Raw genomic sequence first — 121,896 nt, 5'->3', positions numbered from 1 at the left:
CCGGCGTTGCTGGTCTCTGGAAGGTGACCTGCGGTCTGTCCTGGAGTGTGAGCCGCACCTCCACCCTGGAAACATCAACATCTGGTCGCGAGTCGTGGGTGTGCACAGCATCCCCTCCGTGGACTGGGGCTGTGGAGAGCCCAGGTCCCTGACCCCGACCCTGCAGCCTGCCACCAGCAGGACCGAATGGGACTCTGCTGCCAACTCCTCCCCATCTTCCTGGGCTTTAGTCACCACTCACTCCATGGCATCAACTCTGCCCAGCACAGAGAGGGTGGCGCTGCCATCTGCCTGGGCAGTGCTGGAGGAGGAGGAGGACCGGGCTTGGGACACAGGAGTCCCCAGGGCACCACCATGGGCACTAGGGGAGGATGGCGCCAGTGTGAGGCAGCTGGGCTCACGGTGACGTGTCTCACTCACTGTCACCTAGGGGAGGTGTGAGCTGATGCCCTGTCCCTGTCCCCTTGTCTTGGAATCCTTCCTGTGAGTGAGAGGCTGGGCTGGGGGTTCTGGGTGTCTGGATGGGCCGAGCATCGCTGTGCAAGGTTCTGGGGGAGCTTAGAGGAAAAGCACCTGCCAGCGCCAGGCGGGGCACGTCTGATTGCCAAGACTGCGTGTGAGGAGAGGTCATGGGGTCAAACAGAAGGTCTAAGAGGATAAAAAGCCCATCAAAACACAAAGTGTGTGCAAAATGCACTTTCCTGAGCTATTTCTCAAAAGTCACAGAATCACCTTAGGGCTGAGGCCGCTCTAATGACAAAGAAAATGGCCTAACTGGATCTCGCTGAGGGCAACAGAGCTCACCGCAGATGGCTGTGCCTAAGCACCTTCGAGGTTTCATTACTGATGCCCAAAGCAACACCGGAGCACTCACCCCTCCTGGCGCTCTTTAGCTCCTGCGGCTCCCAGCAGAGAGTACAAGTTTTTCTTGACAAGTCGGAAGCTGGGGCTGAGAACCAGCGTGCACTGCAGGCTGGAGGAGGAGAGGCAGCCTCTGCTGTCCCTGAAGCCGCCCTGGGAGCTGGGCTCCTGCTTGAACACTAGGGTAAGCTCAAACGAGGGCTCTGTGCTGGTGTCGCACATGTTGTCTGCTTCCAGCTGCACCTGTATCACGAAGCTCCTCAGGCCGCAGGGCTCCGTGCATGACAGCCGCAGGACATCCTGGGCAATGTACTGGGTCAGCTGCTAGGGCACCAGGACCGTGGAGCAGCCCCCGCTTGGTCTGCTTGGAGCTAGACAGGTACTGCTCCTCCAGCACTGCCCACTGCAGGCTGGGTTCAGGAACAGCATAGTCCCAGTAGTCAAAAGTCTGCAGGAAATGAACAGTTTATAAAGGTGGGGGGAAATCCAGGAGGAGAAACACACGAGATGGTAACACTGGTTACTTCTGGCTCAGATCTACCTAGTGGTCCCCAGGAGAGGACAGACCTCGCTTTGCTAATGGTGAGACCATACAAAAACTCATTTAATCTCCTGATGCAGACAGGCCTTCTGTGAAGTAATAATGGTTTTGATAAATAAGGTAGAAAAGCTGTCACCATTTTCTTTAAATGTATGTGTACACACAATCCTAAAGACTGTGCCAAAAGTCTATTTGTGGTTATCCAAGATGATGAGTGATTTTCTTTGTTTACTATTATTTCTTTTGGGGGGAACTTTCTAACTCTACGAAGATGTGCAAAAAATAATTTTTGCTATGGTTCTAAAGTGAGTCAGTCTACCCTGAGCCTGATGATGGATACTGAAGATCCACCCAAGCTGTGGTTTCCGTGCAGGTCTTTACTGGGATGAGCGCCAGCTTTTACCGCTCACAGAGAGACCTAGGAGGGCCACCAGCTTATTTATAACTGCCGGGTGGTTTTTCTTAGCCAAGCAAAACAAAACGGTCCCAGGAAAACAGAATTCGATTTGCTCAAAGGAAAGCAGATAGCTGAGCACTGGGTCACCTACTTTCCAGATTAATCCCACGGTGGCAGGCAGCCACACACACACACACACACACACACACACACACACACACACACACACACATGCAGTCACCACTGGCTGGGCTGCACCCTGCTCCCCCAGGACCTGCACCTCCCTGGGCTCTGGTGCTCCCTCCTCTCCTAGGTGCATGCTCTTAGACCGATTTCTTTCTTTTTTAAACAAATCTCGAGGGCTTACTCTTCTGCCTGAGCTGCAGATGGAGGTTGAGGGGAGCTTGGCCTCTAGAGCTGAGTCAGACCCTCATTTCCTTCTAAACTAGGAAGGGCTCACGCCACCACTGCTCTCTGCTCTGGTTCACAGGGAGCTGCAGTAACTGTAGGAACCCTGTGACCTGGCCTTCGGACACCTGGAAGGGACCGGGTCCATGCACAGGAATCTTCTGTTCTGTCAGTTGTCAGAGGGCAGATGGGCGGTGCACAAAGGCAGGCAGAGCAGAGGAGCCAGGCAGTGTGCAGGGGACAGGGTGGGGGACTCGGGCTGCATCTGGAGTGGGACAGGGCGCTGGGGCGCAGCGTGGGGGACCTCAGGCGAGGATCCCCTTGACACTCACCACTCTGCGAGCTGCCCCAGGCCACCATGTCCCTTGTGGTCCACATTGCAGAGCGGGGAGGGGACCTGCAGGAGCTAGAGGACTTGGGGACCTGGGCACCCAAGGGCCTGTGCAGGATGAAGAGGGGTGAAGGACCTGTGAGGCCTGGAGCAACCCGAGTGCCCGCTCAGAGCCTCTCCTGTCTCTCCCTCCCTCTGCCCCGGCTGCTTACCTGATGCTGTGGTGGGTGGGTGGGTGCGTGGGGAACTGAGGCAGGAGCCTGGCACAGCCCTGTTCCCTGGGGACCCGCACTCTGCTGCTCTGCTTTTATCGGGTGCAGGCTGCTCTCCACCTGCCCTGAAGCAGCTCTTATGGACCTGGGGTGGCACCGGGGTGGGGCAGAGGGGATGAAGGAACCCATGCATCCAAGTCTAGGGCCGGAGATTGAGGAGATTGAGGGCAGATCCAGCAGCGGCGACAGGAGCAACCAGCCAGTGGTGAAAGCACAGAAGGTGGGTCTTTGACTTAGGACAGAGCTCAGCGGAGTCCTCTGGTGCAGCCCTCACTCCTAAGCTGGCCATCCCCACAGGGCTGGAGAGGAACACTTGTTCGCTCAGGACCAGAACTGTGGGGACTAATAGGTTTCCTGTGGGAAGCGACCACCTGGGCAGCTCACACCCTGCAGGGCACAGACCTCACCTGGGAGGACGGTGCAGTGACACGCAGAGGCCTCTGCCAGCCGCTCTCAGCTTGGAGACAAGATGGGAGATGCTAAGTCAGGTGCTGGCTTCACCTCTACAGGTTACACAGTTGTGTTGACAGTGAACCGAGGAGTGAGGAAGGAGATACCATCCTAACCAAGCTGTGTGCCACCACGCAGGCTGCCAGGTGTGCTCTTGGTGTTGTGCACACTCGTGTGTCAGGTGTGTTCTCAGGGTTGTGCACATAGGTCATGGAAGACCCTCACATTCGGGTACCCCAGGTACTCATCAGACAAAGTGACAGCCAGGTACATTTTATTGTTCATTCACCATAACTGCTACTGTAAAATAGTTTTTGGGGTACTTATTGGAAATAACAGTTGTGTCCAAACAGGAATGGAATATGATGTATTACTGATCTAAAATAATGTGCAATGCCTGCCACTAGAAGCTGAAGGAATCTTCAGCAGCTCAATGTCACCTCTCGAAGTTCAATTGGAGGAGTTGTTATCATAGTGACTGTCTCCTACCATAGCTGCATGATTTTGCTCTCATCATAAACAATGCTATGGATGAGTCCTTGGAAAGAAGCTGATGTGTTGAATGCACATGGTCTCTGCTTTCCCTGGATCATGGAAAGGTGTACAGTTCAGTGCCTGTTGTCAGAGAATATCAGTAGGGAGGAGCAGCAGGTCCCTGATGTTAGGAAGGGATGTGTCTAGAACCTCCACAGGTCGAAGTCCAGAAAGCTCCCCGGTGCATGTTTTCATGGAGCTCTTGAGGTGCCTGTGCTCATGGAGCTGTGAGTGCCCACCAGCCCCACCCTGCCCCAGCTGTATGTCCTGCACTGGTGGACTGCACAGCACAGCATCTGTCACTGACAGCTGCACCCCAACGACACATACACTACTTCCTGATGCCTGTGTTGGTGCTGCTCAAGGAGCCTGAATGTCTCAGCATCCAGTGGATATGGTGTTTGGAGCCCATTCTCCATAGCAGGGTGCCTTTCTGCGAGGTGAAGTGTAGGGAGATACAAAAGCCTGCCAAAACACAGATGACCCATCTCTCAGCTTCAGGATGCGGAGCCTCAGGTGTATGGACTGTGGAGCCTCAGCCTGGGTTCGCATCCCAGCGATGGTATTTGTTAGTGCTGCAAACATGAGTAAGGTGCCGTGAATTCACCTCTGTGATGGGGATAAAATCTCACCTCAGAGGGCGGTTTCGAGGATTCAAGGAGTGAATGCGTACTGCATGCCATGAGTTTTAGCCATGACTAGAATGATGAATTTTTCCCTGACTTTGAAAAAAATCTCCAATGTTTTGTGATATTTGTATGAAACGGTACCCGGGGAGTGTTTACTTGTGATCAAGGGTGTGATAGAAATGTATGGTGATCATCAATCCGGATGTTAACTCGACTGGGTTAGTAAATGCCTGGCAGAGTAGAAAAGCACAGTCCTGGTGTCTGTGGATGATTGGTATGCAGCTTAGCCAACCAAGGGGAGAAGATGCACCCTGGATGTGGGTGGCACTGACCAATGGCCTTGTAGCCTGGCATAATAAGAATGGAAAGAAGAAGGAAGTACGCCTGCATCTGAAGAGCCCCAGTCCTCCATCACCTTTGGACACTGGCCTCCATTTTCTTCAGCTGGGTCAGACTTTCATGCACACTGGTGCAGGCTCTGTCACTCCATTACATTGCCAGGCCTGGCAAGGACTTTCTTGCTGTGTTATCCCAGGACAGAAAGCAGAAGGATGGGAGGGATTCATCCTTTAATCAGGAGCTCACTCTTGCAATAATGACATTAGTCCATTTGTAAGGGCAGAGCCCTTATGGCCTGATGACCCCTTAAAGGCCCTGCTTTTGAAGGCTTTGTATTAGGGACTAAGTTCCCAACACATGAATGGTGGAGACTCGCAATGTGACACCACTGGAGGAGTTACAGGGTGCTTTGGGAGCAAATGAGAATAGCACTTATGTGTTGTGAAGGAAGATTTATAGACTTACTGGCTACCATGTGTTCAGGGACCACAAACTCTCACACTACTTAGGAGCTTATCAGAAATGCAGACCTTAGGTCTTCTCAAAAATTACAGAGACAGAATCTATGGTACAACAAGACCCTCAGGTGGTGTAGTTGGGTGCAGTCAAAGTTTAAGATGCACCTGTTTTAGATACAGAGAATAAAACCGTTAGACCATCTCAACACTCCTCAACATTCTTTCCAGGTCAACTAATAAAATTATCAAGTACTGTTACTGTTTAGATCTAAAATGTTTTCTCCGAAGACCCATGTTATGGAAGAAGATTGGATGATGGTGACACTACTCATCGGTGGATTCATTCGTGGGTGAGCTCATAGCTGAATGTGCTTTAGGAGATAGGAGGTGTTACCTAGAAGGTACATTCTTATCTTGGCCCCTCCCTCTCTTTCTGCTTCCTGGCTGCCATGGGTTCAGTATCTTTCCTCCACTGGGTCCTTCCACTATCCCTTTCTGCCCTGGAGCCTACCAACCATGGACTGACCCCCTAAAAACCATAAGTCAAACAAACCTTTTCTCCTTTAACCCATTTATGCTGAAGGTTGCAATAAGGAGGGGCTTACCTTATGGAATGTATTTAAGATAATTGGTCTATGAAAAGTTGTATTTGGAAACAACTAATTTAGAAGAAAGGAAGATAGATATGGATTTCCAAATTTACCAGAGTGGGTAAATACAGTTACATATGTATTCATTCCTTCTGCTGAAATTATATCATAAAATGCATTTTAGAACTTTGACTTGGTTTTTGGAATGTTGAGCTTCTGACTGGGAACTGTTTTTATAGACTATCTGTGTCATGTGGGGGAGGCAGGGCTGGAGCCGTCTGTGTGGCTCTGAGTGCACTGTAGCTCATCAGCTTGATAACGTTATATGTGCTTCGTCCCTCAGCTGAGTGATAAATGGTGCTTAAATTAATTTATGGCATTGCATACTTGCTTTGCAGTCTGCTTAGGTGTTCCAGTGCTAAAGATTTATAAAACAGCGCTCATTTTTCAGTGTGCAACCGAGCAGCAAACATTAATGGTTTGATTACAGGCTCTGACTCTTTCTGACTATTCTTCAAATTCCCTTCAGCCATGAGTAAGCAGTGGGAAATTAACTTGAGTCCTTGGAACTCAGGAGATGAAGTGGTGTACTATGTGTCAGAGTGGTCATCCTACACACGCATGGCCACAGGAGTTTGTTCATAGAAACGAACACACAGAACTCTGCCACAGTGAAAGATTCATTATGTGCTACCATGGGTTCCCAGGATGGCTGTGGGTTTAGCTCTGAATATAATGGATCTCGAGAGTGCATTCGCTGGAGAAATGGGAGCCCTGGCCTCACTGGTGGTGGCCTGTATTTGCATTTGCTCCCCCATATGGGCAAGATGAGTCAGCAGTCACCTGGAAAGAGTGAGAAACTGAAGAGAATCCCCCAGGAGGCAGAAGGAGAGCGTTACCTGTGGATATCAGAGCTATGGAGACCAGGGTTTGGCTTTTTGACTATGTCTCAGAGGCAACGAGAGTTTAGAGAGAAATAGGACGTATTTGGAAATGTTCTTTCCAGTCTCGAGGGCCCTGTGAGGAGCAGAAGTGGCCAGACATGATGGGTGTGGAGGGCAGGGGTGATAAGCATCTTAGCTGCATCCTACAGGTAGCCAGGCTTCGGGATCCTCATCCCTGCCCTACTCTGAGCCCTCAATGTTGCACAGGAGTTGAAAGTCCTGCTAGGTTCAATGGTCTTGTGGGATGGGGGCTGAGAATGGTAAGGGGAGGAAAGACTGCTGTCAAATCTACCTATTCCTCCATCAAATCAAGGCTAGATATCACACATTAATTTAGATAACACACAAGAAAGCAGTCATGTTACCTTAATGCATAGCTCAGTCTCTGATCTCATTGGTATTCATACCTATCTATCAACCTAACTATAAAGTTCTGAAAAATGGACATAAAATATTTCTATGAAAATATTGTTATTGACAAAGAAATTCACGTCTATAGTGTCTCTTAAAAAGTATTTTAATGTGTTCTATATTTAAATCTTTACTATGAAAACTCCATAAATTCAGAATATTTTTTGTTTTCTGAATCAGGAAGCTGTTTATAGAAGGAGATTATAAAGACATACTCCTGGGAGGCAGTTATGTAGGTGGGATCTTAACAAGGGCAACAATAAAAACAAGTTTTAGAATAATCCTTACACTTTTACCTTATTCTTAAACTGTCCAGAAGTATTATTGAAGCAGGTGCAGAGAGCTTAAAATGAAGTAAAATAATAAAGTCAGTGGAGAAGAACTGACTTCAAATTTACAAGCAAGTAGCCAAGTTTTAAATTGCAAATGAAAAGTAAAATAAAATGACACTAACGTCACACAATGGAACAATCACGTTCCTGTGCCTGCCTCTTTTTTTAATCATATGTTTTATTTTCCATTTTTATCATATATTTTATCAGTTATATAACTATTTGTTGTACCTTCAGTTTTTTTCCCCATTAAGTTTATTGGTACATTTTAGGTATAAAATACAGTTACATTCATCATTGGAATTTTGTACCTTTACATGAGGATCTTGGTTCTTATTTTTTCCCCTTCCCCTGCCCTCCCTTTACTCTCTCCTCCCTTCCCTATTTGCAAAGACTTTGTTTTCATTTTTTCCTTTTCTCATATTTTTTCTTTTCCCTTCTTTCCTTTCCCCTACGGCTCCCACTTCCCCTACTCCTTTAGACCTTTTCTTCCTATTACACAATATCAATTATACATTTTTAAAATTATAATATCAAGATCTAGGAGACATTACCACAGATTTTACAGAATTTTAAAGGATATAGAAAGCATATTACAAAAATCTTTATTGAAATAAATTTGATAACTTCTAAGAAGTACCTTGGAAGACAAATTAATGAAACTAACTCTGGAGGAAATATAAAATTTGAATAGCACCTATTAAAGAAAGTATATTCCTAGCTTGAAAACCTACCTATATGACAACAGCAGGCTCATAAACATTTTAACTGATAAATTATATCAAACAATTAAAGCAGAAAAAAGAAGGAACATTTCTCCCCTCATTTTAGGAAATCAACATTGTGCTAATCCTAAAACTGGATAAAGATAATAGGAGAAAAAAGTATGAACATAGATAGAAATTTGTTTAAGAAAGCAAACTATTAGAAGTCAGAACTGGCAGTATGTAGAAAGTGGTTTTATTATAGGGATGGTACTCCTGCCTCTTTTTGGTGCCTCCCAGTGCTTAAATTCCTTTATGGCAGCACATGCACATACAACATATGTATGTTCCTGTTTTTACTCTTTTATCATAAAGAAAAAAATATTTTTGTTTAATTGTATATTATCTTTTGGCACTGACAATATATCTTAGAAATTTTTCCATATTGACATATAGCTTTATCTCTTGTTCTTTTTTTTTTTCCGTTCAGCTATATATGAGGTGTGATCAAAAATATGGTGAATGCTGCTACCAAGTGCCATCCAAGGGAAAAGCAGCCTCTTTGAGACATAACGCTGTGTCCTTGCCCACCTTATTCACAAGATCTGGCACTATGTGACTTCTGGATCTTCCCCCAAATCAAAATGACCACAAAAGGGAAATATTTTCAATTGAGGTACCTAGGAGAGTGCAAATAAGACGTGGAAGAGGACTTCCAGAACACTTCAGAAAGTGACAGAAATGATGGAATAAGTGTGTGAGGATAAGTGATAATAAGTGTGAGGAGGATTCATGGCACTGTCTTTTACTGTAATAATTTAAAAAAAATTTAAACATTCACCATATATTTCAATCACACCTCGTATACGGCAACATTCTTCAACAAATATTTCGTACCTAGTAAGACCCTAGTAGGGGAGCTTGATCTTCAGTGGCTCTGTCTTCCTCTCCTTGTAGACTGGAGTCCGAGTCCCCACTGTCCTGGCTTCCTGTGTGTCTCCCAGCTTCCGGTTGAGGAAAGCTCCACCCTCCCTGCCCGGCCTTCTGTCTGTGTCCTGGCCTTTCCCATTGGGTCAGATCCCCTTTCAAACGCTGCCTGGCTTGGTTCTGGTCTCCTGGTACTCCCACTCTTAGGCAACAGCGAGTAGTTAGTGTGTGGGCTATCCCGTAACTCTTGTGAATACTTAGATGGCCTATGTTTTTAATCTCACTGGGATGAAAGGATGTCTGAATCTAGAAGATAGAAAGTGAAAACATTTCAACAAACACGTAGGGAGGATCTTCACATCCTGTTTGTTTCACATTCTTTAAATAATTGCCTGTTCCACAAATACTTAAAACTCACTGTTGTGAATGTTTATGTTTCCTTTTCTCTTTCGGACGGTTTTTGAGCAATTATAGTTTAAGCAGAGAGTTTTCAAAATGCAGAATAATGCAAAATGAATTCAGCAGTCCATCTTATCCACAAGAGAGGCTCTCCCAGACCCCAGTGGATGCCTATGGATCTCAGATGGTATTGGACTCCATACAAGCTATGATTTTTCCTGTACATATGTATGATAGAATTTAACTTATAAATTCGGCACAGTGACTGATCAGCAACAAAATAATTATATCAATATGCTATAATAAACACAGTACCAGTTACGTCTCATGCCCACTCAGGGTCCACATACATCACTATTTTTGGATCATGGTTGACCAGGAGCAGTAGCGCCTAGGAGACCAGCCTGCAGATAAGGGCGGCTGGTGCTACCTGACCATCACTCCAGATCCATCTTCAGCCTGGAAGAGTCCCAGAGACTATGCAAATTTTGCTCATCAATTTCGGTAGACTTTAAAATAAAAGATAATCCAACTCTCTGACTTAAAAAGCCAGGAAACAGAGAATGAGGGAAGGGAATCTTTTCTAAGGTTAGAAAGAAGGTTACCAGCACAATGGGAACCACCATCCAGGTCTTACAAGCTTATGGGCTCATTTCTTTATCTAAGAGATCAGTAACTTCAAATATTTACTATAAAACAATGTTCCCAATTGTAGGCACAATAGTTTTAACCCTGATTTCTCCCACTTCTTCTTATTGCTATGTTTCTAATTTCTCTTTAAGACTAACTCAAAATTCATCTTCCTGAAAGAAAATGTGTGATTATCTTACTCAGAATGTATTCAATCTGACATCATGTCAGGCTTTAAGACAGAAGTTCAGTAGTTTATCTTTAACATGCACCCACTTCTGTGCCGTGTGCTATGGTTTGGTTCTGAAATGTGCCCCCCAAATCTCATGGGCTTGGCAGGGGGTTGGATCATGGGGTGCTGGTCTCATGGGTGGATTCATCCACTGTTGAGTTCAGAGGCTGAATGTGCTTTCAGGAGGTGGGGCCTGGTTAGAGGTGGTCCCTGTGGGGAGACCCAAGGGTTCTCCTTCCTCCCTGGCTCCTCCCTTCTCTCTCTGCTTCCTGGCTGCTGTGGTGTGAGCAGCTTCTCCTCCTCTTTGCCCTTTGCCGTGCTGTTCCTGCATGGAGCTGGCCAACTGTGGACTAAGCCAGGAGCCCAAATAAATCTCTTCTCCTTCAAATTGTGGGTGTCAGGTATTTTGTTTTAGTGAGGGGACAAGGAAAGTGCCTAAGACATTGTGTCTGTGTTGTTTTATTTCCCTTATAGATACACTTGTTCTTTTCCACTCCACAGTGCTCAGTGAATGCTCCGAAATGCTGATGTCAGAGTACTTTTTATTTCTTTCTTTCTAATCTGGTTTTCTCTGATTGCTTTTTTCTGGACCATCTTAGTCTTCAGCAGAAGTGGAAGAGGAGTTCCAGTGAATGTCCTCAGGGCTGATGCAAAGGAACATAGCATCATCTGACCTCCGGAGGCTGCGGTCTTGATAATGCTGGTAGATTTTCACTTAGAGTATATTTGAGGCCAAAAATATGCAAGGAAATAGTCTGCAGGTATGGAGAGCCAGTTGTAGCGGGGAGGAAATCTTGGGAAGGTACACAGTTTTTAAAAGTATGAGGGAAAGAGTATAACCTCCTGTGTCTTCTTTTTATATCCCTTCTGTGAATTCAGGCAAATGAGCTCCTGACTTAACTGAGCTGTGGTGTGTGCCTGTTTAGATGCATGTTCAGAGAGTGCCTGTCAACTGATTCCTCTAATACCCTGAAAGAATCATTGCTTCCTGGAACATCCTGCTCTTTGGTGGAATCTGATTCATCCTGATATTTATAGCGGGTGTTTTGATTCTGTGCTGGTGCCTTGGACATACAGTGCATTTTTCTAGACAGAGCTGTCATGAAATGTGACTTGCAAAACTATGGAAAGTTAAAACAGTCTTTAAAAAACTTCTTTTAGTTAAGAATCAAGACTCAAAGCTGTACTATTTCTTAACACCTCTCTTTACCTCTTCTGACTTCCGGTGGACCCTGCCAAGGATTTATGATGCTTAAGAATGAATGAGAGAAAAACAAACACCAGGACAAGTGAGATACAGCGTCTCCAGCCCCTGCCTTAGCTGAGGGCATTGGGCCAGGTGTCCTCGGGAGAGATGTCAGTGTGGAGGTTCTGATTTAAATCTCTGCAAGGACAGTGCAGTTCTTGGTGCTCTCTGCTGAGGAGCTCTGCTTGCCACTTCTGAGGTAATGGGGTACCTGGAATGGTGTGTGTTAGAGAGCATCGCATCATTTTCTCTTATCTCCAAGGGCAGAAGTTTTGAGGCAGAAGCTCTGTGGAATAGTGCTCAGAAATTCTGTAGAGAAAGGGACCCAGGTTACCGGGATGAGCTTGAGTTCCTTTCTGTTTGTTTTGGTGGTGTCTGGTTAGGAAGGATCTGAACTCACTCCCCAGGTGGCCAGTAAAGACCACCAGCTTTCTGTACAAGGTCAGGCCCAGGGGTCACAGTGAACTCGGAAGATCTCCAGATGGAGCTGGGACCTGGGCTACAGGAGGTATGAGAAGGGTGGAAAGTACAGATGGGCAGTTGAAGAGGAGGAAGGAAGGCAGGAGAAGCAAAGATTGCAAGATGCTCATCCTAGACAGATTCCAAACCACTGATCAGCAACATGGGGATTTCACCCTTTGTCCAGTGAGCAGTGGGTGACATGTGGTTATCTTCGGACTCATGTTTGGTTGCTACAACTTGATGGGGGCTGGAAAATCCTGCTGTGTAGCAAGCAGAGCCAACAGTGCTGCTAATCATCCCTTGAAACTCAGGAAAGACCCGCCATAGAGGTGTGTCCAGCCCAAATACTCAGCTGTGCTGCCTTTGAGAAACCTGCCTCAAACCCACTGACAAAGGACTTGATGAGAAGTGTGATGTTTCGCAGCACCCTCCATGTGGGCATGGCCAGCAGGCAGCAGGTTGTTTTATTTCTGATAATGTTCTATATTTATGTACCTCTCACCCAGATATCCTGGGCATAGCTGAGAATTCATATGAACTCCCCCTCGTTTCTTCAGTAAGTGAGACTTTATATGTAAACATAAGAACATACTTTTTTGTTTTTTCATATTAAACCTATTTAATCTTTTGATTTAGATCTTCAGCAATGTTGTTCATAGCCTTTGCTAATCTAACCAGAAGAGAATTACTTTCTGAGAGAGCACTCCTTTACTTCTTCAGTAAACATTTATGGAGGACCTACAGTGTTATGGGCACTGTTATTGATGTTTTGCATGCATCAGTGCATTAGTGAACACCACAGAGATGTCTGGTGCAGCTTACATTCCAGCAAGGAAGACAGCAAACAAGAAACACAGTGAACGAGTAAGAAATGTGACCGGGGGCTGGGGGTTTAGCTCAGTGGTTTCACTGCCTGCTGAGCAAGTGCAAGGACCCAAATTCGATCCCCAGTACCAAAAGAAAAAAAAAGAAGTGTGACCAGTGTAACAGAAATGTTAAACAATAAGGGAGCAGGAGAAGGAGAGGGAAAGAAGAAGAGGAAGAGAAGGAGGAAGAGAGGGGAGACAAAGAAGGGAGAAGAAAAGAAAGAGGAAGAGGAGGATGAGGAAAGTAGGAGGAGGAAAGTCATCAAAGGTGGGCTGAGCCATGTACAGTATTGGCCAGTGCAGCAAGGAAGACCTATGGACAAAATGACGTGCAGTGGAGAGGTCAGAGAAGGGAGGACATGGTCATGACATTCTTGTTTCCTGTCAGGTGACTCTTTACTTAGGAAGGGAATTCTGAACACAACCATGAGCCCAACAATCCTGAGTGTAGATAGTGTTTTCTTCGGAGGAAACCTGTTTCCAGGATTGCATGTAACACTGTCTTGCTCAACCAATTTATGAATTGGTTCACTGTCTTGAGTTTAAACTGTAGGTCATCTGGTCATCTGTGGGTCAGTTATGGTTCAGTACTTAAAATTAGGCCCCTGTGGTGCTACTGAAGGTAAAAGAAGGCAGCTTTCCAGGAAAGACAGCTGCGTCTGCTCTTCCTTTTGCTATGCAGTCACAGATGGTGCCCATCATGGCTTTATGTAAGAGATATTTTTGAATCCTATCATGGACAGGTGCACTGTGTGCACAAAGATGGGGAAGATGTAGTCCTTAAACTTAAAGAAGCTCACAGCCAGAGGAGGAAGGACAGGCCACATCTCTTCCTAGTGTGTAAATTAAATGTTACCTGAAACTGAGAAAGAAATCAAGTGTCATAAAGTAGATGACCAAGAAAAAGAGATATCATGGAAGGCACTGGGAGGGGCTTCATGGAGAAGATGGTGCTGGGCTAAGTCCTCATGGGTGAGTCACTGACATGGATAGGAAGAGTAGACCAGATGGGTTCTCTCAGAATTAGAAAGAGAAAGAGAAAAGAAATAGAGATGAGAAGCTGCCCGCCCAGGAGTGTTCTGGAAATGAGAGTTCAGGTGGCCATTCTTCGATACAAACAAATGTTTGGCGAGGAATTGCTGAAAGCTGTTATGGCCCCAATGTGTTCACACCCTGAACCTAAGAGGACAGATTTTTCCTGCACCACGGTCTCACCTCTGAAATGCAGGGTAGCATATAGGCAGAGGTATGTTATTGTTTTGGAGGGGCTAGGTTTTCTTCATAATATTTCCCTGATTTATATGAGGTGTGCTTGAAATATATAGTGAATATTTACGTTTAAAGTATTTTATTATAGTAAAAGATGCATAGCCACATAACCATGATGGAAATCAATATGGAGAGCCCTTAAAAAACTAAAACTAGAGGTATCGTTTGATCCAGCTATTCCCTTTCTAGGGATTTTCTTGAAAGAGTTAAAAGCATCATATCAGAGTGATGTATGCACACCCATGTTTATAGTAACACAATTTATAATAGCTAAATCTTGGAAACACCCCAGATTCCCATCAGCAGATGAATGGCTAAAGAAAATGTGGTATTTATATACAATGAAGCAGTACTCTGCTATAAAGAAGGATAAATTTGAGTCATTTGTAAGTAAGTGCTCTTTGAGCCCATGATTTTAAGTGAAATAAATAAGACACGTAAGTTTAAATATCATGTTGTTTCTCTTGTATGAGAAACTCTAAGGGTAAACTAGGAGCAAAATGGAGGACAGATATTGGGAAGTAGGAAGAATATGTTCAAATGGGAACAAAGCACTGGTGGGGCTCCATGGGAGGAGGGACAATGGAGGGGGAAGTGGAAAAAGAATGAAGGGAAAAGGGATTGAAAAACAATGAATAGAAGGAAAATATAGAAACAAAGCTTTGAAAATGGAGAGGGAGAAAGGGTTGAAGGGAAGTGAAGGGAACAAGAAATAAAAGAATTAAGATATATTATGTACAGGTACAGATTTTCTATGATGAATGTGAGCACTATGTACAGCACTAATAAAAATTTGAGAAAAAAAAGACACGTGGCCATCAGTACCCTCTCAAAATACTCTCCTTTACTTTGAGCACACCCATCCCATTGTTTGTGCCAGTTTCTGCAACAGTTCTGGAAGTCCTGTCTTGTGAGTGTCTTTATGAGGTATAATCAAACATAAGGTAACTTTTGCTGCCAAGTGCCTTCCAACAAAAAGGCAGGCTTGTAAAAACATGACACTGTGTCCTCACCTTGTTCACTGGATCTGGCACCATGCAACTGATGGTTCTTCCCCAAAATCAAAATGAACATGGAGGGTAAATATTTTAAATTGATTCAGGACATTGAGGCAGCCACAACAGTGCAACTAAAGACACTCACAAAAGGACTTCTAGATAGTGGTGAGAATCATGGGGTAGGTGTGTTGGAAATGAGAGGGAGTATATTGAAGGGGATTAATGGCAGTATGTCTTTTGCCCTAATACATTTTAAACAATTTAAACCTTGACTGTATTTTTCAATCACACAGCTACTTACATTTTCCACTTGAAGACTATTGTCCATTTGAAAGGCTTTACCAGTATAGAACCTCATTTCCAAGGTGTTCAATATAGTTTAGATCCAGAATGTCTCCCCAAAGCCTCACATGTTCAGAGGTGGGACCTTTGGAAGGTGGATTAAACAGTGCTCCGTTCATCAGTGTATTCATCCAGTAATGAGCTCAGCAGCTGTGTGTGCTGTTAGGAGATGGGGACTGGTTGGAGGTGTCTGGCTGAGAGACAAATCACTGAGAGCATGACTTGGAAAGGTACATCTTCAAGCTGGGCTCCTCCTCTCATTCTTCCATGCCACCATGACACTAGCAGTTCTCCTCCATCAGACCATTCCACCATCTTCTTTCTGCCTTGGAGACAGCTAATTATGGACTGGACCTTCTGAAAACCATGAGCCAAAATAAACTTCTCCTAAGTTATGGGTGTTGGATAGTGTGTCTCAGTGATGAGAAAGTGACTAAAACAGATTTTGGCACCAGCAGATGGGTTGTTGCCTCGATTAACCTGAACATGTAGTTCAGAAGCCTTTGGAACTGGTTTGTAGGAGGAGTTTGGAGATGTTGGCTAGATAAGCCTTAGAATGCTAAAAGCCAAGCTTCATGGCCAATACTGGTCAGAAGTCAGAAGACCAGAATGTTGATACAAATACAGACAGTAAATACCAGGCTTAGGAGGTTTCAGTTGGGAATAAGGACTTCATTGTCAATTGGGTTAGGGATCATGTATGTTATACTCATGCAGATAATTTGTCTACATTTTCCCATGTCCTGAGACTTTGTGAGAGATAAGGATTAAGAATAATGGATTAGTTAATTGGAAAGAGTAAATTTCAAGGCAGCCCAACATTCAGGCTGTGACATAAGCACTGCTGGTTGCTTTTAGCCATATCTATGATGAAAATTAGGACCAAAAAGCAGAGCTGAATAATTTGAAAATTTTACTGGTGGCCAGAAAGGAAATGCCTGTAATGTTGGGACCTGTAAACTTCTGGTCAAGGAGAGTTTAGTTGCAAAAAAAAAAAATCATCATTAAAATGAAGTCAAGTAGTTTGAATTAGGACAACAGGAAGGATGCTTTGAGGCCATCCTGGGAATCAGCAAGACCCCACCCTTCAAAGGCTCAAGAATCTAAAGGTGAAAAACTTTTCTTTGGGGAGAGAGGACCAGAGGAGCCTGCTGAAGAAGGGTTGGTTAGGAAATTGGCTCAGTGGGATTCAATTTTTAGTGCTCAACCATTCAGGCACGCAGAGGCCTCTGCAGCTATGAGGGGAGATTGGCTACTGTTATAACTGCTGGCAGATCCTACCGTTCTTCACATGGTACTGGGTTTTATAGGCACATGTATTGCAGGTGTTATGGGGTCAGGGAGGCTTCCACTCAGATTTTAGAACAAGATCTGGGAGGCCACGCATTGTGTCAATGAGAAGGCAGTGTTTGAAGCTGTGAGAGTGAAGTCAGAAGTGAAACAGAGACCCTGGGAAGTTGGCAAAGCCAGGAATATAGGCCATCTGCTGAGGAAAGCTGTGGGCAGTGGATGGAGCCACCCCACAGAGAGGTCATGCAAACTGCAACCTCAATGCTGTTGGGGTGGGGCTACGCAAATCCTTCTGAGTTCACATCTTTCCACATCCTGCCCTGGTGCTAGATGCAGTTATAAGATTTAATGTTTACCCTGGTGGGTTTAGGTTTTGCTTTGGTCCAATTTCTTTCTAATCTTCTGTTCTTCCCTTTTGGAATGAGAATGTTTACCTGTGCCATTGTATGTTGAAAGGTTAAACTTCCCTTCTGATTTTTACAGGGGCTCACAGCTAAGAGTTTGCCTTGAGTCTTAGAGAATTTGGACTTGAAATTTTCAGCAATGCTGGAACTCTCAAAACCTTGGTAACTCTTGAGATGGGTAAAATACATTTTGTATGAGATGGACATAATTCTTTTTGGGCCCAGGAGCTGAATGCTATCGTTTAGAGCTAGAATGTTCCCCAAAAGCCTCATGTGTTCAGAAATAGGGCTCTCAGGAAGTGATTGGATCATGGTGGTACTATACTTACTGGAGGAGTCACCTGAGAATGAGTTCAGCAGCTATGGAGTGTGCTGCTAGGAGCTCGGACCTGGTGAGATGCAGGTGATTGGGAGCATGACCTGGAAGGATGCATCTCCCTCCCTCGTTCCTACCCTCACTCTCAGTTTCCTGACCCCCATGATGTGAGCAGCTTTCTTCCACCACCATGTCCTCCTTGCCTTGGAGCTAGTCAACTATGTACTGAATCCTCTAAAAAAGCATGAGCCAAAAGAAATCTCTCCTTTAAATTGTCAGTGTTAGGTTTTGTGTCCCAGTAATGGGAAAAGGGCTGAGACAGTGCTTATCTGAATCATATTAACATCGTAAAGTAATGAAAGATGCATTTCCATATACCTTCCCTATATTAAAACCTTCCCCTCAAATTCATCTTTTATTCTTCCTGAGTAGTGTGTATTCTCAATATCATTACTACTTTAACCTAGAGTTGTGGTTTATCTTTTCATCATTAAGCTTTAGAGAAGCTACCCAGGATGTAATTATGTATTAACTTATAAGACCAATAACAGTGGTGCAAATTTGGCAATGTATCAATCAAGACACTTTATATTAAGTGAAACATATACTCAAAGTCCAGTGGAATCTGAAACACTGCCTGTTTCCAAACTGAATAAGCCTTTGAAAAGCCACACATATCATTGAGCTATGGTTTCAAGGAATTGGATTATTAATGACAGTGAGTATTTATTGGGGACTCATAATGGTTCCACGCACTTTACTGTTTTATCGTTAATACTTTATTTCATTTTGGCAGCAACTATGTGAGGCAGAGGTGATCACTATGATCATTTTATAGGTGGATAATCGAAACTCAGAGAGGGTAGGAACCGGCTTTCCATCTAGTGAGGAGAGGAGCCACTACAACCTAGTGGCTTTTTGAAAATCTGTTTCTTGGAAAAGGAACTTTGGAAAATAGGATATGATTGCTCACCTTAGGAAAAGACAACAGTGCTATCTAAGAAACCATTACTTCAGACCCTTATCTTGCACCCTTACGTCAGAATGGGACCTTCTGACTCTGCTTCTTCCATGTTGTTCCGAGTATCCAGGGTAGCATGTAAATCTCCCATGGGTTGTTATGAATGAGTGAAGAATTTCAAAGATTTTGATCTATGGGGCAGAACAAAATAGAAATAGGTTTCCTAACATCTAGACTGTGCCAGCATTTAACTTATACTCCTTTCTAGCTGTTGCCATATAGTGTTTTTACTATTCAGCTCCCCTGTCCCCACCTGCTCCCCTCAACCTCCAGCTGCTGTGCTTCTAAAGGGTGAGGCCTGTGCCTCACTCACTTCCTACTGGGCTTCCCTGGCTCCCAACAAAATCTGGCAAGAAACAAATACGTATTTATAAAATTGGTATCTGGCTTGATCGATTAGGTATGTTGTCTTTTAAAAAGAACACACTCCACAGGCTTAACTTTGTAAATTTTGGGTAGTAGAGCCACCGTGAACCCTAAAATTTTATGTTCTTGCCTTGCCGCTGATGGGTACATCAATCTGGGTTGGAGGCTGTTTTCTTTTAGGGCTTGAAATATGTCACTCCAAGCTCTTCTTGCCTTGATGGTTTGTGTTGAGAAGTCGGCTGTGATTCTCATGGGCTTTCCTTTGTATGTGATTTGTTTCTTTTCTCTAACTGCTTGTAGAACTTTGCTCTTCTGTTGAGTTTCTGGAATCTTAACAACTATATGCCTATGTGTAGATTTTTTTTGATCAAGGCTCTTTGGAGTCCTATATGCCTCACTTATCTGTATGTCAAGCTCTTTTCCCCTCCTTGGGAGGTTTTCTGCCATTATTTCTGTGAAGAGATTTTTTATGTCATCTCCACTCTCTCCTGTTTCTTCATTGACTCCAATCAGTTTTATGTTATTCTTCTTTGCATCATCTAGCAGCTGCTGGATTGATTTCTCATGGTCCCTTATAATTTTGAAGCAATTTTTCTTTTCCTGGTCACTAATTGCAATTTTATCTTCTATATCTGAAATTCTGTCCTCACATTGGCTCATTTTGCTGTGTAGACTTTCGATGGAGAGTTTCATGTCCTGGAAATCTATTTGCATCTGTTTTATGGATTCCATTTGTTTCTTATGTTGGGATTCCATCATGTTCCTGAGGTCCTCTCTAGATTTATTAATCATGTCTTGCACTAGGGGCACAATTTCTCCTGTTATCTGAGAAATTATTTCTGATTTCATTTTTTCCAGATCCTCTTTTGTTGCCAGTTCAGTGGGTCCAGGTGGTTGAGTATCAGAGTGTTCCATCTCATTTCCCTTTGGGGTTGCCGTAGGTGATCTGGAAGTCTGGTTTTGAGACTTATTTACATGTTTTCTCATTTCAACTGTGGGGGGGGGCTGTTGACACCTGCATGGATTACCTCCTCTGAGCTGGGAGAGGTGGGACAGGGGCTGGGAGCAGCGGTAGGGATGGTGGCCAAAAATCCCTTTCCTCTGGGCTGGGAGCAGTGGGAGGGATGGTGGCCAGGAAGCCCCTACCTCTGGTCCAGGAGCAGTGAAATGGTGGCCTAGAAGCCCCTTCCTCTGGACCAGGAGCAGTGGGACGGTGGCTCAGAAGTCCCTACCTCTGGGCCAGGAGCAGCGGGACTCAGTACCATGGTCTGGTGGTCCGGTGTCCTCTGCGTCTTTGTAGTGTGGAACCAGGTGGCTGTACAGAGGAGTGGGGGAATCCAGTGGATTGTTGCCTGGGTGTGGGCTGATTCGGCATGTTCCGCCTGACTCCAGACCTTGATAGGGTGTGGGCAGACCTGCCTATCTGCAGCAGGCTGATTTGGCGTGTTCCACCAGACTCTGCCTTGCTACTGATGAAGAACATTACCCTCTGGACCAGCCATTCCAGGCCAACCTATGCTCTTCCAGGGAAGTGTGAAAGGCGAATGCTTGGCGTACCCTAAAGTAAGTGTGTTTCTGTAAAGGCTAGTGGGGACACACAGGTTTTCTTACTGGTGTTATCATTTTAAAGTATTAATTTTCCTAATCTGCACTTAAGTTTCACTGTACAGTAATTTCATGTTTAACTAAGCACTTTAAAAGAAGATAATATAGGCACTTTTCCTCAGAGTGCAAATTTGATAAAGTATGACAAGCGTCTACTTCATCTTTTCCCCTAAATTTTGCTTTTAATGTGTGATTCTTGTCAAGCATTCACTAGACTAGTGATGGTGAGCCTTTTAGAGACAAGTGCTCAAGCTGCAACCCCAAACCCATTTATTTATCACAAAGTGCCAGTAGTGCATTTAAACCTGAACACTGAGGTTTTAGTTTAGAAAAAACAACTCATACATTAACATCTTTTGTGTTACAAGAAAAACAATATGCATGCCATAAGTTCACCACCACTGCACTAGACCATTATAATGAAAAGTTAGGTCATGTATTTAGGTGTTAATCAGTCTTGATTCTTTTCTGACTTTGAGCAGCCCTTTGGACACATATATGGAGGACAGTGGGTCCAGGATTAAGCCCATGGCACAAATCAAAGAAGAAAATACCCCTTTTCCACATCAGCTCTGCTGTGATGACCCTTCCTCCTCTTTGGTGTCTTCTATTCTGCTCGTGTCTCTTGGATTGCAAAGTCCTAGTGGACTAGGGTTTTATGTGATTAACTCATTTAGTAAGGATGGACCTCTAGAAAGCACCTCCCACTCAAAACACCTTCAATGACACTGCAGAGTGATGACTATGGGGTCATGATGCTGTGTGAATCCTACCCTAAATCAGAGGACACAGAGAGTAACTCGCTAGTGAGTGCTGAACACAAACCCACGGTGACACAGTGATGGCCTCACCACACAAATTTGATGCCTCGGTCTCCATGGGGCCATGTTTTCAGAGTCCTACAACAGGATGGTGGCATTCTGTGTTAGTCCTCATAGGCTAAAACTACCGACTTCTTTTCTTTTTTCTGTGACTAAAAATTTCCTTTTGCCTTCACATTAACGACAAGCCTATTTCTAAATGATAATACTTGCAAATCCCTAGATTCCTTGTAATAATTCTTTTAGAAGTCTTATTGGTCACAGATTATCTCTGTTTTAATTGATTGGATAAATTTTGGAAAGGCATAAATAAATGGCTTTGTTGTAGCTGACAGCCCTCCTGAAAATTATGCTTCACATCTGCAAGGGTCTCATAAAAATGTCACTTTGTTAAGAGTCTTCTGCAGTCTTTGTTTTCAGCCAATTTAAATTTCAGAGAAAACTCAACTGAATAAAACATTTTATGTAAATTTTGTTTGATCTTATTTACATTTTTACTTCCAATGAGGCGCAGATTTTTAAATCAGCCAACTCTAACTAATATAGTAGCAAGACATGCAACCTAACAGTCAGCAATTTCTGTTCTAGGGGATCCTGTTCTTAAGTAGCCCACTTTATTGTTTGCTGAGCTCAGCTCTTCCTCAGTTGTGCAGGTGTGAAAATGGTTCTGTTTTTCTGACGATGCCTTGCATGTCTGGAGCTGGGCTTGGCTGGGAGATCCGGGATCTCCTGTCCACCCTCTTGCTGCTGCTGTGTGTCCACTCTTTTCTGGTCCCCATTTCTGACCCTGTATTAACCTCCATGCCATGAACAGCTTCACTGATTTTCTCTCTGCATTTGTATTTCATTATCTGCGTATACGAACCGCAGTTCTCATGTCTGCCATGAGAAATCAAGGTGTTCCTCAAAAGCCTGCTTGTCCTTGGCTCTTTCCCACTCATCTGGTGACTGTTTCCATGGGCCTTCATGAGGGCCTTCATGGACATGGTTTCTGTGGGGCTGTGGAAGCTCTCAGTGCCCAGGTGGGGTCACTCATGTTGAAAAAAAATACACACGGAGTCAGGAGGACAGGATTGCGTGACTCACCTGATTGTAGGCTCTGTTCTGAGAGATTCCACAGGTACAGCTTTGCCCAGAGAACCATGACCTCGCACCAGGCCACCTCCATGGGGACATCTGCAGCAACCCTGCACTCCCTGGCCAGGGGTCACCCTGCTGTCATCCTTGTAGCCAAGGATTACTGCTTCAGAACAGCTCATGTAATCCTCCTCCTTTGCCTTTAGGAAGCTTTCTCTCCTTTTCTACTGTGTGCATCCACAGCCCTACATGTTGAGCCATTGAGCTTGTACCTGGATTTGCAAATCCCCTTCTCATTCCTGAATGAACTAATTTTCTTCAGAGACTTTCCCCCTGTTTGTTATTTAGGTTGACACAATCCTTCTTTCTTCCTTAGTGTTAGGACGATTCGTGCACACCTCACTTTTTCTACCAGCTAGTGAGCTCCTGGGATGAGGAGATGATGTCCTTGCAAATCTTAGAGGATATGGTTCAGTACCTGTACAAGCCAGGAGACTGAGTATTCTTGCTGCGTGCATAAATCTAGTACCTCAGGGAATACCACTAACAATAGCAAATTGCATTCTCTCAGTCTGCATCTCTCTCTTGACTTTAGATTCCAGAGGTATTATCCCTGGCACCACAGTGGAAATTCTGGACTTGTTCTCCCTGGTCTCTTGGTTAAAGTGGCTGGAGGCTGGTCAACATGGGCCCCAATAAAAGGAGGCCACATCCTTTTGTGCGACAAGAATACATCAAACAATTAGCTTTGATCTTCATAATGTACTACTTTTTATTGGTCTCAGTGCCCATCTCATAGAAATAAAATATTTATTTTCCTACTCTCCACTTACTTCTTTGTAGTTTGAAAATGTTTTTGAACATAATAGACACTGCTTCTTTTATTTTTTATGAACATTTTGCTGCATTATAGAGAAATTATTTTGTTTCACAGAGGAATAAAAGTCTTAATTATTAGACTGTGAAATGTACCCAAGCAAAATTTCCCTACAATATCATTAAATATAACTTCTTTGAATTCTAAACTCTAATTTGACCCACTAAGACAGTGTACTCATATAAGTACAAACGTTTAAGACATTCAGAAGACATTCACTACTGTTGTAATAAAATACATTAAAAACTGAAGCAATTCATCCACAACACCAAGTAATAAATGCAGAAACAACTGCTGTCAAAGATGGAGTTGTAAACATAAATCCAGGGGAAAGGGTGTTGGAGATTGAATGTCTAAGATATCTGCCATTTTAGTGGGGTGGGGGGCTTGGAAACGTGGGGAGCCTTGCAGCACCTGATAAGGAGCCCCAGGGACAGGCCTCATGACCTGCCCATTGATGCACAAGGTGGACAGAAGGCATTTCCGCTGACAGGGAACTTCGGAGATGGGCAGATGCTACCAGACGAGCCTGGGAAATGTAGCTTTCAGAAGGAGCAAGGTAGCACCTATTTGCAGCAACTGAGTTCTGCCTGGATTCATTAGTGTGTGCCTGAGGGTACTTGAGTGAGAGGGACAGCAGAGACAACAAGGAAGGGCCCTGTAAAAGGAGCTGCATCCAAGACAGGCACCTGGAAAACCTGGCGTATGAAGGAGAAACTGAGACCATGTAAGAGGAAGAACATGACTCAGCCAGGGTGGGAAGGAGCCTGAGTCTGCAGCTGAGAGTTTTCCTTGCTGCAGAGAGAAATAGAGATGTGAGAATATGAATTTGGTCCTCAGACTATTCTTTGAATTTAAGTGTTTATATCCCTTTACACCTACAGCAACTCCATTGACACCGCATAGGGCTCTTTCGGCAGTGTGTGGATTTACTCTTTTCTACGCAATTTTGGGTCTTGGTATATAGAACCAGTACAGGGACAGAACTACAGGACCAGAGATGGCAGATTCACTGACGCAGGTCATCACAATTAGAATGTACAATAGAAGTGCAATTTCTGTACTACAGCCATAACTAACTGGCTTTCTGGTGGAATCCCTGTTTACTAAATAGCAGAAAAAATGTAAATGCTTCTTGTGGCATAAAGCTTCCTTAAATCTACTAATTTAAATATTCCATGTGGGAAGCACTGCCCAGTAGTCTGCAGCCTCCCTTCCCCGGTGCTCCTCCTCTGCAGGTACGGGCAAGGGGTGACTTATGTGGTCTGGGGGATGAAGCCTGAGTCTTCAGTGAGATGCTCTTTGCTTGCCCACCTGACGATGGCAGCCAGTGTGACCTCACCTGGGCCTGCACAGCCTTGGGGACGAAGCTAGCCTGACGTGTCTTTATCCAGGCTGGTGCTAGAGCTGTCTGTGGGTAGGGAAGGAAATTTCGCCAGGACAGGCAGCTTCTGTAGCCTCCATTCCTTGCTAGACCTGTGGTCACCTCTCCCTGTGCTGCCTGAGCACTGAGGTGACCCCGGGGACAGCCAACCGTATACTCCCCACACACCTTTTTGCTTACACTTTCCCATCCGACCTGATGTGGGTCACAACAGGGGAGACTGAGGCCCCACTATGGCCTCCCCCGACCTCAGCTTACCCTGCTGAGTGCTGGGCTTCCTGCTCAGGAGGAGGGAAGTATCAAGATCCTATTTTCCTCGCCCCTTTTTACTTTCTTCATTACTGGGCCTGGAAGGGAAATATTTTTCCTTCATTTCCCCTATGTCTTGTTTTCCCTCTAGATTCTAGCCAGTGCTGAGTAGAGGGGATGTTATTGCCCCCAGACCTATAAAGACGATTCTTTGGCTCCTCTTTACTGGGCATCCCTAAAATGTTACTGGAAACCTTTGCAGCAGGCTCAGTCTCCTGGTCAGTGTATTATGCAAGCCTGAGGAAAAAAAACCCTAAAAGACAGATCTAAAAGAGACAGAAAGCAGGATGCCAGGATGACCAATGCTGCTGCAACTGACAAAGGCACTGGCCAGTCCAAGCCACTGATTTCTATGGATAATCAATGGGGTAAAGGCAACCTACATGCAATGGCAGAACTACATGCGAGGATGTGCAATCATGTAATTTCTATGCAAATTAGTGTAAGCAAGTCTCGTAAAAGACAAGACAAAGCATTCTCATTCTCGAATTAGGAACAGAATAGACAAAAATATATGGTTGAAATTAGAACGTTGTTCTTCTACTCAGAAAGTTTTAGTTGCAGGAAGGGAATTTGGGTGAGACTTACTGTGACCTCGGCATATAGGCTTTGGCTGGACTCACTTCTATAAACATGCTAATTGTGGGGTTCACTCTTTAGAGCCTGCACTGCTTACAGCATGCTTTGGGGCATAATCAATACTGTGGTCTCCCGCACCTCTTGGCTCGGTGATGGGTCTGTTGGAGGAGGTTGGCACTAGGGTGTCCAGAAAATTATCTCTCAAAGCAATAGCATGGGCTTTGATGTCTAATCCTAGTGTGACAATTAGGATTGGCCTTTCTCCTTGCATTTCCAGCCTCTGACCACCATCACCACCACCACCATATGCTTTAGGGGCATCTGTGTGGTCATGTGTGTGGACATGTGCATAGGCATGTGTGTAGGTATGTATGTAGATATTCACATGTATGTATATAATATATGGTAATTATAAATTATATTTACTTAAAAGAAACTTTAGTTGTTTTTACTTGGTTGATGAAAAGGAACCCAACTACTGCATTACATTGATAGCCCTGGGAAATGTATAAGAAATAATCATTTAAAAAGAATTTTATGGTGCCATAAATTTAATATAATATATTATTTAAATGTTATAAATCATTTTCCTATAAGTTAAATTATCTTTGTATTTATCCTGATATTCTTCAAAAATTTAATGCTTGCTTGTCATCTAATTCTAAGGAAACAGTAGAATAATTACGGAACATTGACTAATGTGGGAATTACTGATTTTTTTCAGTAAAAAGGATCTGAATTTCTTTACTTTGAGAAAATATTGAAAGATGAAATAAATGGTATGTTTGAAAACAACCTGTTATTTCATATTTGAGAAACAAAAATGCCTACTGTTACAAGGCGGAATGTTATTTTCCTTAATATTGGCCAGCTGCATTCGATGTTTTTATTTTCAGTTTTAGGTAGAATGTAGTTCTTTGCATAACTGTGTCATGTGATGGCCACATATATCCATGTTCTCAATGTAATGTTTTTAGTCTTTTGATATCAGGCACACTGTCCTGTGAAAAGTTGCTTCTTAGTTCTTAAACTTGGAGAAGATTTTTGGATTTGAAAGTGTATGTCTGGTGGTATTTACCCCAAACTCAAGCAATCTGCTGAAGAGTGAAACGTCCCTGAGCCCCTTCTGTTCAGAGAGAATGTGCGCGTCGTTGCTGCTAGCGTCAAGCCCTCTGTCAGGCTCCCCACTAGGATGAGCCTGGAGGCTTCCCTCGGCCCCTATCCAGACATCTGTTTCCAGAACACAGTTTTTCACAGTCAGAGACATTTTACCTTCCTGATTCTACTTGTTTTATACCTTGAGCTTTCTTGACTTTAGTTTTTCTAAAATTATTTTAGTTCCATTTTTAAAAAATTGTATTTTCCTTAGGTGCACACATTTTTCTTTTTATAATTTTTTTATAAGCACTAGAGGTCTGAGTTTATATGAGTTAGGATTATAAGAAAATGTCCTTTACTGCAAACTAGGTTTGCTGGCTGCATCCTTTTTACTGATCTCTAGAACCTACCCACTAATCAATAATTAAAATTTCACTTTCAGGTTGAACTTAGGACTCTTTTGCTTAGACATAAAGAACAAGCTCGGATGCTTTGCCTGATTTCAACAAAGTTATAGTAATTGTGCCTGAAAACTTCTGGAAATTTATTCCTTTCCCTTTTCTTTTTTTTTTTTTTTCCTGAATCAATGGCATGATTATTAGGAGAAATCAAGTAGAAAGGTACAGGAGTACATGCTTAGTGCTGTGGCTACTGGATTACAGAAATGATTGCTCTGATAGTTCTGATATTTGTCAATGATCATTAAGAGAAGGCTCACCATATAATCCAATTAGTCAAAATGTATTTTGAAATGGTATAAAAATGACTTATATACAGTGTTAACTTTCTACTTGTACTAGATTTTTTTGTAATTTTATTTAATTTTGGGAACAAATTGTAATTGCATATAATTATGGGGCACACATTGGTTCTGAATGTATTCATACACACACACACACACACACACACACATATATATATTTAGAGAGAGAGAGAGAGAGAGAGAGAGGGGTTGGGCCACTTAGCATTTTATGACCTCATGTCTTCATCATTTACTCCTTTTAACTAGAATTTCCAGCCTCACCTGCTTTTCCCCTTCCTCCTGTCCCACCTCCTGGAAACCTGCTTTCTGTTACCTGCTTTGTTCCATTGCTTCAGATTCCAGACAAGGGAGGAAATGGGTTTTGTCTTTCTGTACAGTTTTGAGCAGCAATTATCTGGTGGTGGGAGTGTTATGGGAGATTTCTCATTTCTACCTATCCATATTTTCTAAATTTTTCTGCAAAAAATCTATAAACCATAACAACTATCAAATTTTTAAATGGATTTGATTCATAAAATTGTTACTAATATTTATCCTAATCATAATCATGATTTTAGCTTTCCCATCTTTGCTGTGGTTTCTTCTTTTTATCTTTTCTAATTTTTAAAAACACAACTTTTATGTTGATATTATGTTTAAGGTATACAACATGATGTTACAAGATTCACACACTATATGTAGATATCAAAATTGCCAAAGGGAGCAAATTATCACACACATCATCTCAGCCACTGTCCCTTCCTGCCATGCCCAGAGCAGTGATGACCTCCACATTCCATCTAGGCTTTCACAAGACACTGAGTTCGATGAGCCTGTGATTAACTTACCCCAAAGCCCAGAAACCTCAGGAATTCCTCTCTCTTGAGAGGCCATTTCCATAGATGTAGAGATAGCCCTGGCCTAGGGTCACCCACGGTTGTTTGGTTATCAGTTGTTACTGATTTTTTAAAAAATTGAACTAAATTAAATTTGAACTGAAGGTAGCCTGGGGTTCTTCAAACAGATTCCTCTGACATCCAGGTAAATGTGGGGTCTGCTGTCATTAGCTCTGCTGTCTGATCTGTACAACAGCCCTAGTCTTCTTTTCAGTTGTTTTAGCACCTGAGGAAATCCTAAACTAGCAGAAATGGACCAGTGAGGAGATCCAGCAGTGCTTATTGTTCCTGTTTCTCTTCATCTTCGTGGAGAAAGCACATGGCTATTTTGCATGTGGGGCCACTGAGAGAGCTCTCGCAGTTGGAAGCACTGTCCTGCATTTTCCTTGTTTGCAATTTTTCTCAGAGCCAGCATACAGCTCTGCAGAGGACACTGTGGCTCCTGGTGTCAGGGGAAACCAGCAGCTCCTGCAGGACAGGTGAGTGAGCAGTGTGTGGCAGAGAGCCATTAACACAAGGGCTTCACCATGGCCCAGTGTGTGATGATGCTCACTGGTACAGTGAGCCCTGGAGTTGTCAGCTGGGGTGAGCGTGTGTCCCTCCCAGCCCAGCAGTGACCAGCATTTTCCTACCATCTGTGCATTTCAGGCCCCCAATCAGTCCTCATTCATTAAATCATAAAGATGTCACTCATTAAGTCATGATTGCCATTCCTATAAATTAGGGACTGCAGCACTTTAGCTGGTCCAAGTCATACATGATAAGGGTGGATGCAGGACTAGAACCCAGGTCTTTCTGATTCAAAGCTCCTGCTCAGAGTCCTGTACAGCAACTACTCTCACGGTGAACAAAATCAGGGCCCTGGTGAGTGAGGAAAGCTGAAGAAACTAGGTGGGAGAGAGAAGAAAAGAAGACTTGTGGTGGGAGGAATGGAAGCTGTCTTCAAATGTTTTAAGGATTCTAAAGTCGAAAAAAATGTATTTGTTTTTGTTTTTATGGCTTCAAAGGAAGTAAGAGGATTGAAGTGAAAGTCACTGAGCCATGGCTGAAAGATCTTCCTAACTCTGTGGGATTTTAGGATCAGGTTGCCTCTGGGAGAACTGTTGATAACTGGCTAAACCAAGTGGGGAATATGAATTAACGGAAAGTGTGCTGTCTTTAAAAATGCCCTTTAGCTCTGAAATATGTGTATAAAGCATTTTGTAGAGTAGGAAAAACTGATCTGGAAATGCATGCACTTTAATAGGGTTTGCACTGAAGGCTGCTTTCTTAGTAATGAGACCAAAACACCCGCGTGACCTTCCTCGGTCTCCCTAGGGCTCCGAAGTGTGGCTTTTGAGGTGTTGGCTTCAGGGCTGGGATCTTTGATTAAAGAAACCCAAGTGATTTCCCCTATAACAAGCCTGTTGCTGTGGTTCCATTAGCAACATGGCCCCGTCCAGGATTGGTTGTGGCCCCTGGGTGGACAGAGTGGGCACAAACCGCATGTGGCCGCTCTGCATCCAGGCTCTGGAGGTGGCAGCCATGGTCCCAGGAGGAGGGAGACAGCATGGCACATCGGTGGTGGGTTGGCGCCTGAGGAGGCTGCAGGTACCAGCACTTCTTTTCAGCCAGGTAAGACACTGGGAGACATCTTCTGTCTGTCTCCAGTCCAGGTCTCCTGGCTGTGCCATTCTGGGTGTAGTAGAGGATACAAGTTCAGGGCGATGACGGACGGTGTCAGGAGAGAGGAACCCGAGAAGCCACAGGCGGCTCCCCTGCCTGTCTCAGCACCAGAGAGCGGAACTCCAGCCAGGTCATGGACTCAGTGATGACAAGGACAAGACCGTGTCTTCTCCCCAGCAGCACTCAAGCTACTTCCCAGTCACAACTGAAGAGAAAGTGTGACAGGCCAGGGCATGTTTTCAGTTCTGGTACCATCTGGACCCCGCCCTGGGGTCGGGAATTCCCTTAATGTGATCTTGGGTCAGGGAAGAGGCCTCAGAATTCTGAAGGAAGGGCAGTGGCAGCTTCATCCTGCCCAGAGCCAGGAGCTCCAACAGCTGTCTATTCTAGGTTCCCTTTTATTTATCTTATTGTTTAGTTGTCGTAAGCGTGTAGTCTGCATGACTTTAAAAGTCAAATAATATGGCAGAGCTTGCCCTATTCTCTCAGCGTCCTCTCTGCCCCTGGTGCAACCATTTTCCACTCTTTCAGCTCTGCTTCTAGTGGTCGCTCATGGGACAGCAGGCTCGAGCACTGTTTCGCTGGGTCTTACCTCTCACATGTTACCTATGGACTGTAGAGGACGGGATCTTGTGTGTGAGGCCCCTGTCACCCCCCCCCCCCCACACACGGACACATGCATGCACATGCACACAATGCACTTTTCTAAGAACTTACAAAAATAGTTTTATGGTTAAGTCCGTATTTAGGGTTTTCATTATTTTGATTTTGTGTCTACTCACTGGCGAATTTCCTGTGTGAAGTTCTGTTTCTGCCTTGAATTCCCTACCTCTTGTTTTCTTTGGCAAGCTCCTGGGTGAGATTCCCTGCAGCCTCTAGCAGGGCTGTGCTCTCTCCCACACCTCTCCTGCTTGCTGCATGTGGTCCTGGTGCGGCCTTTGCTGCACTTCAGAAGGTCTCCTTGCCCTCCAGATCCCTCTTTCTTTTTTCTTTCTTTCTTTCTTTCTTTCTTTCTTTCTTTCTTTCTTTCTTTCTTTCTTTCTTTCTTTCTTTCTTTCTTTCTTTCTTTCTTCCTTCCTTCCTTCCTTCCTTCCTTCCTTCCTTCCTTCCTTTCTTTCTTTCTTTCTTTCTCGTGCTGGGAATCAGTGCAGAGCATCATGCATGCCAGGCAAGCACTTTACCGCTGAGCTACATCCAGAGCCCTTGGGAAATCATATCTTAATCTTTTCATTTAAATTCTTTGTTTTGATGGGCACGGTGTCCAGCGGTCTTCTAAAAAATAGGGTATAAAAGCTAAGGCTTCAGATGATTTGGATGTCTGAAAATGTGTATATTCCATTGGGACAATTGGCTGGTATTGATTTGGATTTGAAGAAGTTTTCTCTCCCCCCCCCCCATTAACTTTATTGGTACATTTTAGGTATAAAATACAGTTATATTCATCATTGGGATCTTGTACTATTACTTGAGTCTCTTGGTTCTTATTTTTTTTCCCCTTCCCTTGCCCTCCCTTCACCCCCTGCACCCTTCCCTATTTGCAAAGATCTTGTTTCCACTTTTTTCCTCTTCTCATATTTTTTCCTTTCCCTTTTCTCCCTTCCCCTACCCCTCCCAATTCCCCTGCTCTTTTAGACCTTTTCTTCCTGTTACACAAAATCAGTTAGACATTTTTTAAATTACAGTATCAAGATCTAGGAGACTTTACCACAGATTTTACAAAATTTAAAAGGATATAGAAAGCATATTACAAAAATCTTTTTTGAAATAAATTTGACAACTTCTAAGAAGTAACTTAGAAGACAAATTAGTGAAACCAACTCTGGAGGAAATATAAAATTTGAATAGCACCTATTAAAGAAAGTATATTCCTAGCTTGAAAACCTACCTATATGACAACAGCAGGCTCATGAACATTTTAACTGATAAATTATATCAAACATTTAAAACAGAAAAAAGAAGGAACACTTCTCCCCTCATTTTAGGAAATCAACATTGTGCTAATCCTAAAACTGGATAAAGATAATAGAAGAAAAAAGTATGAACATAGATAGAAATTTGTTTAACAAAACAAACTCTTAGAAGTCAGATCTGGCAGTATGTAGAAAGTGGTTTTATTATAGGGATGGCAGTGTTGGTTCAGCATTGGAAGATCCACCCCCAAAAGTAATCATTTTAACAGAGGAAAGGAGAAAGCCATATGATCCTGTCACTAGAAGAAGTTTTCTCTTTGGGAGGATTTACCATGGTGACTGTCCATGGAGCCTGGGCAGAGCCATGCAGTGTGGTTTGTGTTTAGAGGAGAGTGCTGAGTTCAGGACTGACTGGGAGCTGCTCCTCTGGGTCTCACTGGGAAAGAACGAATTCATGTCTATTCTTGGAGATATTCACATTATGTGCAAGGACACTGGTGTGCTGCTCTCACTAGGCAGCACAAACCCATTTATAGGTGACCTTTCATTTGCTGTCAAGGAAACAGGCAACATCAGACCTTGGGACTAGGGTGACCCAAATGGGATTGGTAGCCTTGCACGCTTGGAAAGTGGCAGTGCTTCAACTCAGACTCCTCATGCAAAGTCTTCTGTAGATGATCTCGGTGGGTCCTTAAATTCCCTGAGCTTGGCACAAAGTTTATTTGGTGTGAGTTAAGTAATTTGAGCTTCAGTGACCCGGTGATCTGACGGAAGATAATATTAATAGTTCCTCATAGGATGAGCGTGATTTTAAAAACAATTATTTATTTATTCAGTACAGAGGATTGAACCCAGGGCCTTCACACTGAGCTATAGAGCTACATCCCCAGGTCTTTTAAATCCCTTTCTTCCTTCCCTCTCTCCCTCTCTCCCTTTCCTCTTCCTTCCCTCTCTCCCTCTCTTCTTCCTTCCTTCTCTCTCTCTTTCTCTCTCCCTTTCTCTTTCTTGTTTTTTTGAGACAGAGTCTTGTTAAGTCAGTTGCCCAGGCTGGGCTTGAACTTGTGATCCTCCTCCCTCAGCCTCTCTGATTGTTGGGTTTACAGGCATGTGCTACCATGCCTGGTGACGGGTATGATTCTTAACATTCAAAGATGACACACAGAAGAGTTAGTAACATTGAACTCTACCCCCTTCCTCCACTCTGTGATGAAAAACAGGTCCTGTGGGAGTTAGGTAACATGGACATAGCATGTGCTTTAGCTGAGCTGGATCCCCAGCACAGGGGTTCTTGTCCCCGGCCCAGAGCCCAGGTTGTCACTGAACTTCATCTGTCACCGCCACTCACTTGCTTTCCTGGGAAGCGAAGTGAGGCATCTTTGCTCTGGGACCTAAGGCTATGATTTAATGTGGCGGAAAGAGGTGTCTGAAATCACAACTTAGCAAGCGAGCGAGCAGCATTTATTTTGTCACTGCTCATTCTTCTCACCCGATCATGAGGAAAACGAGAATAAAGATAGACAAATGGAGATTCAAAGTCTTGACTGTGTTACGGGGCTGTCAGGCACCCTTGAGTCTCAAGATAGTGACAGCCACATTGGAAGGATGAGCATCCTGCCAGGGGGCATGCGTTGGCCGCGAAGGCCAGGGTCTGCTCAGCTCGCCTCCTGTGGAAACTCAGCGGCAGGAGCTGCTGAGCTGACCTGCGGTGACCTGCGGTGACCTGTGGTGAACAGGATGCGCTGGACTCAGCTGTGCTCATCTGTGACTCCTGACACACGGCTCTGACTGGGATTCTGAATTCTTCAAAACCGAAGAGGACTACCTCTACCTGAAAACAGAACTAACAGCTCAACTCGGGGAAAACATACTCTTGAAATTCGTCCATGAATGTCGCTGGTATGTGGTGCTTTTATAGACAGGGAGTAAAGGAAGTCTAGCAAGTCCTGGGAACGACCTGCCAGCTGCTGACTGGTGTGACGTCCAGCACGGCTCTGCCAGAAGTTGTGATGTCGGCGGGACTTAGGGGTCATCCATGCTGATCCCCACTCGCAGAGCTGCTTCTTCAGTGTCTGATTGGGGTCAGAGGTCAAGCCCGGCTGACTGCCCACAGTAAGGCCGAACACACCCAGTTAGAGCAGCACAAGGTTTGTGCTCCAGGGACGAAGTCCAGCCAGGCAGGTGACTCCTGGGGCAATTGCCCTCCCTGCCCTGCCGGTGTGAGTTGGACAGTGGGGCCCTGGACTTTCTTCCTGAAGTAGAGCCCCCAGCGCGTCAGGGTGGTGCCTACCATGCACAGTGCTCTGGGCAGCCTTGGAGCCGAAGGTGCTGGGGAATCTAAGTAGTCTAAGCTGGACCTCGGCTGACACGACTCATGGAGCTGATGGTTGTTTCAGCCCAAACCCGAGCTTGCTTACCTCTTTCCAGGATGGGTAAGGAAGAAGGGGCGCTCCTTGAATTTTTAGAAACCAAAACACACAGCTCACAGTATAACTAACTATGAATGGGCACACACATGCGTGCACATGTGTGTACATTTCCTTCTTTTTGACCCCTCCGATAGCCAAGCCTTTTATAACCATTAGAAATAAGAAAAATATATTTTTGTGTATCTTCTGAAACTTTTTGTGGGAGAATGCCACATATCTTTATGAAAGACTAATGTGGAAATATTAACAACGGTTTGTGTTGGAGATGTAGTTCATTTTCTACTTTCCTCTTTGTGATGGCTTCCTTGCCTGGAGTGGTAACTGTGATCTTGCTTGAAATGGTTATGTGTTAGTTACTTTTCTCTTCTTGCTGAGACAAAATGCCCAAAGTTGGAGGGGGAGGGGTTCTTTTGGCTCACAGTTTCTAGAGGTTTCAGCCCATAATCGGTCGACTCCAAGGCAGGGATGACAAACAGGCGTCACAGAGCAGAAACAACATGGCACTCACAAGGCAGCAAAGGTAATGAGAGTTGAACGTCTTTCTGCCCCTTTTATCTTATTCAGACTACATAGGGTGGGCAGCATTCACACCCTTTATCCTAGTGGCCTTGAGCCTAGCATTGCACCATGAATCAGTTCCAGCTTCACACACTCTAGATCAGGCCTAGGACCACGTGAGACTTTGGGGGGACATCTCGATCCAAACCATAAGGGGTCAGAATCTTTTTGGAAATTTGTCAGTTAGTATTCAAAGTATATTTATCATTTTATTTCTAATATCTTGACCCAGTGCTTTAAAAGAAATGCAGAAATTTTGAATGAAATATCTCTTTTGTTTGTTTCCCACCATATGTGGTCTATGGTTTCAATCTCTATGCCTGTCTATATATTTATTCATCAGCCATTCCATAAATATTTGGCACTGCTTGAAACAAGTGCATGGATAAGAAAATAATGTGGAAATGTAAAGTGAAGCTTAAATTCTTGCACATAACAGGCTGTGTGGAGGAGCTCAGCTTGCCTGCTGGGCCCTGAGTCTGGACCTGGTGGCTGGGACAGGGGGTTTGGCCCCACCAGCACCTTCAGCCAAGGCCTTCAAGGGCATGGCCCTCTGGGTGGAGCAGAGCTCAGTGTCATTCGCCTGGAAGTGACAGTGAGAGTCAGGCTGACTGTAAATTAAGATTATATGACACTAATGTCCAGTTAAAAAATAAAGAACAAATTCAATGTATTTCTTTTTAGAATTTTAATCCACAAAATGCCCAGGGCGCTGGCTGGTGAGGTGTCTTAATAGAATTTTTCTGTTTTCTGAAGACAAGGTTTGTGATGTTTCCACAGCATGATAAAAAGTGGTAGCCCTAAGGCATCTTTTTTTTCCAGATCCCTTTGTCCTTTTTTTTTTTTGGTACTGGGGATCGAACTCTGGTCCTTGTGCTTGCCACACAGGTGGTGGCACCACTGAGCTAAATCCCCAGCCCCCCTTTGTCCTTTTGCACTTTAGCACACCAGTGCTTATTTGGAGGCTCCCGCCCTGCTGGTCCTCCCCGCAGAGCAGGACAGAGAGTTCCAGGTGGCCCATCACCCACCTCTCCTGGTGCAGCCAGTGGGACCAGTGGTGGTGTGGGCTCATGAAGCCAGAGGGGCAGCATGGCGTTATTCACTCTCCTCACTCGCTCGGACTTCGGCTTGGGGAGCAGGCTGTTTACTTTTTTTCACCAATGATGCAGATTTGAGTTCTTTATTAATTACATGAGGAGGTAAAACCAGATGCTACCTAAACTCTAATTCATGAATCACATAACCCAAAGCAAGAGAAGCCCACAGTGATGGTGCCACAGGAATGAGTAAGAGTGGTGCAGCCAAAGCTTTGGAGACACACGTGTGCATGTATTCCCGAGTGCACACACGCATCCCTGCATGGCTCTGGGCTCTTCGTGGGAGAGGTTGGGAAGTTAGAATGGAAGGAGAAAAACATCCATCAACGTAGGTTTCCTGCTGCAAGGGTTTCGTCCTTCTCAGAAGGCCTGCGAGGGAGGATCCACAGGGACACATTTTTCTAGAAGATGAATTATTGCACAGTGTAGACCAACTTGGAAAGAGGGCTGCTATCGTTTTGTAGTATTTTTTAAGCCCTCAAATAAAATATAGCATTTCAAAAATTAAGCCATGCATGGAGGTGCTTGTCTATAATCCCAATATTTTGGGAGGCTGAGGCAGGAGGATCATAGCTTCAAGCCATGCCTGGGCAATTTAGTGTCTGGTCTCAAAAAGAAAAAGAAAATGTGCAGGGAATTTATCTTAGAGTGAAGGTGTTCAATCCCCAGTACTGAAAAAAAAAGTCATTAAATGAGAATCAGAAAGCTCCTGAGGCTAAGGTCAAGGTGAGCAGCTTGGTGAGTTTCATTCTGGTCATTATTCTAGGCACAGATATCTATTTCTGTAAGTGAATAGAACAGTAGAGCTTGTACATGGTCTGCCAACATGTCCCTGGCACTCAGCAATACACTAAGGGCTTTATTTTTCCTAGAATATTGCTGTCTGCTAAGACTTTTTATTGAAGTAGAGCACACACAAAAATCTCACAGATCATTAGTGTAGTTTGATGCATATATAGAGCAAATAGACTTATGGAACCAGCATTAAGAACTAGAATGGGACCAGCACCTCTGCAACCCCTCCTACACCTACTTCCTCTCCTACCTGGCCCCTTCTCTTGGAAGTCAGCCACTGTCCTGTTGTCTAACACGGTGGACAGGCTGTTTCTGTTTTGACCTTCATTCTAAATGGGATCCTACGCTAAGTGCCTTGTGCATCTGCATATTTCTGTGGTTCACGCATTATTATGTTTGGGAAATTCTTCTGTGATTGCTTGTAGTTGTAACTTCTGTTCAACAAAAGTCAACATGAAAAGAGCACAAGGCCACCTGCAGTGGCAGAAGGTATCTTCAGTCCATGCCATGGGGAATGACTCATATTCAGAATGTTGAAAAAACTCCCCTCCACTGAAAAGAAACAGACAGGTGACCTCACGGATAACCAGGCTGACAGTCGTGAATGGACCCTTCATAGATGACATTCAGATGGCAAAACACACCCAAGGTCTCAGCCCGATTAGCCATTAGGGAACCAAAATTCAGCCCACAGTGTGGTGTGCCACACATGCCGGGGTGACTGAGGTGAAAAAGACACCAAACAGCAAGTACTGTTGGGGATTTGGGGTAACCAGGATGTACCTCCATTCTGGTGAGCAGTGATTTTGAACAACAATTTGCAAAACTGCTAGACAAAGTCTGTTCATGGAAGTCTCCTAGGAAGTAGATGCCAAGGCTGGAGACACTGGCTGTGGGGCAGGAGGAGGGAGCAGCAGCACTGGTGACGCAAGGCTGGCACTGGGGTGGTCCTGAGAAAGGTTCAGTGGGGAGGCAGAGTCCTGAACCAAAGCTGCCCAGAGAGGAATTCCACATCTCTCAAGAGGGCAGTGGGCCTAGGTGCCCTCCCAGGGGGAAAATGAGGCAGGGCCAGGGGCTGCCAGCAACTGTGCTTCCCCAAACTGGGCACCAGAGCACCCCCCTTCCGTGTCAGTCTCAGGGGTCCCTGCTGAGTCTGGCTGTTCGCATCCTGTGAGGTGTCACCCATCCCAGGGCTGAGCCCACAGATGTGCACTACATGCATCAGGCTTGCACAGAAAGGTCTGAAGCCACCCTGCTCATAATAACCCCAAACTGCAAACCACTCTGATGCCCACCAATAGGAAAATAGGTACATGAATCGTGATACAATTAGGTAATGACTTCTGTAGAGCAGAATGGAGCTGTTTATTTTTAAAGCAACTGGCACAGTTTCTAATAATTCAGGTCTACTCTAAGCTACTTTACCACTTCTCTACTGATGAGCATTTGATGGTGCTTTGTTTTCTCACACCCCTCCGGTGAGGACTGATGGCACACTCAGACTGAGCACTGGTCAGGACCCCTACCCAGGTGCATGCCGGGCACAGGGAAACCACCCAGGAAGAGGCGAAGCCTGGGCTTGCAGGGGGGCTGGCTTTGTGTCTCCTCACCTCCATGTGAGTGAAATGCCTCTTTCCTGTCCACTGCCGACTCAGTGCCTGGTACAAGACCCAGCACATAGTAGGTGCCCAAAAACTCCTTGCTGCCCTTGACAACACTGACCACACTGAGCCTGGCGAGAGAGAGTGAGACAGCCTGGGACAGCTGCACAGGGACAGATGCAGGGGCTGGAGAGGCGGTGCTCTGCTTCCATCAGGCTCACGCTGACTTTCCGAGCCTGTGCCAAGGCACCGGGGGAGAGTTTGTGCTCGTGTCTATCTTATCCTCAGGAAGTCTCTAAAGGTCCGAACCGGTGTTTATGTGCGTATTGCCAGTAGGTGTATTTGCACTTGTGTTTGGACTGGATCATGGTGCTGAGATAGTCTAGCATTCAGTCAGGGCTCTATACATTCAGATCCACTTGAATCATTTCCCTTCCTAAGCCTGCAGACAGCCACACTTTCTCATTTCCAAATGACTTCCTCCTTCCTGTCCTCACATATTGATGAAGTTGTTCAGGACAGGAGGAGACCTTGTAGCAGAGCTGAGTGTGTCTTTTCTCACCAGTCAGTGGCTTTGTTGAAAGTTCATTTTAATAAATCTGCCAGAGAGGTTGTTTTGAATAGGAAGCATCATTCGGCTTTGAGAAGTGTCCAGGTGGAATAAGTATTAGAAGCTTGCCTTATTTCTGCCCCTTTGGCTAATGAACCTGTTCCCTTTGTAATATGATTAGAGCGTGAACAACTCTCTCACCAAATACAAAATGGCACCCATAGGATCTTGCTGCCAGGTCCCTCTGCAGTCACAGAAAGCATTCAGACAGTGACTTCATCCCTATGCTAGGGCAAATCCCCCAGCTGGGAACCAGGCAGTAGTTTCGGAAGAAATTTTAATTCTTAGGAAGCTGCTTAGTGCCCCTTTGCATCAAGCCACTTGTTTTTATTTTTTAGGGTACAAAAGGAGCTGTGTCTGGACAAGTTCCTCCCCCGCCCCCCACCGGACAATATAGAAGTGGTGACATTTATATCTTTCAGTACAAAATTGGGATTTGAGGAGATAAGCCCGTGCTGCACTGATCTTGTTGGGAGTGAGGACAAAGCTGGTCCTCCGCATTCCAGGTCCGACTCCTGACACTGAGGGCTGAGTCCCCAGGAGCTGGTGCTGCAGGGAGATTGTGGGTCCCTCTTCATGGTTGGCATCCTGGACACTGTTCCATCAGACCAGATGCCCACTGGCTCCCTCACGGAAGTTGGCACTGCTGGCAATGTGTCCCCTCCTCACCCCAATGTGCTTCACAGCATGCCTGGCTTGTCTTCTGAACATTTTCTGGAATGAAGATTCTTTTCTTCAGGACTTGATAACACGTGCCCATCTTCTTCAACTGAAAACATCTTTGAAGAGTCAAGAGATCAGACTCGATCACATGAGACAGTGTGGGGTTCAATTGAGCCATGCGGATTTCCTCTGTAAACTGAGTGGCTTGAGCTCTGTGTCCATCATTTGTAGCTATGAGGCTGGAATATAATGACTTATTTTTTTTGGTACCAGGGATCGAACTCAGGACCTTGCGCTTGTGAGGCAGGTGGCGGCACCACTGAGCTAACTCCCCGGCCGTATAATGACTTTTTAAAAAGCTGAGGCACACACATTTTTGGTGTTGGTGGAATTCTAGGTGACATCTTTTAATTACTAACGCTGTGGATCATGCTGGAATTTGGAGTGTGCCATCTTCTAAGTCTGCAGGAAGACTTGGACATAGTATCTCAGGGTGTTCATAAGAAGAGGCTGATATCCTGGTGTCGTTTGTTTTCAAATGCTTCCTCCTCTTTCACTCAAAGATGCCAAGTACCTTGCGGAGGTTGAGAGCAGTTGAAAGGCCCCAAGCTTTAGCTTTGGGGAGAACCATGCTTACGTCTGCACTCCATCCTTTATCAATCAGGCACCTGCTTTACAGGGTGGATGTAGGGAGAACCAACATTCATATTGCTTAGATGTTATGTTTGGTAGGGGCTACAGTAGCTTTTACTTTTCTTTACCACATTGTTTTGTAAAGTTTTAGTATTTTGTTTAGGGGAATTCTAGCAGATGTTGTAGTTAAATAAAACAAAAAGTATATTGTAATTTACAGTAGCCTTCATACAAAAAATAATTCTTAGAGGTATCCTAATTATTCTGCATCCTGGTTACTGGACAGATGGTGACTTGTGTCCCACACGTCAGTGTAGACCCTCCTCCCGGGTCACACATGGTGACACTGGTGCTTTGTGAAGGAAATACCTGGAACCCTAGTTTGGGAAATGGGGGAGAAGCTAAGGAGTGCTTGAGAGGCAGGCAGTAAGGGACAGGCAGTGGACAACTCAGGACGCCCAAGGGCAGCTCGACTCAGTTCTTGGAAGGTGGGGGAGCAGGACAGAAAGGGGCGTTTGTCAGAACGGAGTCCATGTGGAGTTCACACAGAGGGGAAGCGGGAGGGCGGTGATGAGGTAGGCAGGGGCTTCCAGACGCCCGTCGTCCAGGTGTGGGAGGGCGGCGTGAAAACAGCAGCAGAAGAGTGGGAGAGGTGAAGGGAAAATCAAAAGGAGTCTTTGGTCCTGCTGGTTTGGAGCAAAAACTTGTCAGAGACACGATGCTGACAAGGAATGAACTTTAATTAAACTTGGATTGTGTGTGTGTGTGTGTGTGTGTGTGTGTGTAGATGTGTATGTGTGTGAGTGTGTGGATATGTAGGTGTGTGTGTAGATGTGTGTGTCGGTGTGTGTGGTGTGTGTATGGGCATATGTTTGTGGATGTGTGTGAATATGTTGTGGATGTGTGTGCGTGTGTGTTTTCCCCCGAGGAATTCTTCAGTGCACCACCGCCCATCTGCGCAACTTGTTGGGTTTTGTGTTATTTCCCGCACTCCAGCGGTGCTTGGCTGGCCCGGTGGCGGTGGTTTCTAAGAGCTCTCTCTGCTTTCTGCCAGGAAACTCAGTGACTTTTTGAGCAGACACAGAAGCCAGAGGGAAGAGAATTCCTGTTTGTAGATGAAATGCCCGCAGAATCCAGGGCATTAAGTATGAACTATCACGGCTGAGACTTGGACCCACATGAGTGCAGTATTTGCCGTGAACGGTGTGGGGAAGCTTCCTCACCCTGCTCAGTTCCGTGGGGCTCGACAGGGGGCGCTTCTGCCCCTCGCGTCTGTGCGGGGCTGGTACAGGTGGAGGCCCCTGCTCTGCGCATGCGGGGTGCCCCGTTCCCCAGCCCTGGGCACCGGGCCGCTGCTACTTCCTGGCCCCGGAGGGGGGGTGCGGTGATGAGTGTGCTTCATTCTCGGACAGTTAGGCAAGGCTTTTCTTCATCGAGGACCCCCGCTGCCGCAGTGGGAGCCTCCCGCGCCTCCTCCTCCCCCATCTCCTTTGGGAGACATACCTGCTCCCATCTCGCTTGGGCTGACATGATTACCACCCCAGTTGAGCTCCAGTAAATAATCTGACTTTCAATGCCTGAGCTGTGGGAGAGATTTCCAGCGATCTCCCCTACTCTCTTAACAGGATGACCAGTAAGTGGCCACTGGCTGGGCATTTTGTTATTTGCCCTTTCAGACCTTCTTGATGGAGACTGGATGCTATGGCTGGAACTTCAGAAGCCATCTGGTGACTTTGAGTGTGGCTGGGATGCACGTGCGACCTTTCAAACTCTAGCTGCCTCCTTTTGGCTTCCATTCCTCCTGGAAGAGCAACAGCCCAATAGCTTTCAATTACTGCGGTCTGGTTTCTACTATTTGTGGCTGAAAGCAGTTCCTAGCAATGCAGGCTTCTCCAGCCCTGGCTGCTCCTGGTTCCTTCTGTCACACTCTATCTAGCTCAGGTGGGCCTCTCTCCACTCGGGACGGACTCTTACACCCACGAAGCCCTGGGCTGTGAACTCCCTGGGGATGGGGAGCGGGGATCTGCTCCCTCGGGTTTCTCGAGTGTTAGCTCAGTGCCTGACACACAATGGTCGGCTTCCTGAGTATCTGATGTGCACATGGATGGATAATAAGACATACTTTCTTCAAACACAAGGCACAATACATCCAGAAGAATTAGCAATAACACAACTATCTGAGAGCCAATCTCTCAGTGATTAATTGAACATTCTGCTTACCCAAGGGCCAGTAAATATCTGTGTTTATAGATGGGTGCAGTATTTTTTTACATTAAGGCACTGTACAGTTTGACATTTAACACTCATTAGTGATTTCACAGATACAAACTTTGTTGCAATAATAATGTTTCTTTGGTATGTCTTATTTAAGAACAGTTTTTACTGTGAACTCCTTGAGGCCTGGCAGCCCTGGGGGACGGCAGGGGCTGCTCTTTCCACTGGATGGCTGAAGAACACGGACGGAGAAAGGGCTGTCTTTATTCTTCCCAGGTCACGCTCGGCAGTGGGATGGACCATGGTTCAGATCACCGGTTCTGATCCGCTTCTTCCACACTCACACAGGAAGTTTCTATGCTTTCCACCTCTGCAGTGGCCCCATAGTCTTCTAGAGACCTACCAGAGCCTCTAATAAATCCCAGATTGTAACTTTTATTTTTTATGTATAATAAGTTGTTGTTCTCAATGAAGATACCAGAAAAAACTTAAGTTTTGTTCTAAAACAGCAGTCATCATTATTACAAACACTTTTTCAGAACAAATGAAAAATAGAAGCTATCTGTTATAAGCAAGTGTTATCAGTTTATTTACTTACTCGGCTTTTTTGAGGTATAAGTGACCAATAAAAGTTGTAAATAAAAAGAATTAAGATGTGTCATGTACATGTACCAGCTCCCCACGATGAATGTGATCATTATGTACTGCAGACACGCACAGATGAAAATAAAATTAAAAGCACTGTAAATCAAGACCCATGTGATGTTAAATATATGTGTAGACTGTGAAGTGATTATCACAGGGACAGGGATTCATATCTTGGTGATCTTACTTATTCTGGGCAAAGAGTCTCTGTTTTTAGCTCTGCCCACAATGGGGGTGGTTAACTCCCCAGCATCCCAGAGCTTCCGCATCCACACCCAAACCAGATCCTCACCGTCTTAGAGAATTAAACTGAAAATCAAAGAATGCCCAAAGGACATCACTTCTAATAGTGTTCTTGAATTCTTTTTCAATGAGAAGAACTGTAGGAAAAACCCTCCTTTAATGGGAGACGATGTTTTGTTCATTATGATATTAATGTACCCAGTGACATTCTTTAGGGGCCATTGCATATCACAGCAAGAAACTTTTCATCCCAAAGGATTTTCCAGCACTCCACCCCACGAGAAGGTTTTTGGCTTGATGTGTAGACATGTCTTGTTCTCCTTGGTAGGAGATTGATCACCTACTGTGTGTTGCAGTGTGATACCATCACAAACCTCGTGACACGAGGCAGCGTGGTGGTCTGAAGTGAGAACCTGGCAGGACTGGATTGGCTGCCTCTTCTGCAACATCTGCCCCTTGGCTGGAAAGACTGAGTCAGAGATTTGTCCTGGCAGCCTGGGGCCTGAATGGATGATGACCGTTGCGGGTAGGAAGGCTCCTCACAGAGTGCCAGCTGGGACACTAGAGATGTCTGGAGAGTGCTCAGGGCACCAGCCAACAAGAGGCCTGGGCAGAGGCAGAGTGTGCAGGGCCTCTCTGCCCAGCCGCACTGAGGTCTCCTCGGTGAGCCAGCAGTTGATGAGGTCACCAACTGTCCCTGTGACACTCAGGAGAACTGGCCTCATGTTCTTGAGGGGTGCGGCAAGGCATTTGGAAGCATTTTTTAAAAATTTCTTTCTTTCGTTTTTTGTTTTTGTTTTTTGAGACAGGGTCTCGCTGTGTAGCCCAGGCTGGCCTCAAACTCGCAGTGATCCTCCTGCCTCAGTCTCCCAAGTGCTGGGATTACAGGCTGTGCCACCATCCCTGGCTGTTCCCTTCCTTTCTCCCAGAAGTGAGTCACAGTGTCACCAGACCATGAGCATCCAGCCATGAGCAGGACGAACCCTGAGAGGGCTTCTAGCAGAGCAGACGCCTGCTGTCATTTACTCAGGTGAACGGTTTGTGGGACGCAGGTGCAAGACGAATTAATAAAGAATTGTTTTGAAACTTCACTGTGACACAATTGCTTTCACTATTTCAAACTTTTCTGTCCCCTCACCTTGCTGCGCGGCTGGGCCCCATCTGCCTGTCCCTCCAGATCTCTTTCTATGAGTGCCTGTCTGTAAATCACAAACCCAATCTAAGAAATCATCTTTGTAAGAAATCATCGGTTTCTGGGAATCCCGCTCCTGTTTCTTTGCGTGTCGTTTGCAAACTTCCCCTCCCTTCCTCCTTTGGTTCTTTTCTTCATTCTCCTCGATCCTTGCCCTTCTTTTCAACTCTACGCTGGAATCTGGCAGGGACTGCGGTTGCGCTGAGTCTGAAGAGACGCCAAAGGCCTCTTCCCGCGCCGCTCCCTGGCTTCTCTGTGCTCCAGCTCCCAGGGTGCTGCGCTCACAGGGCCTCACATGAGGCCACGACCCCCACCCTGCTTCTCCGCGGGGAGGGCGAGAGGCAGGGGTCTGTGGAATGAGACCCGAGACGGGCCGGCAAAAGCAGTGTTGCTGCCCTGTGACGCTCCGGGATTCGGGTTGGGCTGGCGGCCCCTTCTCACCGGTCTCCATTGCTGCCCCTCACTTGTGGTCCTCCTGGGTTTCTAAACCCAAACCCTCATGTGCAGTCTGCTTTCCCCAGGGGCCTCCCGAGTCCCTGAGCATTGGCTCAGGTCAGCACCAGAGCTCCGACCCAGCTCAGACTCCAGCCCGCGCCTGGTGCAGGCCTGGCTCTGCCCCGTGGCTCCCAGGGTCTAGGCAGAGAGACCACGGTCTTCCAGGAGGGCGTCGGTATGGACCTTTGTTATTGTTACAGTCCCTGTTGGTGTATTTTAGGGGAAAATAGCCCCACCACTGCCGATGTATGGTTTAAAAGGTGCCTGGGTGAATTCTGTGATGAAAGTGCTTACTGCATTTGATAACTGATGCTCTTTTTCTGACATGTGACTAAAACACTTCTCTGAGAAGTGTGTGTGAGACTCTAGACTTGTTAATGATGACTTAGAAGTGGAAACGGTGGCCCAAGGGGACATTAGTCACAGGAATCCTTGCCTCTCAGTACCCTTTCCAGCCTGCTGTGATGGGCGACACACAATAGTTGATGCTATAACGCTTCTGACACGATCAACAAAGATTAATTTATGTCTTCCTCTTGAAGAAAGCTAAACTGAGGAGGTAGTCACAGATTCACCAAGATTTTGTTTCTACAGCTGCCCTACAATTAATATAAAACTCATACTCAGGTGGAAATTGAAAACCTCATTTCTAATGGTTCATATCCTTTGTTCAGGTGAGATAATTTCCCCTCTGGCGCCTGTCGCAGTGCAGGGCAGCCCAGACTGCACAGGGTGTGTGGTCAGCACTATCCAGCTGAGTGCTGCTCTGAATCACACGAGGAGCCCCAGGTCCCCTGGAGAAATCAGTCAGGGACAAAGAAAGAAGAGGTAATACCTAACTCTTGCCTTTGTGTCATCTAAATGTGATCAGTCACCTTCTCAAAGAGAAAAATGACAAACTTTTGGTAAAGAAGGTAGAAATAGGGGGAAAAAACCATCGAGGGTCCCTTAGGCAATGTTTTAAATATTTGCACAACAGAAATGGGACAACTCTGTGTCAGAACGTTACACACTTCTTAGGGTGCAGGAAGGAAAGGAGACAATCATGACCCAGTTCTCTCCCTCTGGAGAAAGTTTTCTTTGAATGTTTTTTGCCTCAGTGTTCCAAGAAATTTTTTTTTTTTTTTTTTTTTTGTACAGGGGATCCAACTCAGGGCCTTGTGCTTTCGAGGCAGGCACAAAACCACTGAGCTAAATCCCTGGCCGAAAATTTTTTGATAACTGCAAATTGTTGCATTTCCCCTAGAAGTCTGCTAGAATAGCAATGTACTAAATTCCAATGCTTTTTGTCTGAGGTTAAATCTCCTTTTTCCCCTATGTAAAATGGCTCAGTACTGAAGATACAGACGTATTGATGATGGGCCTTTCTTCTGGTTTGTAGATCAAAACTGTTCTGGGGAAAGTAGCTCTTATTCTACTTTGCAAATATTTCCATAGTTCAAAGAGTCAATTGTACTTGCAAACATAGTCACATAGTTACATAGTCAACTATGTCACAAAACAAGAACGTGGATGTCTCTGACTGGTTACCCATGATGGAACGGGAAAATACATATGAAAAATAAAGCTGACAATCTGTTGTATTTTTAGCCTTAATCACAGACATGCTTGCTTGTCATTGTTGTCTTTGTTGAACTCAAGTATTTAAACCTCAACTTCCAGAAGACCTTTGAGCCTTCCTGCTCTTGGGAGCCCAAAGTAGCAGCTGGTAGGACATGGATGGTGAGAAACATCCATGAAGTGTGTGCAAGAACAAGGATCTGTGTGTTTATTCGCTCTTCATACTTACACGATCATCACCAGACTGCTCAGAACCTTGACCCAAGCAAGTCCTAATTTCTGAGTTTGGGACTAAACCTTTAATTTATTTTGCAAAGCATTTGAGAATGCTTTACTTGTGGAATTCCAGTTGCACATAATAGAACTTTGTAGTTGCGGAAGTAAATACTGAGTTTTGGCCTCTGCTTGAATTGTCTTGTCAGAATTCAGCAAGCTCTGCAGAGGCTGCTCTTGGGTGCTCATTAAGCCAACCGTCCACACTGGGGTTAGGGGGCCTGCAGGTGCATGGAGAGTGGAGGAGAGGACGGCCTTGGGTGGGGTGTAGGTGGGTGCTGGGGGCCGTCTCATGTAGGGCTCTGGGTTTCAGAGGGAAGGATCCACCCACAGCACCTGGACCCCACATTGCAGCAGATTTCTAAGCACTGTTGCATTGTGGGGTCAACACACTTGCTGAGTCACCAGGGTCTCTGGCTTGAGCTCTGACTTCCAGGGCGGCACCCGCTGCTTCCTGTTACTCATGCTGGGATGCATTTTCGTCTCCAGGGCTCTTGGGTTGGTATCTTTATACCAGCTAGAAAATCTCACAGAATAGAAAGAGAAAAGAGAAGAGACAATCAAATGTACACAGCCACAGTCCCTCCCATTTAATTTGGAAAGAGAACTCAATGCTTAACATTTTATAAACAGAGAGGCATCTTCAGGGTCCAGGCAAGGGCTGCTTCTCCAGGACCTCAAGGGAAGGTGAAATGCAGGAGAGAGCCAGCCATGGGGTTCCAGAGCATCTGTCCGATCAGGACCGCCTGGGTCAGGGTGGCCAATACTGTGTGCTTGTTGCCTCCACAGGGGAGGGTGAGGTGCAGTTACAGCAGGAGGGATGTGGAGGGAAAACTGAAGCCAATGGACACGAGTGGCAAGGGCTGCACTTTAGTTTCACATGTGAGGAGCTTAGTGGGGTGGAGAAAGAAAACCTATGTGAGAGCAGAGGGGACAGATGACAGGGGGACAGGAGGCAGGGACCAGGCGGGCTGTGACATAACTGTCCCAACATGGGAACAGGAGCTGGAGGAGGGCTGGGGCCTTGTAAGTGCAAAGATGGAGACTTGTGCCGAAGCAAGTGGGAGAGAGAGCAATGCTGGCCGTGAAGCTTACTTGGTTGGACGAGGGGAAGTTGGCTCCAAGGGACTATCTTGGGAGGTGGTGTCTTTGGGATGCGTTTGTGAGGTGAGTCCTTTCTGGAGCTCCTGAGCTTGTGATCACAAGGGTGGGAGGATGGAGGAGGGTCCTAGGCTTGGGGCATGGGGCGGCGGGGGGCACATGTTTGGGAACCATTCCCGGAAGAGTGCAGCTTGGACACGGTCCAGTTAAAGTGGCAGGCACAGAAAGAGAAGGATGAAGAGAAGGCAGTGGAGCCAGGGAAAGGGCAACCCAGGAGAGAGGGGAGCATTCAACCTTTCTGGGGAGGGCGCTGGCCAGGCGGCTGGTGAGGGCTGGGTCGGAGTCTGCCAGATGAATGCCCACTCCTCCACTAACTGCAAACACGATGCGATTCAGCCACTAGGATTTGGTTAAAAACAAGTCACAGTTCTAAGGTCAGGAATTTATAAACATTCAGAATCAGAACGACAGTTCAAAATGAAAACCAGAATAACTGCCGCAATGACTTGGAAGGAAAAAGAAGATTTGAAAGTCTCTAGTTTTGCACTTTGCTGTCTTTGCTATGCCTACTGGTTTGAAATGAGCTTACTGCATTCTTTCTGAGGGACAGCATTCCGGTGAGCTCACGGCCTCCCAGCCCCTTCCTCTCGGTCTCCAGCCCGCAGCACACACGGGAAAGAGCTGTTCTCACCTTGCTTCCTCTCTTCTCCCCTCCTGGGGTCCTGGTCACACACTCCTCACTCGGGAAGTGAGCCGAGGACTAGTCCAGGAATAAAACAGTGGTGCCGTGGTTCTTTCCCCACGAGCAGCCAGAGCCATCATTCCTCATCCTGTTTCACACTCAGTACACTAGGACCTGGGACACAGGAGAGAGGCATTGCTGGGGGGTCCACCCTGACCTGCTGGGGGCCGCAGGAACCGCAGTGAGAGGTCACAGGACCACAGGACCTTTCAGGGAGGGACAGCATTCATCAGCCGGTGAACAATGCTGCCATCTCCTGCAAAGATAAACCCTGGGCCCTTCTACAAGCAGCGTTAACTGGGTATTTCATCTGCATTATCGATTTTCTTTCATTTCTCAGCCAAACCAGTCTGTGGGTTTGTATTTACTGTAAGATCTTGGGGCCTTTCTCCAACTTGAGATAATGGTCTTTTGCAGGCATTTATCAAATTACCACTGGAGGCCAATCCTTTGAAGACCTTGCTGTTTACCAGAGAAGCTGTTTGTGGCCCAATCTGTTGTTTTCTGTTCCTAAGCCATCATCACCATTGGCAAAATGTTCTCTCTGGAATCACACAGGGAACTGGGATTGCGAGGAAAATGATGGTGGCTGAAGTTTCTAGGTCCTAGATCGTGAGATTCCACCCTACTTCCCTTCCATGTGGCTTAAGCTCCTCCCCACTGCAGCATCCACATGTGATTCATGTTCCCAACCTTTGTTTCCCATCCCTTGGAAAACTCTGTGTCCTCCGTCACACTCCCCAGAGGCAGATGGCCAGTGTGACCTTTGTGTCACTGGGATTCATCTCTAGGAGCAGCCACCATCACTGGGCACAAAGAGACACACAAAGCGCCCCCAGATGGCTGCCATTCACAGTGCAGTGTCCAGGAAGAAGAGCCATTTCTGAGAAGCCCCTAGACCTCCTTTTAATGATATCACTTAGAGGTCAGCTCCTCTGCCACTCCGCCTTGTGTGTGAAGAATGATAACTAAATGCCCTTGACGTGGGCCCAGCAGAGATAAGGCTGTGGCCTGTTAGTAATATCATTGGATTTTAATTAATGCCTGAGTGAATCAGACAAATTAGCTTTGGGCAGTTTTCTAGATTCACTCTTCCATCCTAATTTGTGTTAAGAAAGTCTTTGGAAGAAATGGAACGACTCCCAAGGTCCAGTGAAAATGGAGGAGAAGCCCTCAGAGGAGGGTGAGGTCTTTGCCCTGCAACTGTCCCAGTATCCACCTTGACGGTGCAGTGGGAGCCATGGCTCAGCACTGCTGCTGGAGGAGGTGGAAGAAGAAGAGGAGGAGGGGGGGGGAGGAGCGGGGGCAGACCACATTTATGCTGGGAGGAAGCCAGAGCAGGCCAGGGAGGGAAGAGAAGAGAACACTGAAGGGAATTGCAGCCCCAGTGTGAGATGCTGGTGCGCTCCTGACAGCACCCAGAATGGGTCGGGAGGGCTGGGACGGGGAAGGTGACTACTGTGAAGGCCAGCAATCACCACGGGCCGGGCCAGAGTGGGACTCTGGGTCTGACTGCCTCACTGTGGGAGAAGCTTGAACTCCTGGTGAGCCACGAGTGGGCATCCAGGCTACACCAGGACCTAGGTGGCTTTGGCCTCCAAAAGATTAGAAGAGGAGCTCAGGCCTCCAGGTTTGGGAGGCCAGAAGAGACAGGAAGAAATGTGGTTAGACAGGTTAGTGCACTCAACTGGGTTCTGAAGGAAGAGTTAGGGCTTAAGCACCGTCTTCAACTTCACAGCTGGGTCTTTCACCTTCACCCTACTCATTAAAATTGCAGGAAGCACCAGTGTTCCAAATACTAGAACATAGCAGGGGTGTTTCTTATGCGTTTTCTCTTTCCTATTCACACCTGTGTTCTGAATCCATCTGGTGATGTCTGGGATGGAGCACGCAGAGTGCTGAGCTAAGGGGTCTACCGGATGTTAGGTTCTCGGAGGAGCTGGACAGGGAGGTGTCTTCCTGTGATGTGGACAGTGTTAGAAACAAGGAATTCATGGCCCATGCTCCCCCTTCACTCAGCACCCTGACTCTCCTCTGCCAAAGGGCGCTGCTGCAGCGAGTCTTCCTTCTCTCTCCCACAGGCCCACATTCCATTCTGTTGATTCCAGACATACATCTGTCAGTGCTCACACCTTCAGAAGTCTGCCCCTGCCCCTGCTTCTAAATGTTGGTCCTTGTGCAAGATTTAAAAACCCATTCTTCCTGTCCTTTCTTCAGTGTGCTCTGATTTCACAGTCCCTGACCACACTACCGAGGCTGCTGTTGTCGATGTCACTGAGGATGGCCATGGTGCCCAGGCCAGTGACCACACCACAGCAGTGGGCAACAGGGGCAGCCCTCCCCCAGGACACTTCCTTCCTTAGCATGGCTTCTGTGGCAGTGCACTCTCCTTGTGGGTTTCCAGCAGGCGAGACCCTTCCCTGTTTTGTTGTTTCTTTCTCTTTTTGCCAATCTCCTATTGACAGACAGCACCAGCATATCACCTTGATCTTTTTCAGCTCTCTGTCTACACTTTCCTCTTGATGGTAAAACTCAATTGCATGGTTTAAAATATCACCCACATTCCAGAGACTTGCATGTTTGTGTCTGTGGTTCCATCTCAGATGTGGACTTCCTATCTGACTTTTCCTTTTGAGGGCCTAACAGACGTGTGCAGTGTTTTCCACTCCAAACTGGACTCCAGATCTTTCTCACCAAGATTTCCTCTCTGAATGCACTGGTTTCAGTAGGCAGCAGTGCCACCTTTTAACCACTCCAGCCAAAACCTCCCTCAATTTCAGTTCTTTTCTTTCCCATTGCACATCTGGATATTCTTGACCACTTGCCCTCTGAAACCCACCCTGCTGCTCCACTGGTACGAGTGGCATTGCTGCCCCCAGCTCATGGCCATCACCCTTTTTCTGATACTCAGCTCTCACCTTGCTGCTGCTGAATGCCTTTTTACCACAGGAGCCAGATGGAAGTCCCATCACATTGTCCTCTCAAAACCCTCTACTGGTCAGCTTTTTGACAAAGTACCTGGGAACAATGACTTGGAGAGGAACTCTTTATCTTGGCTCATGGTTTCAGAGGTTTCAGTCCGTGGTAAGCTGTCAGGTAGAGACATCATGGTGGAAGGGTGTGGCAGAAGAAAGCTGCTCACCTCTTGGCAGCTAGGGAGAGAGAGAGAGAGGGAGGAGAGGAGAAAAGAGGAGAGAAGAGGAGAGGAGAGGAAGGCAAGGAAGGAAAACAAGGGAGACCAGGGTCAAGCTCTGCCCTTCCAGGGCCCAGGACATGACCAGCTCCCTACAACTAGGGCCCCCTCTAATGTCTGCACCCCTTCCTGATGATGGCATCAAGCTCTGAACCCATCAAAGGATCCAGCCACCACGAGGTTGGAGCCTCAGGACACACTCACCCCCGACAGCCTAACCTCTGAATGCTGCTCCATGGGGACCAAGTTTTCCACACAGGAGCCCCCACCCACCCGCCACCCCAGAGCCAGACCCTGACACCGCCCAGTGGATGCCACCTTAACTGAGTGAAGGGTGAGGTCCTCCTTGGGCACCCTTGCCTTTCCAAGCTTGATGCCTGTGATCTTTCTCCTGTTCCCTTCCTGGCACACCATCTCCCATGTGCCTGAAGGCACAACTCCTTTGTCTCTGCTGGGGTTTGGATCTGAGTGTTCCAGAAGCCACGTGCTGAGGGCCTTGTCCTGCTTGGTGCTGCTGGGAGAGAGGGGCATTCAGGCAGAGGGTGGAGGAGGAGGCCTTCAGGTCGTTTGGACCATGCCCTCAAAGGGCACGGTGTGACCCGGCCCTTCCTGCTCTCTGTTTTCTGCATTTCAGCCTCAGGGTGAGTGGTTTCACTCTGCCCCAGGTTTTGACCCTGAGGTGCAGCCCTGGATGGAAAGCTCCAAAACTGTGGGTCAAAATAAACCCTTTCCTGTGTGAGTTGATTGCCTCAGGCCTTTGTCACAGGGGTGGGACGTGAGGGCTGCACCTCTTGAATGCCAGTGGCTGCCGCACAGCCTCACTTCCTCCAGTTCTCTGACCCGGCCTCCTCCAGTGCCTCCATGCCCTCCATCCTACAGCACTCGCCAACTTTGGAGGCACCCTAGATTCACTGGTTTATAACATCTCTGTTTATTGTCTGCCCCACTCTTCTAGAACGTCAGCTCAGGACTGCAGAGTTTTGGTACAGTTTTACTGCTGGCCGGAGGACTTAGAAAGACTGCTTAGAGTATAAGTGACCCATAAACACTTGGTAAATGAGTAAACCCTAACTAATGTCCTTTACCAGGGAAAGGAGCTGCCCTGAGGTCAGAAATTGGGAAACCGAAAAGTAGGGGAGGGGAGGTGGAGCAGGCAGTCTAGGCTGGGGAGCAGCCTAGCAGCTGGGTAGTTCTGTGGAAGATGTGGCTGACAGCATGCCATTGCCTTGACTTCCCCCGGGCGCAAAATTACATGATATCCTGCGCCACCCAGACCCACCACCACAACCTCGGAGGACCAGCAGCTGCCTGGCTGGGAGCCTTGGTCCTCAGAGAATTTTACCCACTGGGACAAAGGCGGCCTGGCTCAGAGACAGCCTGCTGCCAGCTCAGCCGCAAGCCAATTTGCTTATTTTTTCACATAAATCATGCTTAAACAAAATCTGCTTGGTGCTGGTACTGTAACCTATGAGTATAACTTTTAATTATTAATTAAATTATATCTTTTTTGTTTAGGTCCATTTTCATGTCCGAGTCTTGGTCCAGCATTTTATGAAACCCTCTTCATTGTCTGGAAAACTGATAACTGAAAAATGGTTAAGGTATTGATAAAATGTGGTCCTGGACAGGTGTAGACTGGGCCAAACTGTGACAGACCTTCCTTCCCATAGTAACGGGAGCTAGGGAAGCCAGCTCTTTCATCACCTTGCCCCAAGCTGCTAATGAAAAATCTTTCAAAGGCTTTGCTGGAGTTTGAGTGCACTGGGTCTACAGGACTCCACTGAGTTCCCAGCCTATCATTTGGCCAAAAGAGTAAATGAGGCTGGTCCTGTGGGTCCTGTGCAGTCTGTCCCGGAAGCCCACAGCCATCTGCATTGGGCCTCTCTCAAGGTCAGACCCCTGGGCAATGCAAAGCTTTGATTCCCTCCTCAGAGGTGACCCCTTACCTCCGGTCATTTAAAACTATGAAAATGTTTACTATGTTATTTTATAGAAACGCATAACATTAAATCTTCTCACAGTGTTAATAGCCTCTTTCTCTTCTGAATTCGTGTGGCTCTCTCTTTTCTCTCCTCCTTGCACACTGGCCAGCCGCTCTTCCCCAGTATTTACATCAACCTCCAATGAACACATTTCCAGCTTTTTGCACACACATAATCACAGATGGCCTTTGAATGGGTTTTCAGAGAGCTGATTTCAAAAAGAGCCAGTTTAATTATCCTTCTCTGAGACAGGATGTTACCCATCAATCTGTTTTTGAAACATCTCTTTCCTATTTGAGATGCCCCCAAAGTGATAAAATAATTTGTTTTTCAATTTGTTCAATAAGATTGGTGAGTTTCTCCTACGTGCTAGGTCCTGTGCTGGGTTGTACAGCAATTCCAAGCTTTGCCAAGGCCAGAGGGTGGTACTTAAAGAGAAGATTAAGTTAAAATGAGCCCATTAGGGTGGATCCTACTCCCATCCCACTGGTAAGGAGGAAATGTGGGCACGAGGGACCCAGGGACGTGTGGGCACACGGAAGGCAGTCGTGTGGGCACGGGGCAGTTCAGCCTTGTGCAAACCCAGAGGAGAGATTTCAGGACCAACCAAACCTGAATGTGTCCTCTTCCTGCACTTTCATCCTGAGAACAATGAGAAATTAAATTCTGTTTCTCAGGCCACCCTGTCATGGCGCTTCGCTGCAGCAGCCCTGACAAATAACACAGTGAGACAGAAGGACCGTGATTGCTTGGTTTTTAAGACTCTCCCTTCTCTCTACTTTTTGCAGGCCCTGCATTTACTTTCTGGTCACTTCTCTATTTGAGGAGATTCTTCTGATCTACTCTCAGGCTTCCTGATCAGGTTCAGGATCATTTCTACAGTATAAAATTCTGGAAAAAATCATGCGAAGAATGTGATTTTCTTAGGCTGACCAGAAAGCTAGTCTGCATGGGGCTAACCATTCACTTTTAAAAATCTGTGGAGTGTAACATTCTGTCTACTAAAATTCGCTTTCCCCAAAACAATCCATAACCTTACCTAGAACATACTCTGAAAGCACTTTTCATGTGTAAAGTTTATTATTTATTCACTAGAATTTTCTTTCCAAGTTCTGCCGGTGAAACATCCCATCTCTGTTTTTTTGGTGCTGGGAATAGAACTCAGCACATGCTAGGCAAGTGCTGCACCCCTGAGCTGCATCCTGGCCTTGTCGTTTCCTTTGCATAAGGACAGGGGAGTGGGGAGTCCATACAGATGCTGGGAGTTGGCAGTGAGTCTCCACTCTGAACCCCACGCTCATTCTTAAGGCCAAGGGGCTCAGTGTAGAAAGCTGAGGCAGGGTTTAAGATGAGGCCATAAAACAAACAAACGAACGAACAAAAAACAAAAAGAGAAAAGAAAAAGACAGAGTGAAACAGGAAACAGCTGGAATGACTCAGAATTTATTTTCTATCTCTAAACCTCCTTGAGGTTCCATAGCTGATTTCCCAGACTCTGTATATTTTTTTGAGCCAGCTTCCAGTCCGCTCCCTGCCTTACCACACAAGCCTTTACCCCACAGCTGGGCTCATTTGCTTGGGTTTTCATCTACAAATTGCTGTCCATGAGGAGCTTTGAGAGTTAATTGGTGAAAGTGACCTAAATAGGCAACTCGGGAGGGAACTGGAAGAGTCAGAATTTTCCTCTTTTCTCCCTTTCCCGGGGAATTTGTGTTAGACTTTGCCAAGGAGCAACTAGCTTTGAAGCATGAGGAGTCTCTTTTATTTAAGAGCTGAAAAGCACCTTAGATGCGACACCATCAAACAAGAGTGTGCATCTCAGCCGCACGTCAGGGAGGTGGGGGCAGCCAGGCCTTATGATTCAAAGTTCCCTCTGGACACACTTCAAAGAGACACTTCTGGCAGAGCTGGCTGCCTGGTCCCAGAGCCAGGATGCATGGGTTCCAGTTGGCGGACAGAGCTCAGTTTCTGCTGCCCAGGAGGACCTTAATTTCTGTCCTTTTAATCTTCTTTGCCGCCTGTCAAAAGGAGGCAACCCCACAGCAGAATGCCGGCGCTCACATAGATAACAGCACAATTTGTAATGTTTTGGCTTCTCTTTACAAAAAGGTCTGCGCACTGTTCCTGGGACTTAACGCAAATGTAGAAATTTATGTCTGGAATAAAGAGACCAGGAAAATCAATGGTAATAGGAAAGCAAATCTGGCCTCTAGAAGCCAGTCGTGAAATCCATACGGTGGATGTGAATCCCAGTTCACAAACTACGGCATGGAGATGTGGAACTTTCCATTTTCAGTCAACAACTAGCCTCTATCCATGAAGGTGGTGCTATTTGATGTGCGTTGGTCCAGGGCTTTCGAAGCCCTGATGGATCCTAAACACTTGATGAAATCCCTCAGCCTGACAAGGGGTCCCTCTAGACTCAGCCCTGTGCCCTGTCTGGGTTTTCTGTCACCAGCTCTTTCCTCTGTCCCCAGATGGGTAGATTTTCCGTGTTTGTGGTAGAGGCAATGGCATCATGGGGGCTCTACTTCCTCAGTCTTCCAGATTTGAGGTGCCCCCTGCTCCTTCGTGCCCTTTCTCCCCAACATTCGTCTAGAGTACTTTCTCATCTAGAGACTTGACATCTTTGGAGAGAATATCCTTGACCTCTTCCCAAGCAAAGGACTTTCTTGTGCCTTTTGCTCTGCTATAACCTCCTCCCCTCAAGGTAAGGTGCATCAGCTGAGGGCAACAGGAGGCAGAAAACGACCATGAGGCAGTTTTAGGGGGCGGTCTTGTTGATGGCCGTTTCAGAGAGGCCATCACACCTGACATCCCTGTCCCATCTTGCATTTGTAATTTACAGCCTAAGCATCTGCTCTCAAGCCTGTCCCTGACCCCAACTCTGAGTATGTCTGCCCACCTGGGCCCTGTTGGTCTTAAGAAGGCCCTTGGCTGGATGATCGTTGCCCAGGAAGCACCACATCCCACACTGTCTTCTTCCCACATGGGTGGGCATTCCTCACCACCCCCAGAAAACTAAATAAAGCCTCTCCATTAGTCGTTGGTTCCCTGTGGTTCTTTCACAGCATGTCGCAACAGGTGTCACTTAATTGTGCGGTGATCAGCTAAATACTCACCATGCCAACCATCAAGATGGAACACATTCTTTGTTATTGATTGCTGTGCCCGTAGCACTCAGCAGATAGCAGTTATGTGTGAAACATGTGTTGGGTGAAGAGATAATGGATGACAAGGCAGCTAAATGCAGTGGGAAGGGAACAGAGGTCTAAACTTGAGTTCCGACTGTTCCAGGCATTTCTCATGAACCTTATCGGTACCCTCATTCCAGCCCTCTAAGAAATAAAATTTCATTATCTCAGGTTTGTAGTAGGGATTCTGAGGCTCTGAGGGTGGGAAGAGATTGTTTCGAAGGCATTCAGGGAATACAGAGCAAATGTCTCCCTGACTTCCCTCCTCAGCATCCTGCTGGCTTCTGAAAATAACTTCGTATCTTCTATGAGTGAGTGATACCTCACTAAGTGATGTTCGCTTTTTCAACAACTATGATGACTAAGCGGAGCTGGTCTCCAATCAGGGGATGCTCTGTGGAAAGAATTTGAGGCAGATTAGGGCAGTGCTGTCCTAGATTTCTGAACTCACTCAGAGATGGACCTGTGTCCTGCCCTCTTTCCTCCTTTCTCCTACGCACTGGGCCTGTTCCATTCCAAATACTGCGTCTGTTCCATTTCAGGGCTTTGAATCAGAGTACGAGTCTGGAATCGGGGCTAGATCATCTCATGTAAGGTGCATGTTAAAGACAAAGCACAACAAAAATCAAATCTAACAAGACCAGGCTCAGACATAACAGAGCCTGTGACTTTATAAAAATGTGTCTTAGCAGAGTGTGGCTGCTCTGGAGATCCACATGGACATGGGGCGGAAAAGCAGTTGGGGCTGGGGGATTTACAGTGGGCCTTAAACAAGACATGCAGTTCCTGCAGGCAGCTGAGAGGTGACGCGGGCTGCTGGGTTTTCCAGGTAGACCCGGTGACTCCATGGAGAGGGCTTCTGAGAACAGAGAGGGCCTGGGTGGGCTCACCGGTCTGATTATGTCATGCTTGGGTTGAGTTTCTCTGAGCCTTGGATGTCTCCAGCCAGCTTAGGAGCACCTGTTGGAGCCAGCACTGCAGATCTGTTTCTAAGGCTCCTGACCATGGCACAGGCTCTGGGAGGGTGTGGAGGAGGAGTTCAGGGAGCCCTTGGCCAGAGCCGCTACTGTGCGGAGGGCATGGTGTCCTGGAGCTCTCCCTTTATCCCCTCCATGTCCTGGGCTCTGTGGACTCAGTGAGCCCAGCTGCCCCCAGCATCCAGGGCTCCCTAGCACCTTCATCGGAGGGACTCCAACTCCACAGAGTTTGATGGGACCCACACAACTCCCTAAGTGCATGGACTCAGGCTGCCCTTCTCTATGAATTCAGACACAGCCTTCTTTAGGACTTGCTGTTGGTTAAAGCATCATCTTCAGAAGGTGCCTTACAAGTTTTGTTTGTTTCCTGATAATGATTATTTGATAATGGCTCACTTTTTTTTTCAGTCCTGGAGACTGAAGCCAAGACTTACAATGCTAGGCAAGTGCTCTGCCACTGATCTATACTTCCAGCCATTTTTGTTTTATTCTGAGACAGGTTCTCACCAAGTTGGTCCTGCCTCAGCCTCCTTGGGATTACAGGTGTGCACCTAATTTATTTTTTAAATAACACTAATAAACAGTCAATTATTGTGTTTATGAGTGCTTACATATGTCCTTTTAACTAGTTTCCACAGCAACCTAATGAGCGTTGTCCTCAATTTATAGATGAGGAAATGGAGGTAGTAGAGATTAATGACTTTGTTGAGGTGACACAGTATTTCAACCCCACAGCTGGTCAATGTCATCAAACATTTATTAGCATCTGCTCTGCACCTGTACTGCTGTGTGCTGGGTGATAGAACAAAGCATAAAATGGATGAGGTTCTGTGTTCATGGAGCTTTTATTCTAGCAGTGGCTGATAGGCTATAAGCCAATAAAATAAAACAAAATTTAAAAGGCTATGGTTATGAATCAGACAATGAAAAGGCAGTGAAGAGCTCCCTGGGTCCTATATTCAGCTCCAGCTCCTTTAGAAGAGAAGGTGCCCCTTACCAGCAGTGCTCTGGGAAGGGGATGGGTTAGAGCAGGGGTGGCGAACCCTTGGCACGTGTGCCACAGGGGCATGCAGAGCTCTCTCTGTCAGCACGTGAGCTAAGTTGTCTCAGCAGCCGAGCATCAGATAACTGTTGTCTGTTCTAAACTAAAGCTTCAGTGTTCAGGTTTAATTGCAGAGTTGGGACCTTGTGATAAATAAGTGGGTTTTGGGTTGCAGTTTGGGCGCCCTCTGTGTGGTTTAGCACCACTGGATTAGAGCTTGTTGTTTGTGCCTGAAGCTCAGGAAAGAGTTGAGCAGAGGAAAGGAAAGGAAGGGAAACTACACAGGGTTTTATTGGTAATGAGAAGAACTGAATTTATTCTAAGCACAGTGGGAGGCGTGTTACACAGGGAAGTCTAGGGTCTGGCTTATGTCATGTGATCATTACTCTGTTGGGCATGGTCTGCAGTTGGGGTGGACACAGGGGTGGGGAGGGGACCCAGGAAGTCATAGCACCATCCTGGCCAGTGGGGATAGTGGCTGGACAACAGTGATGACTGTGGCAGAGGAGAAAGAGAGGGGAAACTACTTTGGAGGCCGAGCCTGCTCCTCCTACCAATGGATTGGATGTGCAAGGTGCGGACGGAAGGAAAGGAGATGTCTCCCATGTCTGACTTCAGTTGCTGGTTGAAAGCCTGTGCCCGTTTTCTGAGGTGGGGAAGGACCAGCCTTGAGAACTGAGATGGGGTCCAGTGACTTTCTGAAATGTGGGTTTGAGGGGTGTAAGTGTCCCAGAGCAGTATGAGGGAGGTAACTGCACTCATTGCTATGGCCCTGGGCTCGAGGTCATCCACAGTGAGCAGCAGCCTAGTGAGATTTGAGAACTTTATGCTCCCCCCATTGCTCCTCCAGAGAAGAGTCTGCTTTTGGAGAAAGTATACCTCGACACTGAGAGTTCCTATTTTTATATAAAAATGAACTAGAATTCCACCAGCACCTCAGGGCAGCAGTAATGTTAACCAAAGTGAACACAGGAAGGGAGCTGAGTGCAGCTGGGAGACTGTGGACATGTGTGCAAGGGGCTCACACTACATGGTGAGTGTAGACACGCGTGCAAGGGCACACACACAGTGGAGGCTGTAGACACATGTGTGCCAGAGGCATACACTCAACATCCCAGAGGAGGATTGTGTGGAGACCGAAGCTGAGCACCCTAGGGTGGCACTGCTTAAGACAGAGCTGTTAACATCTGAACACTGAGCCAGCAGAGGACATGCCCCACAGTGTAGATGTGAGAATGAGCCCTGTCCCCAAGCAGAGTGGCAACATGGTGAGGAAGATCAGCAAGATGTGACAACACAAGGAAAAAACAAATCCAGACAAAATTAGAGCAGAAACCATTCTTTCAGCCATAAGTGACAATGGGTTTTCATGGACTCTTCATGATGAGGAACCAGAAATACAAGTAAGGACCGCCCTTGTGCATCCTTTACAATCTGCCAAGTACACTTAAGTCACCTACGTAGTAAGACACATGAGTGTCCAGTTCGGGGTTGGGTCCGTTTTCTGAACTGCACCCATTTGCTTTCCTTGCTCACTAACTCCAAGGTAAAGAGGATGTCCATGTTTTATGAGGGCCTTCCTGGCTACACAGCCAGGGTTCTGGTCTTAACTGGGTGGGCAGAGCTGGGTGGAGCCTCTCACACAACCCTGAAGTAGCCAGTTTAGCTGCTTTCTGGGTACTAGACAAGTTTCACCAACACTTCAGGACATAAGCATGGATAAGCTGGCTATATTTACCATCTGAAAGCAAGCAGGGAATAGGGCTAAGGAAGAGGAGTGTGGCTCTGGGGGACTTTGCCCCAGAAGAGGGAGATGGACAGGCACACAGAGCAGCTGGAACTTCTGGAGAAGAATAGGGTGCAGCCTGCAGAGGCACCAGAGCCCTGGATGCTAGGGAAGGGGGGTTGTGGGGAGGATGGGCCACACCTAGGAGAACCCCCAAATTTACCTTTGCATTTCCAGCTTTGCACAGGACAACCCTGCACCTTTCTTCCCTGAGCAGAGTCAGTCTGTCCTCTGGAATGAAGAAGCTGATGCCAGTGTGAGTGTTGATGTCTACATCAGGCCTTGGCTGATGCTCAGGAAGTCGAGGAGCATCATTCATCCTTGTCAGCTAATGTTTCTGCATCACTGTGCGCTGCCAGTGCAGCTTGCTCTGAGCCTTGCTGCCTGAGACACTGAGCAGTAATGGAGCAAGACAAAGGACTTGGCACACATGGTGCTCAGCGGACCGGACATTCCCCTGCAGCTTCTGAGACATCGAGAGCAGGTGGGATAATGACTGAGTCAGGAATCTCACTTTCCATGGACAGTTCTACATGGTTTCTGTTGTTTTATGTTGGAAATTGTAGAATTTAGTTATCTAGTTGTAAGAACAGATCACAAGAAGTTTGTTAACTGAGAAAATTAAGTTGTTTCTGGGAAACTTCACAAGTTTGTTTGTTAAAAGAATGCCAGAAAACTTTAAGTGAAGTTGTGAAAATTTCATGGAAGAAAAACAGGTTATCCTAGTTTTCTTATTTACCATTGCCCGGGATCAGAGGACCACGGCCCAATGATTCTAGGGGTGGTGAGAGAGATACGACTCACTATGCACATCTGTGATGTTTGTGGTGGGCCGGTGGGCTTGATTTTGGCTGAAGTCGCCCTGCTCTCTTGGTACCATCTGATAAGAAGAGGGCTGCAGTGTGTTCTTTAATGTATGGGATTGGTAAACGGAAACGGGGGACTTGTGAATTTGCCTGTAGCTTTTATGAGTCACTTAAAGTCATTTGTCACCAGAGGTTAAAATCAGAAAGATGATAGCCAGAATAACTAAGGTGCTTTCCTACATGTATAAAAGCCTTGCTTCTTCCCTTTGTGATTGTCGAATGGTGTCAGAGAAAGTAAACTGCTGTTCATCCCCCAGGCTGTCTCCTTTTCTTTCTTTAAAAGTCGGTGCTTTCCAGGGTCTCAGGTCTTCCTTTAGAGAGACCATCAACAGTTTTACACCACTAATTGTGTTCTGCCTTTGCACAGTGTTCATTTGTTTGCCGCCCTATCAACAAATGTGAGAAAATAAGCACACAGTCTTTTAGAGAAAGAAAAACTGGAACGTGTGTGAGGCCTCACTGGGTAGATTCACCAAAACACCATGTTCCATGTTAGTGGGAGAAGCATCCTGAAGATCTATGGACCATGGACAGCAGGGACCAGTGCAGCATTCAAACACTGGAGTGTTCGAGGTGAGACAGTCTTATGTCTTCTGAATGACTTTTAAAGCTGGGGATGTTTTGCCACTTGAAAGTTTACACAGAAGCCCACATGTATACAAGGGTGGGGGCTGCCTTTCTTCCCCTCCCAGGAGGACTCGTGTTCCCAGACTTGTCCTGCACATCCAGCTGCCCATATAGATGCTGAGGGGGCTGGAAACCAGATGAGTCAAGGTTGGGTTGTAAAGTGTCACCACACGAGAATTTGTTTCTCTGACTCTTGACCCATTGCCTCACCCACAAGGAATCAATTCCTAGCACTAAAATGATGTGGGGTCAGTGAGGGACAGCTGTCTGGTCACTGTTGTTTTAAATGCATTTCTTTAGGTCTTTCTTTCACCAAGGAGGTGAGTAGTTACCTGTGACTTATGCCTTAGCCTTTCCCCCTGGGCTTTGGGGAAATCCTCAGCTAAGGACCAAGACCCTTGCTGTCTCTCTGGTAACCTCCCACCTACTGTCAGTAGCACCAGTCTGTCCACCCAATGCACTGACACCTCGAGCTGACCCATGTATCCTGGCTGCCGCTCAAGTGTCTCCTCCCTCTGCCTCATATTGCACGTGTCAGCTCCTCCCCACGCTTTCCAGATTTCCTCTGACCTCTTCACTGTTCTGCAGATCGGCAGTGACCGGGACCCCTGATTTAGTGTGGAGTCCTTTCCTTAGTTGTGAGCTCTTCCAAGAGAGCTGGAAATCACTGTGTTCACAGGATCAATCAGAATGCTGAAACCACTCCCCCCCCCCCCCCCGCCAGCTGTTAGCTGAATTGAATGACACAAAATATGCAGGAGTAGTTGCAAGGCCAAGTTTTGATTACATGTGGCAGAAAAGGTAGGAGCTGGGTGGCCGAGACCAAACACTAAAGTTATCTGAAGTTTTGATATGTGGGTCTTGAGAGTACTTCAGCCTGATTCTGAAGTTCTGTATGAAACTATTCCCAGCTTTAAATTTTATCCTGGCTTTAAAAGTTATCTCAGTTGATATAAAATTTCATGATTAAAGGTTTTTTCTTATTTTTAAAGATCCATTTTTCAAAGGTACCATTTTTCTAACTTGGTTTTCCTTACAGTTGTGAAGGGTTATATCATGTAAGTTATCTCTCTCCATCACAGGAAATGGTGGGAAGCAGGGTTATAGGCATTTCACCTTGCTTCCTGCCTGGTCATAGACTTCAGATGAAGGATAGTTGCCCACATTTTTGACCTTCCAGAGTAACCTTTTAGAATCGTCTTATTTTTGGCAAGAGGCCGTGTGGCTTTATGATGAAAGCAAGCCTGGGTTTGAATACAGTTGCTCAGTCGCTGCTCTGTTGTGTGAACCAGGGGACCCTGTGCAACCCTCTGTTTCGATCTCCTGACTGTGAAATGGGGACTGTAACTGTACTTCCTAGGGTGCTGGATAACATGAAGCAACCTGTGAAGTGTGCAGACCAGAGGCTGGGATGGGATAGGCACCACGTGAGCACTAGTGGTTATTCTCACCCCTTCCATCTCTGCTGAGTCTTCACTGGGCATCAGGTATGTGGCTGAGCAGGAGAAACAGAGGCAAAGCCACCTTGGAGCAGCATTTCTGCAGGGGAGGCATTAATGGCAATCGGAGTCCTTGTAGCAAGGCATGAAAAAGTTAAGGATCCTGCTCATAGACAAGAGTAGAAATACAGTCACACACTGAACATTTTCAGGTACTACAGCATGGGCTTCAGCATAGACAACTTTCATGCCCTGCTGCAGAGACAGGGCTTTGCTGATGTTGAGAAGTACAGATGCCCACTATGAGTGGTGAGTGGCACCAAGCCGTGACTGCTGATGCGGCGGATATGGAGCCTCAGCAGGTTGGCATTATTTACAGTTCTTTGGAAATGCCCAGCCCCTGCACACATGGAGTTGGCTTAATGAACCCATCCGTCCACTAGTCTCTATAATAATACCACCTTCTGGGACATCTTTCCTGTGTTCTGAAACAAACAGGGTTTTTCTTTACTCACTGCACAATTCTAGAGCATATGTTTAGAAGAAAAGGCTCCAAATTATACTCGTCATGGTTGACTGAGCACATGGATTTTTCCACTTTGGGTTTTAAAAAGATTTGTAGATTTGGAAATCTGTAGACGCGAAGCTGCCCTACACCTCTGTAAATGGATGATCTCTTTCAGCATCCATTAAACTTCCCAGTTATGTTCTCCATGTTTACTCACAGATATAAATCTCTATCCATGTATGTACCTTCATATTTAATATATCTGCTTACAGAAAAAAAATGATGGATCCTTAATTCCTAGGAACCCCTGCAGGCAAGATGAGGGTAAGAGGAAACATGACTCACATATAAAAGTACGTATTCTTTAGCCATGAGGTCAGGGCATATCAGAGGAGCCTAGCAAGTAGCTTTTTGGAAAAGCAGATTCTAGTGCCAAACACCTATATAGATCCTAAAGAAGTCACTCAAGTATCGAGACAGCCCTATTACATAGCATCACACAGACAGACACAGGGAGATAGCTGCAGAACTGAGTTTTTCCAGATTTTATCTGATATGTGTTCTTCAAAGTTACACCAGCTAAATAATTAGTTCTTGGAAGTCTCTAATGCTATTTTCTTCTTCAAAAGATACTTTAAATCTGTTGTCCTCTCTATATGTGACCGAAGAAGCTATTGGAGGGTGAGGGGCCGAGCTGCTGGTGCTGTGTTGAGGACCAGCCATGGTACGTATAGATTGGCGGGGGAAAGGTGACAGGCCCGATAGTCCCGAGGCCCATGTTGAATTGTCTCCAAAACAAAGAAATATACAAAAAGGCTGCAGACTTCTTGGCTGTGTGGGAAAGTCATAACCATAGCATTCCTGAGGCAAGATAGCATCTGCTAAGGACAGTACAAAATGCAGGCATTCAGGTATGGGGAAGGACCTTTACTTGTTCCCTTTGAGATGATAAACTTGTTTCCTATTTTACTGTCCTAATCTTACTGCCGTTGCTGTTCCTGGAAAAGTACACTCCCCCCTCCTCTGCTCTTCTTGCTGGCTTATAAAAATGGGGCAACTTCAGAGTTTATTGAGTCTGTCCACTAGAAGCAGGCTCTTCCTGGTCCTCCTTGTACCTTGAATATTGTCTTTATCTCTTCCTTTTATTCCCCATTGTCCCCACTACAGGTATTCAAGGGTCTGATCAGCCCCTGGCAGTGCTGTGTTCTAGGTGGTTTGGGCTCATCTGGGATGGTACTGTCTTGAGGAAAGGCCCCATAGCAATCAATTCACTCAACTCTAAGGTAAACTATTGTCTCAAAGACTAACATCAGTGGCTCTAGAAATGATATAAAAACACCTGAGAGAATTTAGTTTTGTTTCTAGTGGCAGTCAGGGTGACTATTCTGTTGTATTATCTAGAGCAGAGCCTTAGTTCCTCCACAAGTGATGCAGCCATAACAAACCATGCTGGCATTGGTGATCTGCAGTTAAACAAGAAAGTGCCTGTTTGAAGTCTCTCTTCCCAGATCTGATGTATACTGAGTGTTCCCTGAGCAGTGGGTGCAGGGGAGAGTAGGTTTGTTGACAAGATCTCAGAGCACTGCAGAGTAGCTGTGGCATTCCTATCTCATACTTCTCTTTCCCGTGGCTGAGTAAAGTACCTTTTATTATCAGGAACTGAGACTCGAGGCTGTTCCACCCTCTGTGTTCCACTGAGGATGCTGGACCACTGAGGATGTGCCCTTCTTGAGGTGGTCCAGTGAGTGGTCAGTAGTCATTCTCCACATTTCTCTGGTCCACAGGGACTTCTCTCTCAGCTCTTTTTCTGACCTGGATGAGGTTGAGAGATGATGCAGCTGGATGGGAGATGACTATTAGGGGAAATGCTCACTACTACAGGATTTGATTTCTTACTAACCAAGGACTGGGAGGAAGTTTTGAAAATTTAAGTAGCTCCAGTTAGCACAAGAATATTATGAGGATTTCTGTGATGTATAATTTAATTCAGACTAGTAAAGCCTCCCAATAAACATGTTCCAGAAAAGGGGAAGGAGTACTTCATTCCTCTTGCTCTTCTTCCTGGCAAAAAAATTCAGATTTTTGGACTGGGGATTTAGCTCAGTAGCACGTACCTGCCTCCCAGGACCAAGGTCTTGAGTTTGATCTCTGATACAAAAAAATGAAAAAAAAAATTCAGACTTTTTCTGTTGTCTTCTCCTAAGATTTGGGGTTTTGTTTATGCTACATTTGCATCTGGTCCACTTTTAAGATTCTTTTTCATTTTACTCACCTAAAGTAAAGATTATCATTTCATTTTCAATAAAAGACCTTTGTATTTAAGGATTTGACACAGAAGGCTGATACTGCAGGCCCCTTCTTATGAGTGGATGTGTTTATTCATCCTAATCCCATTTCCTGAGCTGCTCTGTAGCCATCACTGTCTTCTAGAAGCCAGCTCTGCAGTAGTGATGAGTTTGGCTACTCAGGTTTGGCAGGCTGAAGAAAATGAAGTTCAGAGATGGCACTTTGCAAGAGGAGTATCTCCACTACACCCCATGCCTTCCCCCATAGCTTCTTTCTGTTTGGTTACTCTTGTTGTGAGGTTTGAGCACTGTGTTTTCCCACATAGGTGTGAGCTAAGAAAAGTTTTTTGGGTGAATGATGAGGTCAGATGAAGTAACTGTGCATCTGAACATAAAGCAACCTTCATAATTCTAGTTTCCCTACCTCCAGGGTTGCCTCCCTTACAACACCTTGAATAATCACCCAAAAGGGTGAGAGGTACGAATGCTGTGTATGGGAAAGAGAAAGAGCCCAGTACAGAATTATTTTGTTAGAGTCATTTGCAGGTGAAGAGCAAATCTAGTAATAGTTTTGGACTCATCATCCAAGGCTGACTTCAATATGTCCCCACACAGGTGCATAGGACACCTCCTGATAGAATCTCAGCCTCCACCCTGAGCAATTGAGCCAGGGCACATTGACACACTCAGTTCATTGCTGCCAGGGATGGATGCCCAGACAGGATTACAGGTTGACACTCATGGACCCAGGACAGACACAGCACCTGGCTGGGCACCAGAGAAGTCATTACTTCAGAATGCCAAAGTGGTTCCTACACAAAGGCACCAAGAGAAACCCACCCACCAAGGTATCTTCTTCATCAAGTGCAGAATCCAGCTCAAAGAACACGGAAGAGCGCTACCTTTCTACTGCCTTGCTGGTCTCTCGTTGTCACTCAACAGCAAGAATCCCCCAGTTATATAAACACATAGAAGCTTTGGCACATTTTTGAAGAAGGGAAGAAAGAGACCAAGCTGAATCAGCATCCTGAACTACTGCATTATTTTACCCTGATGGTTTTAATTAGAGAAAAATAACTGTGCTGAGACCATCTGCATATTCATAATGGAGAACATATGGCTGGTTTTCAGGATGTGGAAAAAGAAAATGCATTAATAACCGTGCTTCTTTCCAGTCATTTCTCACATTCCAGGTTATTTCTTCAAGAAATAATGTATTTGAAAAATCTGTTTACTCTACATGAGCCAAGTATTTTCATTCCACTAGGCTTTGTGTGTTGTGTTTGCTACTATTGTATATTTTAACAGCAAACTCTGAAAGAGAATATGGCTGTTTATGATTCAGAATGCCCCCAAAGTGAGTCAGAGACACTTTGTAGATGTGTGTTCACATTATCACATTGCCTTTTGTTAGGAGCAAGTCACTGAAAGCTGATTTGTGGGGAGTTTTCTGAGAGCCTGAAGAATGCTGAAAACCATGGGAGGTACACGGTGTGGGTGTGCACATTAATGTTCACGCACACCTGTGTGTGAGGGTCTGTGCCTCTCAAATAAGACAGAGCAGTGGGAATCTTATTTTGATCCAGTGAAATAATGAGGACTTTCGGAAACTAAAATAATTAATATATAGAATATTCAAACTTAATGTTCTGCTAGTAAAATAATAAGTGGAATGATCTCTCAATGTTCCATTCTTAATAGCAGAAAAAGCAATCTCTAGTTATATTAGAAAAAAATAGAAAACTAATGGAACTTTTGCTTTTTTGTCTGGCTTTTCTGGTACTCACTGGATCAATAAATCCAATTCCTCCTGTGAAATAACAAACAAGAAACAACTAGGGAACCAGAATGGCCATTGCTACCTTAATATCAAAGCAGAGAAGGGTATGAAGCTGGAGAGAAAAGCTTAAGAAAGAAATGAAATTTTGTTCCTCTGAGACCAAGCTAGCATGTTTGTTGGGTAAAGTAAAAGGAAACAAGGGAGACAGAATTGAGCTGGCAGAGAGCTGCATGTCAAGTGTATTGTGTGCATGTACAAATTTGCCATAATGAAACCTATGAATTTGTATAATCAATACAGATGATCAAAAATACCACAGAAGAATTGGAGAGTCTTCGAAGTGCCCATGTCAGCCCTGACATAGCTTTGTGATTCTTTGCTCCAAGATGCTGAAGCCCCACAAGCTGTAGACACCATTCCTCTTAGGGTTTGGCAGGGGTGTTTGGGCTTCAGTGGAACCAGGGCCAACTTGGTACTGTGCTTGGAGATGAGGTCCTTTGGGAGGGATCATTTACTAAAAAGACATCAAGGCAGTTACTGATGTGGAAGTCAAGCACTTACTCATATCAAAATTATGACTTTATAAAGTCTGTCTCTACTTTGCAAAAGGAAATGATTTGATTCTTTCATTTATTTATCAAGGACATTTGGTGATTTCCAGTCTTTCATGAAATTTTCTGTGATGACTGTCAATTGGAACTGAGTTTGCTTTCTGGGATGTAGGGATGGGACAAGTCTTTCTCAAAGAATTGGCTTAATCTGAATTATTTTCCTTTGTCCCTGCTCAGCCTTCCAGTTAGGATGCCACACCCATCATTGCACTAGATCCTGTCTGATCCTGTTTTGCAGTCAATGGTATAAACTACATTAAGTTGTAGCTCTCTGAATAGCAGAAAGGATGACTTCCATGCTTGTCCTGTAATTTTTAGTAACAATGGTATGGGCTAATCATTTTCTGCATATGGCTTTGAGATTTGCTTATATTAATTATTCTTATATGTACCTAAAATTCCTTTGTTTTTTCTGTTTACTGTGTATACTGAACTTTTTCAATGGATTCATTAGTTTACACACGTATATTTATCTTGGATTTAAGCTCTGTGGTATAACTTTACTGTGGATTCCAAGTTGTTTTGTTCACCCTACTAATGCTATTTTTCCCCTTTGTGAGTTTTACAGGATTTGGAATTTAATAATATCTGATGAGATTGTCTCCGCTTTTTTCAAGGGGACAGATTTTACTTAGATGTAGTAAAGTTCTCTTTTAGTAGTGGACAATATGGACAAGTTGGTGAATGTGAATGTTTTATTTTTGAATTTGCTCTCTACTATGTGCCAATCCAAGAATAGCTCAGAATAAAAGACATTCATCAATTTCCCTTTTCTTGCTGACTTGAGATGAAACATGATTTATGTCATCAAGTACTGTGCATTTAACCATTCTTTAAAAATCTCAATCAAATGTCTTATTCAATGTGAAGTAGCTGAATCATATGAAGTACAATTTTCCTCTTTAAAGATGTGTGGCAAAATATACTTTAAATAAAATTCATCACTTGCATCATTTTTAAGTGGAGATGGCACTGGCATTGAATCCGTGAACACTGCCCTGCGACTGTCTCCACCCTGACTCTCCTGAGCTTTTTACCAATCCAGCCCTCAGCTCTGCACCCATTCACACAGCTGCAAGGAGAGACACGGTGTAGGGCATCTCGAGCAATAGCTGTGCTCTGCCTCTGTGAGTTTGAGTATTCTAAGGATTCCAAGTAACTCATGTAAGTTGAACTGTATCATGTTCTTCATTTCAGGTAGAAATGTCATTCTTGTTGTGAGTTCCATGGAGCCAGGAACTTCCCTTGTCTGCACAGAGTTCCTTCCAGCAGGGTGAGGAAGGGGTACTAACCCTTCCTCCTACCCGAACGAGATCACATCATGGTTAGTGGGGAGAGTGGAGCGCTGCAGGGCTGGTTCCTAGGGGGCAGTGACCAAGGCCCTTTACTGGCAACAGATGCAGAAAATGGCCTTGTGTCAAATTCCAACATGAAACTGTAAATGAGTAAAACAATAAAACGTGTTGCCAGAGATATAGAAAAAGTGTTCCATATGTGGAAAAGGAAGAAAGGTACCTTAGCTCTGGGGTTTCTCCACTCCGGAGCCCCACAGCATCCCAAGGGTACTGTCAGAGTGCTTTTCAATTTCCTCTCAAGCGTAGCTTGGCAGGGCTGTGGAGGGGCTCATTTCTGAGGTCCTTGCTGGACACAACTCTGCCAGGGCCATGTCCTGCTGCTCTGAAGGTGGCCACCTAAGGAAGACAAGTGTCAGCCCAGATCTGCCCCAGCAACACTCCTGCACTCCTGTTCTCCGGAGCACTATGACCCTTCTCGTTTCTACCCTGCAGTGCTCACCCTGCACCTCTCTCCAGCCAGCACACTTCCGTGGAAGGAAAACTTTTCTAATAATACCCTTGCTGACTCAGATACCCCTTACCAGGCTCTCTGGTTTCCTCCGGTATGAAGTCGATTGCTGTGAATTCTACCATGAATCTCACTGGAACCAGCTGGACTCTCAGCTTTAACATCAGCTTGTTTATAGACTCACCAATGTCTTTAGAGAGACTAAAGTTCTTCAAAGAGATTTTTTATTATCTTATTATTGATTTCACATTAGCAACTTGATAAAAAGATGATCATTACAGAGTTTAGTGTGGTTTGCTAATTTGTAACATTGTCTACGATGTTTCACTATTTTAAACAGTTTTTAGTTTGTAAGTGTAGGCCTTATAAAGAGACATTATTCTAATAGGGTGCTGCAAAAGGCCCTCGCTCTGACTCACCGGGCCACACTGGATGGGTTTGAAGGAAGCTTCTTCTGGCTTCCTGGTGTTGAAATGCAGTGGTTCCATTAATTTATAAAGGGAATTTGGCACACTGCCTACCGACCTTGAGGATGTATACTTCAGATGCAGTTGGCTGTGTGCTTCTGGAAGTCGATTTCCTCATTAGACTTCTTTCAACTCATTTTGAAATTCTGCCTCTGGATTTTTTCTGTCTCCTTCTCACTGCAGCCCGAATCAACTTGTACATTTCTAGAAGCCAGCAGTTTCTCTGTGTGCTCTCAAGCAGAGTTGTGTGCAGGCTGGGAGCTGCAGCTAGTGTCTGGGGCCAAGGGGTTTCTTGGAAGAGTCATTCCACAGCAGCAGCTTCCTGCTGTCTGTCCTGGGTGAGTTCAGTGAACACTATCAGAAATAAATTTAATTCCTGTGTTTTGTTGGAATGTGTGGCTTTGTTTCCATGAATATTTTATCATTGTATATTAGTTTAATCTAGAACATGATTTTTTAAAGAGTTTTCTCTGAGTAAGAAAGTTTCTATTATGCCCTAGGCCCTATTTTTCCATGGAAATGTACTTTAATGTTACAATAGAAACAGGATTAAAATGAAAGCATTTCATTAAAAAAGAAACTTTTCAGTAATGCCACGTATAAGCCTTGATAAAGATCTTCTATGGATTTTGGCCATTTTATATGTAATAAGGTGGTTTATAGGTTTGAGTGAGCAATCTTTATAGCTCATCAAAGCAGCATACCTATTTATTTCATGTAGGAAGATACGCAGGCCTTATAATAGACAATTTTGGGTCTAAGTCTCAGCCTGTCCCCCAGCTGTGTGTCTTTAGACAAGTCGTACTCCCCCTCTGAGCCTAAGTTCTTCACCTGCAAGGTGAATCAGTGCTAACCACTTCCCGGGATAAGAGCTGAATGTCAGCGAGCCGGCAACAGGCTCTGAGCAGATGGTCTTGGGTAATTTTCTGCTGAGAGGTGAGAAACTTCAATTCTCCTAGCCACAGGGTGCCATGTATTTTTTCTTTCCAAATTGAAATAAGGATTTACTGGATGCCATTGTGCAGTTTAACTATTACCCATTTCAATAAATTTGCTTCTAAACGATAGCTGCTGATTATTTTCTCATATCTCAAGCCAGCCTTCTATCACATCCTTTCCCTTCTTAAAATTAAACTGTCAGCAAAGCAGGTCAGTGCTTCAGCAGCTGAATGACACGTCCAGTGAAAAACAGTCTCCATTATGCATTTCGTTTTACTTCTCCGCTGGTTTTCTGAGCTGAGTCAAAAACAGTTCCTTCCTTCTCCCTCCTTGGTGCCTTTCCTCCTTCCTTTCATGCTCGGTGTATTGGTGTATTTATTGAGCATCCGTGGCTAGCTGGGCTCTGTCCTGGCCCTGGGTGTGGAGCAGTAAATAATCGAGGAGTCTCCTTTAAAGCAGATGGGAGCGGAGGCTCCTTGTTTCTTTCCCAGGGAGCCGTGCAGTCTTGAAGCCGCAGCATCTGTTCTCTCCTCACCGCTCCACGCACAGGCTGCTGAGATGCGTCAGGCTCTCAGGCCATCCTCGCGCTCCCAGAATGCACCTCCCAGACACATAGGCCCGTTGGCTTCACCCCAGCCTTGCCGCGAATTCAGTCTGACGGCTTCTCGGGGTGCACGGCAGCCCATACGTGCGGAGGACCATGCTCATCGATTTCTCCTTTAAACCCTTCCACTTGGACTTTTCAATCAGGAGTGAGAATCCTGGGTGGAGGTTTCAGCACTGGGAACCAAGCAGCACAGTTCCCGAAGCACTTGCGCAGCTTGAGCTCCGCTCTGCCTCCTCTGGGATAAAACCCCGGGAAACAGATGTGCCATTCTGATGTCAGAGGAAGCTCAGACACATGAAGCCACTTGCTTTCAGCTACCATCACACAGGAGGCGAAGCCCAGCTTCAAGCCCCGCTCTTTCCTTCACCCAGTGTCAGGTGCTGCTTTGGGGAGTGCACCCCCTTGCTCTGAACCCCAGGATGGAGGTGATTCTCCTGCTCGCTTGCACCCTACAGTGCACAGGTTTAGCCTGAGCTGCCCTCTCTTCAGAACGAAGTGGAACCAAACTGTTAAGGAAAGAATGAAGGTAAGGATGCCCAAGCAGTGTAAATGTATTAACGTAAAGGAAAGAGAAGACTCAAAATGGACTGCAAAGCATGCAGTGGACACATCATTTTTGTTGTCATTGTCTCTCTGGGAAATAACCTCCTCCTCAACTTCCATGTGGTCTGGAAGTAGCTTCAGTCAGCATATCTGGCTTCTAGGGGACAGAACACCCACTGCTTTCCTACCTCAGCAATGGGGAGGTGACCCAGGGCTTGTATATATTTACATGCACTGCAAATATTACACACACATCATTTGTCAGACCAGATGCAGTGTGAGTGCTATGCAAATGCTGCTTCAAGACCAATTCCTGGCCAGCTCTGCAGAGCATCTCCATCTGCCTTAATCAGGCTGATCTAAAGCCTAAACTCCTGTGTGGTATTCAAGAGCTTCTGGAGTCCAGTAAGGACTCATTGTAGGTTGAGCCTGCGGCACATTTCCTGGCCTCCTGAGAACAAGCTCAGCATTGAGCAAGGCCACAGCATGGTGGCTTGTGACCCTGGTTTAGCACCCACAGGGATCAGCGCCCAGAGTCACGTGACTGCATTAGCTGGGAAATGGGTAATGGGAATAAAGTAAGCGATTTAGAGACAAGCGCTTGGAACAGCAACATAGTCCAAGGTACTAGTAATCTATTTATTATTTACTTAGTGATGATGGTGTAACGTGTGATAATTTATCTGCACACAACTCAGCAGGTGGACAGAGTGAGGGAGCAGTCTGGGTTTCGCCTGGTGGGCTGCAGGCCCAGCAGGAAGAGCCAGGCCCAGAGTTCTCTGCTGGCCCTGGAGTGTGGCCTGATCTCCTTGGGTTGCAGCCAAGCAGCTCAGCAGAAGGAAAAGGGTTATTTCTAAGTGGCTGCAAAGTCATAGATGATACGTCCTGACAACTCTCTGGTAAAGGGTTTTGCAGCTCTATACTGTATTGCTTGATATATTCAACACGTTTTCAGTTGTGGCCAGGGTTTGTTTCCATCCTCTTTCTCCATTGTCTTTCAAAACTGGGAAAACAGTGCTCAAAATCTGAAAGCTACAGGACCACAGGGAACAAAGGTTCAAAATAACACTGGCTTCCAGACTGCTTCTGGTTTTATTGGTGCATACAACTGGCATTTGGTGGTGATGGTGCGTGGTTTTACAGGGTACTTTGGCGAAATAAGAAAACAAGGCAGTAAATCCAGGGCTGGAATGAGGACAGCCACAGTGGACTGGCTCTTTGCTTCCTGGCAGTCATTAGTATCTGTGCCTCATTATCTTCCTACGCAAACAGGGCCAGCACTGGATGGTGGGGAATTGTGATTGCAGGAATCAGGAATACATCCAAACGCTTCATGTCTAACAGCACGCTTCTGGTAGGTGCATCAGAAGCTGGGGTTGAGTGAAGGATTTGTCGGGCAGGGCCCTTGGGAATGTTGCCAAAGCTCTGCTGATGGATACTGGATACAAATTCTTCCTCCCTTGAGCCTTGGGGATTTTATGACAGGACAGACTCTAAGCACTTCCACTGTCTCTGTGGATACTTAGAAGTTTTTTTTCCTATGACTTTCAAAAGATTCCTGAAGAAAAACTTGAGAAATTACTTTGGATTCAATTGGACAGAAAGTTTTCTTCTCAAAGACCCAAGTGCTGGTTTTGGAAGTCCCAATGGGACCTTTACTTGTCATGCACTCTGGGGCATGTTTCCAGTGTGCAAAACCTGAGGGAACACAGAAATGCAAGTCTTGGGGATCATGTTTTCTCCTGTGCTCATGCCCCTGTTCCTCAGCGTGGCCAAGTTGGGAACCTTAACTAAGGGGTTTGTATAGTCCCACTGAGGAGCAGAAGAGTCTGGGGACCTTCCACAGTGTGAAGACCCTCAGGAAAATGAGGTTAGGAGAAAACTTGTTCAGAGGCTGCTCGTATCTGAAATGGACATTGCCCTTCTCTATGGACGTCCACCCTGGACATGAGCTCTTCCGGTGCTGGCTTTAAGGACCACCCATGTGCCGACACTCTGGGCTTGGATCTCCACACAGCCTCCTCCCCTGACTCAAGAATTCGTCCCACTTCACACCTCCACTTGGCTCTCTAAAAGCACTTCAAGCTTGATGTGCTCAAAATAGAATTTCTATGTTGTCGCCGCAACATTTTCTTCTCAGTCTTCTCTGACTCTGTCAATGGGGAGTTCGTTTCTATGCTACCAGCCCAAAGGCTTTGCTATTTATTCCTTCCTGTCTCATCACTCTTTCATCTCTTCAGCAGGTGCCGTCAATCCTGCTTTTCAGTGTGTATCCTGAACTTGAGCACCTTGCACCGTCTCCACTGCCTTTACCAGAACTCACCAATCCGCACTAATTTTCACATCTGCTGTTGTTGATGTGACAACAAATTGTGTGACCCTTCTAAAGTGGAAGTCAGATTTTCTCATTACTCTGCTCAAGCTTTCTGGAATCTTCCTGTACAGGTAGTAAAACCAAAAGCCTTCATATCTTGCAATATCTCTGGCCTCTCTTCCCTTTCTCTCTCTCTCTCTTTTTTTTTTTTTTGCAGTACCAAGGATTGAACTCAGGACCTTGCCATTGCGAGGCAGGCATGGTACCACTGAGCTAAATCCCCAGCCTTCTCTTCCCTTTCTGATCTCCTCCCTCACAGTCTTGTTCATATCCACCCTGTTTCCAGCAGTGGCCCACTTGCTGAGTCCCTGGGGTCTCAGGTCTCTGCACATTTGTTCTCTTTTCCTGGAATGCTCTTTCTTTCTCTGGATGCCATAAAAGTGGCTCTTCATATTTGTCTTTCAAATTCTAGGTTCTGCAAATTGCTCCCCGCCCCCCGCCACCCCCCACCACATTGCCTCCTTGAGCCACGTGTGGTAGCAACCTGGAGCAATACAGTCTCCCTTCTGGTTTTCCCTGTATGCTGTTTTGGAAAACTGTCCTGCTACAAATGAGCATCTTCTGAATCCTTCCAGTTGGAATGTGTGATCTCTTTCCTGCTGTGCGTGATGATTAACCTGTGATTTGTCAATGTGGTTGGATGGAGAATGCCCAGGGAATTAGTAGAGCACATTTCTGGGTGTTTCCAGAGACTATTGGCCCATGGGTCAGGGAGCTGACGGAGAAGATCGACCCTGAATGTTGAGGCTCCTTCCAATGGGCTGGGGGCCCTGATGTAATAAAAGCAGAAGGAGGAAGTCAGTTTTCTCAGTCTCTCTGCTTCCTGGCTACCATGAGTTGGGAGGTTTCCTCTGTAATGCTCTTCCAGCAGAATGTTTCTGCCTTGACCCAGGCCTACAAGCAATAGAACCAGCTGCCCACGGACTGAACTGCTGAAACTTTGAGCTGAAAAGTTCTCTCCTTAAGTTGATTCTCTTGGTTATTTTGTCACAGTGATGAAAAAGTGACTAACAGACTCTGAATAATTCCCTATTTAGGGTTATACTTAGGACTTACTGGTACTGAAAGTGACCATAGAAAATGGGACATTGAAATGAGATTCTGGGGTTGTCTCTATGAGTTCATGGAGTGTAGGGACTATCATCTTGCCAGGGAGATGTGAGAATATGTAATCTGTGGCATAGAGAGACAAATAGGGTGATGTGCAGATGGAGCGCAGAGTTAAGAGATCACTATGGCAACACTAGAGCGTCTAAAGATCATGGAAGAAGCTGGGTTCTTCTTTCCCTCAAGAGCTTACTTAGCAAAAAGAGAAATAAAGACTTACAGACTTATGTAATAAACATGGGGGACAGGAAGACATCTATGGCAACCTTGCAGGACATAGTTGGCTGAGGACAAGCTGAAGACTCATTGTAAGAGATGTAGAACTGCAGCATTGAATATGTGCTTGTCTGCCAGGTCTCTCCTGTAAGGAAACTGTCAGGAAAGGTGTACCTGGAAGCAGGGGATTGGGACATTTGAGCAGATATAGACAAAATTGAGAACTTTGACCTTCCAAATTCTCTTGCTTAGGCAGGCACTGAATACCCAATTCCCTTCTCTAGAATTGTCTTCTTCTGCATCAAAGCTTTTCAGTAAGCTAGGCATGGTGGCACATACTTGTAATCCTAGCACTGAGGAGACTAAGGGAAGTGGATCACCATGAGTTCAGGGCCAGCCTAGGTTACCTAGTGAGTTCAGGTCCAGTTGGCACTACACAGAAAGACCCTGTCTCAATAAAAAAAAAAGCTTTTCAACGATTGACTCTATGGTGGTGGATTCAACTTTGTTCTTTTCTTTAGGAACCAGCTTCACCAACCCTCATTCATATATACCAGAAATGGGAATTATTTTCCAATACAACTCAGTTTGAGAAGTTCAAACCTGCCTCCGTGGGGAATGACCACAAGCAAGCAGTCTGTATCAGCAGGAGTCTGGAAGGTGTGTGGGAGCATTTCTAAAGTTAGAGCAGCACAGAGAACTGTGAGGATTGATCAGGCCAAAGTCATCAGCATGGTGACACTCACCTGGTCCCCAGGACCTTTAAATAGTACTACTAGTGTGCTAACTTGTTAATCAAATTTTGGACTCATATAGAACTTGCCTGACATATTGAAGACTTCAGAAGATGGGTCATTTTGAATAAATATAAACAAAACTGCTCAGTCACTCCCAAATACACTGGTGTGGGGGATACCAGCTTCCTTGAAAATTTCTCTGGTAGCTTCTTTTAGTACAGAGAGGATGGGGGAGAACACAGTGTAACTGGGACCACTGATCTAAGTGTGAGTAGCATTATTTTCAGACCTGTAAGGGATATTCTGTGGCAGGTAACAATCCAAGGTAGGTGCTATTGCTGTAGCCACAGGAGAGGGATTGTAGTGACAAAACTTTGATCTTCAGGTATTTGTTACAATGTTTAAATGATGATGGGTTGCTAGAAATATATGTGAGTATCCTACTAAGCCTGTGTTTTACATATGTAAGTAGAAATTTGTTTGGGGGAGGGGGAAAGGAAGGAAGGGAAAAGGAAAATAAAAGAGAATAGAAGGAATAAATGGAAACAAAGCTTTTGTAAATCAGGAGAGGGGAAGAGGGGTTGAAGGAAGGGAAGGGGATCGGGGAAAAAGAAGAATCAAGACATATTATATAAGGTACATATTCCCTATGGTGAATGTTGTCATTATGTATATCTAAAATGTATCAATACAATTAATTAAAAAAGAAATTTGTTCTTTGTGTCTATTATCAAATTTCTTAATCTAAATTGGTTCAAACACCAGAAGTCTCTTAAATGAAGGGTCATCTAGGTAGTCCCTGAGGAAAGACATTGTAGCATGAACATATCAGTTCTGTAAGTCTTTCCAGCAGGTAATGCCCAGACTGTCTGAGAGTTATTAAATGTCATCTAGGAGCTGATGCAGATCCCTATGGATATAAGATGTCTCTTAGTCCTAAGGAGCAGGGTTTTACAGAGGCCAGGAAAATGGAAACTGGGTTCAAATGTAATAATGGCTTTATTAGGGCTGGGGATAAATATTTTCATTAATTTCTTATCCAGGAAGTTTACATGAATTAATATATTTAACAAAGGCAAAATTCTCATATTGGTGTTTGGATCTATGGACAGGAGCATGTTGTGGTAGAAAAACCTTTCTCTTCCTCTCAATAAAAGATAGACTGAAAGCAATGTCTCATTCTTAAGGGTGTTGCAAAGATTGGTTTAACTATAAAAAATGTGAGAAATGAATGATGGGTATATTTATGTATGTTATTTAACATGTCTGTTCAGTTGGTGCAAAAGACAGATGTGTTAAGGGGAATAATAGTAGATGGTAGCCTGCTTCATCATGTGATGATTATATACAGATGTGATATCATTTGTTCTAATCAGGGAAGACCAGAAACAGCTTGCATTTACATGGCAGGGACTGCAGTACACTATTGGCTTATTTCCCCAGGGCTATAACAATTCTCTTACCCTGTGTTATAATTTAGAAGGACCCTGACCATTTTATTTCACTGAACTCCACATTCATCTACTACATAATGATTGCATTGTATCAACTGGGTCTGGTAGCTAGGAAGTAGCAAAGACTCTAGATGTCTTAATAAGATCAGTGCATTCCAAAGAGCAGGAAAAAAGTAAAATTTTATGATCTGGAATAGGAGTGGGCCAGTGGGCCTAAAGCAATGTTCTGTCTGAGTTGCTACATCTTGAACATCACTCATCTTGTAGAAAAAAGGTACACACCTAGGACCAATTAGGATTGTGTAGGTAATGGATGTGCATGGGATATACTCTCAACATGTGTTGCCAATTCACAGGTGCACGTGCTTGCATCAGCAGAAAGAGTGGGTTCAAAGTCTGGGCTGGCAGTGCAGCTGCTTTGCTCCCAGCACCTCATAACACAGAACATTTTCCAAAGCAGAAGCACTTGTGACAGATGTGGGTGCTCCTCATGTCTCAGGCAAACCAACCTGAAAGTCAATAGCACAGGTACCCAGGGTCTGGAATGAGGCCATGCCCTTCTTCACACACAGTTTTGTATGGAAAAAGCAGCTTCTGGCAAATACTAAACACTTGGATGTAAACTGACTGCAACTTCAATTTCTCATTATCTGTGAAATATCATCTGATTCACAGAATGAAAGTGGGATGTAAACAACAATATCATGCTGTAACACTGAAGCCCCAGCCACAAGTCCAGCCCTGAGGACCTCAGTAACTGTAGGAGCAGGTGGCTTGGTGAATACTGTGTCTGCTTCTTTGCTGTTTTTCTCCTTCCCAACTGTACGCTCCTGGGAGTGCAGTGTGTGATGTGGAGACCACAGTGTTTACACACAGGTCTCAGTGCTTTGCTAGAGAAGTGCAAACCATGTATAAAAGCTCAGTGGTGATGGTGACCTCAGAGATGGTGACAGTGTGGTGGGACTGACATTCTCCACCATGACACAGATGCTGGCAGGACTCTGTGTCCTCTGAGAAGACAACACCTGCTTTTTCCCTGGATGTGGCTGACAGGAGTGAGCAGTGGAGGACGAAGCATGTGGGCTGGGCTGGATGTCTTTTCCTTCCCCTCCTGAACCAAGATGCCTGGCTGGGGAGACAGACCTGTGTGGCTGACGTCTGACTGCATGGCCCATGGGGAACTGGCAAGAGATTACACTAGAGCAGGGTGGATGGCATGTGTGTCTCCCTTGGTTCTCTCCTGCAAGTTCACTTCCAGCCAGCTCCATCCCTTGACGCAACATTACCATCTTTTTCCAGGTTTACATGAGTCTTTCCTTTTGTCTTCTGGTGCGTTCTCCCTCTTCTTGCCCTCCCAAGGCTGCTTCAATCAGCACCACTCTAACCAACCCAGAGTTAATGCATAACCCTGCCTACACCTTCATAAACAGAACCTAATTTTAAAAATTCTCCACTTTGGGAGCACCATCTGTTTCCTATTGTGAAATAACCTCACATAGCCATCTCTCCTCTCAACTACACACTGTTTATTACTTAGAGCTCTTGTAATGGCAAGTGACAAAAATATTCCAACTACCTCTGCTCAAGCTAAAAAAGCACATTGGCCTGCATCACTAGCAAATCCAAGGGATGCTTCTGTCTTTCAAGTGCTCACACAATGTTGGCAGGGCTCTTCCCTCCTCTTGGCTCTCCTCTCCTTTGCTTTCTTTTTTCAGGCAAGTCCTTTTCACGAAGTGACAAATGTGGACACTGGCAGCTTCTGGCTTATAGTGGTTTTACAAATTGCAGGCCCAGTAAAAAGAGCCTGAGAGACACTCTAAATGTCGGAACACATGTTGTGATGGATTCCATCAGTGAACTGCCGAGTGCCGTGGGGTCTGCTCGCCTGGCTGCCACATTAACAGTCATGTAGCATCATGCAGCAAACCCGCTACAGCTTGGCCAAGGAGCAGCTGTGAATAGAAAAGAACTTTGGCTGGCAGAGAGGAGCTCATCTCTCAGTCCTCAGCTGGAGTTCTTTCTCTTTGCAGTGGAGATTTGCAAAGAAGGAAGAATACTGATTATAGAGGGGGAGAAGGCAGGGCTAAATCCATTGCCACCAAGTGCTCCTCTGGCTAGAATACAGGTCACAAGTGAACCTCAGACCAAAGATGATTTAGCAGCTCCACTTGGAATGGCTTCTCAGCTTCACTCCCATGGTCAAGTTCAACAAAGTGGCAAAGAGAGAGCCCTGTGTAGACAGTGAAGCAGATCTGTTCCAAAGACTTTGTAAACTGAAGAAGGCCCTTTGCCAACCTTGCATTCCTTCTTTGGCAGCTAATCCTGCACAAAGGACTTAGAGAAGTTGCATGGACCATTACAATGGAGAGGAGTGTGAAGGGGCCAGCTTGTCAAGGAGGGAAGCTGCATGCTCCATGATACAGCTAGTTTACAGTCAGGGGAGCAGGCAGGTGGGGCCAGGCAAGCTCCTGAGGGGAAGCATCATCATTACATGATTAACAGAGCCTTGGTAAACCAGGGCTTCACAGTAAAGTACATCACAAAAGCAGCAGGCATGGGAAATAGCTTTCGAATGGTGTTAGGAGAGTGGTGGGAAGGGTTATAGCTGTCCAGGACAAGAGAGCTTGGGGTCTAGGCAGGGATTATCAGATTACATGGGGAAAGGAAGACAAAGAGATAAAGAAATTGCTTTTTTACTGAAAACAAAATAAGTGCTAAGAAATAGTAGACAGAGTTCATTTGGCTTTAAATTCTTTTTTGCAAGTCAGGAAACAAAGTGCATAAAATAGAGATTGCATTTTTTAAGAGCATGTAACATTTTGTGCCTGGGAAGTTTGGCATGTCTTACTCAATAGATGTTCATTAGATTACTTATTACTGTGTCTTTAGTACATATTATGATGTGCAGTGTCACAGAATGGAAAAATATATATGGGTTTCACTGTCAGGCAAGACGGATTTTGAATACTTATTCTGTCACTTGGTAGCATTGGACTTTTGGTTAAATAGCTGAACTTCATGTGTAACACGTAGACCACAATTCCTGTCCATAGGGTCACTGAAAATATTAAATTAGATGACTAGTACAAAGTGACTGGCACAATAAGTACTCAACAGAAGGGAGCAGACATTCTCACCAATTCCTTAGTTGGAATGAATTTGTGAAATTCACTTAAGGTATTGATATTTATGCTCTCTTCTTGCACTTTAAATAGTTTGAATAAATTGAGCACATGCAGGCCTAGTAGGGAAAAGGTTTCATGATTTTTCTGTGGTTTGGTTTTATTCCTCAAGTTTAGGGTGAAAAGGTTGTATTTATTTAGACTGTCATCCTGACTTGCATCCTCTACCAGAAGGGACATACATCACTACTGAGACGAGCCCTGCCCTGGAATTTCTGGCCTCCCCTGGAGTTCCATGCTTCTGCTCTGGCTTTGCTGTCAGTAGAGCATGACCCCAGGATCTCTCCTCATTTTGCTGCCAGTTCCAGTTACTGCTACAGAATCAACTCTTCATTACTTTGTCGTGTTTACATGGCCACACAAGGGAGGCCCATTAAGTGGGATCTTTGTGTCTCTGAGTTAGCTCTGAGATCAGCGTTTCAGCAACCAATTTCCCAGTGTGTGAATTGGGGCAAATGTATGAATTAGGAAAAGGTCCTTAAATTTTTGTGCACACTAATTTAAAAATCATCAGAGCAAATGATGTGTTCCCTCACTGCCTGGAGCTTCTTGATCTTTCCTGAGTTTGAAATTTAACTTTGCAATATGAGTCAATATTGGAAAGCAGGGTGGACTATGAGGAAAGGCTTACCTTCATTATGTTTTAGTCCAAAAAAATGTTCAGTGGAGGCTTCTGGGTCACACTAGCACCACTCTCAGTGCAGGGGAGGAGGGTTCTGGGCCAACCTACCACTGCTCCCTGCACAGAGGAGGTGAGACACATGGGCACCAGCAACACCCCCCTCCCCCTGTTGAAATGACAAGACACATAAACAAGCCTCAGATCCAAACTACTAGATCACCTAGAGCAACCCCAAAGGAAAATGAGATGGAACACACCGATACACCAACACCTGGACTCCCTGAACTGGCAACAAAGAGGATCTGGAAAAAGTGAAATCAGAAATAATTTCTCAGATAACAGTGGAGATTGTGCTCATAGTGCAAGACATGATTAATAAATCTAGAGAGGAGCTGAGGAACATGATGGAATCCCAACATAGGAAATTAATGGAATCCATAAAATAGATGCAAACAGATTTACAAGAGATTAAAAACTCCACTGAAAGTCTATTCAGCAGAATGAGCCAATGTGAAGGCAGAATTTCAGATACAGAAGGTAAGATTGCAATTAGTGACCAGGAAAAGAAAAATTGTTTTAAAATTGTAAGGAACCATGAGAAATCAATCCAGCAGCTTCTAGACGATGCAAAGAAGAATAACGTAAGACTGATTGGAGTCAATGAAGAAACAGGAGAGAGGGCAGATGACATAAAAAAACTGTTCACAGAAGTGATGTCAGAAAACTTCCCAAGCAGGGGAAAAGAACTTGACATACAGGTAAGTGAGGCATATAGGACACAAACTAGCCTTGATAAAAAAAAAATCTACACAAAGACATATAATTGTTAAGATTCCAGAAACCCAACAGAAGAACAAAGTTCCACAAGCAGTCAGAGAAAAGGAAAAAAACCACATACAAAGGAAAGCCCATCAGAATCACAGCAGACTTCTCAATGCAAACCCTCAAGGCAAGAAGAGCTTGGAGTGACATATTCCAAGCCCTAAAGGAAAACAGCCTCCAACCCAGATTGATGTACCCTGCAAAACTATCTTTCAAAATTGATGATGACATAAGATACTTTCATCACAAAGAGCACCTTAGGAACTTCATGAATACTAAACCAGCACTCCATAAAATTTTAGACAAAATCCTATGAAAAGACGACAAAGATCACAACCCCAGGAAGCCCAGCAGAATGAATCCATTGGGAACAAAAAGAAATTAAATGCAAAGAGGGAGAATCCACCAAAAAGAAAAAGTCATGACAATGATAAGTCAATACATATCAGTTATAACCATCAATGTTAATGGTCTCAACCAATCAAAAGAAATAGACTGGCAGAATGGGTCAATAAGCAAGATCCAACAATATGCTGCATACAAGAAACACACTTAATTCAAAAAGAAACTCATAGACTGAAAGTTAAAGGGTGGAAACAATACTCCATGTGACAGGCACACCCCCAAAAAGCAGTAGTAGCTATTGTCTTTGCAGCTCAAATGGATTTCAAACCCACACTGATTAAGAGAGAGACAAAGAAGGACACTACATCTTTGTAAAGAGAACAATCGAAGAGGAAGAGATGACAATCATAAATATCTATGCACCAAACAGTAGTGCACCCAGCTGCATAAAACAAATACTAACGGACATGAAAAATCATATAAGCACTAATACAATACTAGTGGGGGACCTCAATACCCTATTGTCACAAATAGATAGATCAACTAGACAAAAAATAAGTAATGAAATACTAGAACTCAAACATGCTCTTGAACAAATGAACTTAACAGATGTTTTCAGAGTGTTCCACCCACAAAATCAGAATACACATTCTTTTCAACTGCACATGCGTCATTCTCCAAAATAGACCAATACTCACTCATAGAACATATTTAGGTAAGTGCAAAGGAATTGAAGCTATCCCCTGTATATTATCAGACCATAGTGCGATGAAATGGGAGATCAATAGCAAAAGAAACTCAAAAAATTTCATAAACACATGGAAATTAAACAACACATTTCTGAATAGCCAGTGGGTCACAGAGGAAATTAAAGAAGAAATCAGACAGTTCCTTCAATTAAATGACACAATGACAATACAACATATGGGAATCTATGGGACACAATGAAAGCAGTCTTATGAGGAAAATTCATAGCAGTGAATGCTCATATTAGGAAAACAGAGTGAGCCCAACTAAACAACCTGACGCTGAATCTCAAGCTTCTAGAAAAAGAAGAGCAGGACAAATGCAAAGCTCATACAAGGGAGGAAATTATAAAGATCAGAGCAGAAATCAATGCAATGGAGACTAAGAGAACAATACAAAAAAACCCAATGAAGCCAAGAGTTGGTTCTTCAAAAGAATCAACAAAATTGACAAACTCTTAGCCAACCTTATCAAGAAAAGGAAAGAAAAGGCCCAAATCCATGCAGTTAGGAATGAAAAGGATGAAATTACAACAGACTCAGCAGAAATCCAGAGGATCATCAATACCTACTTCCAGAACCTATAGGCCAATAAGATGGAAAACACAGAAGAAATGGACAGATTCCTAGATATGTATGAAATTACCAAAGTTGAATGAAGAAGACCTAAAAATTCTAAACAACCCAATATCAACCAAATGAAATTGAAAATGTAATTTAAAAAGTAATAACTAAGAAAAGCCAGGGCCCTGATAGCTTCACTGCTGAATTCTACAAGACATTTAGAGAGGAGCTACTGCCACTACTCTTTAAACTCTTTAATGAAATTGAAAGGGAAGCAATACTCCCAAATTCATTCCTGGAAGCAAGCATCACCTTGATCCCCAAAGCAGAGAAAGACCCAACCAAAAAAGAGAACTATAGACCAATCTCACTAATGAACATAGATGCAAAAATCCTTAATAAGATACTGGAAAATAGAATGCAGAAGATCATCAACAAGTTCATACATGTGGGATTTATCCCAGGGATGCAGGGATGGTTCAACACACACAATCAATCAATGTAATACACTATATCAATAGAGCCAAGGACAAAAATCATATGATCATCTCAATAGATGCAGAAAAAGCATTTGACAAAATACAACATGCATTTATGATAAAAACTCTACAAAAATTGGAATAGACAGTCTCTACCTCAATCTGATAAAAGCCATCTATGAAAAACCAACAGACAATATCATACGAAATGGTCGAAAACTGAAATCCTTCATGCTAAAATCAGGAACAAGACAAGGATGTCCCCTATCACCACTCTTGTTCAATATAGTTCTGGAAACATTATCCACACAATTAGACAAGAGAAAGAAATAAAAGGTATAAAGATAGGAAATGAAGAAGTCAAATTGTCATTATTTCCAGATGACATGATATTCTATATAGAAGACCCCAAGAAGGCCACCAAAAGTCTTCTAAACTTAATAACCAAATTCAGTAGAGTAGCTGGATACAAGGTCAGCACACAAAAATCAATAGCGTTCCTCTACATGAACAACAGACTCACTGAGAGAGAAAGAGGGCAAATAATTCTTTTCACAATAGCATCCAAAAAACTGAAATACCTAGGAATCAACCTAACAAAAGAAATCAAAGACCTCTTCTCTGAAAACGGTAGCACTCTGAAAAGAGAGATTGAAGATGATATTAGAAAATGGAAAGACATCCCTTGTTCCTGGGTAGGAAGGATCAACATAGTGAAAATGGCCATACTTCCAAAACTGTTATATAGATTCAATGCAATCCCAATTGAAATCCCAGCAGCATACTTCATGGACCTTGAGAAAACAATCCAAAAATTCATTTGGAACAAGAAGGGACTGAGAATAGCAAAAGCAATTCTAGGTAACAGAGACATGGCAGGGGGTATCACAACCCCCAACTTGAAACTATACTACAAAGCTATGGTGATAAAAACAGCATGGTATTGGCAAAGAAACAAACTTGAGGACCAGTGGAACAGATCAGAAGATGCAGAAACAACTCGAGACACACTCAGCCAGCTCCTCTTCAACAAAGGAGCCAAACACCCTCACTTGAGGAAAGATAGCCTCTTTAATAAATGGTGCTGAAAAAATTGGGTTTCAACTCACCAAACATTAAAACTAGATCTATATCTCTCACCATGCACTAAACTAAAATTGAAATGGATTAAACATCTAAGTATTAATACAGAAACGCTGAACCGGCTGGAACACAGGTTAGGTAGAACTCTTGAAGACATTGGTGTAGGAAAAGATTTTATGAACAAAACCTCAGTTGCCCATGAACTAGCACAAACAATCAACAAGTGGGATCTCTTCTTATTAAAAAGCTTCTGCACAGCAAGGGAAACCACCAGCAGTGCAAAGAGGTAATCCACAATGTGGGAAAATATTTTCACTTGCTGTTCCTCAGACAAATGTGTACTATCTCAAATCTATAAAGAACCTAAAAAAATCAGACCTCTCAAATTTAAAGACGCAATCCAAAAATGGGCATCTGAACTGAACAGACCATTCTCAAACAAAGAAGTAGAAATGGCAAATAAACATGAAAAAATGTTCAACATCACTGGTCATTCAAGAGATGCAAATGAAAACAATGCTGAGATTCCAACTCACCCCAGAAAGAATGGCTGCTATCAATAAATCAACCAATAACAAATGCTGGCAGGGCTGCGGGGAAAGAGGAACACGGTTCCACTGCTGGTAGAAGTGTAGACTGGTGCAAGCACTGTGGAAATCAGTACAGAGATACCTCAAAGAGAGAATGAAAAGAATCATTCCTCAGTGATATATATGCACCCATGTTCACAGCAGCACAATTTGTAGTAGCTAAAACTTGGAAGCAGCCCAATTGCCCATCAACTGGAGACTGGATAAAGAAAATGTGTTTTTTAAAAATAAAATGGAGTACTAGTCACACATAAGAATGAGAAATTAGCGACATTTATAACTAATTGGATGCATATTGAAATGATATTCTTAAGTGAAATATACAGGACACACATGTATAAATACTGAACAGTTTTGCTAGTGTGAGAAACTGAAACTGTAAATAAGGACTAAAAGGTATAATAGACAATGTGAAATAGGAAGAAAAGTGGCAAAGGGGAAGGGGAATTGGGAGGGGGAGGGGAAAGGGGGGAGGGGAAAGGAAAGAGGGGAATGGAATTAATATGAGAAAACAAAAAATGGAAACAAAGTCTTTGTAGATAGGGAGGGATGGAGGGGTTGAAGGGAGGGCAGGGGAAGGTTGAAAAATAAGAACCAAGAGAGATTATATTAAGGTGCAAATTTCCAATGATGTATGTCATTATATTATATACCTAAAATGTACCAGTAAAATAAAATTTAAAAAAGAAAAAATTTACAGTGGTTGGTATTTGTGGTTATATTCATTTTGGAAGTTTTCTAAATTTTTTTCCTGCTAATTCTAGGCTACAGCCAGATATCCTGTTTTCTTTTTTCCTCAATCACTTTGTATTAATGATTTACTTCTGATTCTTCTGGAGATATAAAAAAGAAACCTTAAGATACACAACAAAACAAAAATGAAAAGGAACAGAGCTGTGTAAATGGGAGTATCGCACTCAGGTTATCTTTCATAAAAAGTCCAGGGTGACTTTAGGGTAAGCGCTGGAACGGCCACAGTAGGCATTTCAGGCTGAGAGGAGTGGACGTGCACGCAGCCTGGGAGGGCGTGGGGCGTGGCGAAGGGGTGTGGAGCACATGCAGATGCTGAGGGGTTCCCAGCTCTCCCCAAAGCAAGCACACTGTCAGGGAGCCCAGGCAGCACTGATAACCACCTGGTGGTCATCAAGGGCTGAAGGCTGTGAGTGTTCATCTCTCGGTGTTCTGGGCACTCATCTTTGTTTCTGTTCTTTTTCTCCTGCCATGGAGGATTGACTGCCTGGAGATTCGGTTTGTCCGTGTAAACTTCCAGAAGGAGACAGACACAGAGATCGGGGAGCAAAACCAAGGGTGGTTTGGTTAGCTACTCTCTGGGGACACTTGGTCCCCACTGGCTAGTTGCCCACAGAGAAAGGTCACGGGGATAAGGTGTAAGCCACATGTTGGAGGGGCCACAGGCTATCAATTATGTGCCTTGAGGACTATTACTGTACCTCCTTTCCCTAACAAGGAGGCAGTGATGGAAAACATTCAGAGTAAGGTAAGCTCCACTCAGAATGCAGAAGCTGGAGAGGCTCAAGAAAGTAAAATGCATGCCCCACCTCCCAACCACAAAGCTCACCCCTTTGATAAAAACCAAGAGAGCAAGCTGCCAGGGGGTTGTGGAGAAGCAGAACCCTTGAGCACTGTTGGGAATGTAAAACGGTGCAGTTGCTGTGGACAATAATACCAAAGTTCCCTGAAATGCTAACTGGGATTGCAGTCAGATCCAGCAGTTCACTTACTGCAATTATTTTCAATTTCACCATTCATGTAAAGGAAATATATTTTACATTTGGATATTTTGCCATCTTTGTTCTCAGCTAGTAGATTTGTAATTTATGTGTTTATTTTTGCTTACTTTGTCAGTTATACTTGGTTTATATTTACTGAAGCATGAGCTTCTCAAGTTCTAAAACCTGCCTGCATATATCCAGTTTTGACTTTGGGCCAAAGAAAGATCCTACGTGAGTAATGGCTGCAGGACAGCCACACCTAAAGCACTTTCCTCTGCATAACGACATTCAGACAAATTATTCCTCAGCTCAGAACACAGCAAGGAACTGTCTCAGGGAGGTGTCTTGGTTTAATAAAACACATTGAGTTTTCCTCCCTAGACCCAGGTGAGGAGGCTCCTGTTTGTTGAATTTAATATGCAGGGAAATTCTCTGCAGGGCTCCTTAAAACATGAATTCTTGTGATCTCCATGCAGTGCGGTGTAGGTGGGGCTGGGGTTTTGTAGTGTAACAAGCTCTCTGGTGAAGCTGCACTGGCCCACGTCACACTCGGCAGCACTGTTGAATCCACATGCCCACCTTTTCTTCTATCTTCTCTAACATTTGGACCTTTGAGCTGGCTTACAAACAATCCTGCCTGTGAGATCTACTATCCCTGTCACTTCTGGGTCTGTTTCTAAGGAATGTGTTTTCTTAGTTAAACTTTATATTTTCCTGCTCTTTTGGTTCCCTGCTTACTTTTGATTGGGTGCTGAACTATACAGATACATTGTAATTGGCCTGTAGATTTTGTTATCTTCTCTTTCTGCATAGAATGCAGTTGCTTACCTGAGGTGCACTTTTTAAAGTTTGCTTTCAGGCTTTATTAAAGTAAGTCTGTAACATCTTTTAACTTTGGTACTACTGAGAGGCCCTTTGCTTTTTTTAAAAATAAATTTTATTTTATCCCATTTCACCCTCAAGCCCCCTCCCATCCCTATGTACAAGCTTTCTTTCCATTTTTTCTTCTATTTTCACTTTTTTCTTGTCCCTTCCTTCCTTTCTCCCTCCCTCCTCCCTTGTTCTCCTTCCCAGTTGAACATTTTCTTCCCATTTCCAAATATCCATTATATATTTCAGTTCTTTTTTCCACTTTTGTTTTTTCACACCAGAGAAATAGTGCAGTATTTAAACACATGCATCCAATTTATTTCACTTAAGAATCCGGTTTTAAGGTCTATCTATTATGTATAAATGTCTGAACCTCATCCTTCTTTATGGCAGAGTAGTACTTCACTGTATAAAAAAACCCACATCTTTATTGGGGTGCATATATATCTGTGGTATGATGCTTTTAATTCTTTTGGCAAGATACCCAGCAGGGGAATAGCTGGATCAAATGTAACCTGTAGTCCAAGTTTTTTGAGGAATCTCCACACTGATTTCCACAGTAGTTGCACCAGTCTACACTCCCACCAACAGTGGAGCAGGGTTCCTCTTTCCCCACAGCCTCTCCAGCATTTGTTATTGATTGATTTCTTGATAGCCATTCTTTCTGGGGTGAGGTGGACTCTCAGTGTTGTTTTCATTTGCATCTCACAAATGACCAGTGATGTTGAATATTTTTAAATATATTTAGTTTCTGTTTCTAATTCTTCATCTGAGAAGTGTCTTTTTAAAATTTCAGAGGCCCATTTTTGCATTGGGTCTTTACATTTGGGGGATGGTCTGAGTTTTTTGAGTTCCTTATATATTCTAGATAATAGTCCTTCATCTGGATGGCTGGTAAAATTTTTTTCCCCACTCTGTGGGTTGTCTCTTCACTTTGTTGTTGTTGGTTTCTCTTGCTGTGCAAAAGCTTTTTCATAAGATGAGGGTCCCAGGTGTTGATTCTTTGTAGTATTTCCTGTGTGTTCTGGGTTTTGTTCATGAAGTCTTTGCCTACTCCTGTGTCCTCAATCCTTGTACCTATTCTCCTTTCTAATATTTTTAATGAGTTAAATTAATATTTTTAAATACTTAGGTCTTTGATCCATTTCAATTTCAGGCTAGTGAATGGTGAAAGATATTGGTCTAGTTTCAATCTTCAGCATGTGGAAAGCTGGGTTTTCCAGCACCATTTATTTATTTATTTAAATTATTTATTTTTTGGTACCTGCTATCAAACTTGGGTCTTTGCGGTTGCACAGCAGGCAGTGAAACCACTGAACTAACTCCCCGGCCCTCCAGCACCATTTATTTATTTATTTATTTATTTTTAATTTTTTAATTTTTTTTTTACCTTTATAAGCCATACCTGTATTCCTGATCCACAGAAACTATGAGATGATAAACGTACATTGGTTTTAACTGCTAAATGTGTGTTAATTTGTTATTCAGCAATATATAACTAACATAGTGTATATACACATATTTACACTGCAAACCTCAGAATAGTTGTCCAAAACCCCTCAAAAAGGTATCCTGGAACAGTATTTTAATAGAAAGTATATGACTGCTTTGCTCATATTGTTATAGGAATACAGAATTACAGGCTGTGGTATGAGAAATTCTCATCGTTCAATGTTCCTTCTTGCTTTTTAAAATTTATATATTAATTGGTACATTTTAGGTACACAATACATTTACATTTATCATTGGGTGCTTGTACCTGTACATGATGTATCTTAGTTCTTATTTTTTCCCCCATTACCTATGCACCCTTCACCCCCTCCACCCTTCCCTATTTACATAGACTTTGTTTCCATTTTTTTCTTTTTCATAATTTTTCCTTTCCCTTCTTTCCTTTCCCATTCCCCTCCCACCACCCCTACCCCTTTGGACCTTTGCCTATTTCAAATTATCAATTATTTCTTCTAATCATTTTCATCCTTATTTACACTTTCAGTTTCTCACACTAGAGATACTATTCAGTATTTACACATGTGTGTCCTATTTATTTCACTTTAGAGTATGGCCTCAATATGCATCCATTTAGCTATAAATGACTCTAGTTTCTTTGTTTTTTATGGCTGAGTAGTACTCCATTTTATAAAAAAAACCCCTCATCTTCTTTATCCAGTTTCCAGTTGATGGGCACTTAGGCTGTTTCCAAACCTTAGCTATTACAAACTGTCCAGCACCATTTATTAAAGAGGTTTTCTTCCAATAGAGGTGTTTGCTCCTTTGTCAAAGATAATGTGGTTGGGTATGTTTGGAGTTGTTTCTGCATCCTCCAGTTTGTTTGTTTGCCAGTGACATGCTGTTTTTATTACCATAGCTTTGCAGTATAATTTAAAGTCAGGGACTGTGATAACCCCTCCTTTGCCTTTGTTGCCTAGAATTGCTTTTGCTATTTTAGATCTCTTCTGGTTCCAAATGACTTTTAGGGTTGTTTTTTCTAATTCTGTGAGAGGCCTTTTGAAGGGATTCACCCACTGTCTCCTCTATTATCAAGGTCTCCAGTGTGGCTCATGTGAAGAAGGATTATTTCCCACTGGATCCGAATTCTGGGAATTGTTTCATCTTCTGATTTCTGGTTCTTCTTTCTTCAGACAAAGACAGTTACTTCTCTTTGACTATAATTCAGGGGTCAAAGACTGATATGGCACGTAGCTACCCTTCTGCAGATATTATGAGAAGAAATATCAGCCCCTGCCTTCTTTTAAAGCTGGGGTATTGATTGGTCCAACCAAATGATTAAGAGTTAAAAACAGAGGAATATCAAAAGAAAATAGCTAGAAGATAAATAATGATTTTCCTTTGAGATCTAAAAAACAGGAATTATAGATGTTTGGTGGGAAAAAGAATAACACTATTCAATGTAATGTTATTACAGAATTACATGTTCTGCTAACCTCCAGTACTTTTCTTACCCATTTTATGATGCCTGAAATTCTACAATTGTTTCTTTAGGTTAAAACTTTATTTTAAAATTCAAATTAATAAGTAGTTCCCTTGGAATAGTGATAATTTTAAGTTTCATAAGTTGTCTAGGGGAAATATTTGGTAGAATATTTGATAGAAGCAGTTTTTGCAATTGGAGAGAGAGCTAAAAAGAAGATGGTAAGGAAACATTGGGCCAGGGATTCCAGGGTAGGGGTAAGTTCAGAAATGGGGTTGGAGTAGTGGTTACAATTTAGATATATATTATATAAAATAAACTCCCTTCCACTGCAGCTGAGAATTAATGTCATCGAACAGTACATCTCACTCACAGAAGGCAGTAGCTCCTTTTAAAGGAAGCTTCTGACAAAGCACAATGTCTTAGCTCATGGCTAGAGCCACTGGGAATGGTTTGTGGATCAAGAGTGAGTTTTCTTTTCTGGCAGAAAGTTGCATTTCTACATGTGGAGCTGCTCATTATGATCCCGGGCTACACAGCTGTGTCGTGATCAGTGCTGGCCCTGAGAACTGAGTCCTTCTGAGTGTGCTGCTCCCCTTCGAGCACAGTCAGTGCCTTTGGACTGGGTTCCCCTGGGTGCTGCCGCCATCTGAGGCCTGGCCCAGATGATCCCCTGCCCAGCAGTGGCCCTGGTTTTGCCCTCACTGTGGCAGAGCTGGTTCTAAACCAGTCTGTCCTGAAGCATAGTCTCCAGGCATGGGGGCATTGGAACCGTCCGTGACAAACACAGGTCTGGGCCCAATCTCAGGATAGTTGGATTCCTGGAGCACATGTGGGCCCCAGGAATCTGTATTTTGGGAAAGCTTCTCAGGTAAGTTTTATGTGCCTGCTTTGAAAACCATCATTCAGATCATGAACTTTGATAAAGAAATTTAGTATACAATCTCTGTACTTAAAATATTATTTAAAACTTGTACACCTGTGTTGGACTTGTAATGTTACTGTTAATATATTACATAGATCATTAACACAGGCAAACATAAAAATTAAAATGTAGAAATTTGAAAGGAATAAAAGTAGAAGTTCGAGTATTGTAGACCTCTATCCCACTGGGTTGTATTTGCACCCCTCCCCACTTTTGAGATCCCTGTTCTGAACTTGGGGGAAATGTAGTTGGAGAAGTAGTTAGTTACAATAATTTTGTAAACAAGTCAACTCAGATGCTCCCAGTGAATTTTTGGCGCATTGATTCACAACCAGAATGACGTTCAAACTACTCTGCAGGCCAATTAAATAGGAATCTGGGTTGGGACTCGGGAAATTATCATTTCTAAAATTTCCTGATCCAACCCCAATGTGCAGAAAGGGTCAAAAACCTCTCAATTAGAACAATGCTCCTACACTTCAACATGAAGAGAATTGCCTGGGGGTCTTGTTAACGCACACACTCCTGGGGTCTCCGTGCAGTGGGTGCAGTTGGAGCTGAGATGCTGTGCTTAATAAGCTGTCAAGTGCAGCAGTGCACTGGTCCATGCATGCCAGCAGCACTGAGGTGATGGCGTTGCTTCTAGACTTTCAAACTGGCCCAAATCTCTGCCCAGAACACACAGTGCCCAGCACTCACAACTTAGATCCAGTCTGCACCAGTTAGCCCTTTAGGATAAAACCATTATTTAAAACAGTTTAATTCTGGCTCTTCCTTAAGCATCTTAGAAATGGATTATCACCCATGTACTCAGAGAATGCTGATCATAAAGTCCACAATCACGGTGAACATCGTGGCTGTGTGATCCCAATTATCTGATAGTCAAGACACAGCAGCAAGTTTATTAACATACTTTCCTTCTTTCCCGGACTTTGTGTCTAATGTCGTATATTCCTCATATAAGATGGATCCTGGCTCCTGTGGTTTCTATTTCCCACATTCAGGTTTTCCCAGACATCTTTGGCACTGAGTTCCCACCGTGTCAGGTGCAGAAGAAGCAGGAGCCAGGAGACCGTTCTGGCATGATGGTGCCATTCTGTGTGGAAGTCCAGGAAAGGCTCTGCAAGCTTCCTGGGGCTTGCTCCCCTCAAGCCTAAAACAAGGAGTTGGACAAAATGAATTTTTCGAAGTTCCTTTCCAGTCCTAAGAGTGTCTTCTGTATTTTGGACCCAGAGAAAATAAGCTGTTCACTATGGAAAAGGGTTTGTGATTAGTAATTCAGTGCATTAAAAAATTAGTTCAAACACCCAGCTTCCTGGAGCTTTAGTGTTTTAGCTTTCATGGCAGAGCACACATAATTAAAATGGGCACATCCATAGCGACCTGGCTTGCTCCAGCCATGGTCAGGAAACCTTTCCACAGAATCTACTTGAAGCAATTAAAACCATTAGTTTCAATCTTCCTTTGGCAAAACAAAGGGACTCCATCCTGCTGGCAGAAAATGTGTTTTCCTGTATTAAAAGCCCATATGCCTAATAGAGACCCAAGGACATTATCATCAGATTCAAAGAAAGGAAGATGAATGATCTTTAATAAGGCTCACAGTCTGTTGTCCAACAGCATCGGGCTGGTAGGTAATGGCCAATGACTTACTATGAGGGGAGCTTGAAAGGGCATGTGTTTTATTCCTGATTTGAAGGACTAACAACCTAGTAATGCACATGTTTAGGAAAAAAATTGAACATTTTTGATGTTTTTATGAAAGAAAGGAGGTTATATACCCACTGTTAATTCCTCAGTGATTGCACTATGGCTCTATTTCTTAAGGAATAATTGGAAACACAGTAAAAGTTGTGTTCACAAAAAAATGCCAAGGGTGGGCTGAGGATTTAGCTCAGTGGTTCTGGCACCCGCCTTGCAAGTGCAAGGTCCTGAGTTCGATCCCTGGTACAAAAAAAATGTTGACGGTAGGTTTATACACACATAGAGCAGGAAATAATGTTTGCAGCATAAAGTCTAATATTAATAAATAAAAACGCAGTGTCTAATGAAAGCAGTTGAATGAATTTCTCCACCCGTAGAATTGAATATTACGCAACCATTACAATGAATTACTATAGAGATTATATAACAACCTGGAAAAATGGCTATGATGTGTTAACTTATAAAATCCGGGTATAGAATATATATGACAATAATTGCCGTGCACGTAGTGCATAGGAAGAGACTATGTAATAACGAACGGTTATATTAGAATGGAGAGATTATGGGAGACTTTTTCCTCTTCTTTCCTAACTTTCCCTAACATTTCTTTTATATGTCAGTGCAATATGCTATTAGTGGTATTTCATATTTAGAATGGAAGGCCAAAGCACACCTTTTCTAGCCATCCTGCCTGTGTTCAAACCTGGCTGCCCCTCTTCTCTTTGTACCTGGTGAATTTGGGGGAGTTATCAGCCCCTCCACTTACTTGCTGATTTATGAAGTTGAGGCCATTTTAGCAAGTACCTTATAGCCTGGGAAGATTTAATGAATTAATGTGTAGGAAAAGCCCGTGGATCGGAGAGCATGAAACATAGTAAGCATATATGCTATTTATTTTTGTTTAAAACCATTGCATTTATTACTGTAATAAATACCTGAGATGATCAAAGAATAGAGCAAATCTTTATTTTGGCTCACTGTTTTGGGGGTTTCAGTCCAAGATTGGTTGACCCCATTGGTTTGAGCTGGTGGCCAGGGAGCAATCAGGGCAGAAACCAGGGCAGAGCCCCCTCATAACTGGTGAGAAGAGACTGGGGTCATCACGTCCTTCAAGGACACAGCCTAGGGATCGAAGGGAGCCCATCAGGCTCCACTGGGTAAGGGTGCTGGAACCTCCCAGCAGTGCCTTCTCCACATGGCTCTTTGGGGGAACAGTGTCTACACTAGAGCAATCATTTGTCTTGTTTTGTCTGTAATGATTTTTCTATGGATAGAAGCAGTGTAACTCTTTCTTAAACTAAGAGATTATAAAAGTTCCTTCTGCATCACCTCTGACCCCTTCCTGGAATGAGAAAAACTTACTCTAGGCTTACATGTTTTTCCTGCCCTACCTACATTTTACATTTTTAAAATTGTTTTGCTTGGAAAGTCCACTCAGGCACAGGTAGGACACGAGGCACAGGTGGTCGCCATTGGAGTCACCTGAGTGAGACATCTAACTTTTGTTTCTGTTTCATTTTCTGAAATCAAAAAGAGTTTGCTATGATCTTGGTCAGCAAAGAAGGAAAATTTATTTTTAAGGAACAATCCTTTCTTTCAAGGCAAATTCACTTTCGAAAATGCTAAAAGGCAGAATCTAACTTTAATTCTTGCAAAACTCCCTCACACAGAGTCTGTTCTGGTGGTTAGGATCCAGCACAGAAGGTTAAAATTCAGACCCAGCAAACTTTTCAAATGAGAAAATACTGAGCACGTTTGGAAGTGGATGAGAGCCGAGTGTGGACACACACTGACAGTGGCACGTAGGCTTTTTAGCTAAACATTTCCAACCAGAAGGAGCTGGCCGGAAGTCCTATCCTGACTGTCCCCATTGCCATGGTGGCTCCTTAGGGTAGCCATGTTCTGTTCCTGTTATTATTATTCCCCGGCTTTAAATAATGTGCCTGGCTGCCACTGTTTGTCTTGATTTGTCAGTGTTTTCTGATTTGACAAATTGTCTCCCCCAGAATGTTAATTCACTTACAGGTAGAGTCATTCCTGTATATTTAGGGTTACTTCTACAATCTTATTCTGTTTCCCTTTTCTCCATTTAATGCTTTCTTTTCCACTTCCCTTTTCTGACCACTTGGACTTATCCAGACCTTTAAAAAGAATTGTCCCTAATTTAACCTCTTTTTTGGTTCTACTAGTGTAGAAATTATAACTTGTATGTCTGCTGATTAGTTACCATAACTGATTTTCAAGTGTTAAGCACATTTTTCACTATAAACAAATGTGGTGTTGGTTTTGCAGATGGCGTTTCTGGGTTGCTAACATTTTGGTTGGGGTTTTGCTTCTATGCTGAGGCATGAGCTTGATCTGTTTTTTACTGCCATTGTTGGGATTTGCTATCTTGACAGTGTTAATTCTTAAAATCAGTTAAGAGTTGAAATGCTTCTTCAATAACCTGCAAGAATTTGAATACAATTAAAATTACTCTTTAATTGTTAGATTATACTCAGCAGTGAAAAAAATCTAGAACTAGTTTTTTCCTTAGAAAAATTTAAATTATTGACTTGATTCATTTAATATTAAAGCCTATCTATATATTTTATTTATTAATTTTAACTATGTATACCCTGATGAGATTGAAGGATTTATCTCTATACATCTGAAAAACATTATTACTTGGACATGTAAGATATCTATTTTATTTACTAAAGCTCTCTGTCTCTCAATACTGGCTTCTGTCTCTTTTCTGTCCTGGTAGCACCTCCGACCAGCCTTTCCTCCTGAGACTTGCCATGTCTACTGTGTCCTCAGGAGCACATTTGTCACAGGGGGCAGGAGCTGGCTCATTGCTGTTGGGATTTTCGAGGAAAGAACCCTGCACTGTGGCTTCCATTCTGAGCAAGGTCTGAAATCAGCTGCAGGAAGGCAGGTGGTGCCTGTGGCCCCATCCAGAGAGCTCTGGCTGAACTGAAGGAGCAGATGCCATGGCTGTGGACAAGGCTGCGTTTGTCTCTCTGCCCCGGGGACCCAGAACAGAAACACAGCTGCTGTCTTGAGAAATTCACTGAACCGGAATCGAGTGAGGAAAGTTTAACTGCTTCTTCTCTACCATCATCCCCCTAATTGCTGTCAGTCTTGGACTGGTTTCCAGAGTTCAGACACATTGAATTCTGATGCTTTTCATCTACATGGGGGCCCATCTTTTTTTGAACTCATTTACCGTCTGGCTTCTGGTGGTGGAGTCCTAGATCACTTACCTAAGGCCATATGTTTTCTCCACATAGTGTTTAACTTGGGTCTCATGCCTTTTGATAGGAAGTACTTCACTTTATGCATAGAAGTGGACCGGGTAGAGCAAGGTTGAGCTGTTATGGGTACTGGGATGTGTTTCCTAGACCGCTCAGGAGAAGGGCTCAGCCCCAATCCCTGTGCCCTGGATGATGGCAGCTTCCCAGTCCAGGGGGAGCTTCCTCCTTCTGACTCTCAGTATCCAGCACCCTACAGACATGGGAGGGAGCTCCTGACCCTTTCTCCCCACTGCAGGCAGGGCTTAAGTGTCAACAGCAACATTCCCATGAGTCAGCAGTGGCTTCTGGTCAAATTTCATCAGCTCTTATCTCATCTTGCTCTCTTCCTTATTCCTCAAGAATACTGATCATATGGACCTCTCCCTGGAATCGGGTTCTCAGGAGTCACAGCAAGAGGGATAGTGATCACCCCAAGACCTAGAGTTAGTGTGAGCTCACAGCAGCACATACAGCAAGTATCTGAGGGCACCGAGTTGGGTGGAGTTGGGCACGTGGGATGTGTGTTACCGCAAAGCATAGTGGGAAGAAGGATGCTTTGAGGCACAGAGCTAGGAAAGCACCCTTTGGCCAGATCACAAAGGACCTTGAATTTACCTGAGATTTGTAGAGCCTTAGATTCTGGTAGAAGCACCCTAGGTGTGGATGGGAGGAACCCTGTATTGATTGGAAGAACAAGGTGGAACCCTTTGCTGCATGGAATTCAGGGGGCCAATGCATGAAATAGAGGGGGAATGCATGGAAGAGAGGGGGCCAATGTCACTGGCATGGCAAAGATATTTTCATTTCTTGAGTGGGATAGCACTGAGCCAACAACAAATGTTTGCAGATAGGAACAGTCACTAAGCGATAGCAAAGTGTCTAACTACTCAGCTCCTCATTGAAAACTCATTTCATTGTTGACTAACCCGTCAGAATTCTGGAAAGTTCTTTTACCCTATCAGGGCCACACAGCCTTCGACTCTCATGGTTTGTAGGGAAATGGCACCCACAGGGTAAGGTCTGCACATTGTCATTGTTCAGATATGCAACAGCTCCCTGCTGTGCATTATTAAAGACATAAATCTGAACTTGTGCTGAATAGGTACCGAGGAAATTTGATTTGTACATCCTTATAACATAAGAGAGTTACTTCAGCCTCAAAAGCAGACTACTTACTGTCTCATTAAATGATCACCCTACAGCAATATTTTTTGATAAGTGATATCACTGACAGCTCTGAATGTCCTGTTTTAAATGCAGTAGAGAATGCAACGTATCATAAATAAAATCCAAGATAACACTCGCTTATTTCATTGCCAGTAATTCATCAGAAATGAAAAAAATTCTGAACTGATGATTGCAGAAGCTGCAACTAAAAATTAAGCTGTTTGATTAGAAATCTCTGTAAATACTAAGAGAATCAGGGTAGATGTAGATGACAGAGGAGAATGAAAAGGAGGAAAGGCAGAAAGCAAAGGGATCTATCTGCTGTGCTCAACAGGAGAGAAAAATGGTGTTTTTCTAGAGACTGAGCAAGCTCTTCAGAGTTCTGCCACCAGCAGAAAATCAGCCCAGTGCCTTTGACCTCCAATTCATTCATGTGAATGTAGTAAATCCTCTTGCATAAAACAGTTCTTGAAGTGCAGTGTAGCAACTCCTGAGGTACAAGCTGTGAACTTTACAGTACAATGTATTCAGGGGCAAGTGATGCTTTGTGTGCATTTCATGAAAAGGATTGGAAGGCACCATGATATTCTGTTGTCACTCTCAGGCTCAGTAGCTGCAAAAATAAAAACATGAGTTAGTGGTGGTAAAACTCCACATAGGAAAAGTTATTTCTAATGACTGCAGCAATCCAGTGCTCTGTCAGGACAAGGCTGTGCTAGCCACACCTGCAGGGGAAGCTGGGAAATGTCGTCTATGTACCCAAAGCCACTCCCCAAGTCAGCTCTGTGCTCTGGCAGCTCTGGGGTCCCCTAACTTTCTCTTCTACATGAGCCCTGCTGCCTTCAGAAAGTGACCAGCCCCCCCGCCCCCTCATTGACTTTTCTGATAACTTCTGGCTGGGGAAGGCTGCATTAATCCAGTCTTAAACATAGAAATAAAAAACACTATATTCAGTTCATTTTAATACAAAAATATTAGAGATCTAATAGTGTTGAAGTATTGCAATAAATTCTGTGAGTAGAGGTAGGTAGGAAGATATTTTTAGGGCTCTCAGGGAGTTCAGATAACATATTCTTTTTTTGTTTTGGTACCAGGGATCAAACTCAGGACCTTGCACTTGCTAGGCAGGCACTGTGCCGCTGAGCTAAATCCTCGGCCCCAGAGAACATGTTCTAATAGGACCCAGTTTCAACACAACACAATAAGCTCTTGCATCTTTTAGGAGAGCTAAGGGTTTCCTCTTTCTGTGTTTTAAAGAGGAGTCTTTCATTAGGGGATGATCAGAAACTTGAATACGATGGTACTGATATTTGAGTTAAGTTTATGTTATTTGTCATTAACTTAAGCAAAGCCTATAAAATTTTGGTAAGTCTCTAAAAATGCAAGCATAGAGAGAAACTGGTTTTGTAACAGTGTTATTTGATTCCAGATGGAGAAGTGGACCTCGGGCTGTCAGACTGGCCAGTGCACAGCAGGCCATTGACACTATTTTTACTGTACTTCAAGGTCTGTGATGTTGACACGGTTGTCATCGGTTCCAGCCTTGTCCTGCAGCACAACCAGGGACACGTGACATCAGCTCAGCTAGTCTCTCTGGTTATGTCCTGTAGCCCTTGGTGGCCTCCAGAGCCCAAGAGCATGGGCATAAGAGAACCTCACACTCTGTGATTGAGGACAGAGTAACTTTTGGGTCCTCCCATGTAACTAGATGCTGTAATGGAAAGAAACTCAACCCAAGGGCCTGAATGTGCAGGCAACAGTCAGTGCCTGGGTCTCTTCATGCATGGATGTAGAGCTCCAGATAAATGACCTTTCTGGGAACTGTGTCTCCTGTTCAGTGAGTCTATTGTTCTATTCCATAACTGACTTTCATTAGTCTATTGCTACTGTTGTTTAGATCTGACATCACCCAGAGCTCACAGGCCAATGGCTGGACAGCCTGCCTTTGGTGCCACTGGAAGGGGCCTTAGTACAAGGAAGTTGGCTCACAAGAGTAGTGACCTTTAGGGAACACTGGGACCTTTCCTGTCTCCTGCTGACTCCTGGCCACAGCGAAGTAAACAGGTTTCCTCTGCCATGCGCTTCCTGCTGTGGTGTCCTCTGTCACCACCACTCCACATGCAATGGGGCCAGGTAACTGTGGTCTGCAATCTGAGCCCAAGTAAACATCTCCTCCTTTAAGCTGATTTCTATCAGGTATTTTGTCACATTGACGGAAAGCTGACCAACACAACTGTCTGTGTAGAAAGTTCCAAAGTAAATAAATTCCAGTGACTATAAGCAACTTTAATGTGAGTTCTTTTGTTATTTAAATATAAACTTACGTATGTGAGGATAATACATCAGCCATCTGGAAGGCCATGGATTTAGCTAAGTGGTTCCACTGCCTGCCTCGCAAGCGCAAGGTCCCAAGTTCGATTCCTAGTACCAAAAACAAACAAACAAAACACATCAGCCATCTGGAAGTCACTTGTATTTATGGTACCTTTAATTTATCCCTTAGCATGTTCTGTGCCATATCTTGCTTATTATCCTCTGAATACAAATTATCAACTATCTGAAACTTATTCCACAAGCCGTGCACAGTTCCAGTGTTTTGCAAATTCTACTGTGAAAGACAATGTACTAAAAGTGAGTAGGCTTGCTTTTGGATATGTGTCCAAGTTTGAATCCTGGGCAGTGTTGGCTTCTACTGAAAATAAAATTAATCAAAACTCTAGTTTGTGATCTTTTGAAAGATAAAACTATGGGGATTACTCTAATGTATTGAAGGTGTCCATGTACTCTGAGCACAGCTAGCAATAAGTCCCTGGAAAATATGAGCATGGCTTTGGCAGATTATCAAGGTTCAAGGAAATCAACTTAATGCACATCCAAGGCTACCATTTCTAGAGCAGATTGGTGGATTTTGGGTTTATGGTTTCATTTGGCATGCTAACTCTGGGAGCGTGGGAGACGTTTTTCATCATTGCAGAGAAGGGAACAATACGTTTTGCCTCCCACATTCAATGTGTATCCTCATATTTTATCTCAGCATCTGAAACCCTAAGTAGCTTCCTCCACAGCAAAAGCCACAGGGGGCTGAAATGAAAGGGTCATATGGAGGAATCTGTGGTACAAGCCGGCCACCATTCCTGAGAGCCCCCGTCCTGTGTGTTCTCAGAGTGTGGAGTGATATTTGGGTGGTCATTAAGGGGACAGAGGCTTCCCCCCTCCACTACTTGGCCTCCAGAGATTCTCGATTTATAGAACTGTATTTTTCTTAGTATCTGAAGATGCTACTTTGCTCTTCCAAAGTATAGAAATCTAGTGAAAATATTCCAGATCATGAAACTTCCTGCCCATAGAGCTACACCCAAAGTTCATAGAAAATAATATAATCAACTCCCTTCTTTTTCAGAAATTATGTAACTTCCAGCAGACATTTTCAGCTAAGGGGGTGGGCATGCAGGTTGTTCAGGAATCGCTTTGACACTGTCCCTCTCGAGGCCCTGCTTTTCCCAGGGGTTCTGGCCATTCCTGCTGGGACAGCCTGGGTAGACTCAGCCCTGTGGCCCATAGCACCTGTTAAGAGTGGCCTGTATCTCCTGGGTACTGGGGTGGAAAAAGGCTCAGAACACAGCCCCATGGTTTTCGAGCAGTATTTCTGAGCTGTGTCCCTAGCTCTTGGGAGAATTCATGAAATTAGTAATGGAGACCTCAGACAGCATTAACTACTTTTTAAAACAGCCTTAAGGAACCTGTATATCTACTGATAGTGCAAGCTGCTCCTGCTGCCGGCTGAAATCTGGCCTTTGTCGTTAAGCTAAAATTATATCAACCCCACAAAGAGCAGCTACATGTTCCCTGATAATCAGAAATGGAAAAATGAATTTCTACTTAATTTACTTTGATCATTCAATAAATGGAGCATTTCAAAGCAATAGACACATATAAAAGGTCATTTAGCTGGTAAAGGTTTGGAAACCACTGACCCGAACTCACATAGGACTGAGAATAATCTGATTTCTTTTTAGTCAGGCTTTCTTTCTTGACAATAACACATATGAATATAAGTACATAGGTATGCACATTGCTTCCAAGTAGAACTTAAGGGAGAACAAACAAGGATACACCTCTAAAAATATTGGTAGCTGTAATCATTTATCAATTTCAATTATGATGTTTTAAAATCATTCATGTCTTATGTATGCCTCGGTGCATTTGAATTTCACAGCCTTGCTCTCCCTGGGATGGGTGCTGTGGGTGGTGAGATTGTGGGTTGCTCAACCTCAGAACGCTTTTTCTCAAAATTAGTATCCTCTGCAAGTTGGGGGTCTTACATGAAATGCATGTTTTTCCTTAAAATACATCTGCAAATACAATTCCCATACATTACGGTTATCACTATTTTCTGCACCATGGCTTAGATATTAAAATCTGTACATTGGCTCTCTTGCTTTCTGTGATAGACTTAGCAGAATTTCCACCCGGCAATATTTATTAAGAAAGTTTTTGTTAAGCTCGCAGAACCACAGGGCAGAGGGAAAAGGCCTTGGAAGCTAATGGTTTCTAGTTTTTTGGGAGCAGAAAGTTATTTGTCTTTTTCTCTGCCTTCCTCCTGGTGCCACATAGAATTGGAAGAGAGGACAGAGGAGGACAGCACTCTGAAATGGTGGTGAGGCTCACAGCCCCAAGACTGGTTGCACAGGCTCAAGATGGACAAATGAGTGAGTCTGTAGGTTTGATCTCCACGATGCTGGCCAGGAAGCAATGAGGGAAGCTGGCCTGCTGATACTCCTCTGTGTGAAAGGGTGTTGTCTAATTCCGAAACTGCAGTTAGTTCTCAGAGACTTCTGCCTCTTCAAACAATGGCCAGTCAGCTCTGGAGATTCCAGGTCACCCTTTTAAGTAGCTTGCACAGAGAGCGAAAATATGTGCTCAACATCAATCCCTTTTGCTTCACTGATTTACCGAGCAATGCCTTGGTGCTCTTGGAATGATGGAAACCTACAATATTTCACTGTTCTGCTGGGGACACAGTGGTTCCTTGACCAGATTTTAACCAAAGGAGGTTGGGCAGAGAAGAAGAGAAAAGATGTGAAGAATGCGAAACATTACAGTGCAAAAACATTCTTTGAAATGGTCTTTTAAAGTCCCTTTCTTATTTCTGCCTTTTTCTGCTGCCAAGCAGGAGCCATGTTGGAAATGCAGCAGAGGACAGAGGATATCTGGGGGCATTTGTGACCTTCTCTGCAGTGGGTGCCTGATGCTGGCTGGAGGAGGCTTCCTGGATTTCTGTGTGCTCTGAGTGTCTAACCCACGGCTGACGCCTAACAGTGGTGAGGAAAATCAGAGACAATCGTCCTTTGGTCAGTGATTTCAGGGTTGCTCTCAGCCTGCTTCAAGTGACTTTTGATGTTTCACACCTGTCTTATGAGGATAGCCTTCCTTCTTATCTCAGTGCGAGCAGAGTGCTTTAAGAGACCTTTCAACCATGTGGGCAGGCCAAGAACACGAGAGATCTGAGTTAGAGGTGTGGGGCGGGAGAGGGCTGTGGGAACAGCCGAGGGGTCTGGTAGGAGGTCAGCGAGGGTGTCCTGCTCTCCCTCTGCTCACCTTGAACTCACACCCCTCGAGGGGCAGCACGGCACCTGGCTGGCAGACTCCACAGGCCTGGCTGACACTGTTTATAGGGCGCACCTGCCCTTCCCCGCTGTCCCTCGAGGGCAGATGCCTTCCCCAGAAGTAAGTCTCTCATCTGCGGCATCTGCCTGAGGAGGTCCTGAGGCTGCAGGGGAAGGACAGGGAGGACACAGGCTGCTGGCCCAGGAGACCGTTGGTGAGAGTGTAAACAGCACAGTGGGGTCTCCAGGGACCAAAGGTGGGTGGAAACGTGGTCTTCGTGGCTGTGGCTGGCCACCCCTGTCTTCTCAGTCCTCTTCCTCCTCGGAGCTCTGGGCAGGGCAAGGCTGAGCTTTCCTGCTTTACACCTTGTGGGCAGTGTGGCCTTTGGGGCACCTGCTCCCCTGCGCTACTGCCCAGTGAAAGCTGCCTGACACTTGCATCCCTGCAGGGTCGGGGTTGTGTCCTCACAAAGCTGTATTGCAAAGGCAGGTGGCAGGAGACAGGGGCTCACCGGCTGGAGCTTACAAATCGCTGGTCTTTCCAAGGTGTGCTCCTTTGGCTGCTGACTTTGACCCCTCTTTAGGCCCCAGAAACACAGGTGATAGTTTAAGCCAAAGGAAGAGGAGGGCCCTGCTTTGTGTTGGCGTTGTTACCTGAGCCTCAGCTGTGTCCCAGGTCCCTTCCTGGGGTCCTGTGGGGCCCACCTTGCCCTCCACCCCCAGCTTTCATTGCACTTCCTAGGCTCACAAATGAAGCTTTGTTTTTTCTTGTTACTGGAAAATTTAAAAGCTAGAATGTCAGAAGAGGATAGCTGCATCTCACAAAGCTTCTAGCAGTAGAAGTCACCAAGTCTAGCAATAGGAGTCACCATGGCAACACACAGTTTTGGGGGATTAGAGCATTTTGAAGTGGGAACTGATAAGAAAAAAGTGCTGCATGCAGCCGGCTGAGGTCCTGGTTTGAGGCAGAAAAATACCCTGAGGTTTCCCCAGAGGACAGAGGTTGAGAAAAACGCAGTCTCGCTCACAGAGGTGCCTGGCCCAGGGGACATCCAGGTAGGAAGTGAGCAGATCCAGGGCCGCTTGTGCTCCGTGGCTGAGGAGGGGGCTGTTCCCCCTACTGCGCTTATGTGGTGAGGGGCATAGGTGCTGGAATCAGTGTCCTTTCCTCTGCAGCTGTTTCCATCTACATCCGGTGTGGATGTGGCACTTGCACTGTGCCTCCTCCAAGAGAGATTTTAGGAACAACGGCACAGGCCTGCCCGGTGCCCTCACTCAGCGTTGCTTGTTCTAAACCCAGAGCGAAGGACACTGGCCCGCGCTCTCTGACCACAGAGCAGCGTGGCCGCAGCACCCATCGTGGCCCAGCCTCCGAGACGGACAGAAGCGTCAGGGTGACTCCCAGCATGCCTCCGCGTCTGCACCTCACCCGGACCGCCTTGTCCTTCTCTCCTTCTTTGCTCCTGTCCAGGGCAGAGGCGAAGCCAAGTCTGCAAAATGAGTAGGAGGTGACAAAGCTCCCTTCACAGAGGCCCTTCCTGTCGCGCAACGTGCGGTGCTCTTCATGAAGCACACGCGCAGCCAGGGTGAGAGCTGAAGGGCGGATGGCGCAGCCCAAACAGAGGCGGTGGTGAGTATTATCCAGCGGAGGCTGCGTTGATCACATCGACTGCTGACAAATGACGGCTTTGGTTTGTGCATACCCTCAGTGATGTGGATTCCGAGTCTTATTTTAATTAAATAATTCTACCAAGGCATAAAACTGATCACTCACAAAGCTCCAATTGCAGGCCAGCCCTCTGGCCTCTGATCTCGCGACACAGAAGGTGGGAGCAAGGACCCTGGGGTCCCATGGCCCGGACTTACTCCTGCTTCTGCCTCTCCTGTGAGAAGTGCCCGAACCTCTCTTTGTCGGCGCTGTGCAGTTGCTAGAAAGATTAAATGAGCAGCGTCTTAGGAAGGTTTAGAATGAGAAGTGTAAGTAATTGGCCTGAGTATGACCTTCGCACTTGTGCAAGATAAAGATTTTCTGTGTCCCTCAGAAGTTGGATAGATCAGCTGACCCCGAGAAATGGAGACATCTCCAAGCTTCATTTTCTCTTCATCTGCAACATTAGATGATAATAGGACACCCCTCCATCAAGATCCCTGCAAGATTCAATCCACGCAAGTGTGAAGACTTGAACAGAGTACCTAAAATTTATTAACGGCTCCATTTCTGTGATTAGGATTGCTCACTGTTATTGTATTAACTCTTCCGGAGTGGAAATCTATCCCGCACATTTAACCAGCTTGAGACACACAGATGGAAGACAGTCTATTACCCACTCCCGTGCAGCTGTGGCACGATGCTCTCTGCATTGCTTAGCATTTTATTCTATGTTCATCAGAATCACCTCATTTAGCTTTAGTTAGACACAGTTTTTAAAGCATATGCCACTCTCATACATGTAGAGAAAAGAAAAATTGATTGGTACATTTCCTGAAATTTCTTTTTATTTGGAATGTGACCCCTCTGGATAATTCATTTAACACTTACTTAGATATTCCTTGTTTATGCCATGGAATGTCAGGTGCACAGGCAGGACCACTGAGGTGCCATGCTTCTGCAGCATTTATCCTCTGCTGACTCCGGGGGTTCGTGCACATTTTATGTCCATTCCTTCAGGGTTTTCGAGCTCAAGTCCAGGCAGTAACACTCACTGTGACCACGGCATGCTCGGTGATTTTAAGGTGCATTCTGTTTACAGAGCCATTAAAAAGGGGGAGGGGGCAACAAATGTGGCGTTTGCTAGATAAACGCTGGATAAAACACATAAGAAGTTCCGTGTGTGGAGTCTGTAGTATGTAAGTAATAGCCACATCATATTCAATCTGTTTCTGAACACCTGAGTCTGCCTCAGCCCCCTGGGGGCATCAGGGCCCAGGCACGATGTGACCTGCATGCTCCAGAATATGTGCCGAGGAGCAGCCAGGGCTTCCATAAGAGCTGCCTCACATCATGGCTCTCAAGCTGAGGCACTTTCTCTTCAGCTTCTTGCCTGCTTGCTATAACATTGAATTGCAGCTACACAGTGACTTAGATCTGTCATCTGTGAAAACTCCATCCATCTCATCTTGTCAATCCCTTTTCTTTATTGAAGAGGAATTTGCTACCCATAGTGCAAGGGAAAACTCTGTTACGATCACACATGGACAGTCAAGGAACAGAGCTCACTGAAAGGGCCACTGCCCAGCACTTGGGTAGCCTGAGGTCCTGCCACGGACTCCTACAGGACAGTGTTTGAAGCCTCTGCTACGGACTGAACCATGCCCTCCAGGGTCACATGCTGCCATCCCGAATGTCTCAAAGCCCCTCAGGGGAACAGAGTTATACTGTGTCTGGGATGTGGGTCCTGGTTCAGGCTGCTGCGCTGACAGGAAGAGGACATCAGGCAAAGGGAAAAGCCCAGCATCACAGTCACAGGATTGCAGGGGAGTGAGTGGTGCCACTGAGTCAAGGGTGGGAGTGACATGGAAAAAAATCATGGAGCTGGAGCCCATGTTCAAGTTGTCTTGGTCTCTCGCACAGTACACCTGAGGTTTGGGATGGGAAGAAAGGGTTTCAATCTTCATCGAAATGCAGGCTTTGCCTCTAAATATTCTTGTCTATATTCCATCATGGCTACACCAAACCTCTACCGCTTCATTCAAAATCAGGTCTTAGATTCATTTCTCTCAACATCTACATGTGACCTTTGACACAATCTAGGTTTTCTAAACTTTTTGTTTTTCATGCTCCCATTTAGAAGTGGGATCCATTTTCATTACCTTCACAACCTTTTGTATGCCATTATATAATATACATCTCCATCCCATCTCCATCCTCAAATAATTTAAAAACCATAACCTTTATATTTAAGTAGAGAAGTTGTAGCATATCCAAGAATGTGCCTGAGATTTTGTGTATGTAGTTATTTAGGGGTTCAGTGGGCAGAGACGTACAGAACCATGCCAAGTCGCCTTGATGTCTAGCTACCTGAACCACGGCCAACACGAAGGGAGAAAGGAAACTTTCTAGGGCATGAAGACGTCCCGATTCCAGTTAGCAGAGCTGCCCCTGCACATGCTAAAGAGACCGAGGGGTAATGAAGAGGAGACACTGTGCATGACAGCACCCAGCTCTGTCTGCTCCGTGGTGTCATCTGTGAACTCCCTGGCAACACCTGGGCCCACCTCTGCTCACTGGTGTCACTCTGGGCATAGTAACAGCCCCTAGGGGGCGCTACTGCCAGGAACCACCTCCTTCTCCTCCTGGGGAAAGGATGCAGCTGCCTTTCTCTAAGAGTTTGTTTGCTTTAAAAATTAAACAAAATTAAAACAAGAAACAAAAGAAAAATAACAATGAGTCAAGTGTCCTGTTACTTTTTCCTAACTAGGCTTATTAGAATAGTGAGTTACTAATATACTGATTTTACTGAGTGTTTCACAGTGTGGTAAATGGGAGACAGGTTGACTCTGTGCTGTCTAAGAACTGAAAACAGGCGAGCTGACCAGCGGACAGAGTCAGGGACCCAGCTCCACTGAGGGGATCCCGCAGCGATGCACACTAGAGTCTTACATATGGCACACCCACTCTCCAACACTGAGTTTCATGCATCTGTTGTCTAAAAGCTGAGGAAACCACACTAAGGCATCACGCAAGAAAGGCATTTCTTCAGGCAAATGCCATGGGCTTAGGAATATTATTTCTTAATAATCCTTCTTAATGCAAGGATTAAGTTTAGAAGATTTAGGAGAGGGCTAATTAAAATGTTCACTGCAGTATTTCTCTGATACATCAGTTTTTAAAATGGTCCATTGATAAATACTCAGAATTGACTTTTGGAATTTATCTGATGAGAACCTGAATCCAAAATACATAGATTTTTTTTTTTGGACTGGTATTTTGTGATTTAAAAAAAAGAGTTTATTCAGCTGCATTTTATTTCCACTCCAAGGAAGTTAGCCCCCAGACCCATGTCAATTTTTAGAAGGCTCCTCACTCCCCATTGTGATGGTTAATCTCAATTGTCAACTTGACAGACTGAGAGATGCCTAGAGAGGGGTTAGATTGTGAGGGCACTGACCCTGTCCATGGGTTAAGCCCTCTGATAGGTTCACAACTGAATGGGGTGCTAGGAGGTAGGCCTGGTGGAGAAGGGGATCACAGGGACTGTGCTTTTGGAGGGTAAATCTTTTGCCCTGGTTCTCTGCTCCTGGCCTCCATGAAGTGAGCAGATTTGCTCTGCCGCTCCATTTCATTATGATGCTCTGTGTCAGCTCAGATCCACAGCCATGGAACCAGCCCACCATGGACTGTAACCTCTGAAACCATAAGCCAAATAAATCTTTTTCCTCTAGCATGTTTCTATCAGGTGTTTTGTCCCTGTGATGGATTGCTGACTGACATACATGGTCTCTATCTCCTAGGTTTTTGTTCTTTTTTAATTAATTTCTTACAGAATCAAGGTAAACTTAGCTTCCCTCATCTGGGAACAACTGTAAGCCTAAAATGCATTTATCTTTTTGATCCAAATCTATAAAATATTGAGCAAAATGTTTCTCTGAATGAAAACATTGGTCTCATACATGCAGTTCATTTCTAGTCATCCTGGAATACTTGCTGTTTCTCCAAAATTATTGACAATATATTTTGATACCAACATTAATAGTTTACTATGGATCTCTCCCCATGCAGGTGAAAGCACTATCCAAGTTTTCTTATTTTAAATGCATTTAAAAGATAGAGTTGATAAAGCATAGGATGGTTTAAACTTTTATATTCAAGTCCAGGATACAATGGCTCACATTTGGAGCAGGGGTATGGTTAAGTAAGTACAGTAGGGGTGTGGTTGATTTATTGGTTGGAATGGAACTCACTTATTTGACTATCAGGAATACAGTGTTCCATGGAGAAAGCACTCGCTTTCATCAATTTCCACTGTTGACTTTTTCCACCCCCACCCGAATCCCTTTTTTTTTTTTTTGGTACGGAGATCAAACTCAGGACCCTGCACTTGTGAGGCAGGTCCTGGAACCACTGAGCTAAATCTGTAGCTAGAATGCCATTTAAAAACATTAACTTTATTGGTACACGTTGGATATACATAATGATCACATTCACCACAGGCAATTTGTACTTGTACATGATGCACCTTGCTTCTTCCTTTCTCCCATTCCCCTCCCCTTCTTTCAAACCTTCTTCCCCTCCTTATTACAAAAGCGTTGTTTCCATTTTTTCCTTCTACTCCCTTTTTTCCCTGCCCCCCAATTCCCTTTCCAATTTGAACATTTTCTTCCTACTTCCAAATATCTATTATTCATTTTGACCCTTATATGTGATTTTGATTTCTCATACAGGAGAGATAATGTGGTATTTAAACATGGGTGTCTGATTTATTTTAAGAATATGATCTCAAGGTGTATCCATTTAGCTAGAAATGTCTCAAGCTTATCCTTCTTTATTGCAGAGTAGTACTCCTTTGTATATAAAAATCACATTTTCTTTACCTGGTGATGAGCATTTGCACTGTTTCCAAGATTTATTTACTACCAATTGTGCCACTATAAACATGGGTGGGCATATATCATTTTTTTCCATTAAGTTTATTAGTGCTTTTTAGGCATAAAATACAGTTACAGTCATCATTGGGATCTTGTACCTTTACATAAGTATCTTGGTTCTTATTATTTTCACCATTCCCCTGCCCTCCCTTCATCCCCTCCACCCTTCCCTATTTGCAAAGACTTTGTTTCCATTTTTTCCTTTTCTCATATTTTTTCTTTTCCCTTCTTTCCTACCCCCTACCCCTCCCACTTCCCCTGCTCCTGTAGACCTTTTCTTCCTATTACACAATATCAATTGACATTTTTAAAATTACAATATCAAGATCTAGAAGACATTACCACAGATTTTACAGAATTTAAAAGGATATAGAAAGCATATTACAAAAATCTGCTTTGAAATAAAATTTGACAATTTCTAAGAACTACCTTGGAAGACAAATTAATGAAACTAACTCTGGAGGAAATATGAAATTTGAATAGCACCTATTAAAGAAAGTATATTCCTAGCTTGAAAACCTACCTATATGACAACAACAGGCTCATATACATTTTAACTGATAAATTATATCAAATATTTAAAGCAGCAAAAAGAAGGAACACTTCTCCCCTGATTTAGGAAATCAACATTGTACTGATACTAAAACTTGATAAAGATAATAGAAGGGAAAAGTATGAACATAGATAAAAATTTGTTTAACAAAACAAACCATTTGAAGTCAGATCTGGAAATATGTAGAAAGTGGTTTTATTATAGGGATGACAGTGTTGGTTCAGCATTGGAAGATCCACCCCCAAAAGTCATTATTTTAACAGAGGAGAGGAAAAAGCCATATGATCCTGTCACTAGTTGGAGAAAAAGTATTGGACTAAATTCTACAGCTGTTCATGGTAAAAGCTATCAAGAGACTAGAAGTAGAACAGAACCTTCTCAGCAGATAAGCCATGTACTCCATACTTCCGGCAAAAATGCCTTATATGAATGGAGAAGATACAATGCGTTCTCACTAAGGTGGGGAACAAGGGCAGATATGCCTACTCTTCATCTGTCTATTAAACTTTGAAACATAGGCCCAAAACAAAATAGTCTGGCAATAATATGACACAATTAGGATAGGATTTGTAAGGTAGAAGTAAAATCTTTATATGTAGATGAAATCTCTAGGAGCCCCTAGAACTTGTATTTGAATTTAGCAGGATTAGAAAACACAAGGTATATATAAAAATTCAGGTCTATGTATACTTGCTGTAAATGAAGAATTGGATATTAAAATTTAAAAGTTATGTAGGAATACAATGGACCTAGAAAAGTAAAAAGAAAAAGAAAAAAAACACTGTTGGAAGATGTTTAGTACCTAATTTTAAGACTTCCTCTAAAGCTACAGTATTCAAGGTAGTGTTGGTGTAAGGAAAGACATATAGATCATTGGACTAAAACAGAGAATCTAGAAATAGAACCACACATATATGATCCACTGAGTTTTGAAAGATTATTTAACATTAACATTTTATAGAATATAAACTCAATTCAAGAGCAGAGGAAAAGATAGTGTTTTCAGCAAATGGCACTAGAACACCTGGTATCTGTATGTAAAAAATTAATCTCAACCCTTTATTTCCATACATAAAAATAACTTGAAGGGATCTATGAACCTAAATATGAAAGACAAAAGCTATAAAACTTTAAGAAGAAATTGTAAGGGAAAATGTTTATGAATTTAGGGTAGGCAAGAATTTCCTAGGATATAAAAAATGTGATGTATAAAAGAAAAAAATTGATAAGTGAGATTCCATCAAAATTTGGAACTTTAAATCACATCGTTAAGAAAATGAAAAGTAGTCCTTAAACAGACCATATTTATAATGCATATAACCTATGACCAGAATATATAAAGAACTTACAGCTCATTAAGAGACAACCCAATTAAAAAGTAGACACAAGAAGATGATAAATAGCCAGTACAGCACAAGGAAAGGTGTATAACACTAGAATCAGAAATATACTATTAAGCACAATAATAAGATTGAATTATACACTCATTAGGGAGATGAAGTTAAAAGTTCTAAAAGAACAGATTTCAGCTTAGGTGTGAACCAGTTAGAACTTACTAATACTGCTAATGTCAATGTAAAATGATAATACCATTTTTGAAAACAATATAGAAATTACTTGTATTACTGTTAACCAACAGTTCTGCTCTTTTTTCTTAAGAGGAATGAAAACACATGTTCACAATAGATTTGTACATACAAATTGACTATCCCTTATCTGAAATTCTTTTTTTAATATATATATTTATTGGTACATTTTAGGTATAAAATACATTTACATTTATCATTGGGTGTTTGTACCAGAACATGATGTATCTTAGTTTTAATTTTTTCCGTTACCTGTGCACCCTTCACCCCCTCCACCCTTCCCTATTTACACAGAGTTAGATTCCATTTTTTTTCTCTCATAATTTTTTCTTTCCCTTCTTCCCTTTCTTCTTTCCCTCCCACCATCCCCAAACCCTTGGACCTTTTCTTATTTCAAATGATCAATTATTCATTTTAATCATTTTCATCCTTATTTACGCTTTCAATTTCTCACACTAGAGAAACTATTCGGTATTTACACATGTGTGTCCTATTTATTTCACTTAAGAGTATGGCCTCAATATGCATCCATTTAGCTATAAATGTCTCTGGTTTCTCATTATTTATGGCTGAGTAGTACTCCATTTTATAAAAAAACCCCACATCTTCTTTATCCAGTTTCCAGTTGATGGGCACTTGGGCTGTTTCCAAGCTTTAGCTATAACAAACTGTGCTGCTATAAACATAGGTGCACATATATTGCTGCGGTATGATTCTTTTAATTCTTTGGGGAAGATTCCCAGTAGGGGAATAGCTGGGCCAAATGGGACCTGTAGTCCTAGTTCTTTGAGGTATCTCCATACTGACTTCCACAGTGGTTGCACCAGTCTGCACTCCCACCAGCAATGCAGAAGGGTTCTTTTCTCCCCACACCCCCACCAGCATTTGTTATTGGTTGATTTCTTGATAGCAACCATTGTTTGTGGGGTGAGGTGGAATCTCAGTGTTGTTTTCATCTGCATCTCTCAAATAGCAAGTGTTGTTGAACGTTTTTTCATATATTTATTTGCTGTTTTCACTTCTTTGTCTGAGAAATCTGTTCATTTTGGATGGCCATTTTTGAATTGGGTCTTTGAATTTGGGAGGTCTGATTTTTTTCAGTTCTTTATATATTCTTGATAGTAGACCTTTGTCTGAGCTACAGCTGCTAAATATTTCTTTCCACCTTGTAGGTTGTCTCTTAGCTCTGTTGGTAGTTTCTCTTGCAGTGCAGAAGCTTTTTAATATGATGAGATCCCAGTTGTTGATTCTTTGTGCTAGCTCCCATGCTACTGAAGATTTGTTCATAAAGTCTTTTCCTATGCCAATGCCATCAAGAATTCTACCTAACTAATCTTCCAGCAAGTTTAGTGTTTCTGACTTAATATTTAGATCTTTAATCCACTTCGATCTTAGTTTAGTGTGCAGTGATAGGTATGGGTCTAGTTTTAATCTCTGACAGGTTGAAATCCAGTTTTTCAAATTCCATTTATTAAATAGACTATCCTTCCTCCAATGAGGGTGGTTGGCTCCTTTGTCAAAGATGAGGTGACTGAGTATGTCTGGAGTTGTTTCTGTATCTTCTAATCTATTCCACTGATCTTCGGGTCTGTTTCTTTGCCAGTACCATGCTGTTTTTATCACAGTAGCTTTGTAGTATAGTTTCAAGTTAGGGATTGTGATGCTCCCAGTCATGTCTCTGTTGCCTAGAATTGCTTTTGCTATTCTAGGTTTCTTCTGTTTCCAAATGAATTTTTGGATTTTTTTCTCTAGTTCTGTGAAGTAGATTGTTGGAATTTCAATTGGCATTGCATTGAATTTATATAGTAGTTTTGGAAGTATGGCCATTTTCACTATATTGGTTCTTCCTACCCAGGAACAAGGCATATCTTTCCATTTTCTTATATCCTCTTCAATCTCCTTCTTCAGAGTGCTATAGTTATCAGTGTAGTGGTCTTTTGCTTCCTTTGTTAGACTGATTCCTAGATATTTCATTTTTTTGGATGCTATTGTAAAACAAATTATTTCCCGAATTTCTCTCTCAATGGGTCTGCTATTTGCATATAAGAAGGCTATTGTTTTTTGAGTGTTGACCTTGTATCCAGCTACTCTACTGAATCTGTCAGTTAGGTCTAGAAGACTTTTGACTGAGTTTTTTGGGTCTTCTATGTAAAGTATCATATCATCAGCAAATAATGACAGTTTCACTTCTTCCTTTCCTATTTTTATTCCTTTTATTTCTTTCTCTTTTCTAATTGCTATGGCTAATGTTTCCAGAACAATATTGAACAGGAGTGGTGATAGTGGTCATCCTTGTCTTGTTCCTGATTTTAGTGTGAAAGTTTTCAGTTTTTGACCATTTGGTATGATGTTGACTGTTGGTTTTTCATAGATATCCTTAATCAGGTTGAGATAAAGACCTCCTATTCCAATTTTCTGTAGCGTTTTTATCATGAATGGGTGTTGGATTTTGTCAAATGCTTTTTCTGCATCTATTGAGATGATCATGTGGTTTTTGTCCTTGACTCTGTTAATATAGTGTATTACATTTTTTGATTTATGGATGTTGAAAACCATCCTTGTACCCCTGGGATAAATCTGATTTGGTCAGGGTGTGTGATCTTCTTGATGACACTCTGTATTCTGTTTGCCAGTATCTTGTTGAGGATTTTTGCATCTATGTTCATTAGAGAGATTGGCATATAGTTCTCTTTTTGGGTTGGGTCTTTCTCTGGTTTTAGAATCAAAGTAACACTTGCTTCCAGGAATGAATTTGGAAGCCTTGCTTCCCTTTCAATTTCCTTGATGAGTTTAAAGAGTAATGGCGATAATTCTTTAAATGTCTTGTAGAATTCAGCAGTGAAGCCATCAGGACCTGGGCGTTGCTTTGTTGGTAAGTTTTTTTATTCCATTTTCAATTTCACTCATTGTAATTGGGGTGTTTAGAATTTCTATATCTTCTTCATTTAATTTTGGCAATTTGTATATATCTAGGAATCTGTCCATTTCTTCTGTGTTTTCCATTTTATTAGAGTGCAGGTTCTCAAAGTAGGTATTGATGATTCTCTGGATTTCTGCTGGATTTGTTGTGGCTTCACCTTTTTCATTCTTAATTGTATGAATTTGTGCTGTTTCTTTCCTTTTTTTGATAAGGTTGGCTAAAGGTTTATCGATTTTATTTATTCTTTCAAAAAACCAACTCTTTGATTCTTTGATTTTTTGTATCATTCTCTTAGTCTCCATTGCATTGATTTCTGCCCTGATCTTTATAATTTCCTTTCTTGTACAAACTTCGGGTTTCTTATGCTCTTCTTTTTCTAGGAGTTTGAGGTTCTGCATTAAGTTATTTAACAGTTCTCTCTGTTGTCCTAATATGGGCATTCACTGCTATGAATTTCCCGCATAGAACTGCTTTTATTGTGTCCCACAGATTCCTGTATGTTGTACTGGGATTATCATTTACTTGTAGAAACTGTTTAATTTCTTCTTTAATTTCCTCTATCACCCATTGGTTGTTCAGGAGGGTGTTGTTCAATTTCCATGTGTTTGTGGGTGTTTTGCAGTTTCTTATGTTATTGATCTCCAATTTTATTGCACTATGGTCTGATAATATACAGGGGATAACTTCTATTCTTTTACATTTACTTAGATATCTCCTATGAGCTAGCATGTGATCTATTTTGGAGAATGACCCATGTGCAGCTGAAAAGAATGTGTATTCTGGTTTTGTGGGGTGGAACACTCTGTAAGCACCTATTACATCCATTTGTTCAATAGCTTCATTTAGTTCTAGAATTTCATTGTTAAGTTTTTTCTAGTTGATCTGTCTATTTGTGATAGAGGGGTTTTGAGGTCCCCCACTACAATTGTATTAGTGCCTATTTGGTTTTTCATGTCCATTAATATTTGTTTTGTATAGTTGGGGGCATTCGTATTTGGTGCATATATATTTAGGATTGTCATCTCTTCCTCTTGGATTGTTCCTTTAACAAGGATGTAGTGACCATCTTCGTCTCTCTTAATTAGTTTTGGTTTGAAATCTACTTTGTCTGCAAATAAGATTGCTATGCCTGCTTTTTTCTGGGTTCTTGTCATGTGGAGAATTGTTTTGCATCCCTTTACTCTCAGTCTATGGATTTCCTTTTGAGTTAGGTGTGTTTCTTGTATACAGTATATTGCTAGATTTTGCTTCTTAATCCATTCTGCCAGTCTGTTTCTTTTGATTGGTGAATTGAGGCCATTAACATTGATAGTTATAATTGACAGATATTGACTCATCCTTTTCATGATGTTTTACTCTGTTGACTCTTTTATTTCTTATTTTCCCCCCTTTTGCTTTAGTGTCTTACCTTGCGTGGTGCCTTCTCTCTGGTGGGCTTCATGGAGTTGTGACCTTCATTGTCTTTTTCTAGGATATTGCTTAAAATTGTTCAGAGTGCTGGTTTGGTGTTCACGAAATTTCTCAGATGTTCTTTGTCATGAAAGTATCTAATTTCCCCATTGATTTTGAAAGATAATTTTGCCAGATACAATAGTCTAGGTTGAAAGTTATTTTCTTTTAGGGCTTGAAATACTTCAGTCCAGGATCTCCTTGATTTGAGGGTTTGTGTTAAGAAACCTGCCATGATTCTGATAGGCTTTCCTTTGTAGGTGATTTGTTTCTTTTCTCTAACTGCCTGCAGAATTTTGTTCTTCTTTTGGGTTTCTGGGATCTTGACTATTATATGTCTAGGTGTAGATTTTTTTTGGTTAAGGCTGGTTGGAGTTCTATATGCCTCACTTATCTGTACATCCAATTCTCTACCTCTGTCTGGGAAGTTTTCTACTATTACTTCTGTGAACAGTTTTTTTATGTCTGTTGTACTTTCTCCTGTTTTTTCGTGGACTCCAATGAGTCTTATGTTATTCTTCTTTGCATCATCTAGCAGCTGTTGGATTGATTTCTCATGGTCCCTTACTATCTTTAAGAAATCTCTGTTTTCATGGTCCTTAACTGCAATCCTGTCTTCTATATCTGATATTCTGTCTTCAGATTCTCTTAGTCTGCTCTGCATGCTTTCAATGGAGTTTTTAATCTCCTGGATATCTGTTTGAATCTGTTTCATGCATTCCATTTCTTTCTTATATTGGGTGATCATGGTTTCCATTTCTTTCTTATGCTGGGCATTCATGGCTTCCAGCATGTTTCTGGTCTCATCTATTTTCTTGTCTGTTTCTGCTCTAGAGCTTCTAATCATGCCTTTCATTCTGCTCACCATGTCTGTATTTATCTGGGAGATTATTTCTGTTTTGAATTTTTCTAGAGCCTCATGCATCTGCTTTGTTACTTCCTGTGCTATCAGTTCAGGGTGTCCAAGTGGTTGCTTATCAGACTTTTCCACCTCATTTCCCCCAGAATTTCCTTTTTGTGGCATGGAAGCCTGCGTTTGTGCCTTGCTTAAGGTTCTTCTCATTTTTGTTTTTGGTACTGTCCTTGATTTAATTTCTGGGTTGATACTTCAAGATTGCTTAATGTAGGTATCTTTGTTGCTTGTGTTTAAAACCCTTGTGGAATGATTACTTTTCAGAGGTGTCTTCCAGATATAGCTTGTGTTTGGGTTTTGAGACTCTAATGACTCTGAAGTTTTTTATTTTTCTTATACCAGGAAGGAAAACTAATTAGGTCAACTGCAACATGTTAGCCCAAATGGCAGAGTCAGCAATACCATAGCATCAAGCACAGCTTAGAAAATGACAATTTGTGTTAGTTATTAATCTATCCTTTTTAAATATGTGATTTAAATTAAAACCGAGGACCAAACCAACATAAGTTTATAATGAATAAACTCTTCAATATAGCATCTTTCCCCTTCAGGGTGGGGAGTTAAAGAGTTGGGGAGGGAGGGACAGGTAGAAAGATCAGGTAAGATTAGCTGTGAGTTCAGAAGACGCAGAAAGATCACACAAACTCTAAGAAGTTGTTAAAGGCAAGAGAAAATGGCAGAATGAAAGAACAAAGATGTGAATAGAATCACCTAACAGCAACAGGGAGGCTAGATACCAAATTTACTTTCCTTTAAACCTAATGATAATCAAGAGAAGGAAAAAGAGAAGAAAAGAACAGTAAGGGAGGAATCTGAATTCAGAGCAGAAAGGAACAAATGGGGAGATGAGGAGCAATGTGGGACAGTGAGAGAATGAGTGAGAGAGAGAGAGAGAGAAAGAACAGATTAAAGAAAGAAAATTAAAATTTGAAGAGTAGAAAAAAAGTAAAAATGAAGAATTAAAAAAAATAACAATTTTTTTTTATTTTTTGCAAATAGCAACAGAAATTATGGGCCTCCTTCAGGGTATGTCTCTGCTGTCACAGTAGGCCACGTAAGAATCCCTGTGCATATACAAGTCAGTGAGTCTCAGCAAGCCAGTAGCAGACCAAGTACAGTGGTCTGATGTGCCTTTATTGTAGAGGTTCTCTTTACTTTTCTGCTGAGCTTCAGTTTTTCTCGAGGAGCCTGAGAAGCTCTCTTTCTGTTACTAACTTCTGCTCTATCTTGTGGCGCTCAGGACAAGGGTCTTTATAATCTCCTGTGCCTCTGTAATGTGAGACCAGGTAGCAGAAAAGCCAGAAGGTAGGCGGCTCATGGGGAGGAGGGGGGACTGAACATTGGAGGTGCCCGTGGGGCTAAGCGGACCTCACCGTGCCATGGGCATGGCTCAGGACAGCTGCAGGAGCTTCAAGCTGCTTGTCTTGTCTCACCGGGCTGGTTGCTGCAGCTTCTTATCTCAAATTCTTGGGACCAGAGTGTTTCACATTTTCTTTTGAAATCCACTTGATCTGCAAAGAGGATAGCTACTCCTGCTTTTTTTTTTCAGGTTCCTCTCACATGGAGTATTGTTTTCTACCCTTTAACTTTCAGTCTATGCATTTCTTTTTGAATTAAATATGTTTCTTGTATGCAGCATATTGTTGGATCTTGCTTCTTGACCCATTCTGCCATTCTATTTCTTTTGACTGGTGAATTGAGACCATTAACATTGATGGTTATAACTGATACATATTGACTTACCATTGTCATGACTTTTTCTTTTTGTTGGATCTCCCCCTTTGTGTTTAATTTCTTGTCACACCCAATGGATTCATTCTGCTGGGCTTTCTGGGGTTGTGATCCTTGTTGTCTTTTCCTAGCATATTGTCTAAAAATTTTGGAGTGCTGGTTTGGCATTCAGAAGTTCCTAAGGTGCTCTTTGT

At 43.9% G+C, this 121,896-nt stretch overlaps 1 protein-coding gene across 1 annotated transcript; it reads right to left on the bottom strand.

The window, feature by feature from the left end:
- Positions 1-485: 485 nt before the first annotated feature.
- Ddit4l (DNA damage inducible transcript 4 like) lies at positions 486-107,818 on the bottom strand. The gene is given in 4 exon segments (XM_087198773.1): positions 486-1,212; positions 1,214-1,309; positions 107,395-107,558; positions 107,740-107,818. Coding segments are annotated over 4 exon segments (681 nt in total). The 3' UTR covers positions 486-870.
- Positions 107,819-121,896: the final 14,078 nt, after the last annotated feature.

Source organism: Heterocephalus glaber, unplaced genomic scaffold, assembly GCF_053883595.1.
Source record: "Heterocephalus glaber isolate CG9 unplaced genomic scaffold, H.glaber_assembly_v1.0 deba00001688, whole genome shotgun sequence".
Lineage (NCBI taxonomy): Eukaryota > Metazoa > Chordata > Mammalia > Rodentia > Bathyergidae > Heterocephalus > Heterocephalus glaber.
The sequence above is the reverse complement of the archived record's forward strand: the minus strand, read 5'-3'. Positions and strand labels throughout refer to the sequence as shown.